The sequence below is a fragment of the Aethalodelphis obliquidens genome, unplaced genomic scaffold (genome assembly GCF_003676395.1).
Source record: "Aethalodelphis obliquidens isolate GAN/ISIS:26980383/991018 unplaced genomic scaffold, ASM367639v1 scaffold82, whole genome shotgun sequence".
Taxonomy (NCBI): Eukaryota; Metazoa; Chordata; class Mammalia; order Artiodactyla; family Delphinidae; genus Aethalodelphis; species Aethalodelphis obliquidens.
The window spans coordinates 3,403,839-3,548,017 of NW_020838026.1; the positions used below are offsets into that span (position 1 = coordinate 3,403,839).

General features: G+C 45.4%; 1 protein-coding gene and 2 long non-coding RNA genes across 20 annotated transcripts in view; 2 read left to right on the forward strand and 1 right to left on the reverse strand.

The window, feature by feature from the left end:
- The first annotated feature begins 39,950 nt into the window (after nucleotides 1–39,950).
- SNX19 (sorting nexin 19) lies at nucleotides 39,951–117,313 on the forward strand. Of its 18 annotated transcripts, XR_003429970.1 has the most exons (15): nucleotides 39,952–42,083; nucleotides 43,885–44,023; nucleotides 45,153–45,253; nucleotides 45,359–45,478; nucleotides 47,698–47,828; nucleotides 49,025–49,121; nucleotides 49,598–49,778; nucleotides 52,228–52,357; nucleotides 72,430–72,614; nucleotides 73,393–73,480; nucleotides 84,815–85,306; nucleotides 89,873–91,446; nucleotides 105,196–105,271; nucleotides 108,286–108,355; nucleotides 116,458–117,313. XR_003429970.1 is itself a non-coding variant. In XM_027092940.1 (12 exons), exons 1-11 carry the CDS (start codon nucleotides 40,371–40,373, stop codon nucleotides 84,930–84,932), a joined length of 3,003 nt encoding a protein of 1,000 aa, XP_026948741.1. In that variant the 5' UTR covers nucleotides 39,952–40,370; the 3' UTR covers nucleotides 84,933–84,938; nucleotides 85,073–87,947. The 18 variants fall into 18 exon arrangements, 13 of the variants coding, with proteins under 13 accessions (XP_026948747.1, XP_026948743.1, XP_026948741.1 ...); XR_003429967.1 differs by lacking the exons at nucleotides 89,873–91,446; nucleotides 105,196–105,271; nucleotides 108,286–108,355; nucleotides 116,458–117,313 and adding an exon at nucleotides 85,911–87,947 and having other exon boundaries at nucleotides 84,815–85,703; XR_003429968.1 differs by lacking the exons at nucleotides 89,873–91,446; nucleotides 105,196–105,271; nucleotides 108,286–108,355; nucleotides 116,458–117,313 and adding an exon at nucleotides 85,544–87,947.
- A 12,749-nt stretch (nucleotides 117,314–130,062) lies between these two features.
- The window catches only part of LOC113612767 (uncharacterized), a 50,109-nt gene continuing 35,992 nt past the window's right edge, over nucleotides 130,063–144,179 (forward strand). Inside the window, exons 1-3 of the long non-coding RNA XR_003429956.1 lie at nucleotides 130,063–130,114; nucleotides 135,638–135,784; nucleotides 140,436–140,640. This is a non-coding gene — a long non-coding RNA (uncharacterized LOC113612767). The remainder of the gene's footprint in view (nucleotides 130,115–135,637; nucleotides 135,785–140,435; nucleotides 140,641–144,179) is intronic.
- LOC113612768 (uncharacterized) overlaps nucleotides 133,498–144,179 on the reverse strand; it is a 15,533-nt gene continuing 4,851 nt past the window's right edge. The window contains exons 4-7 of the long non-coding RNA XR_003429957.1: nucleotides 142,735–142,888; nucleotides 140,339–140,604; nucleotides 134,497–134,653; nucleotides 133,498–134,239 (exon numbers count right to left, since the gene is read on the reverse strand). This is a non-coding gene — a long non-coding RNA (uncharacterized LOC113612768). The remainder of the gene's footprint in view (nucleotides 134,240–134,496; nucleotides 134,654–140,338; nucleotides 140,605–142,734; nucleotides 142,889–144,179) is intronic.

The window sequence follows — 144,179 nt, forward strand, 5'->3', positions numbered from 1 at the left end:
TCACTGGAAGGCAGACTATGACAAGTTAAAGGTTCATATTATAACGCAGCTAAAATAACAAAGATATATAGCTAATACATTACAAAGATATTAAATGGAATTATAATAAATACTCAATTCAAAGGAAGGCAGAAAAATATGAAAAGGGGGAATAATTGATAGAACAAATAGAAAACATATAGTAAGACAGTAGATTTAAATCCAGCCATCAATAATTAAATTAAGTGTAGGTGGTCTAAACACCTGAATTAAAAGACAGGGATCCTCAGATTGAATAAAAATGAATAAAACAAGAAACAACATATTATTCAGTTATCAAAAAACCTTAACTATAAAACAAAAGTAGATGAAAATCAAAAGGATAGGAAAAGATATAACACTAATCAAAAGAAAGTTGGAGTGGCAATATTAACATAAAACAAAGTAGATTTCATAGGAAACAATATTATCAGAAATAAAGAGCTCATTTAATAATATTAAATGGATTAATTTATCAAGAGGATATAAAAATCCTAAAAAATTTTTATGCACCTAAAAAATTTTCCATAACTATAAAGAAAAAAGCAGAGAGAACACAAGGATGTATAGACAAACCCACAATTATACTTGGAGGCGTCAATGCTGCTCTCTCAATAACTGATAGAACAACTAGACCAAAAATAACTAAGGATATAGTAAGGATATAGCAATCAATTTGATCTAATTGACATTTATAGAACACCTCACCTAACAACAGCAGAATACATATTCTTTCCAAGTGCATACAGAACACATACCAAGGCAGATCATATTCTGGGCCATAATATGATAGATTTTAAAGTATTCACAGCATACAAAACATGTTCTCTGACCACAATGAAAGTAAATTAGAAATGAATTGCAGAAAGATATATGGAAAATTCCCCAAATATTTGGAAGCTGGTAACACACTGCTAAGATGTACACTGATCAGGGAAGGAATCAATAGTGAAACTAGAAAGTATTTGGAACTGAAAGTATTATATATAATGTATCACATATATAATACACATACACACATCATATTATATCAAAATTTGTGAGATACAGCTAACACAGTAGTAAGAGGGAAATCTATAGCACTAAATATCCATCTCAGATAAGAAAAAAGTCTCAAATCAATGACTTCAGCTTCCACCTTAAGGAACCTGGGGCTCAAAGCGTTTGCTCTGTGCTCCTACAAATCCATGCAGCAGATGGTACATTGTACTCAGAATCACTCTCCTTTCAGACCCTGAGGTTCTCTTTCTAATTCAGGTCAAGCTTGTAGGCCAGGTTCCCTTTCCCTAGGGACGAGCACCCTCTGGGAATCCCTAACATTTCACACTCCAAGCTACATCTCATAGTTTCTTTACTAGGTTGCCAAACATTGAATGACTTATCTGAACTCCTCGTAAGACTCCTACCTTCCACATTTTTTTTCAACATCTTTATTGGAGTATAATTGCTTTACAGTGGTGTGTTAGTTCCTGCTTTACAACAAAGTGAATCAGCTATACATATACATATATCCCCATATCTCCTCCCTCTTGCGTCTCCCTCCCACCCTCCCTATCCCACCCCTCTAGGTGGTCACAAAGCTGATCTCCCTGTGCTATGTGGCTGCTTCCCACTAGCTATCTATTTTACATTTGGTAGTGTATATGTGTCCATGCCACTCTCTCACTTCGTCCCAGCTTACCCTTCCCCGTGGTGGCACATATATACAATGGAATATTTCTCAGCCATAAAAAGAAATGAAATTGAGTTATTTGTAGTGAGGTGGATGGACCTAGAGTCTGTCATACAGAGTGAAGTAAGTCAGAAACAGAAAAACAAATACCATATGCTAACACATAAATATGGAATCTACCTTCCACATTTAAAGGGAAATGCAATTAAAGAAAACTTTAAAAAAAATAGAAACAATTACCCGCTAAATTTATCAATCGTTGCTTAATCTACCCCTGGTTTTCCCTGCAGGCTTGCATTGAATAATTTCTTCACTTCAGCTAAATCTGTAGACCTCCGTTAAAAGGCCCTCTGTGCATAGATGCACGATTCTGATTTTTTAGCATTTTCATCAGTTTTCTCTCTGCAGTCTTTCTTCTTTAGAGCCTTTAATTCTCCTGATAAGAGTATATAATTTTGGCTTTTGTTATGCATCCTTTCCCAAGAACTCTGAGACCCAGGTTGTGGAAGGCTGGGATGGAATCCTGATAGACAATGAGGATGGCTCTTCAGGTGTGAAGGGGAGAGGGCAGGAGGACAGGCCATATTTACTCCCATGGGAAATCTCATCTTGCCTCGAGAATTCTAAGATATACGTAGCAAGTAGACAGCAGGGATCCATTGCTCTAGTTAACCACTTGCTAAGTCTCCATTTCCAACTGGGAAGAGAACACAGACTCTTAACCATGCACTATAATCCTTCCTTATAACCTCAAAGTCTGCCATTAGTCTGTTTATTACAAAATTCTGATTACCTTCAGATACTGATAGTATCAATCACATGCCAACAAATAACCTTAACTTCATATACAATTGAATGTGCTACTCATTACAGAAAACATCTGAGATCCACTGAAAAATTCTGTTTTAATCTGTCTTCATCTTTCATTCTTTTTCATAATTTTTTTTTACCCAGAGATCTCTTGGGCTTTAATCTGTAATATAAATTTTCTGTGCCATGTAATGGTCTGATGTGTAAAAAATACTCCCTCAGTTAATCCTAACATCCCCCAGAAATCTGATTTCCCTGCTTTCCTTGGGTGTCTCCGTCTTCCCTGGGCAAACACAAAGACTCACCACCCTAGCCTAATACCTCTTTTCTTCTCCCCTTCACCCTCATAACACTTGCAGCAGCCAGACCAATCTACCAGCAATGAATCACCTTCAGTTTACCATCACAACCAACACTGCAAATGGATAAAAGACAAACATATCATAATATAATACCAGAACAATCCCTTCTTACGCATGTTTCTTTGGACGGAGGGAAAGCCAGCCTCTTGTTCTGCCCAATAGTCCACCCTCTATGCCCCACAGTCCCCATCAGATATGGGAAATTTCAATACGTTGCTTAAGTTTGCCTTTTAAACATTAAAAGTGCAGCTCCCTCGTAATGTTTATGGTTCAGCTTCTTTTGAAAAGTTATGTCCTTGTTCTGTTACAAATTCAAGGTTATATGAATTTTAAAACAGATTTAAGTGGAACATGAATATACTTTGAAACAAACACAAACCTCAGGAAAGGTTTGAAAGAACCTCAGAATCTTTATATATGTAACCTCAAAATTAACCCACTGGTAATGGTTAATCAGAACATGAAACTGCAAGCTGACCATGCCTGGGTGTCTGGCACTGTGGACTGAGCAGCCTCAACTTTTCCCAGTACCATAAGGACTCTGGTCCCAAGATTCTGGCCTTAGAATCTTGATATTCAAGAAAATTCCTTGACAATATGAATATTGAAAATCTAATAGAATTTTCCTATTAGAATCCGTTGCATTTCTATACACTAATGATGAACTAAGAGAAAGAGAAATTAAGGAAACAATCCCATTTACAATTGCATCAAAAAGAATACTTAGGAATAAATCTAATTAAGGAGGTAAAAGACCAGTACTCATAAAACTTTAAGACACTGATGAAAGAAATAGAAGACAACACAAACAGATGGACAGATATACTACGTTCATGGATTAGAAGAACTAATATTGTTAAGGTGACCATACTACCCAAGGCAATCTACATATTCAATGCAATCCCTATCAAAATGCCAATGGCGTTTTTCACAGAACTAGAACAAACAATTTTAAAACTTGAATGGAAACACAAAAGACCCCAAAGAGCCAAAATAATCTTGAGAAAGAAGAACAGAGCTGGAAGAATCACATTCTCTGACTTCAGAGTATACTACGAAGTTACAGTAATCAAAACAATATGGTACTGGCACAAAAGCAGAAATGTAGATCAATGGAATAGAATAGAAAGCCCAGAAATAAACTTACACACTTATGGCCAATTAATCTATGACAAAGGAAGCAAGAACATACAGTGGAGAAAAGACAGTCTGTTCTTTAAATGGTGCTGGGAAAGCTGCACAGCCACATGTAAAAGAATTAAATTAGAACAATTTGTCACATATATAAAAGTAAACTCAAAATTGTTTAAAGACCTAAATGTAAGACCGGAAACCATAAAACTAACAGAAGAAAACATAGGCAGAACACTCTTTTACATAAATCATGGCAATATTTTTTTGGATCTGTCTCCTAAAGCAAAGGAAACAAAAGCAAAAATAAACAAATGGGACCTAATTAAACTTAAAAGCTTTTGCACAGAAAAGGAAACCATCAAGAAAAGGCCAATCCTATTTACAGATGAGGAAACTGAGGCACAGAGAAGTTAAAGAGCTTTCCCATGGTCATATAGATAGGAAGTGTAAGAGCTGGGATTGAAACCCAAACCATCTTGCTTCAAAGCCCACATGCTTTCACATTTGACCTCTATACTGAACAATATGATGACCAAATTTTTAATGGTACAGACAAGAATCAAAGGCAAAAAGGAAGGAAAGAAGGAAAGAAAGGATATAGGAAAGAAAGAAGTCTAAGTAGGAGTTGAAAGTCTTCAAGGATTAGAAAGAATCTGTAAGGTGAGGAGTAGAAATCGGAAATCAGATATGAGGGACCAAGACCACCCAGGAATAAAGGAACAATGTGCAGAGACACAGAGATGAGAATAGATAAGACATGTCCCAGAGACAGAACTACCACATCAGTGATACACTCACTCGAAATGAATTTTGACCTTTTGGATCAGTCTGAAGAATCGGTGCTCCATCTTACCTGTCCTCTCTCATCCCTCCACCATGCCCCAGAAACATACACACCTGATTTCCCATGGAAGTTATGCAACCATGTTCACAGTTCACTGGGAAATAGAAGAATGCAAATTGTTGATAAACACTGCCCTGTAAGTCAAGGCCAGCAGAATCCAACAGAGAACAGATACTAACTCACAACTCTCTCCTTCCGCTTTAGTAGAAAAACTGGATTATGTCTCCCATATTATTGGCAAACTGATAGAGCTTAAATCTCTATTCTCTCTTCTGAATGTCCTGGAGCCTAGATCTTTACTGACTTTTAGCCTGGAAATGACAGCCAACAGCTCTGACAGTCATGTCATCACTGGGCCTAGAGTAAGTATAACCAAGTTATAAGAGAGTGATCTGGTTCACTCACTGAATACAAGGGTAGAGAAGAATTAAACCAGATGATTGAATAAAATGAAATATTAAAGTGCTTGGTATAATGACTGGCCCATAGTAAGGGCTCAAAAATGATAACTGCTATCATTAGCAACAGCAGCTAGATAACTTGGGAAATTCAACTCATGAAATCATCACCATACCATCAGCATTTTATTATCCAGCCCACAGAATACTGAAGTTGTTATAGAAAAATAACATTCAGACCACTCTTGGAAGAAGGCATAATTGCTTCTACCTTGGACACTCAATTCCTATCCTTCAAGATCCTTTCCAATGTGCATGCCTAGGATGGTACCCAGGACAGCAGGTTCTGTGACCCCTCAGGTTACGCCTTGGTGCTCTGCTTCATAACTCAGGACTACCTAGCACAGATGAATGGCTGCAAAAAACCGATTTGGTCCCAGGCTTGGAAGCTTCTTTCTTTAACCACAGGTTTCAATTCCTGATTTTCTTCTAATAAGGGGGAGTAGAGAAGAAACTGGGAGCTTTCAAGTCAAGCAGATGTGGATGAAGCAATTACACTGAGGAGTGTCAGGATGAGTGTGGCAGGAGAGGATTCTGCTTGGGCACAGGCACAGCTGCTGCTTTAATTGTATCTGCAAAGCTACCAGAGATCACACACTACAGTTAAGATTCTAGAGCTTCCAGAGAAACAGGCACTGGTCCTATTGAGGGACTGAGGTGAGCTCGTCTACGAAAGAGCTTTCCTTTAGTGAACTGGACACACCCATGCTCCTCTGATACAGTGCTTTTTGGATCCCTAAGACCGCAGAAGACTTCTCTCAAGCCCTGTGGAAGAGGGGGTCCCAGAAGTCCTGGGCTGTGTTGTGCTTGAACTGTCAGGGTCAAATTCCAGCTCCAGTACAGATTTTGGCTTGAAAGTTGCCAGAAATACCTACAAGGGTCTCACATAGGCTGCACTGATGACCACACTCCGCACTGGAGATTCCTACCAGGGAGCAGGAATCATTCCATGGGCACCGGATGCTAAGGAGACAAGAAGAAGAAATCTGTGCTTTCCATACGGATGAGGCCCTTTCATCAGGTCTTTATAAATTAATGATCAGCATTAAGTCAACAGAGTGAGTGGAGCGGCTGTTCTCCAGCGTGGAACCGGGTAAGCTACAATTCATGAAGTCTGTTAGATGTGCAGGCCTCTGACAAGATTGAGAGGAAAAGGTGAGGAGATGCAGTGATCAAGGACTTTAAGATGGGAAAGGCTAGTGTGGAGAGGATGAACAGCTGTGTTCCATTTCCTCTGATGACACCATCAGAAGGATGGGCTGAGCTGCAGCAGGAGTGCCCAGGTGAGTATCCCAGCAACTCCAGCAAGCCTGCATCCCCGCCACCCCTCAGCTCCACTGTGTTCATGGCTTCCTTGAATGCCACACTCATTGCCTCTCTCCTTACAGTGATTCCTGCTGGCAGGGCGGTGAGAAGCCCCCAATGCTGAGAAAATGTCAAGGAGAAATCTACAATTATTGCGTTTCCAGGACTCTGGCAAGTCTGTCCTCCAGATCTCCAGCTCTGATGGTTTCTCTTTGGAGATGCCCAGCACCTGGTGGGCAGGTTCCGACTAGCAGGTGATCCAACTCAATCCATCCGGATGCTGAGTTCTCATGCTGCCTCCACCACCTACCAGTTCTATTCCCCCTGAGAACTCCGTGCTCAGACAGGAATAACCAGCTGTCAGATTGGGTTTTATACTAGTTATAAATTAATGTTTTAATTGGTTTTATTTCCAGTCGAATGTGGAGAATGGGGCAAGGGATGGATCCCAACAGGATTTCAGAAAATCATTTTATTTCACTCTATCACAGCATCGTAGAAGAGTTACACTAAAATAAAATGCGGACACCCCATCTCCCCTGCCTGCATGGCATGCCTGCATATCAAAGTAATAAACTTTCCATTTCAGTGGGGGAATGAAGCTATTTGTCAGTTCCAATGTCAAGAATGAATGCAATTCAAATTCTCCAGCCATTTATTTCAACAATTCTCTACTCTACAGCTGAAATAACTTAACATAAGAAATAGCTGCTCACTCAATGTAAAACTTGCAAACCTGTTTCCACAAGACATAGTTCTAAAAAAAAATAGTGAATCTGCAAGGGCTGCTGGGTAAGACACTCCATCCATCTTGGTGCAATGGTAACGCCCAAGACCATTGGAGCCACGCCACCACGATCCTGGGCTGGGAGAAACATCCCAGTGGGCCAATCTCTTCACTTCCCTCTTCATTACCATCATGATAATTGCTGCCATTTCCTCATAAACATTCACGATTCATCATCTTTCCTCTTTAAACCTGATGCGCTGATGACACCCACATCCAGAAGAATTAGAAATAATGATAAAATTTTTCATTTCACCCTTGACAAGTCCCTATTGCAGATGGCTACAGAAGACAAACCTGAGTGGCAGCAGGAGAATGGCTTTGTGTGGCTGGTGGGGTGAGGAGGAGGCTCCTGGGAAACCTGTTGACAGAAAGTATGAGGCATCCATGTTCCGTGTCCGGCCTGGGGCTGAGCACCACACCTAGATGTTTGGAATGATCTTCCAGTGTTCAGGAAGCCTCCCCTCCACTTCCCACTCACTACCTTAACAGGAAGCATTTGAAAATGAAGAGTGCCCATATGGGAACATATGTATATGTATAACTGATTCACTTTGTTATAAAGCAGAAACTAACACACCATTGTAAAGCAATTATACTCCAATAAAGATGTAAAGAAAAAAAAAAGATAATGAAGAGTGCCAAGAGCCTGAAAAATGTTGTCTACTGAAAAACCAAATTTTTCACTTCTCATTAAAACTAGTAGCAAACATTCATATACTCTATAGCACATACTATGTACCAGATTCTAAAGCATTTTACACATATAAACTTGCTTAGCCCTCCTTACGATCCTAGGAGGTAAATGTTATCAATATTCCCATATGAGAAAACTGAGGTTTGCTGACCTGGCCAAAGGCCCAGAGTTTTCAAATTATGGCACTGAAATTGGATCTCGGGTACCTGTCCCAGAGCCTGTGCTCTTAACCAGCACAGTAAGTGCCCTCTCTCAAAACTGCATCTTACTGAAATTCCCGGAGGACATTTTCTGAGAATTGGGTGTTCCTGGCAGTCGTTTCAGTGAGGTTCTGCCTAAAGGTAAAAGAGTAATTCCCAGTCACCTACACATGTTTAAAGCTGTTTTCCAAATACAGTTAACCCTTGAACAAGGCAGGGGTTAGGGGCGCCAACCCTGCGCGCAGTGGATCCGCAGATTTGACCAACCTCAGACGGTATAGTACCGTACTATTTACTCTTGAAAAAAATGTGTGTAGTGGGGTGGGATGAATTGGGAGATTGGGACTGACATATATACACTACTACGCATACAATAGATAGCTAATGAGAACCTACTGTATAGCACAGGGAACTCTACTCGATGCTCTGTACTGACCTAAATGGGAAGGAAATCTAAAAGAGAGTGGCTATGTGTATACAAATGACTGATTCACTTTGCTATAGAGCAAGAAACATTACAACATTGTAAAGCAACTATACTCCAATAAAAATTAATAAAAAATAAAAATAAAATAGATAACCAACAAGGACCTACTGTACAGCATGGGGAACTCTGCTCAATACTCTGTAATAACCTAAATGGGGAAGTAATTTGAAAAAGAATAGACACGTGTATATGTATAACTGCATCAATTTGCTGTACACCTGAAACTAACACAACATTGTTAATCAGCTCTACTCCAATATAAAATAAAATTTTTTAAAAAAGAAATACATACAAAAAAATTTTTTTAAATGTGTGTATAAGTGAACTGCAAAGTTCAAACCCATGTTGTTCAAGAGTCAAGTGTACTACCAAAGAACAAAAGACCAGTTCCTCTCTTTCTAGTACACTTGAGTTCTTTAATTCCCTTTGGGTAAGATTAAGGGAGGAATGAGAGGACCAGGGGAGAGGGTTAAAGGCCAAGAGAGTAGAAAGGCGCCCGAAAGGGAGGCATCGTGCGTGTCAGGAAAACACTGAGGAGGAGGCCTCTGCAGGGCAGGATTCACGCAGGGAAGTATAAGGAGGTGCAGCTAGGTGGAGAGATGAACTGGAACAAGACACATAGGGCCTTGAACATGACAAGAGGAAAGACTTAGGCAAGGTTTGTCTGCAGGGCCAGCGGCGCGGACAGGAGGAACAGGCAGGGACTACGCCTGAGCTCCCGACACTCTGAAACTGTCCTCCCAAGGCCCTTTCACTTTGCTCTCAGGGACCTCGCCATTGCTTCTGCTTCCCAGTGAAGCCCAGAAGACGTGCGAGGCCCCCACTTGCAAGCCCAGGCTGCTCATGAAGGAAATTTCCCGCAGCCGTTTGCCTGGGCTCAGCCAGTGCCGGCAAACAGACCCAAGCAGAGCTAAGGGCCACAGCCTCTTGCTTGTCTATCATCAAAGACGCCTGTCCTTCACGAGGAATTGACTTCTGCGGGTCCATTCTCATCTCCCAAGGAGCTCCAAGAGTAAATGCTGGGCACATTCCCAAGTCTCTCTCTCTCTCTCTCTCTCTAACTTTTGGCTCCAAAGAAGTCTCTTATCCACTGAATGATTAGCTCACAGACAGCCAGTGCGGAATATACAACTCGTGCAACTGGTCTACTTCCTCCTTCTGTACATTTAATCCCTTCTCATTGGTGATCAGCTGTCATAAAAGTCTAGAGTATGTGGGATAGAGAAGAAAGGGGCCTCGTTGTCACTCTTATTCACCCACGTTTCTGGCCATCAATAGTTTGGCCAGGTAAGGGGAGATAGAGTGAGACCAGGCACGAAGATGGAATGAGTGTAAAGGCATGACAGTCTTTCTGTCTCACCCAACTTAAGGGATGGGGAAATGATGGGTATGTCACTGCCTGCCAAAGCCAGAGATAATAAAGCCTCAATCAACCTGGACATTAGCCTAAATCCTCAATTAACTAGATTTTTTTTCTTTTCTCCACTTCTGGCATAAAAATGCAAATAATCAGATTTCAGTTTTATATCAAAGATATGAAAACAAATCTATGTCATGAGATTGAGAAGATAAGCCACAAACTGATAGAAAATTTTTCAAAAGATGTATCTGACAAAGGACTGTCATTCAAAATATACGAAGAACTCCTAAAATTCGACGATAAGAAAATTAGAAACCCAATTTAAAAATGAGTAAAAGACCTGAACAGACACCTCACCAAAGAAGATATACAGATGGAACATAAGCAAATGAAAGGATGCTTAACATCATATGTCATTAGGGAACTGCAAATTACAATAACAATGAGACACTACTACACACCTATTAGAATGGCCAAACTCCGGAACACTGACAACACCAAATGCTGGCAAGGATGTGAAGCAACGGGAACTCTCATTCATTACTGATAAGAATGCAAAATGGTACAGACACTCTGGAAGACAGTTTGGCACTTCCTTACAAAAATAAACATACTCTTACCATATGATACACCAATCCCACTCCTTGGTATTTACCCAAAGGAGCTCAAAACTTATGTTCACACAAAAACCTGAACACACATAAGTTTATTGCAGCTTTACTCATAAGTGGCCAAACTTGGAAGCAACCAAGATGTCCTTCAATAGGTGAATAGATAAATAAACTATAGTGCATCCAGAAAACAGAATATTATTCAACATCACAGAGAAACAAGCAGTCAAGCCATGAACAGACATAGAGGAAACTTAACTATGTTGTTACCAAGTGAAAGAAGCCAATCTAAAAAGTCTACATATTATACGATTCCAACTATGTGACGTTCTGGAAAAGGCAAAACTATGAAGACAATAAAAAAATCAGTGGTTGCCAGTGGGGATGAATGGGTGCAGTACAGAGGATTTTTAGGGCAGTGACTATTGTAGATGATACTCTAATCGTGGATACTTGTCACAGTTGTCAAAACTCATAGAAAGTACAACACAAAGAGTGAACCCTAATGGAAACTATGGCCTTTGGGTGATAATAATGTCAGTGTAGGTTCATCGATTATAACAAATATACCTCTGAGGTGCGGGAAGTCAGGATGTCGACCGTGCGGAAGGCTGTGCATGTGGGGGGCAGAGAGCATATGGGTACACTCTGTACTCTCTGCTCAATTTTTCTGTGACCCTCAAACTGCCCTAAAATGTTAAATCTATTTTCTGCAGATTGAATAGCGAGACCCTCTCTGCAGACCGATGCTTCTGAAGCCTTGATTCCTGGATGATTAAATTATGACTGACTGAAGCAGCAAAGTGTCATAGCACGTTGCAGAAAATCTTTCAAAAGTCATTTATCTGCTACTTCGCCAACCAGTTATTGAGGCACTGGACTAAGCTCTGAGGGTCTAAAAATAATACAACCCCGAGCCTGGCCTTGAGGAGCTCACAGTAAAGTGGGAGAGACAGACCTGCCAACAGTTGTACTGAGTAGTACTGCCTTAATGCAGTCAATGTAAATTGCTGTGGGAACTCAGAGGAAAGATAAAAATTGACCTGGAGGAAACCTCTGGTTAACATTCAGTGACCCATCATTCACCAGTACCTTCATAGGTGCATTTGGTGACAACTCTGCTGGGTATCATACAGGGGAACAGGGGAACAAAAGGTGAGCCAGACGACACAGCCCCTGCTGGTCAGGGAGATTACAGTTTAAAAGGCCCTATTTCAGTTACTGTAGGACATGATATTTAAGCTGAACCAGGAAAGCCTTTACCAAGAAGTCGATCTAATAAGAAAAAAATTCTGTATGTTCAAATCACAGACGATTATGAGGAATATCAGGGGTGGTCTGTTACCATGGTTCTCAGACCTAGTCACACATGAGCACTGCAGGGCAATCTTTTAGTAAACACCACACCCAAGTTTCAACCCAGACCAGTTAAATCAAAACATCAGGCAACTGGGAGTAGGTACTGGTGTTTTTTTAAAATCTCCCTAAGTGATTCTGGTGCATAGTTAGGATTGAAAATGTCTACTAACTTAATCCTGCCTTTCTACTGATTATGAATCCATGTCCAAAGGTTGAGCTCAAGATTACAGAGCTAGTCAATACAACAAATCCATGATCCACTATACAACTTAAGAACTGTAACATCTATCTAATGCACTCCTCTTGGTCCTGATCCCCCAAATAGTAACCACTATGCTGAATTTTGTAATTGCCTTTTTTGTTAGTTTATCCCACACATATGCACAATTTACCTAAATAACACACTGCTTGGTATATCTTGGTTTTGTGCTCCATAATGAAGGTATTTACTATATGTAGTCTTAGGCCCTTGCTAATCAAATATGTGATCTGCAGACCAGCAGCAACAGCATCACCCAAAAGCTTGTTAGAAATGCAGAATCTGGGGCACTAGCCCAGATCCACTAAATGAGAATCTTCATTTTCACAGTATGCCTGCATAACAAAGTTTGAGGAGCACTGTTCTAAAGACTTGTTTTGTCACTGACATTTATCCAAGCTGTTACATGTAGGTGTAGTTCTGGGAATGAGCACCTAAGATGTGTCCAATTTTTTTTATATTATGAAAACTACTGCTATGAACAATCTTATCTGTCTCTCAGTGTACATGTGAAGAGTTTTTATAGGATATACACCTCGGAGGGGGATTGATGGGAAATAAACTACATAAATGTTCCATTTCACTGGGCCAATTTGTCTTCCAACGTTCTTTAAGAGTCACATACCCACCAGAGTGTGTATGAGCTCCTATTAATTTACATCTTCTCTAATATTGAATATAGTTAAATGCTTTGATTTTTGCCTATCTAATGGATGCATTTATTTTAGTCTTAATTTATGTTTTTCTGATTTACTAATAAGTTTAAAAATAATTTTAAATGCTTTCTCACCATATTTTCTCTTCTATGGAATGCCTATTCATTTACTTTGCTAGGTTGTTTATTGGGTTATTTGGGTTTTCTTCTTGGTGGTTTATAGTTTTTTATGTCTGTAGATAGAAATGCATTTTCAAGTATGTGTTGCAAATAACTTCTGCTAGTATATGGCTTGCCTTTCCACTTTCTTCATCATGACTTTGATGAACAGAAATTCTAAGTTCTACTGTAATAAAATTCATCAATCCTTCTATCTTGGTTAGTGATTTTTGTCTTTTTAAAAGATATTCCTCTACCCTGAGATTTGAAATATATTTTCCCACATTTTCTTCTAACAGTTTTAAAGTTTTGCTTTTGTATTAAGTCCTTAATGCATCTGGAATTGATTTTTTCTACAGTCGAGATCTTATACCATTTTTTTGGTGTGGAAAAATCAATTGTCCCAGAAAGATTATTGAATAGTCCCTTCTTTCCTTTTTCCTCCAGTTAATCTAGAAGCTTCTTGGATCATATATATTTATCAGTCTGTTTCAGGACTCTTTCTTGTTTCATTGGACAATGTGTCAATCCTCACACCAATAGCACAGAATCTTAATCACCATAGTTTTATAATAAACTTGACATCTGGTAGGGCAAGTTCTTCTACCTTATTCCTTTCCTTTATTATTCTGACAATTCTTGACCCTTTTAATTTCCATATACATTATACAATCAATCTGTCATGTTTCACTCAAAACATTGTTGGGATTTTTATTGGGATTGAATTATAAATTAATTGGAAGAGAATTAATATCTTTATAGTATTGAGAATTTCTTTCCATGGACACTGACCATTAATGTCTTTCAATCAAATTTTATAATCTTCTCCACAAAGTTCTTACAAGTTTGGTTAGATTTATACCTAAGCATCTTTTTAAAAAATTTTTGTTATTGTAAATTTTATTTTTTAATATTATTTTCTAACATTTTATTGACTATATGTAGAAATGTAAATAATTTCTAGATACTGTTCTTTAGACAGTCACTTAGATAAACCCTCTCATTACTTCTAATAATTTGTCAATAAATTATTTGAGGTTTCTATACTGAAAAGTCATTACATCTGAAAAGATAAGAGTTTTGTTTCTTATTTCCAATCTACATGTGTGGCAGAGACAGCTAACTATACCATATATATATATATATATATTCTGTTTTTAGTAATAGGACACTATGAGTTTTATCTGGAATCATTGCTACCTTGTAGCTAGGTGTGACCAAATGTCCAACTTCAGGGCAACGGGCTATGGGGAGAAATAACATGTGAAACTTCCACATCATAACCTTAAAGACAGGCTGCAATCTGGTTGACTGAAACTAGGATTTGGGGTTGGGCTGTCTTAGAAAAATCAACAGACTCTGTATCCCCAAACAACAGGCAATGAGATTGCTACTCAGAGCCCTTCTCAAGAATCTCCCATTAACTGTTCTCACCAACTGGAGAATGGGAGATAATCTAGTGGCAACACTCAGACTAAGGATGATGTCTTTCCACACCAGACCATCTTTGCGAATGTCTTTAAGACAGCTACCATTAAACTGACTGAGAGAGTTATGAGCTGAGCACAAAAGCTAGTAACTAAAAGAGATCTGATGGATGTAAAAACTACAACCTGAAACAATCATTGGATATGTTTACTTTTACGTGGAGCTCATAAGAAACGCAAAGATTGAAAGCTATTTAGTTTGTGAGGCCTTATATTAATGCAAAAACCAAACCCTTGCCTTTAGAAGTGTAAGAATGTTCAACCCTTAAAGCTACAGTTGGGCCCCAAAACTGTACTAGCAGGAACTCGGCTGTGTAGATAATGCAGTTCCAAAAAGGCACATTTTCCAATACCTTTTCTAGATACATCTATGGAGAGCAGTGGGAAAGGAAAAAAAGAAAAGCAAAAATAAAAACAGAGGACAAAGACAAGGAACAACGGAAACTGGACTTACTTCCAGAGAGTAGAACCAAGGGCAGCCAGCTGGGCTAGGCAAGCACCAGCGCTACTGCCAGGGTGGGAGCTGTCACAATTCATGCCCAGCAAGATCTGATGACCTTTGGTGTTCCTCATTCTTTGCTTTCCAAATACGAGTTTCATTCTAATTATCTTTTCTTATCTGTATTAGTAAAGATAAAGGCTAAGCTGTTGAGGCTTCCGGGAAGATGGCGGAAGAGTAAGACGCGGAGATCACCTTCCTCCCCACAGATACATCAGAAATACATCTACACGTGGAACAACTCCTACAGAACACCTACTGAACGCTGGCAGAAGACCTCAGACCTCCCAAAAGGCAAGAAAGTCCCCCACGTACCTGGGTAGGGCAAAAGAAAAAAGAAACAACAGAGACAAAAGGATAGGGACGGGACCTGCACCAGTGGGAGGGAGTTGTGAAGGAGGAAAAGTTTCCACACAGTAGGAAGCCCCTTCGCGGGCGGAGACTGCGGGTGGCTGAGGGGGAAAGCTTCGGAGCCGCGGAGGAGAGCACAGCAACGCGATGCGGAGGGCAAAGCGGGGAGATTCCCGCACAGAGGATCAGGGCCGACCAGTACTCACCTGTCCGAGAGGCTTGTCTGCTCACCCGCCGGGGCGGGCGGGGCTGGGAGCTGAGGCTCGAGCTTCGGTAGGAGCGCAGGGAGAGGACTGGGGTTGGCGGCGTGAACACAGCCTGCAGGGGGTTAGTGCACCACGGCTAGCCGGGAGGGAGTCCGGGGAAAAGTCAGGAGCTGCCGAAGAGGCAAGAGACTTTTTCTTCCCTCTTTGTTTCCTGGTGCGCCAGGAGAGGGGATTGAGAGTGCTGCTTAAAGGAGCTCCAGAGGCGGGCGCGAGCCGCGGCTAAAAGCGCGGACCCCAGAGACGGGCATGAGACGCTAAGGCTGCTGCTGCCGCCACCAAGAAGCCTGTGTGCGAGCACAGGTCACTGTCCACACCCCCCTTCCGGGGAGCCTGTGCAGCCCGCCACTGCCAGGGTCCAGGGACCCAGAGACAACTTCCCCAGAAGAACGCATGGCGCGCTTCAGGCTCGTGCAACGTCACGCCGGCCTCTGCCGCAACGTCACGCCGCCTCTGACGCCGCAGGCCCGTCCCGCACTCCGTGCCCCTCCCTCCCCCGGCCTGAGTGAGCCAGAAACCGCGAATCAGCGGCTCCTTTAACCCCTTCCTGTCTGAGCGAAGAACAGACGCCCTCCGGCGACCTACACGCAGAGGCCGGGCCAAATCCAAAGCTGAGCCCTGGGAGCTGTGAGAACAAAGAAGAGAAAGGGAAATCTCTCCCAGCAGCCTCAGAAGCAGCGGATTAAAGCTCACAGTCAACTTGATGTACCTGCACCTGTGGAATACCTGAATAGACAACGGATCATCCCAAATTGAGGAGATGGACTTCGAGAGCAAGATTTATGATTTTTTCCCCTTTTCCTCTTTTTGTGAGTGCGTATGGGTATGCTTCTGTGTGAGATTTTGTCTGTGTAGCTTTGCTTCCACCATTTGTCCTAGGGTTCTATCCGTCCGTTTTGTTTTGTTTAATTTTTTCTTAATAATTATTTTTTATTTTAATAACTTTATATTCTTTCTTTTTTCCTTCCTTCCCTCCTTCCTTCCTTCCTCCCTCCCGCCCTCCCTCCCGCCCTTTCTTTCTTTCTACTTCTACTAATTCTTTCTTTCTACTTTTTCTCCCTTTTATTCTGAGCCATGTGGAAGACAGGCTCTTGGTGCTGCAGCCAGGAGTCAGTGCTGTGCCTCTGAGGTGGGAGAGCCAACTTCAGGACACTGGTCCACAAGAGACCTCCCAGCTCCACATAATATCAAACACTGAAAATCTCCCAGAGATCTCCATCTCAACACCAGTACCCAGCTTCACTCAACGACCAGCAAGCTACAGTGCTGGACATCCTATGCCAAACAACCAGCAAGACAGGAACACAACCCCACCCATTAGCAGAGAGGCTGCCTAAAATCATAACAAGTCCACAGACACCCCAAAACACACCACCAGACATGCACCTGCCCACCAGAAAGACAAGATCCAGCCTCATCCACCAGAACACAGGCACTAGTCCCCTCCACCAGGAAGCCTACACAACCCACTGAACCAACCTTAGCCACTGGGGACAGACACCAAAAACAACGGGAACTACGAACCTGCAGCCTGCAAAAAGGAGACCCCAAACACAGTAAGATAAGCAAAATGAGAAGACAGAAAAACACACAGCAGATGAAGGAGCAAGATAAAAACCCACCAGACCTGACAAAAGAACAGGAAATAGGCAGTCTACCTGAAAAAGAATTCAGAATAATGATAGTAAAGATGATCCAAAATATTGGAAATAGAATAGACAAAATGCAAGAAACATTTAACAAGGACCTAGAGGAACTAAAGATGAAACAATCAATGATGAACAACACAATAAATGAAATTAAAAATACTCTAGATGGGATCAATAGCAGAATAACTGAGGCAGAAGAATGGATAAGTGACCTGGAAAATAAAATAGTGGAAATAACTACTGCAGAGCAGAATAAAGAAAAAAGAATGAAAAGAACTGAGGACAGTCTCACAGACCTCTAGGACAACATTAAATGCACCAACATTCGAATTATAGGGGTTCCAGAAAAAGGAGAAAAAAAGAAAGGGACTGAGAAAATATTTGAAGAGATTATACTTGAAAACTTCCCTAATATGGGAATGGAAATAGTTAATCAAGTCCAGGAAGCACAGAGAGTCCCATACAGGATAAATCCAAGGAGAAATACACCAAGACACATATTAATCAAACTGTCAAAAATTAAATGCAAAGAAAACATATTAAAGCAGCAAGGGAAAAACAACAAATAACACACAAGGGAATCCCCATAAGATTAACAGCTGATCTTTCAGCAGAAACTCTGCAAGACAGAAGGGAGTGGCAGGACATACTGAAAGTGTTGAAGGAGAAAAACCTGGAACCAAGATTACCCAGCAAGGATCTCATTCAGATTTGATGGAGAAATTAAAACCTTTACAGACAAGCAAAAGCTGAGAGAGTTCAGCACCACCAAACCAGCTTTACAACAACTGCTAAAGGAACTTCTCTAGGCAAGAAACACAAGAGAAGGAAAAGACCTACAATAACGAACCCAAAACAATTAAGAAAATGGGACTAGGAACATACATATCGATAATTACCTTAAATGTAAATGGACTAAATGCTCCCACCAAAAGACACAGATTGGCTGAATGGATACAAAAACAGACCCATATATTTGCTGTCTACAAGAGACCAACTTCAGACTTAGAGACACATACAGACTGAAAGTAAGGGGATGGAAAAAGATATTTCATGCAAATGGAAACCAAAAGAAAGCTGAAGTAGCAATTCTCATATCAGACAAAATAGACTTTAAAATAAGGACTATTAAAAGAGACAAAGAAGGACACTACATAATGATCAAGGGATCGATCCAAGAAGAAGATATAACAATTGTAAATATTTATGCACCCAACATAGGAGCACCTCAATACATAAGGCAAATGCTAACAGCCATAAAAGGGGAAATCAACAGTAACACATTCATAGTAGGGGACTTTAACACCCCACTTTCACCAATGGACAGATCACCCAAAATGAAAATAAATAAGGAAGCACAAGCTTTAAATGATACATTAAACACGATGCACTTAATTGATATTTATAGGACATTCCATCCAAAAACAACAGAATACACATTTTTCTCAAGTGCTCATGGAACATTCTCCAGGATAGATCATATCTTGGGTCACAAATCTAGCCTTGGTAAATTTAAGAACATTGAAATTGTTTCAAGTATCTTTTCTGACCACAACGCTATGAGACTAGATATCAATTACAGGAAAAGATCTGTAAAAAATACAAACATGTGGAGGCTAAACAATACACTACTTAATAACGAAGTGATCACTGAAGAAATCAAAGAGGAAATCAAGAAAAACCTAGAAACAAATGACAATGGAGACACAACGACCCAAAATCTATGGGATGCAGCAAAAGCAGTTCTAAGAGGGAAGTTTATAGCAATACAATCCTACCTTAAGAAACAGTAAACATCTCGAACAACCTAACCTTGCACCTAAAGCAACTAGAGAAAGAAGAACAAAAAAACCCCAAAGTTAGCAGAAGGAAAGAAATCATAAAAATCAGATCAGAAATAAATGAAAGAGAAATGAAGGAAACGATAGCAAAGATCAATAAAACTAAAAGCTGGTTCTTTGAGAAGATAAATAAAATTGATAAACCATTAGCCAGACTCATCAAGAAAAAAAGGGAGAAGACTCAAATCAATAGAATTAGAAATGAAAAAGGAGAAGTAACAACTGACACTGCAGAAATAGAAAAGATCATGAGAGATTTCTACAAGCAACTCTATGCCAATAAAATGGACAATCTGGAAGAAATGGACAAATTCTTGGAAATGCACAACCTGCCAAGACTGAATCAGGAAGAAATAGAAAATATGAACAGACCAATCACAAGCACTGAAATTGAAACTGTGATTAAAAATCTTCCAACAAACAAAAGCCCAGGACCAGATGGCTTCACAGGCGAATTCTATCAAACATTTAGAGAAGAGCTAACACATATCCTCCTCAAACTCTTCCAAAATATAGAAGAGGGAAGAACACTCCCAAACTCATTCTATGAGGCCACCATCACCCTGATACCAGAACCAGACAAGGATATCACAAAGAAAGAAAACTACAGGCCAATATCACTGATGAACATAGATGCAAAAATCCTCAACAAAATACTAGCAAACAGAATCCAACAGCACATTAAACGGATCATACACCATGATCAAGTGGGGTTTATTCCAGGAATGAAAGGATTCTTCAATATATGCAAATCAATCAATGTGATACACCATATTAACAAATTGAAGGAGAAAAACCATATGATCATCTCAATAGATGCAGAGAAAGCTTTTGACAAAATTCAACACCCATTTATGATAAAAACCCTGCAGAACGTAGGCATAGAGGGAACTTTCCTCAACATAATAAAGGGCATATATGACAAACCCACAGCCAACATCATTCTCAATGGTGAATAACTGAAAGCATTTCCACTAAGATCAGGAACAAGACAAGGTTGCCCACTCTCACCACTCTTATTCAACATAGTTTTGGAAGTTTTAGCCACAGCAATCAGAGAAGAAAAGGAAATAAAAGGAATCCAAATAAGAAAAGAAGAAGTAAAGCTGTCACTGTTTGCAGATGACATGATACTATACATAGAGAACCCTAAAGACGCTACCAGAAAACTACTAGAGCTAATCAATGAATTTGGTAAAGTAGCAGGATACAAAATTATGCACAGAAATCTCTGGCATTCCTATACACTAATGACGAAAAATCTGAAAGTGAAATGAAGAAAACACTCCCATTTACCATTGCAACAAAAAGAATAAAATATCTAGGAATAAACCTACCTAAGGAGACAAAAGACCTGTATGCAGAAAATTATAAGACACTGATGAAAGAAATTAAAGATGATACAAACAGATGGAGAGATATACCATGTTCTTGGATTTTAAGAATCAACATTGTGAAAATGAATCTACTACCCAAAGCAATCTACAGAGTCGATGCAATCCATATCAAACTACCACTGGCATTTTTCACAGAACTAGAACAAAAAATTTCACAATTTGTATGGAAACACAAAAGACCCCGAATAGCCAAAGCAATCTTGAGAATGAAAAACGGAGCTGGAGGAATCAGGCTCCCTGACTTCAGACTATACTACAAAGCTACAGTAATCAAGACAGTATAGTACTGGCACAAAAATAGAAAGATAGATCAATGGAACAGGATAGAAAGCCCAGAAATCAACCCACGCACATATGGTCACCTTATCTTTGATAAAGGAGGCAGGAATGTACAGTGGAGAAAGGACAGCCTCTTCAATAAGTGGTGCTGGGTAAACTGGACAGGTACATGTAAAAGTGTGAGATTAGATCACTCCCTAACACCATACACAAAAATAAGCTCAAAATGGATTAAAGACCTAAATGTAAGGCCAGAAACTATCAAATTCTTAGAGGAAAACATAGGCAGAACACTCTATGACATAAATCACAGCAAGATCCTTCTTGACCCACCTCCTAGAGAAATGGAAATAAAAACAAAAATAAACAAATGGGACCTAATGAAACTTCAAAGATTTTGCACAGCAAAGGAAACCATAAACAAGACCAAAAGACAACCCTCAGAATGGGAGAAAATATTTGCAAGTGAAGCAACTGACAAAGGATTAATCTCCAAAATTTATAAGCAGCTCATGCAGCTTAATAACAAAAAAACAAACAACCCAATCCAAAAATGGGCAGAAGACCTAAATAGACATTTCTCCAAAGAAAACATACAGACTGCCAACAAACACATGAAAGAATGCTCAACATCACTAATCATTAGAGAAATGCAAATCAAAACTACAATGAGATATCATCTCACACCAGTCAGAATGGCCATCATCAAAAAATCTAGAAACAATAAATGCTGGAGAGGGTGTGGAGAAAAGGGAACCCTCTTACACTGTTGGTGGGAATGTAAATTGATACAGCCATTGTGGAGAACAGTATGGAGGTTCCTTAAAAAACTACAAATAGAACTACCATATGACCCAGCAATCCCACTACTGGTCATATACCCTGAGAAAACCGTAATTCAAAAAGAGTCATGTACTAAAATGTTCATTGCAGCTCTATTTACAATAGCCCAGAGATGGAAACAACCTAAGTGTCCATCATCGGATGAATGGATAAAGAAGATGTGGCACATATATACAATGGAATATTACTCAGCCATAAAAAGAAACGAAATTGAGCTATTTGTAATGAGGTGGATGGACCTAGAGTCTGTCATACAGAGTGAAGTAAGTGAGAAAGAGAAAGACAAATACTGTGTGCTAACACATATATATGGAATTTAAGAAAAAAAAATGTCATGAAGAACCTAGGGGTACGACAGGAATAAAGACACAGACCTACTAGAGAATGGACTTGAGGATATGGGGAGGGGGAAGGGTAAGCTGTGACAAAGCGATAGAGAGGCATGGACACGTATACACTACCAAACGTAAGGTAGATAGCTAGTGGGAAGCAGCCGCATAGCACAGGGAGATCAGCTCGGTGCTTTGTGACCCCCTGGAGGGGTGGGATAGGGAGGGTGGGAGGGAGGGAGACGCAAGAGAGATTCACTTTATTATAAAGCAGAAACTAACACACCATTGTAAAGCAATTATACTCCAATAAAGATGTAAAAAATAAATAAATAAATAAATAAGGCTAAGCTGTTATAGAAAAAAGACACCAAAATAGAAGTTTATTTTTTCCTGAGCTAATACTCTAAAGAAAGTGGACTCTAAGAGGCAACCCAAGGTCTTAGGCTGGCAGAGTAGAGCTGTCATCCTTAATACATGATTGTGGCCTCTTTTTCTGATTCTACAAGGAATTTGTCAATTCTTTGCTAGTTAGAAGTCCAGAGTGAGTATCCTCTCTTTAAGGAGGTAACGCATAAGGTGCACACATCACTTTTACGTATATTGCATTGACTCCATGTTTGTCATATGTCCACACCTCCATGCAGGGGAGTTTAGAAAATGTGGTCTGTAGCCAAGCAGCCATGTGCCCAAGTAAAACTGTACTACTGAAAGGAGGAAAGGGAGAACAAATTCCTGGAGACAATTAGCAATCATATACCTATTATTTCATATTGAATGTGAAGTACTGGTATGAAGGTACTTTGCCTTTTATTTTCTCATCAGTAAACCACAAGAAACTAAAATAAGACCTGATGGAGAGGAATAAGCATCATCCAGATACCTGGATTTTGAACCAGGTGCATTACCTGAATGGGACTTTGGGTTATTAGAGAAGAGTTTTGCTCTATGTGTGGGGGGACTGTGGCAGTTTTCTCACTTAAGTCTAGGAGGGAAAATGTACAAGGATATTTGTCATTGCATTATTTGGTGATAGGTATGGAAGGAAATCTCTCTTTATCTCTGGGAGAGTAAATGCATGAATGTGTTAGATGCATACAATGGTTTACTACACAGCAGAAAGCAGTAATAGATTAGATATATGCATGGTAATATAAGTGAACCTTAAACACATAGTGCTAAGTTAAAAAAAAGTGATTCATGCCTTAATACCATTTGTATAAATGTAAAATACACAAAAAATCCAACATACATATTTGCATGAACTCCAGCAAAAATATACAAATTAACTCGTTAAAATAATTACTCATGGTAGGGGAAATAATGAGAGTAGGAGTCAAAGGAAAAACGTGGAAAATTAAAATAGAAGATCCTTATGTATACCAATGTTACCTGCCATGAATTGCAAAGAATGATGAACCACCGTCTGCATCTGAGGTCCTAACAGAAAAAAGAGTGACTTATGAAAAAGGAGTGGAAAGCAAGTGGTAATTCCACAACTGAAAAAGATGGAGTAAGACGGGTCATATCTACCCTCCCTCCTGAAATAATAAAACCAGGAAAAAAATGTATGAAACAATGTCTTCCAAGACACTGGACATTAGTCAACAAAACAAAGTGATCCCTGAGAAACAAGAACAAACAAGGTGACATCTACACTCGCTCTACTAATGAATGGCCTAAAGAGGGTTTCCAGGCCACACTGCAGACAAACAGGCGGTCTGAGTTGAGACGATATAACTGGAAGTCTCAAGGCCAAGATGGCTAGAGCTTGCAGGACAGAGTACTGGAGAGGAGAAATCTGGACAGAGAACACTGAATATCTGCAGAGGATCCCTCTATAATCTTCAACTTAGTACTAATCAGCACATGCAAGGGAGGACACTCCCCAAAACCAGTGGGGGAAAGACATTCAAAAGGAAAAGAAGAAATGGTATCCAGCACTGACACGGGATGAGAACGGTACTGTTTGCTACCAGCCAGACTAGAAAATCTAACAATTCAAAAAACATCAGTTGTGGTACCCAGAAGGATTTAGCCTAAGTAGTAGGGCAAAATTAGCCCCAAACCAAACATTGTTCTGGTTCCACCCAACAATGCTGACACATTAAGACCCAAAAGGATCAATTGTTTCTAAGTACCTTAACTGTGTCTTGGAACAAAGCTCAAGAATATTTATAGGAATAGAAAATATCTGGCATACAACAAGACAAAATTTACAATCTATGACATCCAGTATAAAATGACCAGCCATGCAAAGAAGAAGAGAAATATGCTAAACATAATAAAGAAAAAAATGAATCTCAATAAAAACCATCCAGAAATGATACAGGTGACAGGATTAGCAGACAAAGACACAACTGTATTCTATAAGTTCCAGAAACTAGAGGAAATATTTAACATGTTAGAGATGGGGAAAATTTTTTTTAATTCCCAAATTGGACTTCAAGAGATGATAACTACAATTTCTGAGATAGAAAATACAATGAACAGATTAATAGTATATTAGATATCACAAAAGAAAATATTAGTGAATTTGAAGACATAGCAATAGAAACTATCCAACACAAAACATGGAGAGGGGGACTTCCCTGGTGGCGCAGTGGTTAAGAATCCGCCTGCCAATGCAGGAGACGGGAGTTCAAGCCCTGGTCTGGGAAGATCCCACATGCTGTGGAGGAACTAAGCCCGTGCACCACAACTACTGAGCCTGCGTTCTAGAGCCCGTGAGCCACAACTACTGAGCCCACGTGCCACAACTATTGCAGCCCGCGCGCCTAGAGCCTGTGTTCTGCAACAAGAGAAGCCACTGCAATGAGAAGCCCGCACACCATAACAAAGAGTAGCTCCCGCTTGCCACAACTAGAGAAAGCCCGTGTGCAGCAATGAAGACCCAATGCAGCCAAAAATAAATAAGTAAATTTATTTTTTAAAAACACATGGAAAGGGCTTCCCTGGTGGCACAGTGGTTGAGAGTCCACCTGCCGATGCAGGGGACACGGGTTCGTGCCCCGGTCCGGGAAGATCCCACGTGCCGCGGAGCGGCTGGGCCCGTCAGCCATGGCCGCTGAGCCTGCGCGTCCAGAGCCTGTGCTCCACAACAGGAGAGGCCACAACAGTGAGAGGCCTACGTACCACAAAAAAAAAAAAAAAAAAAAAAAAAAAAAAAACACATGGAAAGGAAAAAGACAAAAAAAAATGAGCAGAGGCTCAGTGAGCTGTTTGGCAAATTCAAGAGACCGAATATATGTATTTTTGGAATCTGAAAAAAAGAGGATAAGGGGCAGAAATACAGGTGAAAATAATAGCCAGTATTCCCAAAACTGATGAAAACTATACATCCACAGACCCAAGAACCTCAATAAACCTCAAGTACAAGAAACATGAAGAAATATACAAGAACATCATAATCAAATTACTAAAAACCAGAGCTTAAGAGAAAAATTCAAAGCAGCCAGAGATAAAAGGTATGTTTCATCAGAGGAACAAAGATAAAAGCGGTAACAGATTTCTCATCAGGAACAGTGGAAGCCAGAAGAAAGTGAAGCAATATCCTTAAAGAACTGAGGAAAAAAAAGAAACTGTCAACAACCTTGAATTCCATCCCCAGAGAATACACCTTTAAAAGGTGAAATAAAGACATTTTCAGGCATTAAAAAATGTGGAAATTTTTATTACCAGCAGAATGGCACCACAAAGAATATTAAGGAATCCTTCGGGCAGAAAGAAAATGATTCCAGAAGGAAATATCTTCTCTACCAAAGAAATGAAGAGCACCAGAGATGGTAACTACATCGGTAAATATAAAATATATTTTTATTACTTAAGTTCCTTTAAAAGGCAGTTCACTCTTTAAAGCAAAAATAATAAAATATATTTTAAAAAATAATAATAAAATGTATATTTTTCAGCATTACAAAATATGCTGAAGTTAAATGTATGACAGCAATACCACCATGGTCAGAAACAGAAAAATGGAAGTAGACTGTTGTAATATTCTTAAATTATATGTAAAGTGGTATAATATTACCTGAAAGTAGACTGTATTAAATTAACAATGTGTCTTATAAACCTTAAATGAAACACTTAAAAAATTATAGCAAATGAGGCAATAAAGAAGAAAATATAGAATCATTGAAATGTTCATTTAATCCAAAAGAGGGAAGAAAAACAGAAGAAAAGAAACAAAGAATAGATGGGACAAATGAAAAACAAATAGCAAGATGGTAGACTGAAACTCAACCATATAAATTGGCACATTAAATATAGATGGTCTGAACATCCGCATAGATAAAAAAGCAAGAACTCTATGCCTGCAAGAAACCGACTTTAAACATAACACAAATGGGTTAGAAATAAATGCACAAAAACCACATAATCATTCCAACACTAATAAAGCTAGAACATAGCTTGAAAGGGATCTTGTTAGCCAAAATTTTAGCAGAGCATAAAAAAGAATAATGGCAGAGAAATGGAAAATAAAGAACTTCTCAATTCATTCGTTAAGGCGACTATTCCTCTGACACCCAAACCTAAGACATTACAAGAGAAGAGAACTACAGCTATACATATCCCTCATAAATACAGATGCAAAAAGTCTTAACAAAATTTTAGCCAATCAAATCGAATAATATTTTTAAAAAGAATAATATATTGTGACCAAACGGGGCTTGTCCCAGGAATCCAAGGTTGGGTTAGCATTAGAACATTAGTCAGAGAAACATATATTAACAAACCATATGATTATTTCAATGGATATAGAAAAATTATTAGATGATGTGAATGTTAGTTTTGATGCCTCGACTTGGCTAGGCATAGCACCCAGTTATTTAATCTACACTAATCTAGGTGCAGCTGTGAAAGTATTTTGTAGGTGTGGTTAACATCTACAATCAATTGACTTTAAGTAAAGGAGACTGTCCTTGATAATGTGGGTGGGCCTCATCGCAACAGTTGAAAGTCCTTCAGACCAAAATCTGAGATTTTCCAAATGAGAAATTCTGCCTCAACACTGCAGCATCAATTTCTGCCTGTGATCTGCCCTACAGATTTTGGATATGCAAGCCCCTACAACTGCATGAGGCAATTCCTTGAAACAAATCTCTAGACAGATAGATAATTTATACATATATACATTTATTATTTAGTTAATATATTCATAAACATATATTATTTAAAATACTATAATAAACGTATATTTGTTATTTAAATTCTCTATATATGCAGGACGTATATAAAGAGAGAGAGAAACAGAATCTTAAGTATAAGTTTTCTGAATTGGTTTGGGATCTCTGGAATTGGTTCTCTAATCAGACTATATTTAAAGGCATTAATGACATCACTTCCAGTGGTAAAAAGCACTGATAGTCTGTGGTGTGATGTGGCAAAAAATATACAAAATATCATCACTGGATACTCTAATCAAATACTTATAAAAAGCAAGGTGCTGGGTGACTGTATTTGATACCTAGTTTAGTTAAAATAACAAGGATAATGAGATTGGCTGGTTGCTCCTAAGTGCACTGGAGAAAGTAGGAAAAGAAAAGGAAGAGTTCAAGCCCTCAAGTTCCCAGCTCAAACGCAGCGTCAATTAACTGAAAGTGTCTATGCCATCCGTGAAAGAAAACTGCATCTCCTACAGCTGCAGAACTGAGATTTCTGAAAGCCTAACTCAGAGTCTCATCCTACGAGTAGCTGAATTACAAAGCAAACTGAGTTCTCAACTTCACAGGGTATATACTCTGTTAAACAGAGAGCACTGTCTGGGAAGGAACAGGATCCTGAAGATTGGAATGGGGACATAGGGGCAGATCCTGATGCAGCTGGGGATACTAAACCCTTAAATCCCGCTGAGTCTTCTTTGCAGCCCTTCTCTCCCCGTCTGAAGAAGTTAGCCCAGCTTTGCCTGAGGAAACTGTAATGACCCGTCCTGAGTAGCTGCCTTGCAAGATGCTGCTGGCTCTCCTCGGGGCCCACCCCCCAGGATGACCCATCTTTGTTTCTAGACCTGTAGCAGGATTCAAATCCCAGCAGGCCCTCACTGGTGACACACAAAGTGTGACCTGTTAGGAGGTGTACTACACTCGAAAAGAACTGCATGAGTTTTCCAATTTATACAGACAGAACTCTGGAGAATATGTGTAGTAATAGACATTAAGGGTGTGGGAAAAATGGTAGAACTGGATCAGGTCAAATTTATTGATATGGGCCCACTAAGCAGAGATTCAGGATCCAATGTTATAGCTTCAGGGGTTTGCAAGTTCCCTAACTGGTTGTCTGGTTGATTAGCTGAAACACGGACAAAAAGTTGGCCAACACCACGTGAAAATGAAATGCCAGAACTGCCTTGGTGTACTGTAGAGGAAAGTATCCAAAGGCTTATTAGGGAGATTAGAATGTTACAATGAATTTATCACATAAGACCTGCTCGCTCTGTGTGAGAGGGTCCAAGTGACATGCCTTTCGCCACGACCAGGGGGAAATAAATGGTGAGGGGAGCCCTGGCAACCTTAACTGTGGTCACTCTTCTCTGTAGCCCAGAAATGACAGCAGGATCTACCGTCTCTGAATAAGATACTTAAATGCGATAGAGATAATTGGATCCCATGGTAGCAGGGGTCACATGGGGGCACTTAACCGTCAAAGACAAGGTGGGTGTGATTACCATAGGACAGCCGGGTCAAAGCAGTAGTCAGAATAATCTGACTCACAGGGTCCTATGGCATTGGCTAGTTGATCATCATCCCTAGAGGAGAAATAGATGGGCAATCTGCTAAATGAAGTGGAAGAGCTCTAGGTCAAGTGTATAGAAGTCTAACTTGAATCAACAAAACAGAAGGTGATGCCCCTTCAATCAATTCTCAGACTTGAACGTGTTTCATCAGGGTGACTGTTCATTAGGGAAAAGGAAAATAATCAGACTTTGGGGGATTACTGAACACAGGTTCTGAACTGTCATTAATTCCAGGAGACCCAAAATGTCACTGTGGCCCATCAGTCAGAGTACGGGCTTGTGGAGGTGAGATGATCAATGGGGTTTTAGTTCAGGTCCATCTCACAGTGGGTCCGATGGGCCCATGAACCCATCCTGTGGTTATTTCCACAGTTCCAGAATGTGAAATTGGAGCAGACATACCGAGCGATTGGCAGGATCCCCACACTGCCTCCCCAGCCTGTAGAGTGAGAGCTATTATCATAGAAAAGGCCAAGCGGAAGCCACTAAAACTGCCTCTTCCTAGGAAAACAGTAAACCAAAAGCAACGCCATGTTCCTGGATGGATCAGAGATTGGCGCCACCATAAAGGACTTGAAGGATGCAGGGCCTGTGACTCCCACCACGTCTGCGTTCACCTCCCCTATTTGGTCAGTGCAGAAACCAGATGGATCTTGGAGACTGGCAGTGGATCATCATAAACTTCATCAGGTGGGGACTCCAATTACATCTGCTGTTCCAGATGTAATATCCAGATGTGATTTCACTGCTTGAACATATTAACACATCCCTCCTACCTGTTATGCAGCTGTTCATCTGGGAAAGGCTACTTTCTTCATGGCTATTAGTAAAGACCACCAGAAGCAGTTAAGCTGGCAACATGCCTTCACTGTCCTAACTTAGGGGTACATCCATGCTCCAGCCTTACGTCGTTAAGTTCGTCCACAGAGACTTGGCTGCCTTTACCTTCCACAGAACGTCACGCTGTTTCAGTCCACTGATAATATTAATGACATTGATGAGCTAAAAGGCTAGAACTGGCAACTATTCTAGACTTATTGGTAAGACATTTGCACATCAGAGGGTGGGAAATAAATACAAGAAAAATTCAGATGCCTTCCACCTCCGTGAAATTTCTAGAAATCCAGTGCTGCGGTGCATGTTGAGATATTCCTGTATATCCCAGGCACAATGCCTAGCGGCCCACTTTGGATTTTAGAGGCAACCTATTCCTCATTTGGGTCGTTACTCTGGCCCACTTCCAAGTGACATGAAAAGCTGCTAGTTTTGACTAGGGCCCAGAACAAGAGAAGGTTCTGCAACCGGTCCAGGCTGAAATGCATGCTGCTCTGCCACTTGGGCCACATGACCCAGCAGATCAATGGTGCTTGAATGTCAGTGATCAATAGGGATGCTGTTTGGAGCCTTCGGCAGCCCCCATAGGCATTTTTCTAAGAGAAATGAAAGGATATGAAAGGATATCTCCATACTCTCCAAAGACTTGCACACAAAAGTTCACACCAGCTTCATCTGTAATAGTCATAAACTTCAAACAATCCAATGTCCACCAATAGGTTAATGAATAAACACGTTATCATATATCCATACAGTGGAACACACTTCTCAGGTATAAAAAGGAATAAATAATTGATCCACCTCAAAATAACTACGCTGGGTAAGAGAAGCCAGACACACCAAAATCCATTGTGTATGATTTCATATATGTGAAGTTCTGCAAAATTCAAACTATTCTAAAGTGAAAGAAAGCCTGGGGGAGGGGGCAGGGCAATGCTGACAGGGCAGGAGGGAACTTGTGAAGATGACGGATACGTTATCATGACTGTGGTGGTGGTTTCATAGGTGTATACATATGTCAGAGCTTATTAACTTGTGTGCTTTTAGTATGTGCAATTTATTTTATGTCAATTAGACCTCAATAGATCTGTTAACATATTTAAATAGAATAACTGCATGGAAAAAATGCTTTTATGTTTCCCATTCAGAATGATATTGTAAGTCAAGGAAACACCTTCATATCATGGTTTGCTATGAGGTTTCTCTGTTTTGCTTTTAGTTTAAAGTCATGAATGAATATTGAATATTATTACATGCTTTTTCTGCATCTGCTGAGGTAATATGAATTTTCTCTTTTAACTGTTAATGTAGCTAATGACTATGGAATTTAATGGAGTGGGCCAAGACAGTGTACCTTGAACTCATCACACATTTCTCATCCTCTTAGGAGCCCAATGCATCAGAAAGTGTTTTCTATAATAGGGACCTAGTTGTTCTGCCATGGGAGAGACTGTTAGAACACTTAGTATTTTGTACAGCCAGACGTAGAATTTAAGCCTGGGTCTCGTTAACTTGCAGGTCATTGTTATTTCCATTTTTATGTGCCATGAAAACAAATCTTGAAAACTATTAAAATTATCATTGTTGGGCTTCCCTGGTGGCGCAGTGGTTGAGAATCTGCCTGCCAATGCAGGGGACACAGGTTTGAGCCCTGGTCTGGGAAGATCCCACATGCCGCGGAGCAACTAGGCCTGTGAGCCACAACTACTGAGCCTGCGCGTCTGGAGCCTGTGCTCCGCAACAAGAGAGCCCGCGATAGTGAGGGGCCCGCACACCGCGATGAAGAGGGGCCCCCGCTTGCCGCAACTAGAGAAAGCCCTCGCACAGAAACGAAGACCCAACACAGCCAAAAATAAATTAATTAATTATTTTTTTAAAAAAAATTATCATTGTCTTTTTCAGTATCTTGATCATCAAAATGTGACCATTCAGAGAACCCACAGATAGAAAGGAACTGTTAGGGACTGAATTGTGTCCCCCTAAAATTCCTATGTTGAAGTCCTAACTCCCGGTATACCTTAGAAGGGACTGTATCTAGAAACAGGGCCTGGTGACAGTTAATTTTATGTTAACATGACTGGCTACAGGGCGCTCAAAGTAAACATGATTTCTGGGTGTGTCTGTGAGGTGTTGCTGGAAGAGATTAGCATTTGAATCAGTGGACTCAGTAAAGTAAAGCATCCTCCCAAACGTGGTGGGCCTCATCCAATCCCCTGAGGGTCTGAACAGAACAAGAGGCAGAGGAAGGAGGAAGAATTTACCTCTTTTCTCCTGCCTCACTGACCAAACTGGGACATCTCATCTCATCTTCTCTGGCTCCTGGACTGGGATTTATACCACAGCTCCCTGGTTCTCAGGTTTTCAGGCTCAGATTAAATTACACCACCAGCTTTCCTGGGCATCCAGCTCACCAATGGCACATCCTGGGACTTCTCAGCCTCACTGGCAACTCCTTGTAATAAACGTGCAGCTACATGTACAGATAGGTATATGTGTATGTGTTCTGTTTCCCTGGAGAACCCTGACTGATACAGGCCTTTAAAGGGTGACCAAGGTTAAATGAGGTTACATGGGTGGACCCTAATCCTACATGACTGGTGTCCTTAAAAGAGAGGGAGACACCGGGGAGGCACCACAAAGGAAAGGCACATGTGAAGACACAGCAAGACCGCCATCTGCAAGCCAAGGAGAGAGGCCTCCATAGAGGCCAGTCAACAGCTTAACCTTGGACTTCCATCCTCCAGAACTGTGAGTCAATAAATTTCTGTTGCTGAAGGTCTGTGGTATATATATTGTTATAAGAGTCCCAGCAAACTAGTTCGGGAGCTTACTCAGTACTCCTTATTCCTGAAATGACCAGTTCCTCTCATCTTCATGGGAAATTTAGCCATCCTCCAAGGCCCACTCAAATGTCACCTCTTCCATGAAACATCCCCTAATTCTCTGCATTCCCATGTTCTGACACATTTTTTTATAGAACTTTACACATTGTGTCAGTGCCTATCACTAGACTGTGAATCCTTTAAGAAAAGCAACCATATAAAATCCAGCTTTAAATTCTCAATATCTGGTTAATGTCTGTTGGATGAATGGATGGATGGATTTATGAATACAGAGTGAATGAATAAATAATATGCAATTTTTCCCTGCTGCTTTCTGGTGCCTATTTATTTTTCAACACTGCGTCTAAGGCAGGGTGTGAGATGTCACAGCAATGTCCCAGCCCCTGCATAGCTTCTTTCAGATGACTCGTTTTCTAATTTATGCAAAATCTCCTCCTCCTTTTTTGGTATTTCCATACTTTACTCTTCTCATTATATCATCCATCAACCTCCTGGCCGTCCTTCTCATTTACTGAGAACATGTGTACCAAGACCATGGTCCCTCTCCCTAGCTTAGCATTAGTGACTGCCAATCCTGTGTGGATCAGCCTCTAAAAAACAGATTCAGAGTTTCTTCCTCAGCCCTAATACGTTATCCATACCCTACTTCAGGAACTCATTACTTTGTCGCACCCAGACTTCACCATCACAGAAACATTTTCATCTCTAGATACGAAGGTTCTGTAGAAAGTCAAATAATGGATTCCCAAAGATGTCCTCACCTTAATCCTCAGAACCTGTGACTATGTTACCATACATGGCAAAAGAGATTTTGCAGGTGTGATTAAGGTAAGAATCTTGACATGGGAAGACTCTCCTTGGTTGTCTGGAAGGGCTCAATGCAATCACAACGGTCTTTGTAAGAGGAAGACAGGAAGGTCAGAGTGAAAGAGACGTGACAACAGACGCAGAGGATGATGTAACATGAGGCTGTGAGCCAGGGGATGCAGACAGCTGGAAAGGGCAAGAAAGCAGACCCTCCCTTAGAGGCTCCAAAAGGAATGCCACCCTGCCAACTCAGCCTAGACTTCCGACCTCTCGCACTGTAGGAGAATAAATGTACTGAGTTTGTAGTAATTTGGTAGAGCACCATCAGCACACAAACCCAGGCTCCAAGAGACAAATCTATAACCACAGACTCCCGTTCTTCTGGCTCGCTCCCTCTCTCCCAGGACCCCTAACCCTGTTCTCACAACTCATTTCCCTCTCCTATTGCATTTCCTTCCCTGGACACCCAGATACCATGAATTTAAATCTGAACAGCTCTCTCCTCAGGATGTCAAGGTCTGAACACCTCATCCTTTCACTTCCTCTACCCAGACACCTCAAATATCACAGCAAACCAGCCTCCTTCCTTCTCCTCTCCTATACTGAGAGTGCTAAACACCTCGGGAGAAAACAGCTCAATAACACATACTGGCACCACTACAAAGTCATGATATTTAACCTCAGCTTGGCCCTTGGTCCCCCTTCCTTTTCCTCCATAACCTTCATTACTTCCTTCTAATTCTTGTAGCGATAATTCCAAACCATCAACTCTTCCCAAGTCACCTGTCCCGTCACTACCCCTCTTTTCCCTGCATTACCATGACTCCTCTTTTTGAGAGAAAATCGAGGTGGGACATGAGCTGCCTCCGTCCTGTCCTCTTGCTACAGCACCCCTGCCTCGTCCCTGCTTGTTTCTCACGGCTGCCTCTGCCTAAAAGCCCCCCCACCATTCCCCTTGCTCTCTGTACCCTCCATTCACCTAAAATAGCTTACCTCTTTTTCTTTTTCCAACTGAAGAGTAAACTTTCTATGCAGACTTTAATGGCATCACCCAATTCCCCAGTTGACCACCCTCCTCTGAGTTCCCAGGTTATTGTACTTCTACTGCAACTAGCATACCCCACGGGATAACATTTAGTTATATTTATCTACTTACATGTCTGTTTTGTTTTGGGGGCAAAATTAAGCTCAGAGACTGAGCTTGTCTTTGCCAATAGTTTATTGAGCACAGGTTCACTGTGGGAATTGCTCAAGCAAAGAGCACACAGGGTAATGTCTCTTAATAAGCCCATAAAGAAATAACAGACACCAAACAAATGATCAATTTCACTCTTGTTCCAGGCAAGGGGAGATGAAAGAAATAAAGACCAAATGTAGTTCAAGCTGTACCTTTATACGAGCTGGTACCTGGGAAAGCCACCGAGAGATGACTTCCAGCTGCCAGCTCACAACTAGAGTCCGTTGTTGCTAGCGTACGTTGCTAGGGAATGAGGTGCGGGTGCTGGGGCCAGGCGAGGCTGCTCCAAGGGTTAGCACTCCAGGGGCCTTCTCAGTGCTGGCGCCACTGCCCAGAGGAGCACCCCTCTGGCAGGAACGCTGTCCCCTCTCTGCCTGAGACCACTGCACAGTTTCCGACCACTGCCGGCCCAGAACAGCCTGGCCACGGCAGGAGCAGGTGTCTCAGGATCTTCAGAGACCTAGATCAGCAAACGGTGGCTTTTGCCCACGCAGAAACTCTCAGATATTCCTCACAAACTCTCAGTATTTAGAGTCTCAGTGTCCCCTCCCCAGGGTTACTTCCCCACATGTTCTTATTGATAAGCCCCCAGGGGTCCCTCAGCAGCCGAGCTGCTAAGTGCTTATCAAGGTCAAGTGATGAGATGACGTCACAACATACTTTATTCTTATATCAAAACAACTTTACTTCTAAAAACAACTTTTTTGGGTCTTTTGTCATAAAGAAGTGGATTAAGTCAACTTAAGTCACAAACAAGTGGATTCGAAACCATACCAAAACAATACACATGAAAATGACTATACTACCCAAAGCAATCTACAGATTCAATGCAATCCCTATCAAATTACCAATGTCATTTTTCACAGAACTAGAACCAAAAATTTTCAATTTGTATGGAAACACAAAAGACCCTGAATAGCCCAAGCAATTTGAGAAAGAAAAATGGAGCTGGAGGAATCAAACTCCTTGACTTCAGACTATACTACAAAGCTACAGTAATCAAGACGGCATAGTACTGGTACAAAAACAGAAATATAGATCAATGGAACAGGATAGAAAGCTCAGAGATAAACCCACACACATATGGTCACCTTATCTTTGACAAAGGAGGCAATAATATACAATGGAGAAAAGTCAGCCTCTTCAATAAGTGGTGCTGGGAAAACTGGACAGCTACACATAAAAGAATGAAATTAGAACACTCCCTAACACCATACACAAAAATAAACTCAAAATGGATTAGAGACCTAAATGTAAGGCCAGACACTATCAAACTCTTAGAGGAACACATAGGCAGAACACTCTATGACATTATTCACAGCAAGATCCTTTTTGACCCACCTCCTAGAGAAATGGAAATAAAAACAAAAATAAACAAATGGGACCTAATGAAACTTAAAAGCTTTTGCACAGCAAAGGAAACCATAAACAAGATGAAAAGACAACCCTCAGTATGGGAGAAAATATTTGCAAACAAAGCAATTGACAAAGGATTAATCTCCAAAATATATAAGCAGCTCATGCAGCCCAATATCAAAAAAACAAACAACCCAGTCCAAAAATGGGCAGAAGACCTAATAGACATTTCTCCAAAGAAGACATACAGATTGCCAACAAACACATGAAAAGATGCTCAACATCTCTAATCATTAGATCAAATCAAAACCACAATGAGATATCACCTCACACCAGTCAGAATGGCTATCATCAAAAACTCTACAAACAATAAATGCTGGAGAGGGTGTGGAGAAAAGGCAACCCTCCTGCACTGTTGGTGGGAATGTAAATTGATACAGCTACTAGGGAGAACAGTAAGGAGGTTCCTTAAATAACTAAAAATAGAACTACCATATGACCCAGCAATCCCACTACTGGGCATATACCCTGAGAAAACCATAATTCAAAAAGAGAAATGTACCACAATGTTCATTGCAGCACTATTTACAATAGCCAGGACATGGAAGCAACCTAAGTGTCCATCATCGGATGAATGGATAAAGAAGATGTGGCACATATATACAATGGAATATTACTCAGCCATAAAAAGGAATGAAATTGAGTTATTTGTAGTGAGGTGGATGGACCTAGAGTTTGTCATACAGAGTGAAGTAAATCAGAAAGAGAAAAACAAATATCATATGCTAACGCATATATAGGAATCTAGAAAAACAGTACTGATGAACCTAGTGGCAGGGCAGGAATAAAGACGCAGATGTAGAGAATGGACTTAAGGACACCGGGGTGGGGGGTGCTTCCCTGGTGGCGCAGTGGTTGGGAGTCCGCCTGCCAATGCGGGGGACACGGGTTCGTGCCCCGGTCCGGGAGGATCCCACATGCCGCAGAGCAGCTGGGCCCGTGAGCCATAGCCGCTGAGCCTGTGCGTCCAGGGCCTGTGCTCCGCAATGGGAGAGGCCACAGCAGTGAGAGGCCCGTGTACCAAAAAAAAAAGGACACCAGGGGGGTGGAAGGGGAGGCTGGGATAAAGTGAGAGAGTGGCATTGACATATATACACTACCAAATGTAAAACAGCTAGTGGGAAGCTGCTGCATAGCACAGGGAGATCAGCTTGGTGCTTTGTGACAACCTAGAGGGGTGGGATAGGGAGGGTGGGAGGGAGGCTCAAGAGGGAGGGGATATGGGGATATGTATATATGTATACATATCACTTTGTTGTACAGCAGAAACTAACACAACATTGTAAAGCAATTATACTCCAATAAAGGTGTAAGAAAAACAGAAAAACAATACACAACAGTGTCTTTCTGGCGGTCCAGTGGTTAGAACTCCGTGCTTCCACCATAGTGGGCATGGTTCGATCCCTGGTCAGGGAACTAAGATACCACATGCCACATGGCCAAAATGTAAAAAAACAAAAACAAACTCACAACAACAGTGTCTCTGTCCTGTAACTAGACTGAGTCCCCTCAGGTGAATTACAGTGTCCTATGTGTCCTGTTATCCCCAGCACTCTGGCAAGATGCCTAGAATATTTTGAGAAATGATAAGAAGGAAAGAAAGAAGGATCTCAGAGATAGTGAATGATATGGCCAAACAGCCAGCCTCCCCCGCCATGTCCACACACCGTCACCACCACCAGACACCAGTCCTGCTCCCACCTTCCCCCAGTGATTAATCTGTTTGGAGACTGAGGCCCTTCGCCCCAGACCCCCAGGCAGCAGCTCACACCAGTCAAAATGACAAGTGCGCTGGCATGTTCATCTGCAGATGCTGCTTCATCGTATCCACTTCAGAAGCAGGAAGGCACTCTCGGCTACCTCAGTGCTCCAGACCATCTGGTCAGGTGGCACAGCGCCCACTTACAAGGTCAGTTTCTTCCTGCCCGGAGCATTCCAGATTCTGCTGCAGAGTAAACTTCCTCTCTGAACCATCTTGGGGAATTCTTCAGACTCATCCTCAGTCCCTCCAACATCCACTTCTTTTTTATATATATATAAGTTTATTTATTTATTTATTTATTGGCTGTGTTGGGTCTTTGTTGCTGCGCGCAGGCTTTCTCTAGTTGCAGCGAGCGGGGTCTACTCGTTGCAGTGCACAGGCTTCTCACTGTGGTGGCTTCTCTTGTTGTGGAGCACGAGCTCTAGGCACACGGGCTTCAGTAGTTGTGGCACACAGGCTCAGTAGTTGTGGCTCGCAGACTCTAGAGCACAGGCTCAGCAGTTGTGGCACATGGGCTTAGTTGCTCCATGGCATGTGGGATCTTCCCGGCGCAGGGCCTGAACCCATGTCCCCTGCACAGGCAGGCGGATTCTTAACCACTGCACCAACAGGGAAGTCCTCATCATCCAGTTCTTATTTTAGTTCTTGGCTCGGTGGCAGGGACATTTCTCTGTGATCTTCTAACTGCCCCTGAGGACAATGGAATGGTCTGGGAGGACAAAGACAGCAGCACTCACTTCTGAGGCTCCTTTTCTGTGAGAAGCAGAGCACCAGTGAAGTGGCCAGCGTTCTGGGAGCTCAGGAATGTGCCCAGTTCGCTTTGTGGGCACTTTGATGCTAAATCCAACTTTTGCTTTAGAAGTGATAGTCATGAACTATGCCCCACATCTAAACAATGGTTCCCTTTGCATTCAAAAGAGATCTTTACCCCAATAGCTGAAACGGAGATGAGAGGAGAAGCCATGATATGCTTCCTGTTGGCACAATTTTGGGTTGGAGTTTGCCTGAAGATTCCTCTAAATATGTGGGGACTAAGGCCATCATGATGAAAAGCTGCTAACAGCACAGAGAGTGCTGAAGACAACCATGAACAGCCCTGTACAAATGATACACGTCCCGTGCCAAAATAAAAAGGAAAGCCACATGCACACGGAGCTCCTGGGGGCCAAAATGCAGAAGGAAGCCGGCTTCACATGCAACTGGCACCAACACTCTTACACCTGGTCAGTGCTACTGTCGAATACTTAATTTTCCTACAGGTAATTCCGTCTGTGTGGACAACTGAAGGCAAAAAACCCAAAACCAATCAAACAGAGCACATTCCCAAGCAAATCTATCAGAAGACTGTCTGAACATACATCTCTATCTCTGCTTTCTTTTCCTATATATTTGGGGAGGAAAAGGGAAGAAGAGATGGAGGGGAATAGAAAGGCAGCAGAAAGGCTCCCTTCTCTTTGAGGTCTCCCTTAACCACTACAACCCACGGTGACCTTTCCTTCCCCTCATACGTATAATAATTTGCATTTGACCATATCCCATACTGACGTGCATTATTAAATATGCACTCATGACCCAAGAACTCGTCTCCGCAATTATCTGCAAGGTCCTTGAGGACAAGGACCGCTTCTACTCCTCCACACTACCTATCACAGGGATTGAACCTAGCAGATGCTCAAAAGATTTAATTGCTCGGGCAATGCCACCAGCAAATAACCCCAAATCACAAAAAAAGATTTTATTATACGGTATTATGAAATTTTAGGAATAAATCTATCTCTGTGTTAATGTTTTATGCCTTGTATTCAGCAATTCCTGAGCACAAGTTCGCTGAGCTGAGCTGGGTGTTGGGAGACGGGCGCTGGGGAGTGGGGGGTGAATGTTAAAATGTATCATCAGGCCAACTAAAATATGCCCAAATGAGATTAAAGTAATTGGACTACTGAGTTTGCTTAAACGGTACCCGGTGTTTGCAAACTTCATTTAATCCCTAGAGCGGGAAGTGAGTCTCGGAGGGTCCTTACCTGCAAGCCTGCTCGCAGGTCCCCATCTCTGGGAAGTGGGCGCACGCTTGGCTAGCTCGCGCTGTGCGGTCACGGAGGCTCCTCACCACCAGGGGGAGCCGGGCCGCGCCGGGCCGCACCGGGCCACGGGGCGCGCGGCGCTCTCCCGACATGCCTCGCGCCCGCCGACCCGGAAGTGGTCGCCGGTGCCGGGCCGGACGGCCGCTTAGACAAGAGCCGGGCTGCGGAGCGCCGGTGTCCGGCGGTTCCAGCCCGGCGAGGAACCCTGTGAGGCCGCGGAGGAGACGCCGCTAAGTTCACTGCAGGTGGGACTCAGCGGGGCGGGGCGCAGCGCGAGCCGTTCCCGGGCGCCCCGGTCCTCGGCGTCCGTGAGTGTTCTGTGGGCCCATGGCCCTGCCCACCCTCTGAGGCCGCGGGCCGCCGCCCTGGCACCATGAAGGCCGAAGGGTTTTCCTCGAGGGCCGCGCCCCGGCCGGAGGGGGCTGCGGAGAGGCCGAGCCGCCGAGCCACCCCTGTCGCCGGACCCTGCCTGTAGGACGTCGGGGCCCGCCGCCCGGCTCTCGTGTCCGCGCCGCAGTAGGCGCCCCATCGCCGGCTGTGACATGGAGGAGGGGGCAGCTGGTCCGGGGAGCCCCCTCCCGCCCGCCATGAAGGCAGAGACCGCAACCGCGGCGCAGGAGCCCCCGGCCGGGCCCAGCGTCAGTCACCTGCTGAGTAGCCGGAAGCTGGTGGCCCTGGGGGCCGTGCTCGGCTGGCTTCTGGTCATCCACCTCCTGGTCAACGTGTGGCTCCTGTGCCTTCTGTCTGCGCTGCTGTTGGTGCTGGGAGGATGGCTGGGCGCCGACGCCATCGTGGGGCCTTCGGGTCGGCTGCACCTGGAGCGCTTCATCCCCATGGCTGTCTGCCCCCCAAACCCCGAGGCCGAGAGGCAGCTGGAGCAGGAGATCGACCGCACCATCCGGATGGTCATGCGGGACTTCGTGTCGTCCTGGTATCGCACGGTGAGCCAGGAGCCTGCCTTCGAGGAGGAAATGGAGGCAGCCATGCGAGGGTTGGTCCAGGAGCTCCGGAGGAGGATGGCCAGGGTGGACAGCCATGCTCTTGCCCAGAGGGTTCTCACTCTCTGTGGTTGTCACTTGCAGAGCTATCTTCAGGCAAAGGAGGCCACGACGGGGAAGCAGAGTGGCACAGCTGAGCCCTCCCAGCTCTGGGAGGCTTACTGCCAGGCCACCGCCCCACATCCTGCAGTACAGAGTCCCAGGGCTGAGGTCGCCTACACACGTGGCATTGTGAACGTGTTGCTTCAAGGCCTAGTGCCAAAGCCCCACTTGGAGACTCGGACCGGCCGCCATGTAGTGGTGGAACTCATTACTTGCAATGTCATGTTACCACTGATCAGCAAGCTCTCAGATCCGGACTGGATACACCTTGTGCTAGTGGGCATCTTTTCCAAGGCCAGAACTGGCCCAGCAGGAGTGGGTAAACCACTCTGCCCAGCCAGTGCCCTGGAACAGCCCTCAGTGCCCACATCTCTGCCACTGATTGTGGAGGTCCAGAGTCTAGCAGATGCGAGAGCCCCTTCTCCAGCCCCAGTGCTCCTAAACTATAGTGAGCCTTCACACCCCTCCCCAGAAGTTGAAGAAGGCCATGAAGCACTGGAGGGAGATTTGGGGGGAGTGCTAGAAGAGAGAGAAGTAGGAAACAACTCTTCTCACTTCCTGCAGCCTCTGTTCTTGTCCGAAGACGCAGAGCTGGAGTCTCCGTTGTCTGAACTGGGCAAAGAAACCATCATGCTCGTGAACCCAGGCACCTTCCTCTCTGCCAGGATTCAGGACTCCCTGTGTGCCCTAGGGGGTTCCCAGGCTCTGGAGTCTAAGGATGAAGAGGGATCTGAAGGAATTGAAGGGGCAGAAGCTGAGGAGGGTCCAGGAACAGAAACAGAGACTGGCCTGCTTGTCTCCATGCTGAATTCCTGCCCAGAGATCCAGATTGACACAGCAGACAAGGACGTAGAGCAGGGAGATGTCACCTCTGTTACAACTTTGCTGGCCAGTCCAGAAAGGATGTGTCCCCCACGACCCTCGTGCTTAGAGAAAGATCTCACCAATGGTGTGAGCTCCCTAGATCCTAGTCTCCCACAGGTACTGCTCTCCTCCTCTCCACCTGGTCCCCTCAGCTCAGCCACCTTCAGCTTTGAGCCCCTGAGCAGTCCAGATGGCCCCGTTATCATCCAGAACCTTCGTATTACCGGCACCATTACTGCTCGAGAGCACAGCGGCACCGGATTCCACCCATACACGCTCTACACGGTGAAGGTAACAGGGTTAGAACTGTGGTTGTCCACTCTGGTCTGGGAATGAGTCGGAAAGCAGAGTCAGTGAAGCTAGTGTTTTGAGAGGGAGAGGCTACTCTTACTTAGTTTGCTATGGTTAATTCAGCCAGCATCTGTATGTGAATGGTCTGAAGCTCATTTGTGAAGCAGAGTAGGCCTCTGTCTGATACCGTCACAAACAATCCTAGAATCTTGTATACTGAGAGTCATATTTTTCAGTGGTTCCCAATGGATACAGTCTTGTCCAGAGATTCTTTCCAAACTTCTTCCGTGCTAATTTCTTTCTTTTTTTAAGTACGGGTATCTTTCATACTTTTTGTTTTAGGAAGGGAGGTTATTTACCTACATATACATCGAAAGGTAGCAAGTTCTTCATTCCTAGAGATGTTTAAGAGCAGTAGTAGGAACTGCTTGGCAGAAATGATATGAAGGGGGTTCATGGATCAGGTGGCTGGTTCGATTAAAGCAGCAGTTCCCTAAAGCTGGTCTGGGGATAAGCTGCCTCCAAGTCAACTGGAGAGTTGTATTTTTAAAAAATACGAATCTTGGGGCCCATTCTTGGGAAATTCTCATTCAGAATCCGTCAACGCCTATCAGAATCCATATTCTGACAGCAGAGTTTGTAGCCCAAGTGATTTTGAGGTGCAGCCAAGCTTGGGACCGTGTCAGTATCAAATAGTGTCCCTCAAGGAGCAGACTGTTCCACAGAGAGCATCATAACTCCCAGGTGCTCCAAGTCTGAGCGCTCTAACCTGAATTCCACCTGCATGTCTTACCTAGACCCTTCCTTCTCAGTACTGGTCTCAGGGACTACTTTGCTCATTTCAGCTCATAAGGAATACCTCTCTCTGCCTCTAGAAAAATTTTAAACACCAGCCTCAAGTCCCACCAACACGGAGATCGCTTCTTCCATCACTTGCCACAGTATAATACCTTAACCAAACAATAACAGTAACCTACTCTTAATGAGAACAAGCACATATATTGTTCTTGCACAGAATTTATTATATCTTAACTACTCTGTCAAAAAGTCTCCCCCTGTGGTATGAAGTTGCAGCTTTCATGCTGTTCAGGGTGCTCGCTCTGGGGGAACTTTCAGCACCGTTGTCATTTCCCACATACCAGCTCTCCAAGCCTATGAAGGCAGCAGACTCTGACCCCTTAAAACATCTCTAGTCTCCACATGACTTCTCATCATACAGATGACCTGTGCTCGGGAAGAAAAATTCAGCGTCACTCCCAAGAATGATAATTAATTTGCCCAAAGCAAAACAAAAACACATGTTCCTTTAATGCATTCCAGGCAAACAAATGATTTTTCTTCATCAGCTGTTTTGGATTATTTTTTCTTCCCCCAACTAATACAGATAATCACTGCTTGTGTGTAATGACAAGATGGTTATCCCCTTATAACATCCAACCCCATAATTAGGGATGAAAGAGGCAGTGTCATTTTTATCAGTGTTGTACCTTCTTTTTTATCCTGTGTCTTTGGGATTTGAAAAGAGTTATAAGTAAAGAGAGTGTTTGCAGGGAGAGCTTTGAGATGCAAGAAGGAGTGGAGGGCAGTAAAACTCATTTTTCACTTCCTAGGCCACGTCTGTTGGGAAATGCATGTCGTTCCGTAATTCACTCAGTTTGAGTTACTCATTACAACTTAGAGCAACAGTCAGATCTAATACGTTCAGGAACAGAATAGGAGCATCTTGCTCCCTTTACCCCTACTCTACTCTTATTGTGTGGCCAGTAAGCTGATGCAGTAAACAAATTTGTTCACCCGGCAGTATGAGACCGCCCTTGACTGCGAGAGCAGCAGTGGCCTGCAGCAGCTAGCCTACCACACCGTGAACCGCCGTTACCGAGAGTTCCTGAATCTGCAGACCCGTCTGGAGGAGAAATCCGATCTACGAAAGTTCATCAAAAGTCAGGAGTTACCCCAGCCCCAGAATGCCTGTTTGCTGTTCACATCCAGCCACCCTGATCTGAGAGGCTGGAGGCCTGTTGGTTTGTGGGGAGGGTGGAGGGGGAGAGTGCAGCCTCAGGGATCCTGTGCTCCCCCAGTTTGCTTTTGGGTATTTTGGGTTTTAGTGCTGGACGGTGCTAATGACATTCTTTCCGAGGTGCTTCTTTGCCACCGATTGCTTTGTTCTGGGGCCCCCCTCTAGTTTAAGCTTAGGAAGGAAACTTCCACAGTCCACCTGTGCCTGTGAGGTAGTGTGAGGTGTTAAATTAACTTTTCCAAATTCATAGGTCGATTGTGCTTAGATATTAAAATATCATCTAGAAATCCTTGCCAGCTTTCCTTTAACAACAGGCTTTTTGGTGTGCTGTTTGGTACTTGTGAGGCACAGGAACAATAAGAAAACATAAAATTTTACTCGAAAAATAAGCTAGTAAGCAGCTACTTTGTTTTTTAAAAAAATGCCAGCGATCACTCAAACATTTTAATAAGTTTTGGCATAAATTGTGTATTTCAGTTGCACATTTTCTTTCTTAATAACAATAATTGATACCGAGAATATATGCCCAGTTCTCTACTAAGCACTTTATACTTATTAGCTCTTTTAGTTCTCATAACAGTCTTATAAGATAGATACTATCATTATCCCCATTTTACAGAAAAGAAACAAAGAAAGATTAAGCAAGTTGCCTAAGATCATTATTATAGTAGGGCTTGGAGCCAAAATTTAAACTTCCGGGCCCTTATTCATAACCACTATAGTGTTTGGCCTCTTATACCTTAATATTATCATTAATAAGGAAAGTAGGTTGTCTGTATTATATCCCTGGGGTATATTTGGAACTCCTGAAGTAAAAATAATCTGAAGGAGGGGCGGACCCGGGGAGGGACTCTGAAGGGATGAGCCCCAGGCCTTGGGACCCAGCCCCCTCGCCAGCCTCGGGCCGCCTCTCAGCTCCAGCTGGCAGGTGAGGGAACACAAATCCCCGGGAAATGCATTCAACAATTCTATTTCCTTTACACACAGGACGCTTTTTATATGGAATGGCTCATAATGAATGTTAATGAATTAACTTCGGGTTTTTTTTTAAGATGTGAAGGGTCCTAAGAAGCTCTTTCCAGATCTTCCATTTGGAAACATGGATAGTGACAGAGTGGAAGCCCGCAAGAGCCTCTTGGAATCATTCCTGAAGGTCAGCACCCTCTGCTCTCGTTCCAGCCACCAGGCAGACACCCAAGCCAAGGTGGAGAGAGCTGGGGACCAGAATTTCTCTTTGAAGTCCTTTTGTCTCTTGCAGCAACTCTGTGCCATTCCTGAGATCGCTAACAGTGAGGAGATGCAGGAGTTCCTTGCTCTGAACACAGATGCTCGTATTGCCTTTGTCAAGAAACCGTTCATGGTCTCCAGAATAGACAAGGTACGAGCAGGGCCGCCGTGCTCAACCTTAGTTTCTCATCAGTGTGGAGGCGGGGGTGGGAGACGCAGCACCCAGCAGTAAGTGGAACACGCACTGGGATTTTCAAGACCTGTTGCCAGTATTGGTTAGGTCGTCTACTTGCCGGACAACAGTGAACAGCTAATGAGGATACGATACCCCGCCACAGTCGGTGTACACACGTCTCCCAGGGATGTCATGGCGTTGCGATTCCAGGGGAGGCATGTAAGGGTGCTTCTGCATCTCCACAGATAGGTGGGGCAGCAAGGTCTCTCCCGGAGACGAAGGTCATTCCCAGGGTCGGTCACTCAGGAAAGAGCCCTAAGACAGGACACCGAGCTGGACTTAGGTTTGTGTAGTGATTCTCTGCTGGAGAACAGAGTGTGAGAGAACTGTACCTTCTTCGAGATGGTAACTCAGAACCTTTGGAGACGGTAGGAGAAGGACATTTGAGCACCACACTGGAGCCTGTGAGCAGAGGTTGCCAACTGATTTTAGCACCTCCAGGGCAGAAGGCTGAGGTTTCTGCTTATCAAAAAATGCTTATGTTTTAAGAGGTTAGAAAACACTGACTTTTGTGGCAGAAGAGGCCACTCCCTCTTCTCATCTAGACTTCAGGGGATAAAGTGATACAGTGGAACTTCATGTGGTGGGAGTTAGGAGACATTCACTGCTGTGAGGAAAAATCTGCAAATCAGAAAGGGATAGACGAGGTAAAATCCCCAGAGTTCCCTGCAGGTGTGTTCCTCCATGCTGACGTGTTCCTTCATTGATTTTTTCAACATCTGCCCCCTGCATGCCTACTTAAAGCCACGTACTGTATGCGTTGCTGATGATACAGGAGTGAACAAGACAGATATGCACCCTCACCGCAGACTACCGTCCTGTGAGCCGAGAGAGCGAGTTGTATTTTCTCAGCTACGTTATCCGCATTCATGCAGTTCTCTGTGTTCTTGCCCTGGGTTGCTGTCCCCCGGTCTTTACTGTGGTCCTGCTTGACCATTTCAGCCTTGCCTCGGCTGTGCTGGCTGTGCTCGTGGAGGACTAGCACAGAAGAAAGTCAAGCAGGTGCTGTGCTGCTCTGAGCCAGCAGTGTTCATTAATGAGCCAGAGGCACCAAAGGAAAAGTAAACGTCTCCTTCCATTTGGATATTTTAGGGTTTCATTTGTTTGTTCTTTTTTCTTTTTAGCAAATGTCTGTATGTCATTTTCCCATTCTGAGAAATAGAAATAATTTTTAATCTTCAGTGAGGATTGTTTCATTTCGTCCTTATGAGTAGAGAAGTTTATATCAATTCCAGATTCCTTAACTTTAACCTGAGTGGTTTTTGTTATTCTTTCTCTAGTTAAAGAAGAGAAATTGTTCGAATTAACTGAAAAATCAGATTTTTTACTCTGTGTGAATTGCTCTGAGCATTTTTATATCACATATGTTTCTAGAGGGTATTTCTTAATCTTTATCACTCTTTCTTTCCTCCATATATTCCTGTCTGTATTCCTTCCACTTAGTCACATCTTGGTGAAAGTATTATCAGTTTGGAAATGAAAAATCATTCTTCTGTATGAGGACTTCCCTGGTGGGTCAGTGGTTGAGAATCCACCTGCCATTGCAGGGGACACAGGTTCCAGCCCTGGTCTGGGAAGATCCCACATGCCGGGGAGCAACTAATCCCGTGTGCCACAACTACTGAGCCTCCGCTCTAGAGCCCGCGAGCCACAACTACTGAACCCTCGTGCTGCAACTGCTGAAGCCTGCATGCCTAGAGCCCGTGCTCTGCGACAAGAGAAGCCACCACAATGAGAAGCCCGCGCACCACAACGAAGAGTAGCCCCTGCTTGCCGCAACTAGAGAAAGCCCACACGCAGCAACAAAGACCCAACGTGGCAAAAAAAAAAAAAATTCTTCTGTATGAAAAGAAAAAAATTGAAAATGAAAAGTATTTCACCAGCCTGTAGAATTTCCAGATTATTATTTATCCCATTGTTTTGGCTTCTTTTCCCATGACATTGTTTGTCTTAACTCTGTGAGGAAGAAGATTTTTATGGCCAGAGAGAAAAGGGGAGAGAGTTTCCACTAAGTCATTAGCTAGTGTCTGTGTGGATAGATAAGGCTCTGCTAGATAGGCCAGCCGTCTACTTGTCCTGGGTGCAGAAAGCACCTTTGTGGTTTCTGTCTGACCCTGCATCTCTGACCCCTGCAGGTGGTGGTGAGCGCTATCGTGGACACCTTGAAGACAGCATTTCCTCGCTCTGAGCCCCAGAGCCCCACAGAGGAGCTGAGTGAGGCCGAGACAGAAAGCAAGCCCCAGCCAGAAGGCAAGAAGGCTACCAAGTGAGAAACCATTCCCAGTTCTCAGGTTAATCCCCAGTTTTCAGCCAAAGCCCATTCCCACACTTAGGCCCTAGAAGAGAGGAGATGGGTCATACCTACCAATTTTTATACAAAGCCAGACCACAGACTGAGCCTGAGATCCTGCACAGGCACACTTGCTGAATGTTTGTCTTGCCATGAGAACCCAGGGCCCCAACTGACCAGAGAATTTTGATTAGAAGGAAAATTCTGGAATATGGATATTCTCCTTTTTTATTCCCCTGGAAAATTGAGATGTTTCTTTCCCTTTAAGAATTAAGGCTTATGACTGATCTCTGTTTGTCATCGTTTCTGGAAATCTTGGCTCAGAAGTTGAGTGTACTAGCAGTAAACAGAAATGGGCTAGAATGGACACCTACAGGGCCAATTTTAGTCACTGGCTATTGCTGCTACTCTGTCCTGCACTAGGGCCCCAGGTGCTCTCTGGCAGCACTCAGAGCCAGCATGTAGAAAGGAAGGGCACCACACTTTCCTTCCTGGACACTTCGTATCTGTATCTGGGCCATTACGAAGGGAGAGAGAGAATGGGGGATGGGGGGTTGTAGAATGTGTGTGTGTGTGTCTGTCTGTCATGTGTCATGTTTCATGGGCCAGCAATAACACTCACAATTCTTAGCCTTTTTTTTTTACTGGGCCCATTTTTGAAGGGTAACCATGGTGCCTGTGCTTATAAGAACGCTGTTCCTTGAAACATTGAGGTTAGCACTTGTGGTTCTTTCCCTGGTTTTATTTGGAACACAAGGGGAATAGTGGATGTGCAGAAAGGTGTGAACAACAAGGACAACCTTGGTCCGTGCCACTTGTCTGTTTAATCTTCAACACATTTTTAATGAGTGCATAGTATGTGCTAGCCACTCTTCTAGCCTATGGGAATACAACCGTGACTGACTGGTCCTTATTTTACATTAGCAAAAGTCCTTTCACAAATGCAGGGTAGGCATAGCTTAGTGCAAGTGTTGCACTGTATATTAAGAATTGCAAGAATATATATTGTTTGGGGGTTTTCAGGGCTAGGTCTCTCTGACCCTGAACCATAGTAAGCTCCTAAGAATAAGTATGGGTGTTCTTGTCTTGAGGTATTAATACCTGTCAGCCCTTTTGTATGGGGATCAAGACCATGAATTACATACTGTTTCTGCTCTTCGTTTCTGTACCAGGTCCAGACTGAGGTTCTCATCCAGTAAAATTGCTCCAGCACTGAATATAACTGAGACACACGAGAAGATTCTCTATTGTCTCCGGGAAGGCAGTGTGGTAAGAAGTCCCTGGAGAATTCTTGGACTTAATAGCTGGGATGTTGCATCTGCAGTTATAGGCAGCTGAGACAGTCTCCAAAATCAGAAAGGACTTAGGTGCCTTCCTAAAGGACTTAACCAACATCTGGGTCTCTGATTTTTATTCTAGGAGTATTTTCTCAGAGTGGTTTGGAATTCCTACTAGTTCTGGGTTGGCAGGTTGGCTTCTCAAGAGTTGTGGGCTTGGACTAATGGATGAGAGAATGAGAAAGCCAGTTCCTGGAAGAAAACCCAAAGTTTTTGTGGCAAGTGAGACTACAGAGGCATGGTTTTCCTTGCAATTTAGGTTAAAAAAAAAAAACTTAGGTGGTCACAGAGTCAGTGGGTCCTCTACTTATGACACTTGCAGGGAAGGAACAGAGGAACCACAAGTGCTGCAGTTGGCCTGATGCTTTCTGCATTCTTCATGTGACATGCCACTGGCTCTTTCTTCAGGAGTCAGAGATCCTCTCCATGTCTGGGATGGAATCCTTTATTGAAAAGCAGACAAAGTTACTAGAAACGCAGCCAGCAGAAGCCCCAGGAAAAGATTCTGAACAAATCTCCAAGGGATGTGTGGATGACTGCATGTCAGGTGCAGCCGTGCCAGCCCAAGACCTCAGCAACAGTGATCCAGGTAAGTGACAGAGAAGGGAGCCAGGGTACAGTCCACCTGGGACCTGGGACTGTTGGGATTCATTGCTTCAGTTTCTCATCTGTTCAGCTAAGCAAGCCAGGTGTTAAACACTAATGTTTGAGGTACTCTGCTGGGATACGGAGAGGAATACGACACAGTCCCAGAGCTGAGTCGAGCAGAGGAGCGTGGCTCGTAAACGGGGAGTTCCAGCAAGATAAGATCTACGGTTATAATACCATCATTATTTATTTTTGGCATGCTTTGGCATATCTTTGGGCGACTCCCTTTATTTAGAAATTTTCTTCCCTTGATGTCTGTGGTGCCACTTCCCTGGTTCTCTTTCTGCCCCTCTTGTGGCCCTGCCTCAGTCCCCTTTACTGGCTCCTCAGCCTTCCAGAGCTTTATTTTTGGCTCTCTGTTCTTACTCTGCGCATTCCTGGGTGATCTCATCTGTTGGTTGGTTTCAGCCCTAACACATATGCTGGTGATGCCTCAATACTGGAGGTGTATTTCCAACTGCCTACTGGAAGTCTGCACGTAGATGTACTATAGGGCAGCTGAAATACAGCATTCGCAGAATGGAATTTACCTTTTCCCCTGGATCTGTTCCTTCTGGTTTACTTACTGCTGTGGCAAATGACACCACCAAGTTACCCAAGGTAGAGCAGAGAGGAAGAGGTGAGGACACCACTCTCGCCTCGTAAGCATTTGAGGCAGGGCAGGTTTACTTCCCAGCAGTGCAGATGTTTTCTACAGAGGAAAAATTGGGAGCCCTGGATATTAGTAGGTTTGCAGAACTAGAACTTTTTATAAGAAGAAAGTTTTTCAAATCCCCCAAAACAAAGGCTCCCGCTGAAAATAAATGATCACAAAATCTTGGGTTCAGAAAAGGAAAAAGGACTGATTTCACCATTGTTTCTCAGGTGCCCACAGTCACCTGACCTCTGCTCTACGGACCTCAGCTTAACTCTGTGAAAAATGGAGTTTACAACCCCATCTCTGTTCACAGAGCTTACATCTCACTGGTTAAGTAAATGAAGTGTTACGACAGCAGAATCATCAGAGAGCTCTAAGAAATTATAAATAAGATGGGATGGGTAAAATAATATAATTCTAGCCAAAATCAAGTCTTTAAATTTTGAACGTTATATCTCTAAAGGGATAATTTATGCCTGAGCCCTTCTACCAGCCCTGAGAGACTCAACATGCTCACGTGGTAGATAATTTACCACTTTTATCAAGAGGACCTGGTGCCTTGTTTGCTTTCGCTTATTTTTTACTGCTATGACTAATTGTCACCACGTGATGGCAGCTCTGGGTAAATGCTAAACCTGAGAAAATGATAGAATTGAAGAGGGTGAATAAGGAATGCTATTTTCCAAGGAACTGAATATCCCATTTTGAGCAAATGACTAGAAAGCAGACACATCAGCTCCCATGCCCCCTTGAAATACAGTACAGAAAAAAGAAAATGTATACTGGATGGGATTAAGAAGAAAGTAAGGTTCAGTTCTAGCAGATTTATCCAAATTTGAAATCATTCATGTTCTAAAGAACCCTTAAGCAAGGAATGCTGGGGCAAGCTGGTGCAGAGAATACCCTTTGGTCCTAGGCTAATAAAATGATTGTTGGTGATTAATTATAACATTAATCACAGCTGTAGCTGTGGTTATAGCTGAGGTTTATTCAGGAACAGTATGTATTTCTGGGGCAGTTTCCTGTGAAGCAAATCAGAAGTGACATGGGACCCCATGAACAGGGTTAGGGAACAGCGCTTGCATCCATAAAATACATCTATTTAAGAGAGTTCAGCTCAGCACGGGTATGAGCGTATTTGTGGTCCTTCCAGTCTTTGAAACAGGAAAGAAATGAGTAATTGTCATAGCATTTTACCAAAGGTATAGTGTTTTGCCTACAACCACATATTATCTCAAAATGGAACTGAAGTCTCCTGGATCCTAACCCATCAGCTCTGTGTAATGGAGATGCTTTCAAAGCAACTTTTTTTACAGAAATGTGAATCCCAGATCTGCTCACAACATTTCCTTGCTACTTTGTGGAGGCTGGTGGAATACAAGGATGGAAGGGAGTGGACCTTGCCGGTTCCCGTTAGTCACCAGTTGTGAGCACTTCCTTGGAACAAAATGTATTCAGCTTCCTGGGGGAAGTACAAAAGAAACAGAAGCTAGGGAGGCAAAATAATTATATGGAAAATCTTTTTAAAGATAAACAATACTTACTAAGTGACTAAGGAACATAAAAGAATTGTAAAGAAATACAGAGCCTGTTACTGAACTTGGTAGAAATGAAGTAAACATCTCTTGAAAACAGATAGATTACAAAAATTTAAGACGACTGATATAAAGATGGAGAAGACCCAGTGCACTGAAATGTGTTCCTCAAGTATGGGTCTCTTCTGAGTTACTCTTGATGCCTTTTCATTCCCCAGGAACAGAGACAGAGTTGGCTGACACAGCCCTGGATCTGCTTCTCTTGCTGCTGATGGAACAGTGGAGATGGCTATGTACGGAGAACGTGCAGAAAGTTATTCATCTCATCTTTGGGACCCTGATTCAGAGGTAGGACTGCTTCACATTAGAGTCTCAGGTTGGACAGGGGTTGGATGTGATGCCCAATTCTCCACTAGAAAGGGAAAGTATAGAGTCCAGGAAACCTGTGGCCATAAGAGAAGATAAAATCTCTGTTCTAGGGGTACAGGGATGAAGAGTGCCTGGAGAGTATCACCTTGTTGTCTAAAGTGTGAATGGGTCTGCTTCTTCTGTAAGACTTCTGACATCATCCACTGAATGACAGGCACTACCTGTGATCTCAGATACTTCAGCTGAACTCTTCCTCCTCTAGGATCAGTTCTCCACCCAGTTTTACCCCCGGGCCCTATACCTTCCACCTTGTTACAGTGGATGTGTCTCTTAACTAACAGTGTATAGTCACTGTGACGATAAGCAACAGGAAAGACAAGGAGAAAACTGGTCAGTGCTCAAAATAAAGATTATTTTCTCCGGGAGGGGTGTACATATTCACTACTGAAGAAGCACTTACTGACACAGGATGGTAAGGAATAGAAAGATACTTGGATTTAAAACTTAGATTTTATAATTCAGGCTTTGTTATCCCAACACCACTTGAATCTCCTGAAAGATTTGTACATAGATGGAGTTTTTAGCTACTGACTTCCTAACCATGAAACTGATGCAAGCTTTGCTGAACTGAAGGCCAGAGACACTGTCTCTGAACCAGACAGACACAATAGTGCTTGAGCTTTGGCCACTGTTGCGTGAGACATCCTGGCAGATCCCAGAGTAAGAAGAAGCCAAATCCTGAACTCTTCTGTTAGCATGTGGCTCATGCTAATAGGCCACTCAGAAAATAAAAATAAAAACTTAAGAATTATGTATCTATCCTGCAACAAGTAGGAAATCCATTAACAACAAGCAGTTAAATTGCCCCTTCCACACTTAAAGTTACATAGGATCAGGGAGTCTTAATAAGGTTTCATCATTAGGAAACTAAGTGAAAGAAGAGGATGCACGTTTATATTTGCTGAGTGTTTATCATTTCCAGCACCTGACCTCTGTTGGCATATATTTTCTTACAGCAACCAAGTGAGGTAGGTAGCCCCATTTCACAGAATAAGAAAGTAGAGCTTGGCAAGGTCAGGCAACATACCCAAGGTCATAGTAAATGACACAGTGGAATTTGAAACTGGATGTGCACAACTCCAAAGCCAACGTGCTTCTTCCTACGTATCGCAGCCTGAAGACTGGTCTCCGTGTGAAGCCCACGTATAAAATGCTGACTGGTCTCTGTGCCTCGCTTTCACCCTTGTCCCTCCTCCATACTCAGCTCTGCCTCAAGGCTGCTTTTTCTGAAAAGCAAATACGAACATATATCCTGCACTTAATATCCATCAGGGTGCTCTGTTGCCTACAAGAGTGATTTTCCCAACATGCTTTCCAGAGTTCTAGGGTTCCACAGAGGCGCTTCAGAAGCCAACTTGGAAGCCACGGGGAAAACCGAGTGGACCATTTCGATCAGTTAAATAGACTGGGGGTCTAGATAAGGTTTTGTTTGAAAAAGGGCTCCACTGTGTTTAAAATATATATTCATTTATTGTAGTAAAATTCCAACTCCTTTCTTGTGTGATCTGGTCCCAGCCTCACTTCAGTTCTCCCCATGCACGCCACCCACCGTGGCCTCAGTGCTCTGTGGATGCTCTTCCTTCAGGCCTCTCTTCATCCTCTGGTCTCTGCCTGATTGTCTTCTCTACTCGTTCTTTTCCTGCTCTCTCCCTGTGTCCTGAACTTCCCGTCTTCTTGTCTTCTTGGCCTACTGCTAAATATTTTTTAAAAATTAACATTCAGTGTCATTTATTCTGTGAAACTTTTTATGGCATCCTCTCCCATTTTCCCCTGGATCTAAGGAGTCTTCTTCTCTAGTCAAAGTTTTGATAATAATACTTAACACAGTATATTAGAGAAATGGTCTACTTTCCCAAAACTAGTGAACCACCCAGCGTATCAGTTTTCCCCCACGGTATTTGGCAATATCTGGAAATATTTTTGGTTGTCACAATTGGGAAGGGAGGCAGGATGTGACTAGAGGCCAGGGATGCTGCTAAACATCCTGCATCCAGGAGAGCACCCTCTCCACCCCAAGCAACAATGAATTATCCTACGCTGAATAGGATGTATCTACACCTCAGTAGTGCAGAGGTTGAGAAACCTTGCCCTAGACCAGTGGTTCTTTAAGGGCCAGAACTGGCTTATGTCCCCAGCAGCTTCCACAGGGCCTGGGACATAGAAGATGCTCATTAAATATTGGACAAAAGAATAAACATTTCCCTTCTCAATACCTTTATACTGGAAAGTAGAGTCTTCGTATGTTTTGTTCAGTCATGTGTGAATGTTGCTGATTGAGGCTTCATTTCTCTTCCTTTGTTAGGCTTATCTTTGCTCACCTTCCCCCAAAATGGGAACATCCTAAACGAGCTAGTGTGTCGTCGTCGACTCCCCACCTCCTGAAGTCATTTACATGATAAATTGGTTTCAGAACACAAGAAATTACTCAGTAGTAACAGAAAAGTACAGATGAATCTGGAGAAATTCAAAAAGGATTGAGATTCATATATAAAAAAGGTAGGAAGGTTACCTGAAGTTTGAATGACCCAGAATATTAAAGAGCTTGGGCCAGAAAGGAGAGAGAAGTGTATTTGGGGAATTACAGGAAGGTCATTGAAGAATTGGTATTTTATGTAGCTAGGGAGCTTTAATACAAGAATTAAATCCGGGGGAATTGCAGGCTGTGAGAATTCCAGGCCGGGCTGCATTACCTCAGTGGGCGATGATCATAAATTGCCTCGTGATAGGGAGGAGACAGTAAGGTGGAGGGTGGGGTGTGAAGTAAATAGACGGTGCTCCCTGGTGTAAGTACTGACTTGACCCGACCATAGACATGGGTAAGCCTGCATTGTGGCAAACATCCCACTTTACCTTAAAATACTCCTCTCTCTCTCCAGCTGGGTGATTGTTTTGGTCTTATTCCTTTATTCACTGAAAAAATATTAAGAGCTGGTCAGTATAAGACATGATCCCTACTTTTACATATTTTACGGTTTAGCAGGGGTGAGAACTGAGGACCTTATCCGTGATCACAAAATGAATGCTTGGTGAGGGTAGAAATCAAACCCAGGTATTCCAAAGCCCAGGTTCTTATCCACTCCAGTATACTACGACTCTGCTGTCTTTAATCTCTCTGGGCTTCGGAACAGTAATGATGTCTATCAGTAGATATCTAGGTGCATAGAACATGTCCAGTAAATGTTAGCTCTTCATATTTGCGCTTCAGGAAAAGGAAAGAAGGGTAAAAAGTGCATTCTGTTTCTGATTCCTCCAGCTAGTGGCCCCAAAGTCTCTCCCCTGTTCAGGATGCCCCACCCAGATCAGTCTCCTTCTGCAGCATCCACTGCTCCTACTGTGCCTGTCTCTGCGATTGCACAGAACCCCTGTTCTTCTAAACAGGACCGCGTGTGAGGCCTTTCAAGGTGACTTTATACCAATGCACTCACTTGCAAAGGCGACAACCAGAGCATCCCTGCATCTGACAGCAGGCGGCAGACCACCTGGTCTCCCTGCAGCACAGACAAGCACAGGTTCTGTACAGGGTGCAGGTTTACTGGTGCTGCTGGAATCAAGTCGCACCTTTCCTCACGAGAAGAACTTGGAGTCAGGCTAAGTTCCTCCCCTTTCCGTCCCCATACCCTGACAGTTCCACTGGAACCACACCTGGTTAGCTGGGTAGATGGCTGTCTGGTGAAGGTAGCTTATGCCATAAACAAAATCAGGGAGAGGGCTTGTGGCTGAATTTCCCTTGACTTTCTTCTCTTTTCACTTTTTTTTTTAATTGGGCGGCATCTTTTTTTGTTGTTAAAGGGAGAAAATTCTGAATGTTTATAGTGAATTTGAATGAAGCCAAAATGAATACTGTGCAAGAACAGAATTTTGGGGCTAGTTACTTTTGGAAAACTCTGTAACTGTGGTCTGTTCACCTCTGTTCATCCTAGGTATTTCCAAGTGAAGATGTTTTGTACTTGTTGACTTGCCCCATATTTCTTCCTGTCAGAAAGTTCTTATAGCTAATAAAACTTTATTCTTAAGTCCATTTTGTTTTGTATGAGCAGCAACAGAAATAGGAACACAGCTGTTGACACCCTCCTTGCCCTGAGCCTCTACAAACTAGAATTAAATGAAGAGTCTCACTCCTCCCTGTTCAAGGCCTTTCACCTTTCTCTATAAATCATTACTCCCAGCCTTTTTAATGATATACTTGGCCCTCTTCTCAACTATCTTGTGCTGGGTTCGCATTGTTCTTGAAGCTTCCTTAAGATAGCAGTCAAGAAGTCATGGACATCGGAGAAGGAATCCCAGTGCCCCCTCCAGAGGCTCAGAGGATCTGATGCCTGTGGCCCATGGTCTACACCAGCAAGTTCCATGTGCATGGTACACATGGAAAAGACAGGTCTTAGTTCAGGGTTCAGAGTGTAGACATTAGTAGTCTTATCAGCTGCAGGATTTACCATGCAGCAAGCTTTTGTTGAGAGTTTACTTTGTGCAGACACTGTGCTGAGCACTACAAGCATATCACTGAATGCCCTCAAAAGCCGCGTGAAAGACCCATTGTGATCCCATCTCAGAGATGCGAAGGCTCACAAAGAACTGTGCTTGCTCACTCAAGATCACAGAGCTAATAAGTATACGACAGGCAGTCTGAACCCAGGTTTGTCTGATGTTCAGCTATAGTGACTGTCTCTCAGGATCACATGTTTGCCCTATGATTTGAAAGGATAAAAGCCAGCCCCAAAATCTTTGACTCAAAGCAGTATACATTCCCCAAGAGGAGACTGCCAGTCAGTTTGTAAAACAAAAACTGCATTTCTACATACGCCCACTCACATATAACACAGAGTACTCTGCAGCACCCTAAAGTCAGCCCATGTTACTTGTTCCCTGGGCAGCTTGCATTTTTATTTTTAAAAAGAGGTTCATGCAGGGAACATTCTTGGGCGTTATTTGCTTTGGTAAGCAAATATGCTGGAACGTGATACCTCCCCAAAGCCGAAGCACCTCCTGCCCCACCTGTCCTCACTACGCCAGAGAGGTGTGGGTGGTCGCAGCCGGTTCAGTGCTGGCCTCCAAGACTGTCCCCTGACTGCTCCTCTGGAGGCAGCATGTTTGTTCCCTCCCTGAAACCACTTGTGTCTGAGCCATATCCTTTCGCAGAATACTTGGATTCTCTTTCTTTAAGTTCTAAAGAGAAGGAGAGTTGGTGTTGATGCCACAGGTAGCTACCGCCACTTCTCTGGTTATCCTGAACACACTGCCATCCCTGATGGCATCTAGACTTAGACGCATCTCCTTTTAAAAATGTCATCATTTTCCGACTTCCAGCATTATCATCTCCAAGAAGATGAGTTAATTTCTTCGGCTTCCAGCTTTCCTTATTCTCCTTGCTCCCTTAACAGACCTGTATGCATAACTAACTGCCTGGGATGCAGGGACTGCTGCCAGATCAGAAGCATGCGCTCTCTCACTTTTTCTCTCTCCTGCACAGGCTCAATCTCTCTCTCTCCCCCTCACTCCCCTCCCCTCCCCCCTCCTTCTCTATCTCTGGCCTGCAAGGGAAAAAGAAGAGAGAGAGTAAATTCAACCTTCTGACCCCTCGTTCCAAGCCAAGGTTGGAAGAGTTCTGATTTGAGCCAGGCTCCATAAATCTCCCTTGATTGGTGGTGGTGTGGAGAGAGAGGGGGCAGGGAGCTGAAGAGAAGTTAGATGCCCAAAAAAGGCATCGTTAAGTCAAAGGGAAGTCTTGCACACACGCGCGCCTGACCTCGTGTGTCAGCTTCTGTGCTGGGAACGTCCAATTATGTAAGAAGGAGCACTCCTTATTTGGACTTAGAGTCTAAGGGAGGGGAGAGGAGTGGGGGTAGAGTCTAAGCCAGGGAGTGAGTGCAGCTTGTGTACGCTGCTCATGTCCGCAAGCAGGAGAAACCGACAGTATCCCTGCATGCGTGAGAATCAGGCTTAGGGAACTGGACAAGCACTCAGACACTGACTGGGTTGGAGGGAAAGAGGAGAGATGTACTGTGCGCCATTGACGGTAGAAGGTTTGGGGCAGGAAGACCCAGCCAAGGTGAGGGGTGAGATTATTATGGAGTCCTGCTGTAGAGTGAAGGAATGAGAAGAAGCTGGCCCGGTTCCCTGCCTGGATGCCCAGAGCAAAGCCACGATAAAAATACGAGCCAGGCTAGCAGCAGAGTACACGAATGCCACGTCCTGTGGCTCTGCCCTTCCCATGGCCCCGAAGATGGCATCAGACTCTGTGTCAAAAGGGCAGCAGACACATTCCTGGCATCTGTGTGAGGACTTCTTAAAGAGTGAGTGTGGGTGAGTGAGCATGTGTGTGTTGAGGGCATGTGGGATTGGAGTAGCATGGCAGAAGAGTTGGGAAAAAAGAGAAAGTTCTGCGATCTATGGGTATAGGAGAGTAGAAAAGTACATGAAGTCAGGAAGCAGACAGAGAGGAAGAAGAAAAAAAAAGAATATGTCAGGTTAAGTTGTTCAGCAAGCAGTGGGTCCAGGAGAAAATTAAATGGCAAGCTCTGGACCTTGTGCCAGGCCATGGAATCGTTTTCTTAGAAAAGAGGTCTGTACAAACTATCTCTCAGGAAAGGTCAGGAGAAGGTTTATGGACAGTGTATGGGACCATTGGAGAGGGCTGTGTTCGCAGGTGGGAACATTCATTTTCCTTAAGGGCAATTATGAACGGATGACCGTGAGCTCTTCTGCCTCTGCCATTCTCTTCGGTCACTCCAGAATCTTAGATGTTCTCTGAGTGGAGTCCGTTCAAGGGCCTCTTTCTCGGTGGGCATGTCTAAGTAGCAGATAGTTAAATGGTCTTTCTGACGATGGTTATATCTTACGGGAAGCTCCAGGCCCACCACTAAAAGGTCATGAGCAATTACAACAGAAGAGGAACTGACATTTATTAAATACTAACTATATCAGGTAAGCAGCTGTGTACTTTATATACTAAGGTGCAGTTCAATTCTCTGAGGTAGACATGTATTTTATAAGTGAGGAAAATAATACTCAGATTAAATAAGCTTCCCAGAATCATAGAGCTAGTAAGGGCTACATGTGAGATTCCACTTAAGTCATCCTGGCCTGCAAGCCTATGCCCCTCCTCCCACTGCATACGGGCCTCCCCACTGAGCAAGCTTTCTCACGAAGCAGTGGCCACTAGAATTGGCCTCACCTGAAAGTCCCTGTGCACTACTTCCGTCTAATCTCTCTTACTTTTCATCTGACCGGCCTCAGAGACACATGTGTTTGATGGTAGCATATAAATTCATTTCCATCTGTATTCTTAAAGCACTTCTGGATCAGAAATTATATAGTCTCCCTTTGGTATCTCTTTTCTAAATCCTTCATCCAGTCAGAAAAAGATTGTCAGAGTTACGATTCAGAGTTTCTCAGGAAACATGGATTATGGTTTCTTCCTTTGCTCCATAAATTTCTCTTTCAATTCAGCTCTGCATTTCCTTGGGACTCTTATTTGCTAGGGCAGTCACACGTCTGATGTAGGACATAATGTGTTTACATTGCAGTGGTTTTTTGGCGAGGTCTTTATAGTGAACTTGCTTTGTGATCTGTTAGTAGCAAAGACCCCGTGAGACAGACGGCCTTTTCTGCATCCGTCAGATCAGGGTCTCTTCCCTCATGTTAGCTATCTCTGAACGCCATCCTGTCCTCCTCACATACTTACTTAACATCTCCCCAAGTCATACCCAGAGCAGAAACTCAGAGCTTCAGAACCAGGGAGCTGCCCCTTAACCCAGGTACTCCCAGCCCTCTTCCTTTACTTTCTAGGAAACTCACTTCATTTGGTTCTTGTATGGTGATCTCTTTACAGATAATTTTTGAAAAGTCTGTGTAAGATTTGATGCCTGTGTCTACTTAAGTACTTGTTGGGAGCTAGCTCTTCAGACCTACTATGGCATCATTTCTCATTTCTCTCATCATTTCTCATTTCAGCCTAAGAGAAGAGATAATGCATAAGAATCAGAAACACTGAACAGTGTGAGGCCAAATGACACAGTATAGACCATAAACACAGGAAAACAAAAAAATCCTAAGGATTCTTGGGGGTAAATGTTAGAGAGGAAGGTGTTTAAAGCTAGACCTTGCATTATGGGAATCATTTAGACCGGTTTAGGGTAAAGAATGCCCCAGGCACTGAAACATTTTTAAAGAGGGAAAGGGACATTATTTTTACTTTTATAATTAAAAGTAACCTTTAAACATGTTTTGAATATTTTCAGCCAGCCCCTTTCTGAGTGTCTGTGTGCGGAGAGAGAGATCCTTTTGTTTTGTTAAATACATTATGGAAAGCCCGCCTGCCGTTGCTGCTTGGGGGAGTTAGGATGGGATTTCTCCCTGGGCACCAGGTGGCGCTACAGGTTAAACGATACCTATTTACCTTCTTTGAGGGAGCTGTTTATTCTGCAATTTTAGGTCCTTGCCCTGGTGGTGATAGTAATGAAACCATTCGCTGTCCCACTCCATGATTCAGAGGCAGCTTATCTGCCCTCTCCTTCGTGCCCCTGACTCTGAGACCAGCCCAGTTTCTTTTATCCTTCCCCCTCCTCCCGTTTTGATTGTCCTTCAGCATGCACTTCTCTGAGCAGTGTGTGCTGCCAGAAGATGCCCCTTGGAGCAGCCCCTTGGGGATTCAGTGCCAGAGCTGCTTTGTTGAGAACAGTTTTGACTCAGGAGCCCAGAGTGAACCAGGGTTTTTATAGCTGATAAAATCAGCTGGACATCTGAGGTTGAAAAATTTTGTCAGTACTCTCTGTAAGCTAGTTGGTCCTATGCTCAAGAAGGCCTTTCTAGGATACCAAAGTCCTAGATACACATGTCTCTGAGGTAGAGATTGTCAGGTTGCACTGCTACTGGGAACCTTATCAGCCTGTTGCTTTCAGCCATGGGTGGAGATCGTTTGGCTTTTTCCTATCAGCTTTGGTTTGGAGACGGAGCCAATGTTAATGCCTCAGTTTTAACCTTTACCTCTGTCTTGAGACAGAGACTTCACCAAGTGTCCTGCAGCCTGTCTGGTACTGGAGCAGGGGGGGAGTTGAGGTGAACTGGTGGGAAACATACTTTTATCTAACACTGATATAATTATAGGACCAAAGGTTTTCTTGGGGTGATATAACCCCCATAAATATAGAACCTGTGTAAACACAGTGTGCTTGCTGTGTAAATGCAGCTTCAAGTTATTCCCTCTGCCACCTCTTCTCTCCCTCTTATTTTCCAACCACAAGTCGGGCCCCCCAAATCTCTGCTGTGTGGAGACTCTGGAGTTGTCACTGCTGTGTCCTGTATTCTTAGTGTCAGGATGGATAGCCTCCTGTTTGGAAAGGTTTTTAAATTCTGCCTGTAGACATTTAACTTAGAACAGATACCTTCGGGTAGTTCTTCTCCAAGGTGATCCTGTTCATTATACTCACTTTCCTTCTTCCCCATCTTCTGCCAATGTTTGTCCTGCTTTCTTAACTTCCACATCTGCTTCATCAGAGAACAAACGTTCATCCTTTGTTCTCTTCAAGGCTAGTCTTTTCCAGCTTACTCTCGCCGTTTTCACAGCGTAATTTGAAACTCTGCCACGTCTGCTTGTTTACGTACATCCCTCATTCTTCTCTTCCACATCGTGGCTGAGCATACTCTAAATCTGTGATCTCTAGTGTTTGTGGACGTTGGGAACCGGCGCATCAAGTGGAAAACACACTTCCTCATCACCTCTCCCTCCTCCAGAAATCCCCCTCCTTTCTCCCCTCCTGTAGTGACCGTCTTTGCCCAGAGCAGAGCCTGGAGATCTCCCTGTGAGGTGGAGTCACTGGGAACAACAGGGGTCTGGTTGTCAAGACAACCACTAAATTCCCGCTGCCGCCCTCCTTTGTGTCTTGCCCTTCTTCCCAGTGCTCCAGCTCTAGTGTTTCTCTCCCTCTCCCTGACCTTTACCCTCCACCAGACACAGGATTCTCCTGAATGCGTGGCCATTTTAATGAGCCTTTCCTTTCCCCACCCACCTCCCTACCGTAGGTGCTGAGAAAGGAAAGGGTCAGGATAACTACCTGGTGACTGAGAACCAGCCAGGCTTGCTGTTCACACGGGACCAAGGAAAGAAGGAAGGGGAGTCACTTTGGATCCTGCAATCCCTGTGGTGATTGTTTCATAGTTTAGTGTAGATAGGTCTCGTTTTAGGAAGGATTCTGAAATAGTGTCCTCAAGTTACCCATCACCCGAGGAAGCCCCTCCTCAACCTTTGTAGATAGTACCAAGATGGTTCGCTCTTCTAATATTTACATCCCTGAACCTGCCAGGAGGAGAGAAAGTCTTACAAAAGGAAAACTAAAGCATGAAGTGCCAAGTCCCCTCAGCATCCGGCCATCATTTAGTCCCTTGGATCTGCTAGAATTTTTCAAGAGGATCCAAAGGAGTCTTTCTCTGACACATACACAAACACACAAGCACTTTCAAAAATGCTTTCCTTTTTCTCCTTTCATCTCGATAACTTTGTGAAGGAAGCAAGGCAAGAATCAGTCTTAAGAAGGAATCTAGAACCCAGCGTTGTGTGGCTTTTCAGTGCTGTTTTCACTCATTACAGCACGCTATGTGCAGCCTTTGTGGCTCTTCTGGCTACTGAGGGTTTTTTGCCCTGAAGGGTATGGACCAGTTTTATGTGCAGTGTTGGGGTGAAAACTGTGATGGCCTCTTCTGGACAGGAATCTCTCAGACTTGGAGGAGAGACATGGTGGTTCCAGAGACTCGGAGGGAGTCACTGATTGTGAGACAGATGTCCTGCTGCTGCTTTTACTTGGGTCAGATGAAGAATGGGCGGATATCCAAAACGTGTGACTGATTTTGCCCAGCTTTGAGGTCTGTCGGTCCCGATTTTTCAGAGCTGGTTCATGGTACATTTATGGCCACATAGTGTGGGGCTGAGAAAAGTTGTCCTGAAGGCCTTCAGAGGGGCATAGATTTGTGTAATCATCTTTAAAACTGGAATCCTACAAGTGTCACACAGCTCAAGTCTAGAGCACATTTCTAAACATTTCCACTTGCCATCAATCTCATTTATCCCATGAACACAGAACCCCCAGGCGGCTCCGTCTCATTCCGTATTTGTTACGAAGGTAGGCAGACCTTTGCTTTTGGCCGTTTGTACCCAGACATTCTGCTACCTTATATTCTTCTTACTAGATTCAAGTAATGGGTTGGAATCAGCCCGATGCTGCCCCATCCATCAGGAGCACTTCCCAAAATACAAGTGTGACTCACAGCCCGCATAACCCCTTTGCTTTTGTTTGACTTTCAGTCTCTTCTGTCCTCTGGGCCTATTTGCCAGGAAAACTAACAAAAACACAGACTGCTGGCAGCTGTCTCTCCTCTCTAGGATTTACGGAGTGTGCCAGACACGAAGCCCAGCTGACCCACTCCCTTGCCTTCCACCTCTCTTCCCTTCCGGGGGAGTACATAACCAGGTGTAAATTGCATGGATTATTCATGACGAATTCATAATTGTAGCTCAGCGGACTTATTACCCAGTATACTTCTTACAATATCCACCCTACAGCTAGTGTATTGGCACACAGTTCAATTTTAATATTAGCCTAAACAAAAAGTTCTTAGGAAAATAAATCTGCCAAATGTTTATGTAAATACATCTCAAATGCCAAATACAAAGGATTTCTAGATTGTCTATATTTTTTTTAAATTATTGTCCTCCTCCATAAGCACAAATAATTAAGAGCTCACTATTCTTTTCCTGCTTTAAGTATTGGGAGGTTTGCCTTCTACACAGCTTAGGTTGAGCTGTGCGCCATGCTTTAAGACCAGTGTTTGTCCCATTTACATCATTAATTCACGTAGTAACTAATATTTATTGATTACCTACTATGTGCCAGACACTATGTTAAGTGATTAAAATACAAAAAAAGACCCCAAATTCCTACCCTGCAATCTTATAAATAAAGAGGTATAGTATAAAGTTAGGACTTTAAAAAGAACTCTACACATGATTAAGAGAAGGGACTAAGTAAATTATGAGAAGCCCAGGGAAGGCTTATAGAGGAGATGACATCTGAGATAGGATTTAAAGGATGAAGGGAAATCGAGAGCTGACATTGTAGAAAAGAGCATTGAAGGCAGAGTTGTGAAGCAGTGTGGCCTATTTGTGGTACTCGGAGAAGTCGGGTACGATTGGGAATATACGACATGCAACCAGAGTGGCCAGAGATTACACCGAAGAGTTCAATAGGCACCGACCCATACAGAGCCCTGTGCGCTGTTCAAAGAACGTAGGATTTGACCCCATTTATTAGGAAACCATGTACAGAATTTAAATAGATGATGACATGATCAACTTTGTAACTTAGAAAAAGCACTTAAATAGTGCTGTCGAGGGTTAATGGAAGGAAGAAGCGTTAGAGCCGGGGAGACAAATTATGAAAGAGTTACACTGACAGAAATGAAAGGTGATGGGGACTGAAACTAAGATGATTACTACAGCGAGAGTAAAGGGGTGATGAATTCATGAGAAACTGAGTACTGAGGAGGTCGCTCAAGTAGATTCAGTAATTGTTGCAATAATTATGTGGTCTTGCGTGGGGCACATGGACTAGGGATGGAGGAGAGGAGAAGTCTAGGGTGACTCTGTCTCCTACCTGTGGATTGAGAAGCATAAGTAACAGAACGGCATAGTATCCTCTCAACAGGATGTCTGACTTGTGATACTGAAAGTTTCTTGTTGCTTATTAAATCAATAAATCAATAGATTATTACCTACCTTTGTGTAAAAGGAAATAATGACACATGAGGAAGCATGGACTATATCTCTAACAATTTTGAGAGTTTTAGTAGAAAACTTCAGGACTTGGAGGCCTAGATTTTCATCCTTTCTTTTAGCCGTAAGCTCTGTCTTTGGAAGAAAAAGGAAAATGTGGAATGAATAGTTAATTGTGTAGCTGGTACAGAGGAAAGGTTTTTAAATTTTCTTCCTCTGGCAAATGATGCTCACCTGGCGGACTCCTGACTGCAGTTAAAACATAACTCAAGGGGAGTAGGAAGAGTATACTTGACAGGAGACCCGTCAACTCAGCAAAGACGAAGAAGCTGCAAGAAAAACTCAGATACAGCTACAAGTGGATGTAATGGAAAACAGCTGACAGAGAGAGGAAAGTAGAGGTAGGTGAGAGGTACTAGAATTCACAGAAGAACATAACAAAGAATCCTATCTTATATGCCATAATAACAAGTGAACTTGAAGTTTTAACACTGGAAGTTATCGCTGAGAGTTTTGGAATAAGGATGATTCATTCAGTATATATTTGATGCCTTATTATGTGAAGGGCACTCTCACAGTAAATGCTGAGGAATATACCAAAATGAATTGAGATCCCTCCCCTCAAAAGTTTGCAGTCTTATTCTTTTGGCACTTTTAAGAAGCTCAACCAGTATGTACTGAGTGAATGGAATAAACAAACACATGACTCCAGTGAGAAAGGAAAAGAATCAGCATCAGATGAAACCAGAGTAGTTAACTGAGCATATATAAAAAACAGAGAAAGGAGAAACATACTGAGTAATGCAGACAACAGAAACGAAAACTGATAAGAATGGCGTCCAAAAAGCTTGACTCAGAAGGAGCTGACATTGTGGATAAATGTTAGTGGAAAAGATTTTTTTTAAAAAAAGGCACATGTTAAAAACAAGAAGAATAAAGAAAATACAGGTAAATTGTTTGGAACAGATGCTGTAGTATTAACTGGTTACATTGAGAAATCATTTATTCAACAATGAATTGGTATACTTTTTGCCTAGGGTATTTAATTTGTTTTTTTCTGTAAAGGAAAAGGGTCTAACAAGAAGAATTGAGCAAATGTGATTAAACTAGAATTGAAGACTAAAATAGGAATGAAAATAATGAGAGCATTCAGTCTGCTTTAAAACTCATGTACCTGACCCAGATGAATTCTGTTCCATGGAACTGAAAGAATTTGTATTTATCATTGAAGACCTAAGATCATTAAGAAAATTTCCATATAGAGATGTGTTGTGTTGGAGATGGACAAATATCTGGCCTTTTAAAAAATGGACACAGGCTCCTGACCCTGACATTTATCTCTGGAAATTTCTGAAGTAGATTATTAAATAGATGTTTTGTGAACACGCGGGAAGAGAAGCAGCAAGCCCTGGAACCCGGTGTGTGTTCAGTGGGAATGCGCCTGCCTGATTAGCAAGGTTTCTTTCCTGGCTTAGCAGGACTATCAGACCGTTAAGTCAAAGGAGTGCATTGGTTGTTATATTGCCTGTGAATTTCCACAAGCTTATGCCATATTTTCCTAATAGCCATATGGACACACATGGTCTGGACTGTGGTACTTTTAAGTGGTCCATGGCTAACTGAGTGTCTTTAGCCCAAGTAGCTAATAGATTGATAGCCTGGAGGGCATTTTCTAGTGACAGAGCATTGAACTTATCCTGTTGATCAGAAATTTGTAAGTAACTCTAATCTTAGAGGTATAATTAATACTCTGGGTGACAGAAGTCAAGATTCAAAAGGATTAAAAGAATTAGAATGATAGTCTAAAGCAAACAAGATGGAATTTAATAGAAATAAATATTATAAATCATAATTTAGATTTTAAAAAAAATTACACAAGTACAAAAGGCCAAGTCTAGGCTTAACAGGCGCATGTGATTTTTTGTTAAAGTACATACGTGGACTTAGGGTTCTAATTGACTGCAAACTCAGTATGAGTCAGTGCTTTGATGTGTGTGCCCAAAAAGCCAACACAGTCTTTGACTATATTAATAGAAGTATGGTGTCTGGATCAAGCAAGGCACTAATCTGCATTTTTTACTGGTCAGGGCACATCTGGAAGTTGTGTTTGGTTCTGGGCACTCCGTTTTAAGAGAATAACAAAGCAGCCCACACCCAGAGGAGGGAACCAGGATGAGGAATAGTTCATTTCTCTCCTTCATTCGTCTGATGTTGAGTGTGTTCTGTGTGCTCAGCCTTGACGTTGGCAGAATCAAAGATGTATACCTTGTGGAGGAGACTTAGTATAATAGCTGAATTTAAAAATGCATAGTGTTGTCTTTTGAAAGAGATTTGACCAAGCAACTTTAATACCTCCTGTTAAACTTCTGAGGGTATAAATAGGAGCAATGACTGGAAGTTATAAGGAGGCAGATTTTGGCGCCAGTATTTAAGAAGCATCCCTAATAAATTGAAATTACCCTCTTCAGGAGTTAAGCAACTTCCCCAAAGTCACATTCCTCATTGGTGGCAGAGCTAAGATAAAAGCCCAACTTTCTGGAGTCAGAGGCCAGAACCCTTGGCTCTGCCACGATATCACACAGGGGATTTCTACTTTGGGAGGAGGTTAGATAGGGTAACCTCCTTCCTTCCAGCTCTAAAGTTGTATGTTTCTATAAGCCTCTTGCTATGAAATGCTTGTTTTTTCGCAGTGTTTTCATTCGTGAATTGGTGAGATTGGAAAAGATAACCTCTAGGGTTCAACAGAGGATTTCTTTAACCTCCCTGGTTAAAAATATTTCAATTATTAAAGCATATTAATTTTGTATCTGCAACTTATATGTTACTAATCAAAAACAAAAACTTTGTGGCTAGTTATAAAACTATAGAACTCAGATTCTTAAATCATGATGTTCAGTCAGTAGTCTTCCTTTGAAGCACATGTTTTAAAGATGTGGATCCATGATTTAAACCATGAAAAAGCAAAAATCAAAGAAGAAATTGTGTGAGACTCTGCAAGCCACTTCAGATTTCACAATAGTCACTGGGAGGAAGAAACAGGAGTTTCTTGCCCTTGAAGTTCATTTCCTCCTCATTCTTCTCCCCACACAGGGCAGGAAAGGATGGTGACCTAGATACACACTCAAAGGGCCTGAACTCTCTCAGGCACAGCCGAGCAACCTGGGTCTGGCTGCTGTAGGACTGGGAAGCCTAGAGCTGAGCACAGACCGGGAGGGACTGTCTGTAAACACACGAAGGGGCCATAGCAGGAAGGCAGAGGCCTGGGAAAGGAATCAGAGGGAAGGGAACTGTTACTTTTATCAGGTGTGAAGTTGGCAAAAACAACTTGTGTAAAATGGGAAATACCTTGGATCCGCACCGTCATCCTCAAGATCTCCTTTCTCTCCACCCAGTAGATTGGGCCTGCTGATTCCATGAGCAAATGCTCAGAGCAGTGTGCTAGGACTGTGCTACAGAACACAGTGTTCGGGTTTATGCCGCTTGGGGGCGGGTGGAGGTGGGGACTGTCTCCAGGAGGCTAAAGATGTGGCTTGAGCTTTTTCCTCCTTCTCTTGGAAGTCTTAATTCCTTGTACCATATCGATGTTTTTCAAACTTTTTTTAAACTTCATCTCACAGTAAAAAATACGTTTTACATCATGACCCACTCTGAACACACACACGCACACACACACACAAATACAGATCTGCTATATCCATATATACATGCATAAGTAAAAGGGTCCCAAAACTTGAGGTGCACTTTTATGTTTTCTGTTCTTATCTATTTACATTTAGGTGTTCTCTTAAATGTTGTCACAAACCACAGAGTAGACGCCATGACCTCTAATGCTGTTCAGCCATAGTTTGAAAAACATCCTGTGCCCAACAACCCATTTAGATGACTGTTAACCCTGCTCTAGGGTGACAGGATGAGTGGACACCTGCAGTCTGTAGGTCTGTTTAAAGTGACAGAAGCTTTAACATCATCTTCTTTTTCTCTCTCTTTCTCGTTGACCTGTATTTGGTACTTCCAGTTGGTTGTAAGTGGCTGAGGCATCATCGCCCTTGTGTTGGATACAGAGGTACAGCCCAGTGGGTGAAGAGGATTCAGGAAGCAGTCTGTTACTGTCTTTCATTTAGACTGCACCAGGAATTTTTGTTAGAATATAGTTATTGTTCTTGTGAATATTTTCGGTTATTATTTCACTGTCCTTCTCCCCCTCCCTCCCCATTAAGCCATACTCATTCAGGGCCTTCCTACTCAGCCATAGCAGCAATCTTAGAGAAGAAGTGAGGGGAGTTTGGCTAATTAGATGTGGTCCCTTAAAGCTTTCTCCCCTTCCTCTTGAGATTTGATTCTGCTGTTTTGATGGAAAATGACCTTCTGCTAACCTTGAAGTGCCATCTTAAGCCCTAGTATTAAACTGTCTCCTTTATAGCCACTGCTTCATCCCTCTGCGTATAGCTGTTTCAGACCAGGTTCCTTTGAGCGTGGACTGGACATGCGCGCCCAGTGGAATGGATGCCCTGATCTCTGCATCCCACGTCTGGCATCATAGAGGCTCTTGCATGTCTCAGTTACATCTGTTGTTGTTTTTTTCTCATTTTATTGCCTGTTCTGGGCCCCCTAGTAAGGCTTCTTTGTGCTCTGAATCATTCAGAGATGGCCAGACGGAACAGATGTGGTTTGGCTTTTTTTCTTCTTTTCTTTGGGAAAAAGGTAGGATGGTAGAAGAAAATACCTAAATCGAATATCAGAACTAGAATAGTAGTAGAAAATAAAACCAGTGCTATTTGAGGCTATTCTCTACCATTTTTATTTTAGTGTATTTACCTCATGCATCTTGTATTACGTAAACAATAACATTTGTATTTAGTAGATGATTTCTTACAAATAATTTGTAAATAGTAAATAGTCCAAGGGATATGTGTGTGTGTGTCCCCCTTGAAACTTGAGCTGTCTGTTAGCTTAATAGTGATAGCAGCAGATTCCAGAAACTGATGCTGGAAAACTGTTGTGACACACTGGACTGCAGACACATAAGTTCCATTCCTTTTGCTTCAAGACACAGATTTCTTTTTAACCTTCCCACTCCTAGGTTAAGAACAGCTTACTCTTAACTTTTTCACGCTTTGGTTCTTCTTCCCAATGCCCCCATTTAGAGTTTGATGAGGTACAGTCTAGTATATTTGTATAAGTTTATATTTTGCCACGTGCACACATTTGTTTTGCATCAAGGATGTGTGCATGAGACACTCAGTCACTGTGGGAGGGAACAAAGAGGACCTCCTTGCCCAAGTGCAGCTCGAGGTCCTGTTCCCATCGAGTGAATGACCATTAATTCAAAACCGTGAGACTCATATGTTGTAAAACGTGCCCTGAAGGTGACCGAGGTGCCCAGGTTTGCTGTCGTATGCTATGCTTAGCCGAGGAAGGGTTGAGTGGATGTCAAGATCTCTCTGAAGAGTTGAGTCACAGGTACTACTCGCTCCTGAGGACAAAGAGAAGGGCAAACAGAAGGGCGAGCCAGCCTGTTGTATGCGTCTGTGCATGAGAAGCTGAGCTAGAACCAATGCTGGCTGAAACCTTCTTGTTGAGGATTCTCCTGGCTCCTTTGGAGGACTTAAATTTTTTGACTCTCAGGTCCTTGCCCCTCTCCCTCAAATCACTTAGGTGAGACGCTGGTGCAGGTCCTTCACCTTAGCTAAAGTCACACAAGTGTATGTGACTTGAGGTGAAGACGAGTTGGGTCACTTGATTCCCTGCAGAGAACCTGATCAGGTCATCGCATCCACCTCCCTTTGGTGACCCTCTTCTATAAACAGGAACAGGAATTCTTGCTACTGGATCCCTTTCATCAGGCGTCTTAGACTCACTGAATGAAAAGCCCTGTAAGAAGGAGATGCGGCCCTAATAATAACAATACAATTGTGGTGGCTATTTTAGGCAGGGGCAGCTTTGTGCCGCTCTTGATGTCCATCGACGTCTGCCATTCTTGCCCTGCCATTACCTTTCAGACTTCCTATTCTTAGAATCATTTGTGAGCCCTGGGCTTGGGGGATTGCAGCCCCCAAAGCTGGAATGCCTAGCTTGAGTGGAATGCAGACTGTCTGGCAGAGTGGAGGTTAAATAAAGTTTGCGTTGGCAGCCCCCTCTGCTCTTGGATGGGCGACAAGTAGCTCGGGTTGAGAGTGATGGCATGAGCTGCATGTGGTGCGGTACCAAATGGAGTCTTCTGTGCGTGAGTATCGTGGCTGATGGTTCATTCATCACAGCCACAGCCACGCCAGTCTCAAAACGGGACCTGCGAAGGAGGCCTCTGCAGTCTTAAACCCCAGCTAGTGACCGTATCACTCTGAAAAAATGCAGAGACAAACAAAGAATTAACGCTGAAACGCCTTGCAGGAACTGCAGGTTTGGTATACCTGCCCCCTCAGAGTTACTGACTCGTTTTTGAAAGCAAGACAGAGGGTAAATTGTCACTGTAATAAGAACAATTGCCAGTCAGTCAACCACTATTTCACCTGGGAAGTTTCTGTTATGGGGACTCTTGTGGAGCTTACAGTTCAGCTGGAAAAGTCAAGCTGTACATACATGAGAAGATAACTCATGTTCCAAAGTGAAATTCTGGTGCCAAATCTGTGTTCTAGAACTGAGTGCCAGAGGAGGCCTGAGGAGAGAGAGCATTTCTGGCTGGAATGCTCAGGAAGGGTTTCGTGGAGGAGGTGGAGTTTGAACAGGTTTTGCCAGAGGGACAGATTTCTGTTACTGGAACGGAGAAGGCCTGGTGTGTAAGGAGCAAGGGGCAGACGAAGGGAGTCCTCAGGACAGGTCCTGGGGGCTTGAAGAGCAACTGGATACGGACAGGGTGGCTGGGGAGAGGAATTTGTACAAAATCACCAAACCCTGCACTCTGAAGGCTGTGTGTACACGTTACTGAGAAGTTCTGGTGCTTTCCAGTGGAGGACAGTTGGAAAGGTGCAGCCTTCCCCAGAGCCACAGGCCCCTTTAATGTTCTGTTCTAAAGCCCCTAATACTACACGTGCCTCATAGCAGACACTCAGTGAATAATTATGATAGTATTATTACTCATCTTCAAATTCTGTGATCCCAAGTTGTTGATTGGCTTGGTTTCACCTGTGAGAGTCGGTGCTCACTTGGCTTTGCTCTGTTCTGATTGCTCACATGACTCACACCTCGCTGCATCCTTTCCTCCAGGTTTACCTGACCCTTCTGTCTTCGACCACAGGTGGCTAGAGGTGCAGGTAGCTACTCTGACGTGTCCTCAGCGCTGGGTGCAGTACCTCCGGCTTCTTCAGGAATCCATCTGGCCTGGTGGGCTTTTGCCTGAGTATCCTCGACCCGTAAGGACCCAGGAGCAGAAGGCGGCTGCTGAGAAACAGGCTTTGCAGAGCCTGATGGGAGTCCTGCCAGGTGATTGGACAGTGAGACTGATTATACCAATAACTGTTCCTTCCCCTCCGCTTCACCACGATTAGCCACACCCTTCCTCGCTTTTTAAAAGGGCCTTGACTGTGGCTAAACGCAAAAATTTGTTGACCCACCATTTCTGAGGCTAACAGGAAAATGGTGAGGACTTCCAGTGATGCTAAGGGAATGGGAAGGCTCACTTTAGGGCAGGTCTCTTCATTTTGCCACCAGATGAAGACTTCTGGGTCTCTGCTTTGGACCAGGGAAGAAAACGATACAGGTCCTGCAGAAGCTGAGCTTGGTAACGTGGGGCCAGTGAGTGAAGGGCATGGTCCTTAGCGGTAGATAAAAACAAACTCTGAAGAAGGTTTTTTCCCTTTGCTTTATATGGTCTTTTGGAGGGCGGGAAAGGCAGTTTGTTGCCTCTGGTTGTGCTGGGGGAAGCAGGGTACAGTAGTGAACTCTTAGCCTTGGACAGTGTTATTCACTCTTACTTACCTCTGTTCTCCAGCCTAACCTGTTGTATCAGAAGTACCTGCACTTTAGTGACAGGTTACCAAATTGTTTCTTGAGGCCCATTCTAATTTAGATACCTAAAGTTAAGAAACATTTTTCTTGGCTTTTCCCTATTTTCTGACGATTTTAGTTTGGCTGTATGGTTCAGAGGTGTGCCAGAAGTACCCAATATGATTAAAGACAGCAGATATCTTGAGGAGACAAACCCCTTAGAAGCTAAAGCTTCAGCGGTGACACTAAAACCACATCTGTTTTTCCTCTTCAGATATCGTCGTAGAAATCCTTGGGGTGAACAAATGCCGGCTGAGCTGGAGTCTTGTCTTGGAGTCACTGCGGCAGCCCCTCATCAACCGGTAGGCACGGCTGATGCCGTCTCTGGTCTGAGGCATCTCGGGTTTCTGGGTGAACAGCTTCACTGAGAGGAACGGTGCCGCAGTCTCTCCTTGCCCTGGGCCCTGGCCCCAGAGTGTGATGACCAGGTCCACACACACTGGGTAAAACCCACTGTGCTGGCTTCTGAGCAGGTGTCAGGTGGTCGGAAGCTGGTGGGACCAGCCACCGTTTGCATTTGGAAGAACTCGATGCAGGCCCCGACGTGAGCTACTGAAAAGGCCCTGTCACCCCCAGGCCTGTCCTTCCTGACACCTGCCTGCCCCTGTGAGCATCTCGAGAGCAGCCCTTGGCCTGGGCAGTACTTTCAGCATGGGTCTTTGCCTGATGTGAGGTAGACAAGATGATGAGTTGGCCTCTGATAAGGGGACCAGAAATGCTGGTGCACCTCCTTGAATAGTGCAGAGAGGTCAGTGCTTCCCTGGCTGGTGCCTTGGGGTGGAATCTTCTGCACGTGTTGAGTGCTCGCCCACTCCCCTCTCACCCCCGTCCTGCAGCTCACCGTGTCTGCTCACTCTCGCACCTCAAGGCTCCTGGCTTTACCTCATCACAGGTAACCTGAAAATTCTTAGTAAGTTGTTATCACAGGGATTTTTCCCTCCTTCAGAGTTCTTCAGAGCAGTGCCAATGTGCTAATGTAGCTAGCTATAAAGCAATGTGGAATTTCCTAACATCTAGTCTCGAGTACCATCTCCACCTTTACTGAGGTCATAGCCTTTATGAGTTCAACAGACTTTCATTTCATGACAGAGGCTTTGTCCAGCTGTTGATGTTTGGAGTCCACTAAGGATATCAGTAGAGGGGAAAGGGAGAGGGAAGATAAATGTCATAAACAGGATCTGGTGTCTCTAGACCGAGCCAGACCCTCCTCTGAGTTGTTTTGTTCATTTGTTTCAGGCATTTGATTTACTGCCTTTGGGACATCATCCTGGAATTCTTGGATCTCAGTGCCTCTGCTGAGGAGTCCGCCATAACCAGCTCTGCCGCAGACACCCCAGGCAGCCCCAAGAAGATGGGCATCTCCCCTTAGCCAGAGGTTATTTCACCCATTTCTTCGAAGGTTAGGAAGGGAGCATTACTCTGCCACCCAGAGACCAGTCAGGAGGGCTGTGCCTCTGGAACTGGGCTGTGGCTCAGAAGGCCTGGGGTCTCAGTGGCACAGTTCTCCCCCAACTTATACTCCATTTGTACCAGGCGATGAGGGGGTATATGGACCAGTTGCATGCATACCCATTTCCATGCCTCTTTGGTGGTGTTTGGACTGTTGCTGGTGGGCGGATCCTGCTTCCTTTGGAAAAGGAAGCTGTGAGGTAGAGGAATGAGCCCCTTTTGCCTCTCCTTTGCCCTCCTCCCTAAGGTTGTTTGCCGATAGCCTGGCCCTGTGCACACGTGTGCCTCACCCACCAGTGCAGGCTCTAGGTAGACCAGGAGAAAAACCATAGCCAGATTTTCTTAGAGAAGACAATCTTCTGAGTTCGCTGTTCCCACCAGGAAACTGAAAATTCATTTGGGACCACTCTGGAAAGCCAGACCCCTGGTCCTACCTAGCTTCCCAACAGCCCCGCAAGAGGGAGGGAAACCTTTCTCAAGGCGTGCTTCCAGCACATCGGCCCCGTGGAGGGTGTCACTGCAGGCTTTCTCCCTGGGTGGCTGTACTCTTCCTGTCCCAAAGACCCCAGCACAGACTGACAACACTTCTGGTAGATCCACCCAACCCTCCGTACCCTCTCCTGAGACAGCCGCACCGCAGGTTTTCTTTACTAGCTTTCTAACCCCCTCCCCAAGAGCAAGTGAGTTTTGACCTTTGTGGCCTCCTCAGTCTTCCTTCAACCCAATCGAATGGCAAGTTGCATATTCAGCCCAGAGCTGCCCGAGGGAAGGGAAGCACTTGCCTCTTGGCTGAGAATGCCCGGAGGAGTGAGGGTTCTCTTCTCTGCAGGTCTCTGGCAGGCCACTTTAGCTCTAAGCCACGAACATTAGCAGCTTACCCAAAGACTGCTTTTTACTTCCTGTCCCTTCAGGATCTAATTAGTCTTGAAGAGCACCAGTGGTGAAAGCAAAGGCATGGCGTCCATTAGAAAGACGGACAATTCGTAGAAATTGGTGGAAGGAAAGGAGGGACGGAGAGCCAGGAGGTAGGCGCTGCACAGAGGTCTCACCGCGGGGGGTTCGCTCACCCTTGTCCCTTTAGCTTGCGCTTGCTGGGGCGTGCCTGATGCCACTGAACTGGGACCCTTCCACTTGGAGGAGGGTCTTGGGGTTGGACTGGCGAGAACAGGGTGGGTCTAGGACAAGTGTCAAAGTTCTCTTAGATTAAAACGGCTCACGGGAGAAACCTGTGAAATCTTTCTGCTTCCCCACACCCCACCCCGGAAGGCTTTTAACCATCAAACATGTAGTGAGGTAATTGGGGGCTTTAGTGGTACTGTTAGTGCCTAAAGGCAAGGGGATGAATAAGGTCATGTCACTTGGTTCCTTCTGCCTTAAAAGTTGATTGTTGGGCTTCCCTGGTGGCTCAGTGGTTGAGAGTCCGCCTGCCGATGCAGGGGACAGGGGTTCGTTCCCCGGTCCGGGAGGATCCCACATGCCGCGGAGCAGGTGGGCCCGTGAGCCATGGCCGCTGAGCCTGCGCGTCCAGAGCCTGTGCTCCGCAATGGGAGAGGCCACAACAGTGAGAGGCCCGCGTACGGCAAAAAAAACAAAAACAAAACAAAACAAAAAGTTAATTGTTACAGTCACTTTATGGCTCCAGAGTTCTCAGAGCGTCTCCCAACCCGGGGCACTCACAGGAGAAGCCACTCAGCATTTCTCCCTGTGGTAAGTGTCTGCAGGGTGAGGGACTGCAGGGGGCCCAGCGACACTGTGCTGCCCCTCCCTCCCACCGCCAGGGCCAGGGTGCTCTCCAGGAGAGGTGGGGGGCAGCCCCGTGCTCTGCTGCCCTTCTCTCCCCGTGCTTTGCTCTCATGTGTACTTGCCACCTATGTTGCTTTGAATCTCTGCTACTAGTTCTGGCTCAGATATGACACAAAACCAGTACACAAGCTGACAACACCGTTAAACCCCTATAACGGTAAATTCTAAGCAATCTTTTGATACTTCCAGCCCAAAGAACACTTCCTTGTATTTCGTGTTCTATAAGAGACCCCACCTCCACACTCTCTGCCTCAAAAAGATCAGCTGTCTGCAGACCCTCCTCCTACCCAGAAGGGAAATAATGGATATCGTCAAGGAAATAATCAAACCCCATCTGGCTCTGAAATGACCTCCCATGTTTAGGTAGTAGGTTCAGACAACAAGGGAGATAAGCATTTGGGAGCGAGCCACAGGTCTCAGGAAAAGATACTCCAGCTGAGAGAGAGAGTGATGAATGAAGAATTGGACCTACACTAACCTGGAACATCCGTGATTCTCCTTTTGCCCTACCCAGCCCATTCATTTCCAGCTTCCACTCTTCCTTTGCTCATGGCACCCAACAACAGTTGTTAGGTCCTGGGCGGAGTAAAAATATGTGTCAGCATGGTCCCTGGCTATATGAGTTAGGTTGCTTTAGCCTCTAATTAAATTACTAGAAACATTTATTGTCTTCCCTCAGATCAGTACCTGAGTGGGTGAGGCCCAGGGGTTGATGGATTCAACAACTCTGACCTCATAGAGGGCCCAGATTCTTCCCATCTCTTTGCTTTGCCCTTGTAAACATGTTAGCTCGTCCTCAGACTGCCTACCTTCATAGTTGCTGCGCTTCAGGGCATCACATTCACATATAACAAATATCCATGAAAGAACGGGGGCATCTCTCCCACGTTTTCTTCTAAAGAATGAGGAAACCGTTTTCCAGAAGCCCTCCAAGATTCCTCTTCTCCTGACTCGTTGGCCAGAACTGCCCGCCCCTAAGCCAGTCCACTGACATTGAGGATGCGTGACCACGACTGGCTCGTAGTCGTGTTTGTCGCCCAGGGAGGAGGTCACTCTCCCGGAAGGTTAGATACCTGAAAAAATAATTAGATGTTAGCAAGGAAGAAGCAGAGAATGGGCATTGATAAACAGTGTCAGGTGCAGGGGCCATCCTGCCAGCATCACCAAAGTCCCCGGTGCTCTAAAAATAGCGAACCAGCTAAGGGTAATGTTTGCGGAAGGTGCCATGTGAAGCCCTTCACGTCCGTTACCTTACGTAACCCACACATCAGCCCTGTGAGGTAGTTCTACTCTCTGTCCCCACTTTATAAGGGAACACGAGGCACAGAGATGGTGACCTGCCAGTCACTTGAGGGAAATGGCAGAGCTGAGATACAAATCTTGTCAGTCTGCCCTCAGGCCCACACACATAACCATTGTGCTAATCTGCCTTTCTTCTTACAAAGCAAAACAAAACGGGTTCTCACTTTGAAGGAGCCTATGGTCTAGTAGACGTCTGTGGTAAAGGGCCGGGGAACACATGTTTTAGGCTGTGTGGCCATATGGTGGTCTCTGTTGCAGCTGCTCAGCCCTTCCACTGTGGTGTGAAAGCAGCCCCAGGCAGTGTGTATTCAGATGACTGGCTGTTGGCATAAAGCTTTGTTCACACAGAGGGCGGCGGCCGGGTTTGGCCCAGGCCCCTCGTCCAGTGAGAACAGAGCTTACTGAACTGGAGTGTGTGCGTGAGTGACCTGGCGCCCTGGTAAAGGCCTAGCGAACTGCATTCTCACAAGCTCCCAGAGGTAGCCAGTGAGAATGCAGGCCCTCAACCGCGCCTCAAGTATCAGGGGCTTAGGACTCGGTCGCCACCTCCAACTGGGTGCAGCTAACGCACCACTAAATATACGGGAGGGGCACTTAATTGAGGCTGGGGAGCCAGGGAGAGCCTGAGCCGATAGCATCTGAATCGACTCCTACAGGGTTAAGGGGAATTAGCCGGTGAAGCGATGGGGAGGTGTCCAGGTGGAGAGCACAGTGAACCAGGTGGGCAGAGTTACGGGGAGTCCCCAGCATACACATCCTGTCTGGCCTCTTATCTGAGGTGCCCCGAGCGGCCAGGCCCACAGGACAGAGGTAATGGCGGTCGAGGGCCAGGGGTGGCCGTGTAGCGGGTGCGGAGGTTCCGCCTCACGAGAGAGGAAGCAGTCCTGGAGACGCGTCTACACCAGTGTGAGTGTGTGTAACCCTGCTAAACTGCACACTTCGAAGTGGCTGAGACGGCACATTTTGGTGTATGTTACAGCAATCCAGACATTTTAAAGACAGCTGCGTGCGGCCCAGCACAGGGCGAGCCCGGTGTGTGGGGAGGGAGGGGTGAGAGCCGAGGCGGGAGCCCCGGCGGGGGGGGGGGGGGGGGGGGGGGGGGGGGCCTGTGAGCACGAGGGCCCGGCGGGTGAGGGACCTCGGTGGGTTCCCTCTGCACGGCGGGGGTCAAGGAAGAGTCCCCCTGAGAGCGTCTGTCATCTGCAGGCCTGCTACCGGGAACGGGGGGCTCGACCACACGCGCGCGAACCGCCCGGCCTGGTCCTGCCCCTGGGACTCGGCTCCTGCCTCAGCCCCTCCTGACCCCCTTGCTCCCTCCCGGCCTGTTCCCGCCGCTGCCTGCATATGAGGTGGCGGAGTCCTCGCCCTGCCACCTAGTCGGCTCTGAGGACGCCATGTGGTTGGGTAACTCACCTGCACCGAGTCTCAGGTCTCTGGTAGAAAAAGGGGCGAAAACGTTACAACCCTTTTGAGAGTCAATCGAGATCACGTGTAAGAGCAGGTTTGTCAAGCGCCGGCGCCCTGCTGGGACGCAGCGGTGCCATTACTGGCCCTTCCTCAGCTCCTGGACGGAGCCGTGGAGCAGCCTGGCTCCGGACCCACGGCCGCCGCGCTCTGGCCAGACCCCGCCGCCGCGGCCCGGGAGCCTGCAGTTGCTCCTCGCCGTCCTGCGCGCTGCAGACGGGAGCAGGAGCCGTAACGGGGGAGAAGGGAAAGCATGATGCTGCGCTCCTTGAAGCCCCGCTGGGCGGGCTCCGCCATAACGCGGCTCCTCTGTCCCCTTTCCACCGGGAGAGCCGGAAGTCACAGGGCAGCGGTTGCTTGTACTGCCTTGGTGGGCCAGAGAACAAAGCGCTGAAGGCAGAAGGGTTTCCAGCCGGCAAGCCTCCGTCGCTCCTCTGTGGCGTAAAGGGTGAGGAGGCCGCTACACGGAACACTGGCAGCTACCCCAAAGCCCCTCCCGCACCCTGAGACTGGTCTGCTACTTCGTAGTGCACAGAGACGCCAGGGTCTGGTTTTCTTAAAAACAGGCAGGAAAACACGAACTCAGAAGAATGTGTCAAGCAAGAAACAAGTGAAAATCATCATAACGTTTCCCGGCCGTGAGCCAGGAGCAGCGGGGTTGAAGCAGAGGCAGCACGAAGCGGTGGAGGAAGTTCGGGCGCCAGCAGCCCCCGTGGCACGTGCACTGCACTCTTCTCAGATTCGCTGAGCCCTCCTGCCGCGTTCCGCGCACTCCCACCTGTCTCTGGTCTGAAAGTACCTGTGAACTCGGCTTTTCTGGAAGTGCACACAAGCAAGTGATAGGATACAGAGAACTACTCCTGGCTTTGACGTCTTCACCAGCAGGACAGAGTCTGGTTTCCCCACACATCTTGATCCTGCAGACCTCACCCACAGGCGCTTCTCTAGGGGCCACTGGCACACTGCTTCTGGGTGTGGAGGGCTGGAGGGGAATGAAAGAAAAGTAATAGAATCAAGATCCAAACTTAGAAAACGTTTCCTAAGTGACATTATCTACTCATTTTAATCCCAGATAGGCCTCTTTCTCACCAATGTTCGTTTAGGAAATGCAAGCTAATTTTGGTATTAAAGTGCCACAAAGGTTAAGGAGGTAAATCTGCGGCTTATATATAAATAATCCACACCTTGACTTTTTCTCAGTTGAAGTGTAGTTGATTTACAATGTTTGTTAGTTTTAGGTGTACAGCAAAGTGATTTGGTTATACGTATATATGTGTATATCCATTTTTAATGTTTCGATTATTTTCATTATAGTTTATTACAAGATATTTAATATAGTTCCCTGTGCTATACAGGAAATCCTTGTTGTTTATTTTACATGTGGTCATGAGCACACTTCGACGTTTTTTTCTTCTCCATATGTTCCCTGTTACTGTTGCACTATATTATTATGACCAATGGAGAGTGGGTCATACTTACTTCCAGACACTTGGATTAATCAATGGGGGATAAAGACCAAGACAGATAAACACAAAAGTCTGAGATTGCAGATAAAGGCACTATCGTGACCACAGAAGCTGTGACTTCTCTGTGCTGGGTATAGCATTGTGTGGTGATCTGTAAGCTTGGGGCATCAGCCCTTTTGTCTGTGACCCTTGATAAAGAATCATTCTGCCCCTGTAGCTGTCAGAAGGATTTACCATGATTTAGCAAAATGTCTGCATTTCATTTCATATCTTGCCATTAGGGAAGACAGACCTTATTGAGGAAAAAAAACAGCTCTTTCTTTAGAGTTTATATCCTTTACAAATACACAGAGTCCAAATTCAACATAGTGATGACAAACCAGATTCTTTCAAGAACAGTGAGGGCACCGTTCATTAAGGCTTCATGTGTCGCTAGGAGAATCATGTGGGCTTGGTTGGCAGTAGGACTTTTACTTGGGGACAGAATGTATTATGGAGTTGGTTTAGCCAGGAAGTTGGATGAGATAGTTTCACAGAAGTCTAGGGGCCAGTGTTCTGCTCTCTCCTGCTTCTGTCCTTTGGCCCATGCCCTTTCTCCAGGTAGATGCCCTTCCTTCCTCCAGCTGTGCGTGGGTGGGCACCCTCTATCTGTCAGAGCCATTCAAGGTCAACCTTCTCCTTAAAGCTTTATCTGATTGTGCCACTCAGAGTTACCTATCAACACGCTGCCTCTCAGGTCCTTGTGCATACATGTGGGGTCTTCAGCAAGAGGTTATAATTCTTCAAGGGCAACGAACATTGTATCTGTTCTACTCCCGTTATATCCCAGTGCCTTCTCAACCCTTTTATCTACCTAGTGCAAAATAAATACTGAAGCTCGTTTAATTAAAGACTATTATGCTTATCAACTCTTAGGAGGTAAAGTATGTGAATAAGTTGAATGAAAGAAGAATTTGCTGGGGACAAAAGATGGAGAAAGGGATGAGGCGAAGCCAGGTTTTCCTTTTTAGGAGCTTATATCTTTATTCTAAAGCAAATATCAAGTGAAAGAAGTTCATTTTTCTATCGCCAAAACCCACACAGTTTTATAAGAGTGCTGTTTGCCATCTAAGTATGTAGGCCGTAAGGTTCTAAAACTATACGCTTTTTAAAGAAAATTGGTCCTGATTTGAAAATGGTTTCTAAAATGATCCAGCCACAAAAACACCCAGCGTGCCCTGTTTACTTTCCAAGTCCCCACCTTCACCTACTCTTTACCGCACTGGGATCAGAAGACAAAACAAAAATCTGCCTGCAAGAAATATTCTCAACTTCTTCCTGCCCCAGACACAGATTTGTAAGGAATGCAGTTTCCATGAAGAGAAAGACAACTTTCTCTCCCATTTGCTTTCTGGAAATCCTTTGGTCCCAGATCCAAAATTCTCTATTTCACACCTTCACTAATAGTTTAAGTCATGTCTAAGATACGGCAAGGAAAACTCTTCAGAGACACAGTAATAACCAGGAAGAAAAGGAAGCCTAGCATAAATGCCGCTTCACTCTCACAGGTGTTTGCTCTCTTCCCCACCAAGTTTGCTGCTGCAACTCTTTGCCCAAACACAGATCAAAACTGGGCAGCTGCCATCAGAATGAAAACTTAGGAACCTAAGACATCCAAATTAGCTGCAGGTCAACATGAAAGTCGCCTGCTGTTTCTGGGCCCCAGAAGGAGCCTCCAGGCCACGACTTGAAAGAGGGCAAGTGCAGGTAAAGGAGGAAGAAGTTCAGTCTGAGAATTAAGACAGTGATGCATTTCGTGAAAAGTAGGAAGCTCTAGACAATGTAGTGCTTGGGTCATATATTATCTTAAGAGTCGGCCCGCGGAAGAAGGATCCCATCTGCTGAGGAATGAAGTCCATTCCTGTGCCAGTGCACATTTGCACAACACATGATGTGGAATAGTCTCTGGAGCCAAGATTGGTTGTGTATCCACCCCAGGGCAGGTTGGTCAGTCTCCAGTGTAAACCTCCTTGGGATTAAGCACTTATTCCAGTGTAGAGCACTAGGTAATTAATACCAGATCTGTTCCAGACAGCTTTGTATATCCTGCATATGGGTGAGGACCCAGAAAGTTTCCTTTTCAGCGATCTGTTTGGATGAGATAGAAGCTGTTGTTTTAATGTTTGAAACAGAATTTTCCCCCATGTACAGGTGTGTGCCTTGCACAGATATGGGCTTGTGAGTGGCATACGGCATTTGCTTACAAGGCGAGAGCTTGTCTGGACGCATAAGAGGGGAGATAAGTATGCATGTGTGGAGACGGCAGTAATACTCGTGGCCTCAGTGCTTGGAGAGCAGGGCTGTGCACCTCCTTCTAGCAGTCTGGAGAGGATTGAGGTGAGTGAGAGCTTGTGTTTCAGCAGGCTCCGCGTCCTGAGGTTTGGGATGTGGAGAATGCCCACTGCTGGAGTGGAGTGACCTGAGATCTATATAAGATTAGGGTTTCTGTAGATGTTTCCCAAGTGATAGAAATTTTCCTCATCTAGTCTTGTTCATAGCAGGCAGCCTTGGACCAATAGTTTGCTTCACCCAATCCTTTCCTGTGTTTATTTCTGAAACCCTTTTCTTAAAAACCAAACTAAGTAAATAATAACAGGAAAAAAATTTTTTTATAAAGACTTCAAAGCTCTGTCATTTTTCCTTTCTTATGCAACTCAAAAATTGCTCTCTCTTTATTCCTTAAATTTTTCTCCTGTATCAGCTTACCAGTCTTTGTGGGTTGACTCGGCTGTCCCACTAGTCTAATTGTCTCTATGATAAATTAATATGGACATCAACTTAAAATTACAGGTAAACCTTAAATGTATGATATTTCTTATACTTGACTCCATATTTGATATTCTATGAGGAAGATTGCCCTAGTATTCCCTTCTGTGAAATCAGAATAACCATCGACCCTAAGATTAAACATTTTCATAAATGCTTTCTTTACATGTTCCAAACTATTCACACAATGTTGTAGACAAAATACTTGTGTCCCTCCCACCGCAGAATTTTTATGTTGAAGCCCTAGCCCCCAGTGTGATGGTATCAGGAGGTGAGCCAGGGGGAGGTAGTTAGGTTTAGACGAGGTCATGAGGATGGAAGCCCCCATGATGAAATTAGTGCCCTTGCATGAAGAGACACCAGAGCTTCCTCTCCTCACGCACATGAAGAGGTCACGTGGGCCCCCAGTGAGAAGGTGGCCACCTACAAACCAAGAGAAACGGCCTCAGGATGAAACCTACCTTGCCAGCATCTTGACCTTGGACTTCTCAGCCTCCAGAACCGCAAGAAATAAATTTCTGTTGAAGCCACCCAGCCTGTGGGATTTTGTTATGGCAGTCCAAACTGGCAGGACAGATGACTAGAAAGGTTAGCCATGGGAATCTCTTCCCCTGACTTTAAGTCTGGGTTCTGAGACTCAGAGAGTTTAGTGACTTGTTGAGTTTTCCATGGAAAACCTGTTGTAAAAACTTCAGACATTAGAAAATGCAAAACAGCCTCTGGAGATACTGCTGAAGCTTTCCTCTCCCTTAAATCATCTCTGTACGTTCAACCTCCTAGAGAAAACTTTCTGAAAAGCAGGGAGAAAATGCCAAATAATTAATGCTCAAGTGGGAAAGATGCCATGTAAAAGCAGAAGTGGTTGCTGATTGTATCTGTTCATAGTTCTGTGTGCCTTTTACCTGCTGCCCTGAGAAGCAATGTGTAATGAAGAGGTTCCTTTTTAAGAACTGAAACGTAATGAAACAGAAGTTTCCCTTGAATTGGCTGGGCTCAGCACACCTTGCTTGGACTGTATCCAGCTGTGTTCATGGAGCTGCACCTGGAGTAGGTCTGTCCTGACCTGCCCCTGAGGACGTGCCCGTCTGTCCTCTCCAGCAGCTGTAGAGCCCTTGGGGGCAGATTGTCTTGCGTACTGTGATTTCTCCAACTACTACACCGTGGCATCTCCCTAGTTTCCCCTTAAATATTCTGTCGTCTCACAAATTCTCAGAGGCCATGGCTGGTTCCTTCATCCTCTCACACGGGCTCAGGACAGACTTTGCCTGCACACAAAGGCTTGATCTGTAAGTGGAGTTGGCAGCCTTCTTGTGTCAGTGAGTAATGTCTTTCTTTCTCTTCTGGTAGACTTGGAATCCTCAACACCATCTGGCAATTAATTTTCTCTCCATCTTCCTGCCCACAATGGAGCCACACCCCTGCAACCCCCCTTAAATGCCAGATGACAGCAGGAACCTTCCACTGAGCAGAGGTGAAGCCTTAGACGTCTGTCAGCACCCCCGCTGTAAAGATCTGCCAGCTTCTCAGATCAGTGTGGGAGGAGGCTGTCTGAGTAGGTTTCATAGCTGCAGCAGTAAACCGGGCCCTACCTCCCATGCCTCTCAGGCTGACCGTCTCATCGGAGGTGCCGACGTCCCCAGAAGCAGGCCCCAGACTGGCGGCCCTTAGCCAGGACCCATCTCAGAAGCACATGTCCAGCTGGAGCCTCCTGGTTGCTGGGGTGAAAGGACCTCTCTATCACCATAGGAGGAATCTGATGAATTCTGGACTAAGAAGGGGTGTTGTTTTCCCCCAATGACAGAGGTACTCTCTAGTCCCCCACCCAGCCCCTGGTGAAAGGTATTTTTGTTTGTCCTTTTTTACCTTTTTATTACATCTTGTCTTGTTTATAATGCTGAACTGAAGTGGGAGGGAGCGGTGACACCAGAGGATGTGAATTATCTTGCAGTGGGGGGGGGGGGAGATTCGGCCACCAGCACGTGATAAGGGAAGGTGAGACGGGAGAGGAGCGGAGAGTCAGCTCCACGGGGACCGGTTAGGTGTTCAGTGGCCGTAACTGACTGTTTCATCTCACAGGAACACACAACTCCGTGTACGTGGGTGCTGATCTCAGTCTTACAGGGAAGCACTCCTTGACACGGGAAAGCAGGCGATCGATAGTCCATGAGACCCCTATGTGGATTGTTCCTATTCAACTCTTCAGGCATATACAGGCAGAGAAAGAACCATTTCAAAGGTGAGCTTTAAAAACATCACCTGGCATTCTTTGGAATTGTTGTCACAGGGCAGTATATGGATTGTGAACAAATTCCCCCTCCCTCACCCCAAATCCACCCAGAAGGGAATGTCTGAAATGGGGAGGAAACACACATCTGCCTGGGCACGGTGACCTTGAACAAACCTCTTCACTTCCCTGGACTTTTCTTTCTTTCTTTCCATACAGAGGATGGGCTGGATATTGGATGAAAGCCTGTCCAGCTCTGTCACATCAGTTAGAGAGCAAAGACTGTGCCTTCCAGTTCCTGGCCAGTTTCTGGAACAGTGATGATGCTTTCTGAATGTTTGTCATCAAAATGAACGAATGATTATATTTCATCTTGACTCTTATCTCAGTAGAGATTTTCTTCCACTTCATTTGGGTCTCAGTTTGAGGAAGGAAGGAACGAACGAACGAAGCATGATGAAAGTGAGGGAGGAAAGAATGTAGCTTTGCCTCTGAAGGACTGTCTTGACTTTCTCTGGACTCCTAGAGTAAAAGTCCCTGTCCTCCATTCTCCCTCTCTAGGCCTTCCAAAAGCACGTGGATTAAGGCTACCAGACAGCTTTGAGGAATAAGCCACACCCCCGGACTTCCATGCAGTCCAAGGACCTATTCATCCCCAATTAGCCTGTCTCGGGTTGATCATCAAAGTACACACTTTTGCTTTTCATTTTTCTGGAGTCTTTTCCATCAGCTCTTCTTCCATTTTATCTTTTCATCATTCCTCTGAGGAATGTAATACTTTACACATGTATAGGACTTTCTCAATTATGAAGTATTTCATATCCAATGTTTTATTTAGATCTTGACAATCACTTTTTAAGGTAATTTGGGGGAGTTATTCGTGTCTTCATTTTACTGAAAAAGAAACTTTTGCCCAAGATCAGTCACCCATTTTCAAGAGGCAGCAGCACAGGGATTACCGACAACCAGGTGTGAATCCCAGCTCCACCACTGATCAGCTCTGTGTCCTTCGGTAGGTGATTTAAAATCTCCGCGCCTTCGTTTTTTCATTCATTAAATGGGAATAGAATGGAACTCTCCTCACAGAGAACAGGCGGGAGAAGGGGTTACACTTAAGATCCTTAGTACAAGCTCTAGCATACAGTGCATAATAAATGTTTGTCGTTTTCATTGCCGAAGCCAAGACTAGAACCCGAGTCCCCCAGCTTCCAGCTCAGGGATATTTCCACTGCCCCCACTGGTGTCATCCTCAGCGTGCAGACCAGAATGTAAGGCCATCCACATTTCAGTGAAAAGCTCATCCAAGTCTCCGTTTATTGGGTCCAGAGCTAACATCTCCTGGAACTCCATTAAACAAAGCTGCTTCCCGTTGCTCTGGGCAGGGTGTCAACCCTCTAAAGTTTCAGAAGTGTATAGACCAAGCTCTCTCATCCAGTGTTGCTGACAGCCTGAAGGCAGACACTCCCACTGTCCTGGGGAAAGGCCTTCTTCCTTCAGTCTTAAGAGACAAGGCTCAGGGTGACTTGTTGCTATGGTGATTCGCCCTCCTACCTCCCAGCATTCGCTCAGGCCAAGTGTCCACTGGAAAAGTCTCTCTTCTCTTCCTTCCTCTTGCCATTTTCATTGGTGCCAGACTAGTTGATTCTGGACCATTGGTTTCTGACTCTCTGCGTACAAGTTTTGTCTTTTGCACTTTTATTATGTACCTCTTGCGAGTACGGCCTATGTTGTCTGTGGCTTTGTACTCTCCGTTGCACGTAGCAAATGCTCAGGACTCAGCAGGGACACAAACAGTGCTTAATTCACGAATGGACGGACTGTCTGAGGGATTGGTGGTGGACTCTCCGAGTAGGTGACAATCATCCCTACGCCTTGGCTGCAGGTTCAGGTGGTCAGAGAACTTGCCCAGATGGCGTTCAACACCACAGTGCTTGACAAGGGGAGAAGTTTCAGGAGTTGTCTTGGGGGAGGGAAGAGAGTTCTCTGTATACTCACACCAGGCCGGCTGCCGCTGAGCCTCAGAACCTGGGCTGTGCCACCGTCTGAGAGCAAGGTGTGCGCATGGAAAACGCAGACGGAACCACAACTCGGGGAGCGCACCCAGCCAGACGTGACCTTATTCTTCAGTTAACGACAAGGGAAAGTCATCTGGCCCAGGGTCACTCAGCACCAGAGTCCCGCAGCAGAAGGGGCTCCACTTAAAGGGCAGCACAAATCCAGGGCATTAAAATAACCTGAATGGTGTTGTTTTCTGATCAAGTGCCTTTCCGTCTCGGGTTTGTGATTTTTGAGCCTAAGAATGTCTCCTCACAGCTCAGGTTTCTCTGCTGCCACCCTGGTCTCAGGCCTGGAATGTGCGCACTGGCCGTTGAGGTCTGATGTAACTATGTCACAGTCCCAAAATGGAGAGACATTATCTCATGGCCGGTGGCAGCGGGCAGGCACCGGCGTGCTGCTGGCAGCCCCGGCTCAAGACGGCTGGTCCCGGGAGTGTTGCATGTCCCAACTCTCAGCGGACAGACGGCCGGAGGCCCTAGGCTCCGATCTGTGCCCAGTAAGTTGGGGTCCTGCAACTCTTCCCGCCCAGAAGCAGACACGGGGAAACACAGGCCTAGGTGCAGACAGGCTCACTTTTGGACAATCACATTGGTTCACAGAAAGGCGGTCCCTGGTCGGGAGGCCCTTGAGCATCTGGAGGGCTCAGTCAGATGCAGGGAGCGGCCGGTCACACGATGAAACGCGTGGGCTCACGGCCACGCTGAGCTGCTATCCTTCCTTAGCTGGGCCCTTGGGGGCGACGGCTTCACCCGCAGGGCAGGTGGGGCCTGGTGGTCTATGAGGAACCATCCCTTTCAGCACTTGGAGGGGCCGAGGCCTCAAGGGGGACCATGCACCGCTTGTGCACAAGAGAGGGCAGCAGGGCCTGGCCGCTCAGTCGTGATGACCTTCTGGGTGGGGATCTGCCCCTTCCCGTGCAGCTCGGGGAGGAGTGCGGGCGGGCCCTGGCCTCCTTGGCCAGCCTGCTCACTCACTCACTCCGCCACCTCTGCCGTGAGAACCGCTGTGGCAGCCCAGCCATTGCCCACACGAGTCCCTCCCACTCCTGCCTCTGCCCCACTGACTCCTTCCAGACGGCTGCTCGAGCCGCTTCTCGGTGGTCCGGGCCATGCCTCCTGATGGGCACAGCACGGAGCGCCCAGCCTCCAGGCCCTAGGCGGAGCTCCTCGAGGGCGGGAGCCTGCACCGCTGCTTCCATCCCGCACACAGTTCCTGCCACCGCCCGTTACCGCCACATGTGGGCACCCGGGCGCCTTCGAGGCCCTCGCACGCGGAGACTGTAGTTTACCTCTCGGTGCCCCCAGTGCCGGGAGGCATGCTCACAACACTGACTCAAGAACACACCAGCTTCAATGGCATCCATCACACTTGGTATCAAAACCCAAAATGGGATCCAGGGATGCAGCCTCCTTTCCCACGTGCAGCCTCCTTATCTCCCCCCGCCAGGCCCAGCACACTCGCGTCCGGCCTCTGTGCGGCCCTCCTGCCCGCGTGCCTGCCTGGACGTGCAGTTCTCACGCCCTCATCCGTCGTCTCTTGCCAAATGCCACCTTCTCTTCTCAGAGAGGACTTTCCTGATCACGCTGTCTAGAAAACAGCTTTCCTCATCCCACGACCCCTGTCCGCTTTGTCTTCCTAGCACTTATTACCAGCTGGCTGTCATTACGTTATCTCACGCTGCAGGACAGTACACGACGCTACACATGTTTAGATTTTTTTTTTATTGTGTGTGACTGACCCGCACAAGACTGCAAGCTCCAGGTGAGCCAGGACCTCGCTTTATTCCCAGCTTGTCCTTGGTGCCCACAGCAGTGCCAGAACGTTGCAGGCACTCACTGTTTGCTGAATGAATGGGTGGGGAAATGCATGAGCAGATGAACATTCCTTGGTAAAGTAAGGACCATTGTGCATGAGAATGTGATGGGTAGTCAACCACGGCATGATATGAGGCTTCATTTTAAAGAACCAAAGAGCACCAGAACTATAAAGGTCCTTGAAAGTCAGTCAGCCCCCAACTGTACAGAGTAGGAAACTGAGGCCCAGGGAGGGAGAATGAATGCAGTGAACACTCACGAAGTCAGTGTCTTTGACTTCTAACCAACCGTCAGCTCTTCCCAAAACAGGGTCTGACGGGACGATTCATCTGAACAGATTCTGAGCTATGAATTTTCTACCAGTTTTGCATTCCATTAAGTTGTATGAGGATGAAAAACAAAACAAACACGAGAACAAGGCCAGCAGCGTCAAATTTCACCTCCTCACACCTTCAGGTGTCTTAAGAGGCATGAATGGAAAGCAAGCTTCTCTACCAATGTTGTCCAGACGCCCTTCAGTCACCTAAGACCTGCACAAACACTGGGACATTGCTTCTGCATTCTTCCCGACCTTTGTGTGCTAGGCGGGACCCTGCAGGACTGTCTGCATTTGGAATAGAGGAAATCCAAGCCTGTGCCCAAAGCTAAGCTGGGGCTCTGGGCCTCTGTTCACCCTTCTCCCTGGACACCTGTGGAGTCTGACTGCAGCCACTTTAGATGGACAGGACCCACTGGAAAAGTGTCCTGCTCATCGGACATCAGCCATTCCAGATGTTCCTTTAAAAAAAAAATTCTCCAGGGGCTTCTAAGAAAGTCCCAGCCAGTCAGAAGCCTTCTTTCCCAGCTGGCCCTCCAGAGTGACTGCCCCCTTACTCTCCGTGTAAGATTGTGTTTGACAGCAATGGAAACCAACGGTTCAACACCAATCATTTCTTGGCAGAACAGACTGGCATGAGACTTGTCCCAAAACAAAATAAGCCCTTCAGGGAAGTATATTTCAAGCTGGGCTCGCGTTCCCAAGCCTCTGAGATGCTTACATGGCTGACACAGGAGCCGAGGGCGGCTGAGCTCCAGCAGAGCCAACAATGATCGGCAGTAATAGGACAGCGACAAGGGGACACTCAGGGCCGGGTGTGTTCCTGAAGGGCTCAGACAAGGGTAACTGGACATGCTGCAGACCTCCTCCTGGGGAGAGGCTGTCTACACTGCAGCCTGCTCTTCTCAAATGGCCTCCTTGGTGATTTCAGTCCTGGAGGAGGGGTGTGGAGGTCAGAATAGCACCCCTTCCTTTCCCTCCACTTCTTTTTACTTCCCAATGCCTCCACAATTCTTTCTCACCACCACCGCCTTTCCCACGGCTCTATGTGCCACTTGGGGGAGCTGTGTGGACCTTCTGTCACCAGAGAGCATGCCATGTCATCTGTGTCTGGAAACTTGTTCCATCATACGGCTCTGATCGTCTGCATCCTAAGTTGCTATAAAGCCTTGCTTTCTAGGCTTGGTTCCAGTGCGGGCCCATAGCATGGCTCAAACATCAAAGGTGGAAAAGGCCCCAGGGACATCATGGTTCTCGGCGCCCTGGGGGTAACCAGGCCACTTTTGCGCTGCATCTTCTGAATGCCCACCAGAAGGCGCCCGAGACTTCCGGAGGCAGGCCGCGGCCGGGGCCTCAAGGCCAGCAGGTGGCGCTGTTGCCTCATCCACAAGCAGGGAGAGCGGTCCCAGCTGGGCGCGAGGGCAGCGTCCCCGTGGCGAGCAGGTCGCGCCCCTGCGGGCGGAGGGCGATCCCAAAGGAGATGACGCCGCGGCCCCGCGAAACGTGGCTTCCCCGCCCCAGAAGCACAGCCAGGCCCCAGCTAGCCTGACTCGATGGAAAGCTCCAGGTAGGAACTGGTTTCTCGGTTTGGGGTTCTGGCTGCGCAGCTGCTTTGCCGGGAGGCCTGGAAGGAAGTCCATTCATTCTCTCTCCCCGCAGCTTCTTCGACCTTTCATGTGTTCGCCCAACATAAATTAAAGCCATACTGTGGGACCAGGTGGGCTCAGGACTTAGGAATGAAAAGGACAAGCCCTGTGCTAGACGGCGTCTTGGTGGGCAGGATGGGGAGGGGCGTGGGGAGATTCTAGACGGTCTGCAAGCTGATGTGGGCAGAGGGGCAGCCAGGGCAGAGGCGGCCAAGGCAGCCTGCAGGCTGAGCGGGCGCGTGTGAGTGACAGGTGGCAGGAGAGGAGCCGGGTGAGGACGAGGAACCAGACGGGGGCTTCAGGCTGGGTCCAGATGTCCCTCCCCGGGTGTCAGGGTCCACATGCTCTGGGCAAGGGAGAATCGCTGAGAGCATGATTTATTTACAGGTGCATGAACCTGCACTCACTAGTTGATAAATAAGTAATCCCCAGGGTGAAGGAGAAGGGGGAGACACCCTCACAAGGTCCACCCTCTGCTGGGTTTACCTGGACCCAGAGCCCTCTCCAGGCACTGTTCTCTCTGCTTCCAACCCGACCAAGAAATACAATAGACTCAGTAGGTTGTGGACTTGTCAGGATCTAAAACTGAAGAGCCACCGTCTATTTATTTAGCAAGATAAATATGCACATTCATTATTTATGCAGGATAATAAGTAAAGAATTTATAAAGCCACATATTGTCATTTATTCATCAAAACAAAGGTGCAGACCCACATTTTATAGATAAGAAACGTGAGACTCAGGTCACAGAGTTCATAAATGGTGGCACTGGCACTCCCGTCCGGGCTTTCCGATCCCTCCTCACCAGGGTCCTTATGGAATTGACCACCCAGCTGGGGAAGTGAAGTCTGGCGTCTCTGGTACCCAGAGATATCGGATCCCTGGTTTCAGTTTTCATTCTAAACCCCCTTTCCATCCAATATGAGCACCAGCTGGTCCCCAGCACTGAGGATCGCACTGCACCATGAGTTCTGGAGAGACTGGAGGCATTTTCAAGTGTCCCACTGTATGGGGCACCGTGGCCAGGGCAGTAGTCAGGTGGGCCGTACAAAGCTTTGTTGGCATCCAGGACAGTGTTGGAGGGAGGGCCATCCATGAGTGTCTGTGATTTTGTGGACCCAGACACTTGGTCTCCAAACAGAAAACAGGCCTGAAATTTCATTTTCTTTTTTTTTTTTTTTACATCTTTATTGGAGTATAATTGCTTTACAATGGTGTGTTAGTTTCTGCTTTATAACAAAATGAATCAGTTCTACATATACACATGTTCCCGTATCTCTTCCCTCTTGTGTCTCCCTCCCTCCCACCCTCCCTATCCCACCCCTCCAGGCGGTCACAAAGCACCGAGCTGATCTCCCTGTGCTATGCGGCTGCTTCCCACTAGCTATCTACCTTACGTTTGGTAGTGTATATATGTCCATGCCTCTCTCTCGCTTTGTCACAGCTTACCCTTCCCCCTCCCTGTATCCTCAAGTCCATTATCCACAGTAGGTCTGTGTCTTTATTCCTGTCTTACCCCTAGGTTCTTTACGACATTTTTTTTTTCTTAAATTCCATATATATGTGTTAGCATGCGGTATTTGTCTTTCTCTTTCTGACTTACTTCACTCTGTATGACAGACTTTAGGTCCATCCACCTCATTACAAATAGCTCAATTTGGGACCTAATGAAATTTCATTTTTTGAAGTTTCTGCTACAGAGATCCCTTGCCAGTGTATTGAAATTAATAGAGAAAATGTTTTTAATCAACTAAGTGCACTGAGTGCTGTGTAAAGATCCCGGAAGGAATAAAGCCCACCAGTGAGGCAGAGAGAAGTGGAATTCTAGCAAAGACAAGTGAAGGACCCCATACTCAACATCACTGGAAGGAAGCTAAACCCTGCAAGAGGACAGTGATGGGGGCAGACCGTAAAAAAAAAAAAAAAGCAGTTAACAAATGACATGAAATGGTCCATAAAATAACATGTAAATTAACATCAGATTTCCAAGAATCTTTGGGTTGAGCACTTAAAAGACCACCTCTCCGAAGCTCACAATCTGGGATGACAGTACTGCACCCCATAGAGGGCAAACAACTTGCTCTCATAGAAATAGCTGCTGTCAGCTTGGGCTCACAGCAGGTCCGGCCCTGGTTTCGGTGCTCTGTATGAATTAACTCATTTAATCCTCCCAAAGAGGGCCTGGAGGACGGGGGTTTCCCCCATATTTTCAGATGGCGAAATGGAAGCTTGGGAAGGTTAAGTAACTTGCCAGCTCATCTAGTCATAAGTGGCAGAGCTGGGATTCACATCCACGTGGTCCAGCTCCTAGCCCATCCTCACAATCACGTTGCTTTGTCACTGGGTCCAAGAACCAGGGCAAATCAGTAGCAGAACCAACGAAGCTCTGATACTCCACTCCTAGATCCTGTTCTCTCCACCGTGGCACTCTTCCCTGGTCCTGCAGCCCCTCTGTCCGGGATGCTCTTCACCCAGCTCCCCAAGGGCCTGCTCCCTCAATTCCTTCTCTGACCACCCCAGATAAAGCAGCTACACCCTCCCATCCTGCGCACCCCAGCACACCCGACACCCTTGGCTCTGCAGTTACCACCACCTACTTGTGCTTCATGTGTCTTCTCCCCTAAAACGCATCATCTGAAGGCAGTGTCTGTTGTTCTCAGGGCCGCAGCCCCGGTGCCCGGCACACAGGAGCGTTCAGTAACCAGTCAATGAATAAACAAATGAGCAAGTTGTAGATAAATTCCCAGGCCCGAAGCGGAGAACTCGGGTGCTCCGTGCCCCATGCTGAGGTCGCCCTTGGCTCCTTGTGTCTGAGATGCTACCCACACGCCCAAACCAGGCCAGATGCTGCCTCCTCTGGAAACCTGAATCCTTCCACCATCTGAGCTACCGGTGAGACTCATTCCTCGAGGTTTACTCTCACATCTCCACGAATCTTCTCTTCAACTGTGGGTACGTCTGAAAGGGAGAACGTAATACGTCAATGAATTATCAGCCGTGGACACTCCTGAATATACTAAGATAGTACGTAAACAACATTTTATATATAACAGATCCAAACTAAAATCTAGCTAGCCTGGATGCAGCCCTTAGAGCGCACCCATCACAGTGCCAGCCGCTTTACACGCTGCACGGGGTGCCAGCTGTTTCTGGCTCTCAGCTTTCCTGGCACCCGTGGGGACTGCACTTCCCAGAACCTTTGTGGGTGGGTAGGTGGCATCGTGTGACTGGTCCTAGCCCATCCGATGTAGGTGGGCCTGTTACCCATTTAAAATGCTAACGAGAGACGCTTGGGAGCTCTCTTTCCCTTTTGGTTCAGCCACCCGGCAACCTCAGCCTGAGGCCCTGAGTGACGATGTGGAGCAGGGGCCCCATGTCCCCAGTCTCTGCACAGCACTCTTTGGGGGTGGTCTGTGCTGTCATCGTTGTGCAGATAAAGAACAGGCTCTGAGTTATTAAACGATTTTCCTGAGATGACACATCTAATAAGTGACAGAGGCAAGAATGGAACTCAGGTGTGTCTGATGCTCAAACACATAACTTTCACCTGCTTTTACTCTCGCTTCCAAATCTTTATTAAATACACAAGGAATAGGACAATGGGAATACCAGCTATTCCCTGGAAAACAGAAGCTTTGTCAGGGCACCACGGCTCTGGGAAGTCAGGAGGGCACTGGGGGCCTGGGAATCCAGGGAAGCCCTCGTGTTTAGTTTTTAAAGAGTGAGGATACAAATGCATTCTCACCAATACTGAGGCTCTTTAAGAGGAAGGGGGTGGAGGGGCTTCCCTGGTGGCGCAGTGGTTGAGAGTCCGCCTGCCAATGCAGGGGACGCGGGTTCGTGCCCCGGTCCGGGAGGTTCCCACATGCCGCAGAGCGGCTGGGCCCGTGAGCCGTGGCCGCTGAGCCTGCACGTCCGGAGCCTGTGCTCCACAACGGGAGAGGCCACAGCAGTGAGAGGCCCGCGTACCGCAAAAAAAAAAAAAGAAAAGAAAAAAAAAGAGGAAGGGGTGGGGAATCAGACACGGAAAAGAAGCCACTATAAATACTGTGACCAACGGAATTCCTGTGGCCTGATGGCTTTGACAATAACCCCCTGGCTAGGTGTAATCACACCTCCTCACCACACGAGATTAGCTAATACGGGTGAAGCACTTGGAGTGCTTCTAAAGGAAGCAAAATACTGTCATTGTTAGTATGACTCTGTCAGATGCCTCCCTCTTGAGATTCTCAGCGGATTCGCTCTGTGCAGTTCGGCTGCTTCTTGAATCGCTGCTTCCAGAACCAGGAACAAGTTTCTCCGGATCAGATGGGCTTCCCTGCTACTTCTTTGGAAGATGTGTTAAAATGAAGGTCCTGGGGCCCCAGGAGCAGGTGGAGACCAGCAGGGGGAGGAGTCAATAAAAGGGGAGAAAGAGAAAGAAGGGACAGTAACAGCATCTCAACTCTCTCTTCTTCCGATTAAGGCCTTTGCCGAAGGACCGCATTTGTTTAGAAGAGCAAATGAGGTGTAATTTGTTACTGAAAGCGGAGCTTGAAGCTCTCACTATAAATAGCATATAATAAGCAAAATCCTTGCTAGCTCAGAGAAAAAAAAGGGACCCTAAAAAGAAAAAGAACACTGATGCATAGAACAGACCGTTATAAAAATGGGAGAGGAGAGACCTTCAAATTGGTGGAAGAGTAAGAGGTGGAGATCACCTTCCTCCCCACAGATACATCAGAAATACATCTACACGTGGAACACCTCCTACAGAACACCCACTGAACGCTGGCAGAAGACCTCAGACCTCCCAAAAGGCAAGAAACTCCCCACAACTTGATGTATGCTGCATCGGTGGAATACCTGAATAGACAACGAGTCATTCCAAAATTGAGGCAGGGGACTTTGGGACCAACGATATATATATATATATATTTTTTTCCCCTTTTTCTCTTTTTGTGAGTGTGTATGTGTATGCTTCTGTGTGTGATTTTGTCTGTATACCTTTGCTTTTACCATTTGTCCTAGGGTTCTGTCTGTCCATTTTTGTTTTTTTTTCATTACTTTTTACTTTTTTTATTTTTAATAATAATTATTTTTCTTTTCTTTCTTTCTTTCTTCTTCCTTCCTTTCCTTCCTTGCTTCCTTCCTTTTTTCTTTCTTTCTTTCTTTTCTTTCTGCCTTTTCTTCTGAGCCATGTAGCTGACAGGGTCTTGGTGCTCCAGCCAGGTGTCAGGCCTGTGCCTCTGAGGTAGGAGAGCCAAGTTCAGGACACTGGTTCACCAGAGACCTCCCAGGTCCACGTAATATCAAATGGCGAAAGCTTTCCCAGAGATCTCCATCTCAACTCTAAGACCCAGCTCCACTCAATGACCCACAAGCTACAGTGCAGGACACCCCATGCCAAACAACTAGCAAGACAGGAACACAACCCCACCCATTAGCAGAGAGGCTGCCTAAAATCATAATAAAGTCACAGACACCCCAAAACACACCACCGGACACAGTCCTGCCCACCAGAAAGACAAGATCCAGCCTCATCCACCAGAACACAGGCACTAGTCCCCTCCACCAGGAAGCCTACACAACCCACTGAACCAACCATAGCCACTGGGGGCAGACACCAAAAACAATGGCAACGATGAACCTGCAGCCTGAAACTACAAAGCCTCCAGTCTTTGATGGAGACCCCAAACACAGTAAGTTAAGCAAAATGAGAAGGCAGAGAAACACACAGCAGATGAAGGAGCAAGGTAAAAACCCACCAGACCAAACAAATGAAGAGGAAATAGGCAGTCTACCTGAAAAAGAATTCAGGGTAATGATAGTAAAGATGATCCAAAATCTTGGAAATAGAATGGAGAAAATACAAGAAACATTTAACAAGGACCCAGAAGAACTAAAGATGAAACAAACAATGATGAACAACACAATAAATGAAATTAAAAATTCTCTAGAAGGAATCATTAGCAGAATAACTGAGGCAGAAAAATGGATAAGTGACCTGGAAGATAAAATAGTGGAAATAACTGCTGCAGAGCAGAATAAAGAAAAAAGAATGAAAAGAATTAAAGACAGTCTCAGAGACCTCTGGGACAACATTAAACACACTAACATTTGAATTATAGGGGTCCCAGAAGAAGAGAAAAAGAAAGGGACAGAGAAAATATTGAAGAGATTATAGTTGAAAACTTCCCTAATATGGAAAAGGAAATAGTCAAGTCAAGTCCAGGAAATACAGAGAGTCCCATACAGGATAAATCCAAAGAGAAACATGCCAAGACACATATTATCAAACTATCAAAAATTAAATACACAGAAAAAATATTAAAAGCAGCAAGGGAAAAACAACAAATAAAATACAAGGGAATCCCCATAAGGTTAACAGCTGATCTTTCAGCAGAAACTCTGCAGGGCAGACGGGAGTGGCAGGACATTTTTAAAGTGATGAAAGGGAAAAACCTACAACAAGGATTACTCTACCCAGCAAGGACCTCATTCAGATTTGATGGAGAAATTAAAAGCTTTACAGACAAGCAAAAGTAAGAGAATTCAGCACCAGCAAACCAGCTTTACAACAAATGCTAAAGGAACTTCTCTAGGCAGGAAACACAAGAGAAGGAAAAGACCCACAATAACAAACCCAAAACAATTAAGAAAATGGTAATAGCAACGTACATATCAATAATTACCTTAAATGTAAATGGACTAAATGCTCCAACCAAAAGACATAGACTGGCTGAATGGATTCAAAAACAAGACCTGTATATATGCTGTCTACAAGAGGCCCACTTCAGACCTCAGGACACATACAGACTGAAAGTGAGGGGATGGAAAAAGATATTCCATGGAAATGGAAATCAAAAGAAAGCTGGAGTAGCAATTCTCATATCAGACAAAATAGACTCTAAAATAAAGACTAAAAAAAAAAAAAAAAAAAAAAAAGGAAAAAAAAAAAAAATAAAATAAAGACTATTACAACAGACAAAGAAGGACACTATATAATGATCAAGGGATCAATTCAAGAAGATCTAATAATTGTAAATATTTATGAACCAACAGAAGAGCACCTCAATACATAAGGCAAATGCTAACAGCCATAAAAGGGGAAATTGACAGTAACAGAATCATAGTAGGGGACTTTAACACCCCACTTTCACCAATGGACAGATCGTCCAAAATGAAAATAAATAAGGAAACACAAACTTTAAATGATACATTAAACAAGATGGACTTAATTGATATTTATAGGACATTCCATCCAAAAACAACAGAATACACCTTCTTCTCAAGTGCTCATGGAACATTCTCCAGGATAGATCATATCTTGGGTCACAAATCAAGCCTTGGTAAATTTAAGAAAATTGAAATCGTATCAAGTATCTTTTCCAACCATAATGCTATGAGACTAGATATCAATTACAAGAAAAAAATTGTAAAAAAAAAAAAACACATGGAGGCTAAACAATACACTACTTAATAGCCAAGACATCACTGAAGAAATCAAAGAGGAAATAAAAAAATACCTAGAAACAAATGACAGTGAAAACACGATGACCCAAAACCTATGGGATGCACCAAAAACAGTTCTTGCAGGGAAGTTTATAGCAATACAATCCTACCTCAAGAAACAAGAAACATCTGAAATAAACAACCTAACCTTACAACCTAAAGTAATTAGAGAAAGAAGAACAAAAAATCCCCAAAGTTAGCAGAAGGAAAGAAATCATAAAGATCAGATCAGAAATAAATGAAAAAGAAATGAAGGAAACAATAGCAAAGATCAATAAAACTAAAAGCCGGTTCTTTGAGAAGATAAACAAAATTGATAAACCATTATCCAGACTCATCAAGAAAAAAAGGGAGAAGACTCAAATCAATAGAATTAGAAATGAAAAAGGAGAAGTAACAACTGACACTGGAGATACAAATGATCATGAGAGATTACTACAAGCAACTATATGCCAATAAAATGGACAAGCTGGAAGAAATGGACAAATTCTTAGAAAAGCACAACCTTCCAAGACTGAACCAGGAAGAAATAGAAAGTATAAACAAACCAATCACAAGCACTGAAATTGAGACTGTGATTAAAAATCTTCCAACAAACAAAAGCCCAGGACCAGATGGCTTCACAGACGAATTCTCTCAAACATTTAGAGAAGAGTTAACACTTATCCTTCTCAAACTCTGCCACAATATAGCAGAGGGAGGAACACTCCCAAACTCATTCTATGAGGCCACCATCACCCTGATATCAAAACCAGATAAAGATGTCACAAAGAAAGAAAACTACAGGCCAATATCACTGATGAACATAGATGCAAAAATCTTCAACAAAATACTAGCAAACAGAATCCAACAGCACTTTAAAAGGATCATACACGTGGGGTTTATGATCAAGTGGGGTTTATCCCAGGGATGCAAGGATTCTTCAGTATACACAAATCAATCAATGTGATACACTATATTAACAAACGGAAGGATAAAAACCATATGATCATCTCAATAGATGCAGAAAAAGCTTTCAACAAAATTCAACACCCATTTATGATAAAAAATCCCTCCAGAAAGTAGGCATAGAGGGAACTTACCTCAACATAATAAAGGGCATATATGACAAACCCACAGCCAACATCATTCTCAATGGTGAAAAACTGAAACCATTTCCACTAAGATCAGGAACATGACAAGGTTGCCCACTCTCACCACTATTATTCAACATAGTTTTGGAAGTTTTAGCCACAGCAATTAGAGAAGAAAAAGAAACAAAAGGAATCCAAATAGGAAAAGAAGAAGTAAAGCTGTCACTGTTTGCAGATGACATGATACTATACATAGAGAATCCTACAGATGTTCCCAGAAAACTACTAGAGCTAATCAATGAATTTGGTAAAGTAGCAGGATACAAAATTAATGCACAGAAATCTCTTGCATTCCTATATACTAATGATGAAAAATCTGAAAGAGAAATTAAGAAAACACTCCCATTTACCACTGCAACAAAAAGAATAAAATACCTGTGAATAAACCTACCTAGGGAGACAAAAGACCTGTATGCAGAAAACTATAAGACACTGATGAAAGAAATTAAAGATGATACAAACAGATGGAAAGATATACCACATTCTTGGACTAGAAGAATCAACATTGTGAAAATGACTATACTACCCAAAGCAATCTACAGATTCAATACAATCCCTATCAAATACCAATGGCATTTTTCACAGAACTAGAACAAAAAATTTCACAATTTGTATGGAAACACAAAAGACCCCGAATAGCCAAAGCAATCTTGAGAAAGAAAAACAGGGCTGGAGGAATCAGGCTCCTGGACTTCAGACTACACTACAAAGCTACAGTCATCAAGACAGTATGGTACTGGCACAAAAACAGAAAGATAGATCAATGGAACAGGATAGAAAGCCCAGAGATAAACCCACACACATATGGTCACCTTATTTTTGATAAAAGAGGCAAGAATATACAATGGAGAAAAGACAGCCTCTTCAATAAGTGGTGCTGGGAAAACTGGACAGCTACATGTAAAAGAATGAAATTAGAACACTCCCTAACACCATATGCAAAAATAAACTCAAAATACATTAAAGACCTAAATGTAAGGCCAGACACTATAAAACTCTTGGAGGAAAACATAGGCAGAGCACTCTATGACATAAGTCATAGTAAGATCCTTTTTGACCCACCTCCTAGAGAAATGGAAATAAAAACAAAAATAAACAAGTGGGACCTAATGAAACTTAAAAGCTTTTGCACAGCAAAGGAAACCATAAACAAGATGAAAAGACCACTCTCAGAATGGGAGAAAATATTTACAAATGAAGCAACTGACAAAGGATTAATCTCCAAAATATACAAGAAGCTCATGCAGCTCAATATCAAAAAAAACAAACAACTCAATCCAAAAATGGGCAGAAAACCTAAACAGACATTTCTCCAAAGAAGATATACAGATTACCAACAAACACAAGAAAGAATGCTCAACATCACTAATCTTTAGAGAAATGTAAATCAAAACTACAATGAGATATCATCTCACACCAGTCAGAATGGCCATCATCAAAAAATCTAGAAACAATAAATGCTGGAGAGGGTGTGGAGAAAAGGGAACCCTCTTTCTCTGTTGGTGGGAATGTAAATTGATACAGCCACTATGGAGAACAGGATGGAGGTTCCTTAAGAAAGTAAAAATAGAACTACCGTATGACCCAGCAATCCCACTACTGGGCATATACCCTGAGAAAACCATAATTCAAAAAGAGTCATGTAGCACAATGTTCATTGCAGCTCTATTTACAATAGCCAGGACATGGAAGCAACCTAGGTGTCCATCAACAGATGAATGGATAAAGAAGATGTGGCACATATATACAATGGAATATTACTCAGCCATAAAAAGAAACGAAATTGAGTTATTTGTAGTGAGGTGGATGGACTAGAGTCTGTCATACAGAGTGAAGTAAGTCAGAAAGAGAAAAATAAATACCGTATGCTAACGCATATATATGGAATCTAAAAAGAAAAAATAAACGGTTATGAAGAACCTAGGGGCAGGACAGGAATACAAGCACAGATGTAGGGAATGAACTTGAGGACACGGGGAGGGGGAAGGGTAAGCTGGGATGAAGTGAGAGAGTGGCATGGACATATGTACACTACCAAATGTAAAATAGCTAGCGGGAAGCAGCCGCATAGCACAGGGAGATCAGCTCAGTGCTTTGTGACCACCTAGAGGGGTGGGATAGGGAGGGTGGGAGGGAGACACAAGAGGGAAGAGATAGGGGAACATATGTATATGTATAGCTGATTCACTTTGTTATAAAGCAGAAACTAACACACCATTGTAAAGCAATTATACTCCAATAAAGATGTTAAAAAAAAAAAAAAAAGGGAGGGGCCGATGCATCCCCTGCTTGCATCCCTCCCCAGGGGCTGAGCACCGGGCCTGCTTGGGACCTGGGACTGTTCTGGCTGCAGAAGGTCCTGCACGGTGGGACCCCTCAGTCCCCTCTCCCAGGACGGCTGGTCACCCGCCCTTGCGTGAAATGCCTCTCCCATGCCTCACCTCTCACCTTACCTTTGGCAATGGTGTCAAACTACTTTTTAAAAATCTCCAGGCAGCTGCCTGTGACCCTGGAGCAGACACGCTCTTTCCTCTGTGTCACCATGGCGAGTCTGCATAACACGACAACCTTGGTTAATGAGTTGTATGGTGATCCTTTGTTTACTGCTAAAATCTGTTTCTCTCTGATAGAGTTTAAACTACTCAAATGCAGGACTCATATCTCTTTTTTTTAAATTAATTTACCTTTTTAAAAATTTTTATTTTATTTATTTTTTTATACAGCAGGCTCTTATTAGTTATCTGTTTTATACATATTAGTGTATACATATCAATACCAATCCCCCAGTTCATCCCACCACCACCGCCAGCCCCCACTTTCCCCCTTGCTGCAGGACTCTTATCTTACTTACATTTGAATATCTGGTATCCAAGTAAACAAATGTTTGACTTGAGAAAATTGTATTTTATTCACCATTTAAACATCATAAATTCCTTGAAATATCCCCACGTGTACCAAAATACATGGAAGTGATAGAAAATTCGGAAGGTCTGCATCGCAAAAGGACAAAACAGGGGCCCCCTGCAGTTTTTCACTCTCTGCTGACAAGGTACCTGAAGTTTTCACCATCAAAAATCTATTCCCTTGGATTAAGACGGCGTTCTCCTCCTGCCTGGGACCTGCCCAGACTATCATGTAACGTCTTATTTTGTCCTGCTTCCAAATGACTGGCCTGAGAACTCCTAGCCTCACCCCAGCCCTGAGGTCTGGCTGAAATAACCCAGAGAGCCTGGCGACACAGGCATGGCTATGCTTCTCAGTGATAAATATCTCAGTTACAAGAATGAAAATGTTCTCTAAGGCATTCTCCTCTTAAGTGGTGGATTGGTCCCAAAGGAACTCAAGTAGAGGGTTCATTGCTATTGTTTGTGTTTGGGGTTGGGGAAGGCCAGGATCCCATCTTCTCACAAAGACTAAGTCCTAAGAATTGTTGCTGTCCTGGACAGAACGCAAATTGCCAGCAACAGTGTCTATCACGGGCTCTGGGAGATCAACGGATCCCCTAAGCTTGGATGTAGGTGGTTCTGCGGGAAGTGTGTTCCTTTCTGAGGCTCAGTGGCGTGGAGAGCTGAGAGCCACGGTGGGCACCTTTACAGAGGGAGACAGCTAAGGGCCTGCAGAAAGATAAGTAATGGAAAGTTCTGGCAGAGGATGTAGCCTCAGAGGGGAGGTTTAAATGGCCAGAGGGAAAGAAGGGTTCCTTTGTAGCTGGGGAGGGAAGGCATCAGAGTTCAAAGAGAAAGACCTTGAGAATAAATACCCAGAAGCCCACTTTAAAAACCAGGGACATGTCAGGATGGCCCAGGGCAACACAAGAATGTATTTATTGACTTAACCCCGACGGGAAATTGCATAATTTGAGACCTAGTTCGTTTTGAAAACTCTGCCTTTTGGGTCTCTTCAGTTTATTATCCAAGAACATCTTGTGAAAAACTTTGAACCTGGATTTAAGTTGAGCATGAAACACAGCTGAGTGTGGGAAAGAACTGTACACAGATCTGAAAGAGAAATCATTTTAAATCATTGCATAAACCCCTAACCAGAACAGCATGTGAAAGGGCAGAACAGACTTTGTGCCCCGTGGGTCCTGCTCGGCGCCAGGTAAACGAAGGCTCCGCGGGGAGCGCGAACCCCGCTCTTTTGGTGTCATCAGTGAGGCTGATCCCCAGCCAGCGCCTGAAGGGATGTCGTGTTGTGTGTGATGTTTTCCGTAAAGAAAGGATGAGCTCTGGGGTCACACAGACCTGGGCATGTTTACTCCCCTGGGACTGGGGGTCAACCGTGGAACCTCCCAGAACCAGAGTCACCTGCAAGTGACACAGGGGTGACCTGCGGCTCACACACACTTCCTGCAGGCGCAGAGTGAAGGATGGGAGTCAGGTGTCCAGCAGGGAACGCGACTCACGAGAGGCACTACATCCATCCCTTCCCATCCTACAGGGACAGCAGTGGACCCAGAGACGCTGGTCACCTGCGGACTTCTGGGCCCCTCAGGCCGCGGCCTCTCACCCACGTGACCTCTCGGCCTCTCCGGGCTCCTCTGCCTCTGCCCTCGCCCCCGCCCATCAGCCAGCCCCTCGGCAGCCCCAGAGCTTTTTCCAGATCGCAAACCTCGTTTCAAAGCCCTGTTGGGAACCCTTCAACGGCTTCCCGGGCCTACACCCTCCTCAGGATGGATGAACCTTTCACGAACTGGTCCCACTCCCCTCGACGTTCTCTCTCATAAACGTGCTGCCTTCATTCACCCCCTGTCCCCAGACCACACATACCCACCCTTCCTGCCCTCCAGCACACGCAGGACATACTTTCCCCAAAGGACACGCCTGTGCACAGTTGTCCCTTCTGCCTGGACGGCTCCCCAGATCAGACTCCCACGAGCCCCTACTTTATTTGGAAAACTCCTCCCCAGTCTTCAGGGTTCAGCTTAGATGTCACTTCCAGCTTGCTCTCACCCTCTTATATTCTCTCCATTGTATGGTGTCCATACACCTGTCCTAACTTACTGTCTCTACTAAAAATACCTGCTTACTTGTCTTTCTGCAGACAGAGCTCCGAGCCTCAGAGCTGCGTCTGTCTTGTTCACCAAGATCTCCCCGGCCCAGAGAACAGCCCAGAATAGGTAGGTGCTCAGTGAATCTGTTTTTTAAGCTTCTTGTTTGAAATAATGATAGACTTAAAGAAAAGTTGCAAAAATAACGCAAAGTTCCTATACATCTTTCGCACAGCCTCCCCTTACGTTAAAATCTTATAAAATAATAGTAAAATGATTGAAAGGAAGATATTATCATTGATCCAATACTCTTAACTAATGTACAGACCTTATTTGAACTTCACCCATTTTTCCACTATAATAATGTGATTTATAATATGAAATATATACTTGGTCTTGGTCCCCATTCCTAGCTCAGGGCTCCTAAAGCCCTTGGAATTTTCTGCTATGAAAGCAATCAAGGTGTCTTTTGTTATGTTAATGAGGTGACTTTGGAAAGCCCCAGGTCGCCTTAGATGGGGGCTTGTTGCCAGGGGAACCAACCTTGGTGATTAGATGTTTGTCACTTTCAGACCACCCCCACCCCTAACTCCAGGGAAGGGGAGAGGGGCTGGAGATGGAATTTCATCACCAATGGCCAGTGGCTTTGACACACGCCCCTTGGATTAGGGAAGAGCATGAAAGAAAGTCTGAAGGAAAAAGGCCGTCTCTGGCTTGGGGGCTTGAGGGCCGTGTTGGCTGAATGAAGAGGAAGCTGCATGGACCTCAGCAGCGATACCAGAGGCGGGACACAAAGACCTGCTTCCCAAGGTCCAACTACGAACCCCAGGGGAGAGACCAGCCATGAAGCAGCTTGAAAACCTTTCTATCCAAGGGGGCCACCGAAGTTGGGGTGCAGGGTGGGTGACCTCAGCAGAAGAGGACTGAGGTGAGCTACCAGCCACAGGCTAGGAGGATGTTGTGAGCAGCCAGCAAAGGCAGGCGACACCCACACCAGAAAACAGCAGTTGGACATGCCAAGTGGGAGGGGCTCAAAGAACCTAGAAAAGCCCCGTGAGAGGAAGAGGCAGCCTTGGGTCCTCAGCACAGAGGGCGCTGCTGCCCCATCACACCTGTACCCATCACGTAAGGAAGGCCCTTCTGCCACCACCTTGCGCCCCCCAAAAGCTGATGCAACAAGAATCGTGGGAAGGACAGAAAGACCAGTGAGGGGGACGGGTCTCTGCAGGCTTCCCAGCCCCCAGGCCTGGCAGGGGAGGCAAAGGCAGCGATCAGAGGCGAGTTTGGAGTTTGATAAAAGACAGCACTGGACTTTTTGATACCTGAAAATGACCTGAATATTCTACGGGATCTGCAGGAGGGAAGAAGGAATTGAGAAAGAATTTAACACAAAGTGGAGGGAAAATGTTCCCTCTGTTTTCACTCTGCCACGTCCAGTCATTCAGAATTGAAACAAGACGGTTACGTACAGGTGTGCTCACCTGTCCAGCCATGCGGGGCTCAATGCTCTGTGGGCACCACCTTGAAATTCTTAACAATTTTTAACAGGGGGGCCCGACTCTTCATTTTGCATCAAGCCCCGCAAATCATATAGGCAGTCTTGTTTATATATACAGGAGGGACTTAGCCGTGTTCTACGTAACTCCAAGGGGTACAGCAGGTCTGATCAGTGGAAGGTAGAAAGAAACAGCTTTTAGCCCAATATTAGGAAATGTTTTCAAAACTCATGGCTGCCCAAATTGGAATTGGCTATGTAAATAGGCAGAGCTTCGGAACGCCAGAATCCTTACAGCAGAGGAGGGTCGGCTACTTGGAGAACTATTAGAGACACAATTCAAGCTTTGGACTCTGTGGCCTCCCAAGTCCCTTCCAACCTTGGGATTATCTAATTCTTTGATTATTGAACCTCCTCGGAGATGTCTACTTTACCAACTTCACCAGGAAATGAACTCACTAGTGCTGAGACAGGTAAGGATATTTCCAAGTCCAGCCTGTAACCCCTCCAGGGCTGGGAGTTTCACTGACTCCCTGGGTTTGTGTCCAAATCATGAGCTGTTGTTTTCCTCTATGAGGACGTTACTGCCATTACTCACTGTATTTTTTTGTGTGTTTAACTCACTGTATTTTTTATCGTCGTGAGTTGGATCTTGTTATGGCTGGCACGCCGTGACTTCTAGCTTCTAAGAAAAAGGCCTAAGAAGTCTCAGAAACTGTCTTGGGCTTAAAGCCACTTTCGTTGATCATCATTTTGACAACAAGGCATAAACAGACCTAACAAATATTGATTAAATGTAACATTAGAAATCTATACATGTGTTTTGGTTATTGCTGTCATCCTCATGATTATCATTCTTGGGGAAATGGTTCTCAGAGAAGGAGAGAAAGTCCAGTGCTTTCGGACATCTTCCACGGATAACCTCTCAGACTCCACCTTCATGGTGCTGGTCTCTGGGGTCACAACTTGAAGGATCGAAGCTCCAGTGCAGAGACCCACCATCGAGGACAATCCTGGGGCCAGGAACCAACAGGAAGCCGTGTACTCGGTCGTGCCCAGTCAACCCATATTGGAAAACCTTGAGCTTCTTTCATACCATATTTTGGCCTTGACCTTTCTAGCGTTTAGCCTCCCAACAATGGAGTCTGTGTCTGCACACCCTCCGTGCAGGCCCCCTAATTACAGCCATCCGTTAAGCTGTCAAGAAGAAATCCTCAGCTCAATCACGTCTTTATCAGACTCCGGCTGCCAATGGGGTCAAGATAGGCGTCAAGTCTGACCCGCCCAGAGCCCCTGTCCTGTGCTGGTCCCCCTGCTAACTGGGGCCTTTGTGACTGGGCCGCCGGACAGCCACCTGGGTGCCCCAGTTCAGTCCCCTCCGACGCACTGCAGACAGGGTGGACCCAAGAGAAACAATGGGACTGACTCAGGGAGGGCCCCTGCTCTTAGACTTTATCTTCGGGGGATTTTGCACACAGCAGTTGTACGGGGTTGTCAGAGCCCTAAACTGGAAGTGGAGACTCTGCTGAATGTGGTGTCAGGGAAAAGCGATTCCTCAGTTTGGACCTGCTCTCAGAGACGGCACAGTCATAGATGTCATCACTGCCAAGGAACTTCGTGACCATCCATCTCATCCTTTATTTTACAGATCAGTGCAAGTGTGGTCAAGGGACTCGGGTTTGACGTTCACTGCTAAGCCTGGTTTTCCTGAGTTTCAGGTGAGTAATATTTCAAGTGAGCCCCACACAATGAGAGAAACAAATCCAGGGTTGTTCCTATGCGGCTGCATGTTATTTGCTGTTTATTTCATGCAAGTATGTTTTTTCTCTCACACGAGGTCATAGAGTTTCTCCAGGACAGTTATTTCCTCTCTATTCTCCACAGAAAAGTTCTAGCAAAGAAAGTACTCACAAGTATTTGCTGAGACTCAGTTCATGATCATTTCTCGTTTTTCTGTTTGAGTGTGTTTCTGTGAGTCTGTGTCTCCAAGATAGGTGATAAACACCACGTGCAAGTTAAAATAGAAGCCCCACATTTGATTGCTCGTCCAGCCACCCCATTTAAAAGATGAGAACACTGAGCTCCAGAGAAGGGAAGTTACTTGCACAAGATCACTCACTAGTAGATGATTTAAACGCAGGTCGACGCGGTTCATGCAGTGTTTTTCCCACAACTCCAGGTTAGCTGCTTGTGATCACATAGTAATAGATACAAGTTGAAGGGCACAAAGGAAACAAGGCATCAGAACACATCCTTAACTGATAACATTATCATTGTTATTACTAATAATCCCTGAAATGTGCAGAGCAGTTAGTTTACAAAGATAAATTTACAGTTTCTTGTACATCCTTCAATAAACAAAAACAGAAAACAAGTCAATGCCCCATCTCTGCATTTTCACCTACACAAGAGGAATTCACCACACCTGTTGCTCTGCACGTCGCTTTTTTCACTTGATAGCATTACTGAGGGATATTTCTACACCAACCATGCAGGTCTGCTTCATGCTTCTTAAAAGGCACTTAGGGTTGGATCTACCACAGCTTACTTAACCAGCCCCCTACTGATGGACAGTTCAGTTGTTTCCAGATTTACGCTAAGAGGTGTCTTTTCTTAACAATCTCTCCTGGAGAGTTTTAAGTAACTAGCCTGACCTCAGAGCAGCATTTTGGGATCACCAGTAGGTTTGTATACTTATTTGAACAGATGACGAAATTGAAGTCTAGAGATGTTTGGGAGCTTCAACTCTTAGGGGCAAACCCCTAATAAGTAAGACCTGGTGTTCCTGCATCCTCTTCCACTAGTTATTCCAACGTGCTTGGGCCACTTAAGGGCACTGGGCGTGCTTGCCTTGGCTACTTGTAGAGGCCGTCAATAGCCACCACCAACCTCATCTCCACGGAACATCGAAAATCTGGCCCAACAGAGTCTTTGTTAAAAGAACCGATTCATCCAAAGATTCTCATCATGGTTTAAATTTTACTATTTTACCCAAAGATCACTGAGTTAAACTTCCCATTTCAGTAGATGAACCCAATTGCTTTGAACAAAGACGTAATTCAATGAAACCTTAATACTCTCATAAAATCAAGTATTCTCTGGTTCCCCAATGAACTCCAAAACATATCGATTTCCTCTGCACATGATGTGAGATAGGTTGTTTTCCCTAAACTAACCCCATTATGCCTTTTAAAATATATTATTATTTAAATGTTTAAATTTCTCTTATCCTGCAAATCTACAAAAGAGCAATCATAGAGTTCCTGGGAAAGAAAGAGCTGGTAGAGGGACTTTATCATATGGGGAATTTTAGGACATTCATTCAAGAATTAGAAACAAAAAGCAGATTGGGGTTGTACATGTGTAGCTCGTGAATGGTCCTGGGCAGTGGCTCCTTCTGCCAATTGCCAGATGAGGTGTTTATCACAGATTGAGGAAAAGGGGGCGTTTAAGATTAGGACTTTCTAAGGGTGAGAATCTGAAAACTACACTGACTTTTCAGACAGACTGCTTTTTGCTTGTTCATTGTAAAGAACCAGCATTTCTTTATGAAACAGCAAAAACCAAAGTTTCTAGTTGGGTTTCAACAATGAAAATAAAAATAGCTATCATGAATTAAGCCCATGCTCTGCAGGCACTGTTTTCAGTGATCACAATTACACACTTTAGAACAATCTAAGAGACAAAGAGAAACACTCGGGAACTTCTGGACACCAGTTTCTTAACGACTTCCCAACAATCACCATGTGCCCACAGAGTGTGTCCCCGCGCAGTCCTAGGATTACGTAGGGTAGTTTGAAAAGAGATGAGCAAAACTTCAGGGCACCGATGGTTGTCCATCATTCCTTCTGGATGATCAACGGGAAACAAGAAGGTCATCTAACACAGCACCTTGGGCCGGAAGACGGGCGTTTGCCTCAGAAGGGATCCTGGCTCCTAGGCTGAGGCTGGCCAGTTTCTTGATCTTAACCCTAACCCTGCCCTGTGGTCTCCCCTGGCCTGGGTCTCTTCTTTAGAGACACCCCGCTCCCTGGGAAAGCCCCTTCTGTTTCTCCCCCTCTTTCAGCTGATCTTCCTAGAACAGTTTGTTTTTGTTTTTTGGTTTTTTTTTGCTGTACACGAGCCCCTCACTGTTGTGGCCTCTCCCGTTGCGGAGCACAGGCTCCGGACATGCAGGCTCAGCGGCCATGGCTCACGGGCCCAGCCGCTCCGCGGCATGTGGGATCTTCCCGGACCGGGGCACGAACCCGTGTCCCCTGCATCGGCAGGCGGACTCCCAACCACTGTGCCACCAGGGAAGCCCCCTAGAGCAGTTTTTATCTAATCTTTCAGGTATTGTTTTTGGTCCTTTTTAGGCTCTTTCCAATATGTTACTAAGTTTCCAACTTTAGTCACTCCTTTCTTCCAAGTGAGTTTTAAGATGATTTTCTCATCTACGAGTCTAAAAGGAGAATTTTAGAAGACCAGGAATTCCACTGTACTCTGTATTTGACTGTCAGATTTAAAGGAAAAAAAAATTACTGGGAACAAATACCATATCTGTTATTATGTGCAAATACTTCCATGATATACATGCCTTATGACTTTCTCCATATTACATCTATGGACTCAGAAACAGGAATTTCTCTCTTAATAAAATAACTTAAGACATGCTCAATGCCCATGGAAACAATTATCCTCTAAGTCAGTAGGATTTCTCTGCTTGCTTCTGTGCCTTTTCTTTTAAGCCAAAAATTCTATCTCTGTTTTTCCTCTTAGCATTTCTTCATCTCTGCCCCTTAGTATGTTTTGGAAACCTATGAAGTAAACATAATATTCTGTTGCTTTATGGGCTCATTCATCTAGTTTCTTCCAATCAAAGTTATCCTGGTAAATTAAGATCAAGAACAGCATGAGCACTTCCCCAGATTTTCACGCTTCTAGAGCAGGGGTCAGCAAATCTTTTCTGCAAAGGGTCAGATAGTAAATATTTTAGACTTTCCCAGCCATACAGTCTCTGTCACAATTACTCAACTCTGCCCTGTAGGGTGAAACCTGCCCTAGGAAATATGTAAACAAATGGACATGGCTGTGTTCCAATAAAACTTTATTTACAAAAACTGGCCATAGGCCATAGTTTACTCATCCTTGTTCTAGGTGAGGAGGAAAAAAAGAGGAGGATATTGATGACCAACTACAAGGAACACCGAGTGTGCTCTCTGTGCACAATACTGTGCTAAGTATTCTACAAGAAATTCTCTCATTTAATCTCCGTAATTCCTTAGGGTACATACAGTTATTGTATCCATTTTATAATTGATGAAACTAAGCTTTAAAGAGGCTGAACAATTTTCCCACAGTCAAGAAACTAATAAATGGTGGAACCGAGGCAGGAAAAAAGTGGGCTTCAGACTGGACACTTACAATTAGCCTCCTGTTTGCATTTCCTGAGACAGGAGATAGGTAGGCTCCAGGTTAGGCATTTACGACCAGCCTCCTGTTTGCTCTCCGAGATGGAAGCAATGACAGAGACAAGGTAAACAGCCAGGATTTGTCTCCTGTAGATGCCTTAAGATAATAGTCATGGCAGGGACAGAGAGGGGCTAAACCCTGTTTGAGTAAAGGATCAAGCGGTCATATATTTCCCATCCTTGGGGCAAGGGAGACATTGCACATGCGCAGAAAGACAGGTCAGGTGTGGAAAAAGAAACCAAAGGTAATTGGCCAAAGGTAAACAAAGACCCGGAAGAACTGCCCTATATAAATGACTTAACAGTCTCTTTACTGCGCTCCTCATTAGGGAGGACGCCCACACCCTTTCTCTCTGGTGTGCATCGCTGCCTTGCTTCTGTCTTAACTAAACAAACTGTTTCTCTGTGTGCTCTCCCACTTGTTGTTGTGCTATGTCTTTAATAATAAACTTTGTACCTGTTTTTATAGTTTCCATCTCCGTGAGAAATGCATTTTTCACGAGGGGCAAAAGCCACGGGATCTGGTGGCTAGGATTCCTGGTTTTCATCCCGGCTACCCAGGTTGAATTCCTGGGCAGGGAACTAAGATCTCGCTTCACGCCTCCACTCATTGCTGCCTCTCCGAGATCAGAACCAGAAACTCAGATCTGACACCAAAGCTCATGCTTTCTATCACTACGCTGTGCCGTAAAACATACACCTTCACCGTTTGAAGCCTTTTGATCAACTTCTCTTAAAAACTATCTCTGAACACAATGGGTGGGAAAGCTTCAGTCATTTAAATTTGCTTAATCCAAGTAGACTTTGGGCTATTGAGATATTTAGTTGAACAAACATTCATTACACCACTACTGTAAGCCTCAAATTACAATAGTGATTCGAGGAGGAAAGTAATAGAATATAGTTGTCTTACCCCAGACACACGTAGGGTCTTTTGGTGGAGAAACCCTTACCTCTCCTTTCTCCTCACAGAGTCCATCTTGGTTTGAGAAAGCAAACCCACAGCTGGCATTGCTTAAGGAAGGCAACCAAAATTTATTTGCAGTTGTCTACAGCCACAGTGTGTTTGCGTTTTCAACTTCCTGTGATTAATGTTTTCATGTAGATTATTTTTGTTCCTTTTATTATCGTGAAATAAGCAGTTTCTAGGGAATTTGAAGTGAACTTACAAAAAAAATCTTCTCCCAAGATTTAAAGCCCCATGTCTTGACAACCTTTCCCAGAACATCTTAGCCTAGATATTTACCACTAAATGTCCAACTCCAGCAACCATCCCAGACTCTCTGACCCAGTGTCCCCAGCTGTCTCAAGAACAGAGCCTCTCCTCCTAACCCTCTCCTTTCACACAGCCACACTTGTGCAACCGCAGGGTGTTTTGTGTTCTAGTCGTGGATTACTTAGTACAGAATCACATAAGTAAGAGTGAAAGCCCCTCCTCTCATAGAGCTGATGATTCCTGATGGTTCATACCTCTGGCAGGTCTAGAAGAGGTTCTCTCTGCTGTCATTCACAGAATTTCTTCTCTCTTTACCCCCTCTCCTTACTCCAAATGAGATGCCTTTTTAATTTCCTTCCCCTCCAAATACATCTGTCGAATTGTTATTATGCCTCATGTGCACTAAATCCAAACGCAAAGCAGCCTGTGGTGGTGGGATTTGGTGTTGCTTCTCCCTGAAGGTCAAACCTCACACGGCTCTTCAGCGTGAACCGTCTCCAGCTCCCAGCAGCTCCCCAGCGTTTATGTTATGTTAGTGATGTTCTCTAGTTGCAGAGGCCAGAGAGCCCACTGTTCAGCTGAAAGAAATCCTAAGGGAGAAGAGAATGAATGGCTGCAGATCACACGCAGGGCTGTTGGGCACCTCCTTTGTGCTGCATTTCCCATATAGAAGCCAATACGGACCAGTGCAGGGTCACTAGTCAGACCCATAGCTGTTGGGGAACCCCTGATCCCCTGCTTCCTCAACACCCAGAAAGTCACCTTGGAAAGTCTAAGAATACGCTAAGGATTTTCCTCTGGGATTGAGATGTATATCTCTGATTACCAGCCACCAGGAAACTACGAAAACAAAGGGAAAACTTGTATATCACCAGTGGCTTGGAAAAGCATAGGGTTCGCTTCTCTATATTATGGTACTGACACCTTTTTTAATGGGTGAAATTTGACAAGGATAAAGGAGAGAAGGGAAAGAGCAAGGAGCTAGAGGAGAAGTGAGATGCTGCATTTGCTCTGTTGAGTTCTGCTTGACAGAACAACAAACATACATACTTATGAGGCTGTAGCATGACTGCCATGTTGCAGACACCTTTGACCCTGCCCAACCCCCACCAGCATCCTCAGTTTTCACGGAGTACCACTTGAGCCAAGTCACAGACACCCTTGACCAATGGCAGAGTCCACTGCTGCCTTACGGGCTGGGTAATACCTCAGAAATAGATGGGAGCCCAGGAAATGCAGGACACGTAGCTCAGAGGAAAGAGTTAGTGTCCCCAAGAACAATGTTTTACAATTAATAAGTACTCTGGCTCCCCAGCCTTCCTGTGGGCAATTCCTGGGGTTGAATGGCTCTGTCTACTTCTTGGGAAGTCCAACAGAATTGAGCCCCCAGTGTCCACAGAACTTTCTCATATTGGCTTTTTCTTCTGTTTATCACCCTCTCCCATCCTCATTTCTGCAACTTGGAATCACCTCCCAAATAAACTATTTACGTGGATGCCCCTGTGTCGAACTTTGCTTTCAGGGAAACTGAGTCTTTTCAGAGCTGCTTGTCTAAAATGAGACACACATTGGATCAACCATGGAAAAATCACCACCTGGTCCAGTTATACCAGGATAGAGTTGTTTGATATTTGGGAATAGTGGTCGGGATGGGAAGAGCTAGCCTTCCCAAGGCTCTGTTTCTCATAGCTTGTTGCTCCTAAGTAGCAGAGATACTACCCATGGGAGAAACTCATCTGGTATCACACATGCGACCCTCATCTGCCTTCCTTTTGGTCTGTCAGGGATATGCGTCAGCCAGGGGGTGAAAAGGAGTCATAAAAATAATAATGGAGAGAAAAACCAGCAAAATAAATGGCAGACTAGGAAACTCCCTTATTTCCTCATGGAAACATCAAAAAAAAAACCAACCAAAAATTGGATAAAATAACCTTATATGAGTTATGGAAAAACAATCCAAGGTCTACAGCAACCAAGAGAAAAACAAATACTGTATGCTCACACATATATATGGAATCTAAAAAAAAAATCATTCTGAAGAACCTAGGGGCAGGACGACAGGAATAAAGACACAGACGTAGAGAATGGACTTGAGGACGTGGGAAGGGGGAAGGGTAAGCTGGGACGAAGTGAGAGAGTGGCACGGACTTATAAATACAACCAAATGTAAAACAGATAGCTAGTGGGAAGCAGCCGCATAGCACAGGGAGATCAGCTCGGTGCTTTGTGACCACCTAGAGGGGTGGGATAGGGAGGGCGGGAGGGAGATGCAAGAGGGAGGGGATATCGGGATATATGTATACGTATAGCTGATTCACTTTGTTATAAAGCAGAAACTAACACACCATTGTAAAGCCATTATACTCCAATAAAGATGTTAAAAAAAAAAAAAGAAAATGCCACATTCAAAGAAATTGCCGCCCTCAAAACAGTAGGAAATTTTGTGGCGCTTTTGCTTGTCCTTCCCTGCCCTCTCCCTGGTGTGGCCTGGTGTTGGTTTGGAGGACGCAGCTGTTCCCAGTCCCCTCCCTTGAACAGGAGGGAGCAGAGCAGATCTGCAATGTCATAACCTATCTGGAGGCTGCTTGGAGGACTGGTCTCTGTGTCACCTAATTCAGATCTGAGGCAGAGTGAAGCACCTGGCACTGCTCAGGAAAGCTGCAGGGAAACTACAGACCTGCAGGTGTCTGGGACAAAGGATTATGGGTGGAGACACACAGTAAACCATCTAAGGCCCCAAGGAGAAACTGAGGTGAGACTCTGTGCAGTTAAGACATTTATAAGCAACTGTGTATATGGGGTAATTGAAAAGCCACACACAGGCCCATGCAAGACACATGCTCAGAAAAGACCTGAGAAGGCCCTAAGCTTTCTCTGTGAGCTGACGCAGAGGCTCAGAACATGCCTGGCTAATTACTTAAGGATTTCCCCAGCACAGAGCCAGTCTGCACTGGGAGAGGTAGCTGTTTTTTCAAATGCTCAGTTTTCAACAAAAGAAAATCACAAGCATACAATAAAACATGTAAGAAACGGTAAAACGTGGCCCATTCAAAGGAAAAAAATCAAATGGCAGAGACCATCCCTGAAGCAATACAAACATTGGATACAAGACAAAGACTTCAAACAATTGTCTTTTTTTTTTTTTTTTAACTAGGTTGACCACTGAGAAAATTACTGGTTCTAGGAGTTACTGATTAACTTCCAAAGAGACATGTAAGTAAGTTATGTGTTTCTATGAGGAGTTTCTTTGATCCTTAAAGTACGGCAAGTAGAATTATTTTTGCACAATGCTCTATAGAGAAAATTAGTTATTGGCTTATTCATTTTTTCACCCATTTGCTCACTCCTGCCAGGTTCTGTAACAACTAGGTTACAGAAGAGAACGGAGCAGACAGGGTTTGTGCTCTTAAGCCCCTGGGAATACCTGTTCGTTCTATTCCGTTTGGCAGAAAAGTTTGAAAATCACTGTCACCTGACATGTGAATTCCTTCTAACACAAGCCTGCTGGCTTCCAGTTATTCCTTAAAGGAAATGAATTGCTGTGGGAGAAAAATTCAGAGGCAATACCCCATCCTTATCTGGAATAATTAAAGTGGAAGAAAATTCCTGTTGGTGAAAAACCTGATGATTCTATAATTTTTGGAGAACTGTATTATCTTTCTTTCAATATTAAAGAAACTAACTGGATTAATTGTTAAAAGAATATGGGTAGCAGATGTCCTGTGATATCTGCAATGAATATGTACTTTGTTAAGATATTTTTATAATTTTTAAAATAATATATGTACTATATAGAAAGTATTGAAAATGCAAAAAGTATAAATAAAGTATATGTCCCAGTACTCAGAGACAACTGCTTTTAACACATATCCACATCCTTTATCTGATTCTTGGAACCAACTGTGTTTTGGAATTCAGAATTTCTCAGATTTTAGTAAGGAAATTCAATGTGTGTACCAAAGATTTGATTTGATTTGATATTGAGACATGATTGACATATAACGGTATATTAGTTTCAGGTGTACAACATAATGATTTGATATATGTATATATTGCAAAATCATCACCACAGTAACTCTAGTTAACATCCATCACCAGACAGAGTTATATTATTTTTCTTGTGAGAACTTTTAAGATCTTAACTTTCAAATATACTATACAGTATTATTAACTCTAGTCACCATGTTGTACATTACATCATCAGGACTTATTTATTTTATAACTAGAAGTACATTTGACCACCTTTACCCATTTCTCCATTGCCCCTGGCAACCATCAATCTGTTCTTTGTATCTGTGAGAAAATAGTCATCTAAAATATTCTTAAAGAGCTAAAGGAAAGCATGGGCAAAGAACTGAAAGGAATCAGGAAACAATATATGAACAAAATGAGAACAGAGATAGAAATTACATAAAGGAACCAAACAGAAATTCTGAAACTGAAAAGTACAATAAGGTTTTTCCCACTCTCTGAAAGTACAGCATTTCTGTGAAACTTTTTGTAAGCCACAATGGCATAAAGTAAATAAGAAATTACCTTAGGATACATGTAGCTAATGGATGCACAAAATAAATCAGGATAAAGCATAGATGTTCACAGACAGAGTTCAAAACTAGGGTGACTTGATGCTGAGATACTGAGTCTAGGTCCTGAGGAAGTACTGTCTCTAAAATGGCTCACTGCAAAACAAATGCTGAATGCTATTTTCACTTTTTTCTTCTGATTTCTTTTGGTTAGTAAAAACAATTACTAATATAGGTCTTTTGTAAAACTGAAGTGGCATAAAGCAAACTTTCAAAAAGTGTGGGATATCTGTAACTAAACTGAAAAATTCACTAGAGGGGCTCAGCAAGAGACTTGAACAGGAAGAAGAAAAAAATCAATGAACCCAAAGACAGGACATTTGCAATTATTAAGTTTGAGGAGCAGAAAGAAAAAAGAATAAAGAAAAGTGAACAGAGCCTACGAGACTTACAAAACCTCATCAGGCAGACCAATATATGCATTATGGAAGTCCCAGAAGGAGAAGAGAAAAAGGATCAGAGAGCTTATTTGATGAAATAATGGCTGAAAACTTCTCAAATTTAAGGAAAGGCATGAATCTACGAATTCAAAAAACTCGATGAATTCCAAGCAGGATAAAACCAAAAAGACCCACACTGAGACACGTTATAATTAATCTGTTGAAAGACAAAGAGAAAAATCTTGAAGCAGCAAGAGGAAAGTTACTCATCATGTACAAAGGATACCCTGTAAGATTATCGGCCAAATTTCTTATTGGAACACTCGGAGACCAGGAGGCAATGGGATGATATATTTAACGTGCTGAAGGAAAAAAATTGTCAGGTGAGAGTTCTATATTCAGCAACACTGTCCTTCAAAAATGAGGGAGAAGTTAAGGTACTCCCAGATAAGCAAAAACAGGGAATTCATTACCACTGGTTGTGCCCTACAGGAAACGCTGCAGGGACCCCTTCAGGTTGAAATGCAAGGATGCTATAATGCTACTCACAGCCCTAGGAAGATACAGACCTCTGGTAAAGGTAAATGCAGGGACAAATATAAAAGTGAGTACTATTCTAATTTTGCTTTATAATTTCACTTTTTATTTTCAACAGAATTTAAAAGAGAAATGCATAAAAATAATTATAAATCTATGTTAATTGGTATACAAGATATAAAGATGTAATTTGTGGCATCAATAACATAAAGTTGGGGTCAAATGGAATTGTAAAGGAGTAGAGTTTTTGTATGTAATTGAAGTTAAGCTGGTATCAATTCAAAATAGATTGTTATAACTTTAGGATGGTTATATATAATCCCCATGATAACCACCAAGAAAACCCACATAGAATATACACAAAAGGAAATAGGAAGGAAATCAAAACATGTCACTACAAACAACAAACAAACAAAAAAACCCACAACTAAACACAAAGGAAGGCAGTAATAGAGGATATGAAGGAAAAAAGGCTATAAGACATACAGAAAACTAACAAAATGGCATAAGTCTTTCCTTATTACTACTTACTTTAAATGTAAATAGTTTAAAATTTGCAATCAAAAGACAAACACTGGCAGAATGGATAAAAAAGCATGATCTACCTTTATGCTGCCTATAAGAAACTTACTTTAGATCTAAGGACACATATAGATTGAAAGTGAAAGATGGAAAAAGCTATTCCATGCAAATAGTAACAAAAGGAGAGCTGAGGTGGCTATACAAAAACCAGACACAATATACTTTAAGTCTAAAGCTATTACAAAAGGTAAAGAAGGACATGATATATTGATAAAAGGGTCAATTCACCAAGAAGCTATAACAAGTATAAACATATATGCAACAGGAATCAGAGCTCCAAATATATGAAGCAAACACTGATAGAAACACTACTGTATAACAGTAGGAGACTACAATATCCCCTTTCAGTAACTGATAAAACAACCAGACAGAAGGTCCATAAGGAAATTGAAGACTTGAACAAACCTAGAAACCAGCTGCACCTAACAGACATATTCAGAACACTCCACCCAACAACAGCACAATACACATTTCTCTCAACTGCATATGGAACACTGTCCAGGATAGACCATATGTTAGGCCACAAAACAAGTCTTAACAGATTTTCAAAAATTGAAAGCATACAAAGTGTCTTTTCCAACCACAATGGAATGAAACTAGAAATCAATTGCAGAAGGGAAACTGGAAAATCCACAAATATGTGGAAATTAAACAACACACTCTTCAACAACCAATGAGTCAAAGAAAAAAGCACAAGGGAAACTAAAATATCTTGAGACAAGTGAAAATGAAAACACAACATATCAGAACTTACGGGATGCAGTGAAAGAAGTGCTAAGAGGGAAATTTATAGCTGTAAATGATGTAGAAAGACCTCTAATGAATGACCTAACTTTATACTCTAAATATCTAGAAAAATAAAAAATGTTAGTGGCTGATAGTTTATGTTCCAAGGTCTCAAAGAGACCACACTTCCCCTGTGGTATGACCTACCCTAACTTCAGAAGTCCCTTCAGTGTTTCAACATCTATAGATCCAAACTTTCCCCAGCCCACACTTCCACATTTTGCAAGATATTTTCACCTGAGTGTTGCGTTCCACACATCCCAAAATGAACTCTTCACCTTCTCCACAGAACTTGCTCTGCCTCTGTGGCTCAGATCCCAAGTTTCCTCTGGTCCCTTTCTCTCCCTCGCCACACCCAGCCCACATTATGCTGAAGACCCTGTGGTCACTGTACCACTCCATCAGTCTCCTTCCTTATAAAGCCACGTACAGTTAACCAGATTCATCCTGAGTACAAAAAGAATGGGCAGCATTGTGTCCCCTTTTCTGTTTTTATCTCCTTAATTTCAAACTATTGTTGAGCACCTCCTATGGGTCAGACTCTGTCCTGGGCTTTGGAAAACCAAGATGAATATCACTTTCCTGCCCTCAAGGAGATGCCAGTTTCCAAATGGGGTAGTCAGGTTATATAAACAAAAAGCCAACAAGCGAGGAGACTGACAACAGAGAAGTGTGTAAGACGTGTGCAGGGACACGGAGGAGAAACTGACGATCAAGGCTGGTGAGCAGAGAAGGTCTTAGAACAGGTGATGTTTGAACTCAGTCCTGGAGGCTTAATTGGAGTTAAAGTGGACTAGAGGGGTGGCATATGAAGGAAAGGATAGAGCAATGCATGGGCTTGGCACTGTTTAAAGGAACTCTTGCTAATTCTGTATGACTCATGCTTTTGCAACAGCCTCAACACATTATTACCACGACAGCCCTGTGAGGCAGGGAGTATTAGCAGCCCCATTTTACAGATGAAGGATTTGAGGAGAAAAGACATGAAGCAATTTGCCTAGTGTTACACTGGTGCTCAGAGAAGCACTCACTAAGTTTCCAACCTAGGAGGAGGGGTGTGGAGAGCCACTGCCCATCTCATGCTCTGAGCAAATACAGAAATCTTTTGACCAACCAAAGAGCTCTGCTGAAACACTGCATTTCCTCTTGTGAACCAAAACTCAGACCTGAAGTTATATTTTTACCACCACTGCCCCTACCCCCATGCTTTAACAAGACACGGTATCTTGTTTCTAAGGGTAAAAGAAATGCTTATAAACAAGACTACAAAAGGCATCTTAAGACAACAAATCACTCATAAAAAAGGGAACATTCTGATGAGTTAAGTGTAAATGAATCAGAAACATATGGATTCAATCTACTTTAAAAGGCCCAGTGGAGTTCCAAGTGAAGGGTAAAACCCTTGGAGGAGATTATACTTGGGGATGTTTCCAAACCCAGGGCCATTACTTCTGGCCAGGCCCAGAGCTAGGCTGGTAGAGGGATCTCCGAGGAAACCAAGAGAAAGAGAGAAAGGTAGGAGGGTCACTTTATCCCAAATCCTCAAGCCCAGACTTGGAAATTTTCAGAGCAACATGCCTCCTAGAAACACCTTTCCTGAACATCTCATTCTGGCCCAGGGCTGGGACTCCGAGTCTAGCCAACAATTTCACTTTAGAAACTCAGCTTGTCCAACTCCAAAAGGGTGTAGAGGCTGGACCGAAACCCTTCATCTTTCCCAAAGATTCTCTCCCTTTGACGATGAACCGTGTCCAGACCATGGCTTTGGAAGAGGAAATAAGGGCCATGGTTCTCTTTGGCAGCATCAGATGAGAGATGAATATGCACAGAAATATTGAACCCGTTCAACTAAACAGGAAACAACATAAGAAAAAGCAAGATTCAGACTCATCAGTCTGCTTGGGTTGCATCAGCCGTGAAAATAAACAAAGGCCTAAAGAGATCAGGCTGGTTTAATGGGAACCAGGCAATGAGCAGGTATGTGTCCCTGGGCGTAATCATCACTGGGGCTCCCTGTGCTCTCGTGCCTTTTCTGGGGTCCCACATGGGATGAAAGGTCAACCACCAGGGAGTGTGGTGGGCTCAGGGCCACCCAGTGTTTCCTCGGCCTCTGTTTCTTTACCCCCACAAGTGCCCTCTTCCCGATGAGAACCCAGGCCTTTCTTTCTTTCAGTGGATGAGAACAGGCCTTTCTCATCCACTGCTGATCGAATCGAGTTTTGCAGGGAGGACTAAGAAAAGCGAGCAAATGGAACAGTATTCTCCCCAGATGCCGCCTTAAATTGAAATCATCTGTTCTGGAAGCCCAGGCTCCTGGTCCCCAGGCCACACCCAGGCAGCTGGGAAGGTGAGCTGGGGAGCCGCCCTCGCAGACCACTGACCCCTGGACTGGCTGCAGTGAGGGGCTGTGTTGAGCAGAAAGGCACCCCTGGGCTGGGAGCCGGGGAGCTGGGTCTCATGGGAATTTTCTGTGCCCCTGAAGTCCCCATTGTCACCCCCTCCCCAAGACAGGCCTTTCTCTCTCCTGTTGATGCCTGAGATGAGTCATCTTAGAGATTTATTTCTTTGGCTTAAGACTTTGACACTTAAGACAACCGAGGTGAGACCGAATGTGAACATCTTAACATCAGAGGGTGGAGGAGGGGAGGGAAGCTGTGGGAATGGGGTGGCAGGGCGGCGGGGTGGCAGTGGGGTAAAGGCGGGCAGGGATGGCGGGGTGGGAGTGGGGTGGCTGAGAGCCTTGGAGACACACTGCTCCCGCTTCCCTGGTCCCCCGCCCCAACCCCCAGGCCATTCTAAGACTGAAACAGAAAGGGCCCTGGAGCCCTGAGAGCCCCTGCTGCCCCTCTCCATGCTGCCCGTCCCCAGTCGAGGCGGATTTGCCAAGAGGCCACCATGTGCCAAGCACAGCTCTAGACCCTGGGGTACAGCAGTGGGAAAACAGCGGCTGTGGGGACCCTGACCCTGCTCAGAGGAATTCAGCAGTGGTGTGGAGCCTGGGAACTAAAAGGGACCACAGCTGTCCCTGTCACCTCCTCCCTGGCTGTCCCAGGGCCCCTCCAGTTCCAGACCCTTCTTCAGCGGGTCCTGCCTTTGCAGGGGGAACCGAGCTGTCGGAGGACTTTCTTCAGATGCAGCGCTGAGCTCGCCAGAGCGCAGAGCCTGAGGGGGTCCTGGGTGGATGCCGGGTTGCCCACAGCCTCCCTCAGCCCTGCCTCAGTTTCCAAATCCGCCGCCACGGCCAAGCGTCTGCTGCACAGAGCAGGGCGGCAGCCTGGGGAATGCACGCCATCTTCTCGCACAGAGGGTGGGGCCTTGGCTGAATCTGGCCCCGCCTCCCCGGGGAGGGAGGCTTCCGGAATGCCGTTAGCCCTTCCCCCAGTACCCAGACTCTCCAAATCCACAGGACTGAGCCGGTGTCTCTGGAACTGGAGGCCTGTTGGCCGACGCTCTCAGCCGCCTACGGATGGATAGAAAGGTGAGGAGGAGAGGACGAGAAAACAGGGGGTGCTGGGAGTGCAACAGAAGAGATGGGGTTTGTTGGCGGGCTTCCTGCCAAGCTTAACTGTCTTCATCCTCAAAATGATTCCAAACAGCTGGGCCAGCAGTCATCCTGCTGGTGTTCTCTGGGCAGCTCGGGGCCCAGGGAAGCCCAGGGGCCTGGCAGAGGCAGTGCCTGCCCGACAGCGAGCTTAGCGCAAGGGAAGGGGTGAGAGAAGCCGGGCGCCCACGCTTGGGGATGATTTCTGTCGGTTGAGGCTTTCGGGAGGGAGGGGTCGGGGAGGGCCCGAGCTGAGCATGGGTTCCTCTGCTAGGGCATCCTCCCCCGCACAAGACTCCCGGGACGGTCACTCGCAGGCCCTTCCCTGGACACCTGGTCTGTGACTTATCCTGTGATTTTCTGTCGTCTCTGGCCACTTTCTCAGGTGGCCAGAGCCTGGGGCCAGCAAGGCCAGGGGCTAAGTACAAATTCCCATGGAGACTCATCTGAGCGGCATTCTGGGCTGGGGCCCCGGGGTGTGCCCCACTCCTGACACACCCCTGGACTCAAGAGGAGCCGGGCGGCGTAACCCAGAGCCCGGCACCGCTGAGCCGTACATTTGAGCCCGAGCGCGAACCGTAGAAAGGACGCAGCTGGTCCTTGCTCACGGCCTCGCGGTGGAGTTTCAGTCCTCGTGCCGGCTTCTTCTGGGCCGTCTTGGTCACGTGATTTGAGTAATTCCAAAAGTCCCCAACGCGTAAAACAGTTGACAAACACCAGGGTTAAAGATAAGTGCCAGAGACAAGGGGCCCAAGTCTACACCCGGGGGCAGCCGCCAGTCTGATGCCCCCTGGATTCCGCTCTCCTCTACCAGTGCCTGCCGGGCGCTGCACAGTGGGAACGAGTCAGCCAAACACTGTTATAAATGCAACAGCCTCAGAAACAGGGATTCTCGCTGCCTCCATTGAACAGACAAGTACACCGAGGCCCAGAGAGGGCGGCTGACGCGGCCGCCACGTCCCAAGGCTGAATGACAGAGCAGGGATCCGAACCCAGACGGTCAGGCTCCAGGCTGCACCCCCTGCTCCGCTGACCTAGTCTGTCCACTTGGGCAAATCTCTGTGCTGGGTTACGTGAGGGAATTCAAGTAAATATGCGGTGTAGTCACGACCCCTGGGAGCTCGACCGTTGCCAAGACTGAAGCAGCCTTCCCAGACTGGCCTAATGAATCTGCTGCCTGCGCTGGACTCCTCACGCTCCGCGTATGGCTTTGGGTCTCTGCACTTCAGTGAGACCTTCAGCAGCCCCCTCTCCTTTCCCTGCACATCAAAGCCCCACAGGGGCTGAAATCCCACCTTAGGAGCCTCAACCTAGTCTTCCAAGACAGGCCGGCCGGAGCACCTTCCCTCCCAGAGCATGATTCTGGAGTAACAGGAAGGAAGAACTCGGCAGTCCTTGCCCAGCTTCATGACAAAGATGTTGTGTGGGACCAGAGGATACAGCTGAGTCGGGCCTGCCGTCTGGGCTCCGGCCTCAGCCGACGGTGAACCAGGTCAAGCCACAGAGTAACGGGACACCCTGCACCGCCCGAGCCTGCCAGGCCCCACTCCACCAGCAAGGGCACCCTCGGCAGGCTGTCCCCTTGCAAACTGGCCACTTGGCATTTTAGAGACGCGCTGGCTACACTCACCTGGGGGACTGGGGGATGGCGCCTGGTGTTTGGTCCAGAACCCAGTGCCTCTGGGACCCCAGGGGCTTTGAAGGGGTGTTATAAGTTAGCAAAAGTCAAAGAGAGGATTTCATTAAGAACTTGAGTATTAAGGCTGCAATCAACGTTGAGTGAAACAGGGCTAGAAGGAGCCTGATGCCACGGTGACAGAGATACACAGAGAGGGCCCACAGGGCACAGGATTCCTCCTGGAGCATTCAGCCCACATGGGGCTGTTAGAAGCTGATGCAGGATGCTGAAGCAAGGGCCAGATCTCCTTCCTGGGGGACCGTTAGAAAACAGCTACATTTGGAGACAGGGGCGTGGGGAGAGGTTCCGTCAGCCTTGCTGTTTGCTTCTGGCTCTGGTGTCACTGAGTGTCTTTCCGAAGGGCCGGTGTCTCTCCTTTCCCGTGGGGCAGGCCATGTCACGGGGATACCAGGGCATGGGTGCAGCTTGTAACAACACCTGGGCTCTCGACCAAGGAGATGCTGCCTGGAAAAAATGCAGTGGTTTTAGCAACATGGGCATGATGTGCACGAGAAGGAAGAACATGATAGATCAAAGGTGACAGGAAGGACATCCTCTTTCTTTCCTGCAATCCGGCTGGTTTTGAAAACCTCCAAGTGGGTTCAAGTCTCTTCCAGGCAGGAAGGCAGCCTTTACCAAGGCAACGCTGCCCTGGCGTGACACCGCCCCCGCACCCCCCGGCACCCAAAGCTGAAACGACCTCCGGCGCCAGACTCCAGAGTCACGATCGCTAGCATGGTTACTCCCCACACCCTGCCCTTCCCTGCAGTGCCCACCCCTGCCTCACAAGGAAAGGCCCAGAACCTGGGGGGCTGGCTCAGGCAAGTTCCAGGTGGCGGCAGCCACGTGTAGGATCCGGCCCAGCACTCAGGCCGGGGACAAGCCACCAGGGAGAGTCAAAGGTCAGACTCATGGCCACGGCGAACCCCAGAGAGACACTCACTGTGCATGGCAGGTGCCTTCTGCTTGCACTGCCATCCCAGGCGTGGCCCCAAATTCCCCAGGAATTCCAGCTTCCCTTCAGAGTGACGCTCCTTTCTCAGAGGGAAGCGATCGTGGTGGCAACCCACCCACCGGCATTTAACTCTCGCCTCTTCAACCTGAGAAAAGGAAATAAGAATGAATTAAGACCTCAGAGCACCATCTGAAAATGAACCATAGACCAGGACAAGGACAGTGTGTGTTTTCCAGGGTCGCAGAAGCGTGTGTAACCTCCTTGTGCTTATAAGGCACTGGGCCCTGTTTGCCCAGAGTTTACCAGATGACACACTCAAGAGAGAAGGTGCCTCTGATGGTTTTCCAGAGGGAGCAGAGACGCGCAAGGCCTTGGAAACTTTCTTCCCCACTCCACAGAAAGTTGTATGTGAAAGGAGCCCTCAAATTAAAATCGAGTGGTGGTGGTTTTTAAGATAAAGTTGCTCAATGTTTCATAGCATCTCAAAATCATAAAATTAGCTGGGACACTGGATATCGTGCAGACACACTGTGCACCCTGTGCAGGCGTCTCTCCTGCGCCATGACCAGCAGGAGGTACAGATGCTGCCTGTCTCCTCCAAGGAGGCGGACTCCTCCCCTCAAGGGAGCAGCACACGTGTTTCCAGACAGCTGTATGTTTTAGATAATTTTTCCTTACGTTAAGCCAACATTAATTTTCCTGTAGCTTCCAGCCAGCATTGTAAACTGTGTTCTCTGAGGTCACGATAAACGCCTCCACCTTTTTCCTTCTGTGACACCCTTCAGATCTTGAAGATCCTGTAGCGTGCCCCGCCCACCCTGCCTTCTCCTCTCCAGGCTAGATCCACTGGTTTGTCAGACAGCCTCACTTAATAAGCCATGAGCTGCCTGCATGTTTTCCATTTAAGGGCTGTTTCTGGCAGGGCCGCTGCTGTGCCCTCTCCAGCAACATCTGCCCACCTCCTGCTGTGCCCCATGGTAGCTGTTTATGGACAAGAGCCCCTCCATCAGACCTCGGGGGTGGAGTCAGCTTCCCGCAGTAGAATGACTCACCTCTGGGGGCCTTGCCCAGAGAGGCAAAGAGGGTGGAAGCCCTGTGAGGAGAACAAATACATTTGTCTTTACACCGCTGTGTCGCCAGGAGCTGGCACCTGGCAAACGCTGGTATTTTCTTTTTCTTTTTTTTCTGTAAATAAGATTTAACAGATAATTTAAAAGTTTTACATTGTTAAATTTAATATATGTCTATAAAGCAGTAGTTATAGAATAATAGAATAGGACATCCTCTACTCTTTTTAAAGATGGTTACAAAGACTAAGTGAGAACTTTCCTCACCATGGCTACTTTTTAAAAAAAATATATCTTTATTGGAGTATAATTGCTTTACAATGCTGTGTTAGTTTCTGCTGTATAACAAAGTGAATCAGCTATACGTATGCATATATCCCCATATCCCCTCCCTCTTGCGTCTCCCTCCCACCCTCCCTATCCCACCCCTCTAGATGGTCAGAAAGCACCGAGCTGATCTCCCTGTGCTATGCAAAACGCTGGTATTTTCTGATGCATGAATGCAGAAGGGAATGAAGGAAGCAAGAAGGGATGAGATGCAGAGACAAAGAAAGGCCTTCATGGGTTCAAAACCTTTACCTCAAATGTCCTGAGTCCCCTGCTCCAATCCCGGAGCCTGTCTAATCCAGTCCCCAGGCTCCAAGGCTACATTCTGCCCACAGCGATACCCACCCCCACCCCAACAACTTCCACCCTTAATAACCGTGCTAAACTACCACCAGCTCCTCCTCACACCACTCGACCTCTCCCCATCTCTCCCCCAGCTCACAGTCCACAAGCCTCACCTACAAACGTCCCAGGACGCTCTTCTCAGACACAAATTCCAAAGACATCCAAACAAGAAGAAGACAAATGGTGGAAGACAGTGTATTGATTTGGGGGCAGCAGCTGATATCCTTTGGTCCCAGACTGATTTGGGAAGGATGCCAAAGGAGCGCTCACGTGCCTGGCCTCGTGGGGCAGAAAGGCTGCTGGGGCTGTGCCCATTGCACAGAGATCCCTGGTGACGAGGACACAGCTCCAAGGCATCCCGGTGCCAGCTGCTGTTGAGCAGCACGAGATGCCTTGAGCTGCTAAGTGGGCAGCTTCAGTTTTACTTTTCCTCTCTGGAGTAAAAAGAAAAAAGAACTCTGGCCACGGGTGACATACAAACGTCAGGCCTGAGTCTATCTACACATGGAAATAACTCCCCAGGCCTCCCTTCTCCACCCCCATCTCTGGAGATAAACTGTAATAAAGTATTAACAACTGGCTCTGCTCTTCTGATAGACAAGGGATGACTCTCTTTTAAAGACCTTTGTGCTCTGTTGTTGCCAAAGCCATTTAAACTGTGATCATTAGCAGCTCTGCCTACAGCGCAGGCCGAGGCGGATTTCTCTGGAGAGGTTCCATCAATCACGTGTTCCTGGTGGGGAGCAGCTCTCTGAGGCTGGGGTGCAGGAGAGCGGGGGCGACGCTTCACTCGCCCGGCCCAGCAGGAAACTTGGTGTTGGCTTTGGGCCTCGGGTGCACCTGGCTGGGAGGTGCCTGACAGCACAGCGGCGAGGCGGGAGGCAGATGGGGTGGATGCCTCCCCGTCCCCAAGAAGCCCAAGGGGAAGTTGCTCTCCGGCTCTTACTGAGACAGGCTGGGACCTGGGACCCTTTGCTGCAGTGTTTGCACCTGGACACATCTCTCCTGGAGCAACAAAATACACAGAAGCTCTATGGGACTAAAAATAACTGTGTGCATGTGCAGTTGGGACGAATTCTGGACCCCAAAGATATAAAGAGACCAAAAAACCCAACTGCCACTTTTGAAGAGCCTGGAGCAAAAACGGTGTTGGGAGCAAAAGCGGGGTACTGTGCATGCCCCCTGCACTCAGCACCACCAGAGCGGGGGGTGAAACACGCAACCCCTCCAGCCTGGCACCTGGACACACCCCTACCCTCACCCCATGTAAGGAGCAAGCTCCCCTCCCCCACCCAGGGAGGGAGCAAGGGAACCTGTTGTCTGTTCTCCCGCCACGCTGCTGTAGCAGGAGCCCCCAATAAAGCCTTGCCTGAATTCCTTGTGTGGCCTCTGATCAATTTCTGTTGATTGGGGAAAGCCAAGAACCCTGGTCGGTAACATTATGAGGGATGGCAGTGGCGCATCTACAGAAGGAGAGAGGTGCACTGGGCCTGAAATATTCTGAAGCCCTTGGGGAAAGGGCTGGGAAGGGAAGGAAAGTTCAGGGACAGCTGAGTCCTGTTCTGTTCCCTTTCAAGTCTTGCATGTTGCAGGAAGCACTTCAGATGGTGAAAATGGAAGGAACAGGAAGCTTGGGGAGGGGTGTGGGAAAGGGAGGGGAGACAGAGTGGGGGGGTTGGGGGGGGGGGAGAAAAGGGGGAGAAGCTAGAGTGGGGAGAGGACAAGGGGGAGAGAGAACCGAGGCACAGGAGAGTCAGGGGAGGCATGTTTTGAGGGGTGAGAGCTTAAAAACACGGATTCATGAAGATCAACTATACTACAATATAAAATAAAAATTAAATTAAATTTTTAAAAAAGGATGAATGAAGAAGAGAGGGACTGCTTCCCTTCTTTTTTCTTATTTTCTCTTTTTTTCTTTCTTTTCTTTTTTGGCCACACCGCGCAGCACGTGGGATCTTAGTTCCCCAACCAGGGATCGAACCTGTGCCCCCTGCAGTGGAGGCATGGCATCTTAACCACTGGACCGCCAGGTAAGTCCTGCTTCCCTTCTTTTTAAAGGCTGAGTAATATTCCCCTGTATGTACATTGCATGTTTTCTTCACCCACCCATCTGTTGATGGACACTGAGTGCCATTTGCGACAACATGGTTGAACCTAGAGGATAGTGTGCTCGGTGAAAAAAGCCAAACACAGAAGGGCATGTACCGCGTGATGCCCCTTATATGAGGAATCTCAAATAGACGCAGAAGCAGAGGGTAGAACAGTGGTTACTGGGCAGGGGGGAGGGGCGAAGTGGGGAGTGGCTGCCCAACTGGTATAAACTTTTAGTTACACAAGATGAATTAGTTCTGGAGATCTGCTGTACCGTGTAGGGCTTATAGTCAACAATACTGTGTTGTATACTTAAAAATTTGTTAAGAGAGTAGGTCTCACATTAAGTGTTGTCACTACCTTACACAACCATCAAACGGGACATCAAACAAGGACACCTGCGGAGGTGATGCTATGTCGATTACTCTGAAAACGGTGATGGCCTCACAGGTGTTCACATGTGTCCAAACTCATCAAACTGTACTCATTAACACGTGCAGTTTATTGTGTATCAACTATACATCAATCAAGCCGTTAGACAGAAGAAGGAAGGGACTGTGCTTAGGGAAGGCAGTCTGAGCCTTTGGAGAGAAAGTTTAAAAATTAGCAGCTCTTCCTGAACCTCTGAAACTCAGACACATTTCCTGGATGAAATTTTTCCAAAGCCAAGAACTTTGCTCCCCTTTTTTCGGCCTTGGTTGCCAGAGAGTTTAAAAGTCAAACTTATTGCCTAAGTTTTGTGATCTGTTCAAATCAGGTGACTGAAACATCTCCATCTGCTTCTCGGAGAGAGTCCTAGAAGTGTGATGCTCCCCACACGGCAACCCAGGCTCTCAGCCAGCATAAGCCCTTCAGGAAGTGGCGGGAGCACAAATCTTGAATAAAGGGCAAAACATACACTCAAGGAACCAGGAAGATACATTCTCCCGACCCATCTCATCTCCGGAAGAGAATAAGACATGTCCCACAGCATTCAGATGCAGCTTGGCCGTGAGCGGGCTCAGGGGAAGAGGAGGCCCTGGGATAGGCAGGGTCCCTAAGGAGCAGCCATCCAGACACAGAAACCAGAACGACCAGTTGGCCAATTAGGACTTTTTTTTTTTTTTTTTTGCGGTATGCGGGCCTCTCACTGTTGTGGCCTCTCCTGTTGCGGAGCACAGGCTCTGGACGCGCAGTCTCAGCGGCCATGGCTCACGGGCCCAGCCGCTCCGTGGCATGTGGGATCTTCCCGGACCGGGGCACAAACCCGCGTCCCCTGCATCGGCAGGCGGACTCTCAACCACTGCACCACCAGGGAAGCCCCCAATTAGGATTTTTGCAGTTGTCTTATTGCTCTGATTTAGGTTTAATTACCTAATAGTTTAGTTGGCAACATGAGAACAGGGTATAAATTTCCAAAGGTCCCGAAGGCTATGCAGCGAGAAGTCAGTTGTTCTCCCAGACTTCCCCTCCAGCTACCGTCCCCCTGCCCCAACCCAGGTAAATGCTGCCACCAGATCCTCTAAAAGGAGACTGTCGGGTCCTCCAACAGGCTTGACAAAGGACCCTGGCCCATCCCAGAGATGGGGTTCAAAAGGCTCCTCTGTAGAAACAACGCTTGAGCTGAGAGGTAAAGGACAAACAGGGGTGTGCTAGTGAAAGAAGGAACGGCATGTGCAAAGGCCCTGTGGTCAGAGTGGGCACAGCACTTTGGACAAGATGGCAAGGAGGTAGGGTGACCCATTCCCGGAGAGTGAGGTGGGGGTGGGCAGGAGTAGTGGGCAGAGGTGGGCAGGAGCAGTGGGCAGAGGTGGGCAGGGCTCCCTAGGCCATCTTAGGATTGTGATCTTTATCCATAGCACTGATTTAAGCCCTGGGGATTCAGAGGGTATATAGGAAACCTTAGCTGCCTTGCCCCACACCTGTTCAGCACCCCCTTTGAATTCAGCCATGGCCACAGCCATGGTGGACTCTCCCAGGTGGGCTTCACCTCAAATGCCGCCTTCCCTGGGGCCTCTCCAGTGACACTGGTGCCAGGGAAGCTGTTGGTGCACATGTAGGAATGATCTGAATGTGCAGGAGAATTTGTGCTTCCAGGAGCAACCCTCAGCCAGTGGAGAATGGGAGCCGTTGGATAAACACTCCTCATGGGCAATCAGGACCCACTCTTCAGGTCCCAGGTTGGGTTTAGGTCCCACGACTGCGACCTCACTTATGCACTCTTATATAGACGTTCCTTCATCTCCCACTCTGCCTGTCCCTCACTTCTGATTCCTGGGATTACTGCTAAATAAGCAATCTGCAAAGAAGTCCTTTTAGGCTCTGCTTTCTCGGGGTATCTCAAGTAAGATGGAGGCATTTGCAGCTGTCTAGGTAAGACAGGATAGGAGCCTGGCTTAGGGCGGCAGCTGTGGGAATGGACAGATTGAAAAGATATTGGAAGGTGAAATCAAGAGTCCAGTGCAGCCACATTCTCCAACACCACTCTCTCTTCTATTCCCTGTGGCATTTGGTCTGGCCAGTCCAGGCTCACAGCTTGTTACCACTGTGGAGTAACAAGTGGTACTTGTTGGAGGAGGTGTTTCACAGCTGTGCAAATGGCCACCATATATGGAGGCAGAACTCAACAGCCCTTGCAAAACGGGTTACAGGACATGAAGAGGGTATTTCCAGGCAGTCCTTAATTGGTTGAATTAAAATGGGGCCTTTGGCAGATATCCCTGGCATGAGCATCTCCTTCAGGCAAGATGGCACAGCCACTGTAGCAGAGACAGAAGTAGCAGTAACAACAGAAGGGCGTTGAGGAGGGGTGATGGCTGCGTGTCCAATGACGATGAAGAAATGGGGACTCAGAGAGATGGGTCGTCTTCCCAGGCTCCCCTGAGCAGTGCCTGATAAAGCAGGGAAGCACATCGTGGTCCAAATGGCTCCAAAGACCATGATTTTAACAATGATCTCCTTTTCAATTTCCCTCTGCTCCAAAGCAGCGGGGGAGCCCGGGCAGAGGCCAGCCATCTCTATTTACGCTGGCTCATTGGACCAGTTGACTGTCAGATTCTGTTACTCAGTAGACGAGGCTCAAGACTTTTTTTTTTTTTGCACATAAAGGGTTTATTTTATTTTTATTTATTTATTTTTTTGCGGTACACGGGCCTCTCACTGTTGTGGCCTCTCCCGTTGCGGAGCACAGGCTCCGGACGCGCAGGCTCGGCGGCCATGGCTTACGGGCCCAGCCGCTCCGTGGCACGTGGGATCCTCCCGGACCGGGGCACGAACCCGTGTTCCTTGCTTCGGCAGGCGGACTCCCAACCACTGCGCCACCAGGGAAGCCCTAAAGGGTTTATTTTAAATGTTTTAAGGATAGGATAGCGTTACATCATAATTACAAATATTATTTACAGAATTAACAGATTTATATTGTTTATACTTCTAAACGCAGAGAACAGGGAACTGTCTATACATTGTATAAAATCAAATTAAAACTAAAAATGAATTCGAGCTTGAAAGATGAGGTCATTTACCTAATTTTAAGATGCGAACATGAAACATATCACACTGTGGTGATAATCATGTCTCAACATATAAATACATCAAACCAACATGTTGTATACCTTAAACTTATATAATATTATATGTCAATTATATCTCAAGTTTTAAAGATCAATTAATTGATTGATTGTTTAATATTTTAAAAAAAGAGGACCTTTGGCGGACGTGGAGAATGGAGCTGCCGCTGAGTGTGGCCTTGGCTGGACGGACTAGAGGCAGCAGTGGGCGCCTCTCATTTATTTATTTCACAAACAACAACTGCCAATTCATTTAATCCTTATAACAACCTCACGATGTAGATTCTGCTATTTCCCCCCTTTTATAGATGAAAAAACCGAGGCAAAATAAAATGACTTAACAACTGTCCTAGGGAGACTCCGTCAGTAAGCAGCAGAACTGGGGTTTTCACCCAGGAATTCTAAAATCTGTGTCCTCACTCATGGCTCCACGCTGCCCCTCCTTCACCGATTCACCCTACAAACACTGCTGGTCATTTGCTCCATGTCAGGGTTAGTTAGATGCTGTGGGAGTGGAAGCTGGGTGAAATACAAACATGAATCAAGCATGAATTCAGCCTCAAGTAATTTATTCTCTCACTGATGTTAAGTGTTTCCATAAATGATGAGAAAATGTAGAAAGTGACAAATGTCCAATAAAAGATACTGACAAAATACTATGGGGCTTCAAAAAAGGAGAGCGATTCCAATGTGGAGGATGCAAAGGGATGGGACATCAGTTTGGTTTTGCTGCATAACGAACCGCTCCAAAATTCAGTGACTCAGAGGACACCTACCTGTTGCCTCTCACGATTCTGCAATGGGCCAGTCGGTTCTTCTGTTTGGGGCTGGCTCATTAGTGCCAGGTGATCTAGGAGGGCCTTGCTCACCCATCTGGGATGGCTGGGATGGAGGGGACCTCTTGTCCTCCAAATGTGGTCCAGCCTCACTCTCCTGGTGGAAAAAAGGTCCCTAGCAGCAAGAGAGAGGAAAAGCCCCGATACACAAGCACTTTTCCAGCCCCTCCATATGTCACGTCTGCTGATATTCCATTGGCCAAAACAAGCCCAAGATTCAAGGGGTAGAGATCGGCTCCCCTTCTGCTGGGATGTGGCAACAGCGCATTGCAATGAGACATGCTTAGCGGGGTCAGAGGGGAGTGGAGTTTTTTGTTTTTTGTTTTTTTTTCAATCAGGCAGGATCAGAGAAAGCGTTACAGAAAGAATGAGCCTTGAAAAATGGCTGGGGCTGGGGATTGTGGCAGGGTTCCCATATGTGGAGAAAATCCACAGAGTCGAAAGAGCTGAGGGTCTGAGACAGGCTGGGACCTGGCACCCTCTGCTGTGGGGCTTGCACCTGGAAACACGTCTCCTTGAGCAACAGGATACAAAGAAACTTATAAGGGACTAAAAATAACTGCATGCATGAGCAGCTGGGGTAAATTATGAACAATAAGATACAAAAAGACCAAAAACCCAGCTGCCACTTCTGAAGAGCCCGGAGCAAAAGCAGGGTACTGCGCATGCCCACTGCCCTCAACACCACCAAAGGGGTGGGCAGACCACCTAAGCTGCCCCTCCAGCCCGACCCCTGGACCTGCCCCTACCCTCACCCCACATAAGGAAGCAGCTCGCCCCCGCACTTAGGAAGCAAACACGGGAACCTGTTACTTGTTTTCTTGCTCCCGCCTGCTGTAGCAGGAGCCCCCAATAAAGCCTTGCCTGAATTTCTTGTCTGGCCTCTGATCAATTTCTATTGATTAAGGAGGCCAAGAACCCTGGTCTGTAATAGGTCCTCAAGGACCAGCAAGTGCTTCATTTGGGCTAGAAGGAAGGTCAGAAAAGAAAGTTGGAGCTGAATCATGGAGGGATGGAGTGATGTCTTTCAGATCTGGGATGGCGGCCAATGGCCTATTAAGAGGTTGATCTCTACTTGCAGGGCACAGCCCCTCTCAGAGAACATGCTCTACCACATGCCTGGCAGCCGTGGCAGCACAATTCTCTTGTTCCTGGAGCCCAAGGAGCAAGCAAAGGACCTGGGGCAGCCAGTCTACAGGCTGCCAAAGCTCTATGATGGCCGGAAAAGGTGAGTTGGGGGACTGAGGCATCAGTGGCCAAGGTCAAATGAAGGGCACATTGAGGTTAAGTCAAAGCTGGGGCATCCAAAGCTGGGTTCAAATTGCCACGTGGGAGCTAAGGGTGAGGAAGCCAGCTGGTAGAGACAGGAGACAGAGTTTTATGAAGATAAAAACTGACACAACGAGGGAAGACTAGTCCCTGGAGTAGCCTCGGGTCTTGATGACCTTCCCATCCACGTATAGGTTTACAAGTAATTCTCTTTCTCTGCGTCATGATTCTGTCTCTGCATCAGGTGACGATGGGTGGTCTGTCTTGCGTCACACGATGGGTGGTCCTCTCCTTGCATCCCTGTTTAGAACACTGGTTGGAATAAGATTTTGAAACAAGGCAGGGCAACCGGGATAGAAGTATGTCTTGGTCAGGTTGCAAAGCAGGGCGGATATTCAGGACTGGAGTTGTTCTTAAAAGGAGCTACTGTTTCTCTACCTCTCCCAGCAACTAGACGTACCAGAAGTGGAAACTGACGCCATGATATTTTCAGAAAGATTCTTTGATGAGGTAAAGTCTTGAAAGCCTCAAGAACGTTAGTTTGTAGTCTTTATTTCTTTAGTTTTTATTTCTTTCAAAAAATTGATCAGTTCTCACTCTAAAGAAGCTAGAAGCCATTCCACTCTGCCTTATTCCTTTTGGAATTTACTGAGTACATCTCAGCAGTGGCACGGAAAATATATTTCCTTGGAAACCAGAAGTCCCACAATAGTCCTCACCCTTCAGAGCCCCATGGGGTAGAGAAATCCCCATTATACTTGAAATCCGATTATTCTGCTTTTATGTCACCTCCTTTGCTATAAATGAGGGCCAGTGCAGCTGCCAGAGCACAGAGTTACACAGATACAATGTGATGTGTCAACCACTCATGTTTCTCTTTTATGAGATCAACTTTTTATAACTCTGCAGTCAGTCCACTAACAGACTATAAAACTTAGCTTATTGGAAACAGATACATCAACCATGAGACATCACTTGTCAGAGACTGATCCAGCCTCTTCTGGACACGAGTCGGTCCTTAGAGAGAAGGCCATTAGGAACCGGAGCCTGAGTTGCATCTCAAGCTGTGTAGGCACCTGTCTGGGTCACATAAATATTGCTCCTTGTGAAAAACAGCCATGCTGAGTCCCACCATAAAGTGTGTGACATTCATGGGTTAGCATCACGGCCTGACTGCTCATGAATCTTATTCCAGGAGAATTCAGAGTCCCTGAATCCAGCCAAATGTTACTGTCAAAAGCCTTTTCTAATCTATTTGTGGCAACAGAAATGTCTCCTCTTTTGAGAACCCAGAATGCTGGCAGCAAGGGCCAGCTCCCACTTCAAAGGGAGAGTTCAAAGCAGACGCCTCTTTGGACTTGAGCACCAGTGGGAGGAGTCAGTCTCCTATGCCTGGTCTTCACGCACGTTCCACTCTACCCCGTCTCTCTCTCACCTTCACTGCAGGCTCAGAAACCACTGCTGTCCCCAGATGGGTCTCCTTATGCACAAAGGGGACTCTGAGGTCCGCCGATAGAAAGGGTTTGGAAAGTCTCCCTGGTGCCATGGCTTTTTTCCCTTTTGGGGTGTGTCTCCGTTTGGGGCATGACTTTCTTCCCTCAGCATCCAGGGGCTCAGCTGCAGATGAGAAGCAGCACAGTGAAGTGTCCTGATGCAGGCATCACTGGAAAACATGTCTCCATGGAAACCCCAGGGTTACCTCACCCAACAGCATGCAGCTGTGACTGACCACAGAAGCATTGTTTTTTCAGTATAGAGGAAGTATCAGCTCTGTCTACAGAGCCAAGAGGGTTTCGCATTTTTTTTTTTTTTTTGGTTTGTTTTTGAAGTTATAGCCTCCTCTTCGGAGTTTTTGGGATAACGTCATATGTTTGGGGAGCATTTTGTGTATAGACAGCATTCTCCCCCGTGCCTCTGCTTCAGCACACAAAGATATCATTCCTATGAAAATAAGAGGGATTCTTCTAGGGAGACATGTCATTATTCATCTCTGCTCTAGTCATTGCCTGTTGCCAAAGAGTTGTTTTAATGTTCTGAATCCAGAACGCCTGTTTTCTCACAGCCTCAGCAGGATCTGGCTCACTCAGCACTCGGTGGGGTTTGTTCATGGGAAACCCAGGAGCTGGGGGTGGGAGTGGGAGTGACTGCTGTCACGGTGACCTTTCACACCTCCACCCCCAGACGGGAATCCTTAAATCAGGGCACACATGTGGTCCGCACTCCTCCACTCTGTCAGCCTGCTGGGGATCGGCATCATGCGGAATGATGCCTTCTGTCCCTCTGGGCTCCCCAAAGAGCAAACTTAATTGTTGGGAAACATTGGAGAAAAGAGATGTCATTCCTCTACCTCATTGGTTCTCACCATGGGGGGAGGCGGGATTTCGTCCCCTGGGAACAATGGGGCAAGGTCGGGAAACCTTTTTGGTTGTGTGACTGGGAGAGGGGTGCCAGAGGCATCTAGTGGGTAGGGGCAGGGACGCTGCTGAACATCCTACGATGCATAGGACACCCTTCCCCCAACAGTAAACGATCCAGCCTGAAATGTCACTGTGCTGAGGCTGAGGAACCCTGGAGCTCCAGCAAGGTGTGGCTTCAGGGCAGTTCAGGTCTGTTACTAGCCATGGGAGGACAAGCTATGGACCAGTTACTAACTGTATGAATAAATGCATCCAATGCACTCACTAGGGCACTCCAGTACGCAGAGGACTTTCTTGTGACTGGACTTTGCAGTGTATGTGAGTCCTTTCTGGAAAGCCTTTTCTTCTCTGAATTATGTTCTCAGTCTATGTTGTCTCCCACTGCCTCTCTATTGGTTAAAATTCCTTTCTGCACAATTCATATGAACACAAATCCTTCCTTTAAGGTCTAACCAATTATAGAAAAGTAGATCCTTCACTTAATTACTTCCAATCACTCTCTCTCTCTCGGGAAATCTTAGGACAGGTGGAAACAGGGCAATGGATGAAGCCCCTCTCATGGCCACGTCTAAGATCTATTGTTAATGCTTAATAGACATTTCTTTGTTATCACTCGTTTTCTAGTCATATGTCCTAGAATTATTACCTAAGATGTGATTTGTATGCTGAATCATATGGCCAACGTTTTTGTGTGTTCCTCAAAAATGGGATTAGGAGGAAGCATGAGAGATCAGTTCCTGGGATCCACCGGCATCTAAGCCAGCAAGAGATACAGAACCGGACAAGTGCTCAGAGTATCGCTCCCGTCTCCACCCCCGGCTTTCTCACCAGGACCACTTTCGTTCCAAAGCACGAGTGGCTAAGTCATATCAAGGCCAGTTAGGTCAAGATTACAAATATCTAGGCCCCCTGAATGTCACACCCACTTGCTCACCGCCATCGGGAGGATAATGTCAGGCCAAGGGAAGAAGCTTGCTCCATGGGCTCTCAAGACAGAGTGGACTGGGCCAAGGTTTAGGGCTCCAGGCCACCAAGATGGCGGTCCTCTGGGAAGCACCACTGATTGGAGAGGATCATCTAGAGGGTTCCACAGTCCTTCTGCTCCAGCTACTCAGACTTGTCACATTTAAGAAAATGTTCAAACGTTTGTTCTCTACATCTGTGTCCATACATTTGTGAGAACAAACGTATGGACACCAAGGGGGGGAAAGTAGGGGGTAGGTGGTGGTGGTGGGATGAACTGGGAGATTGGGATGGACATATATACACTAATATGTATAAAATACATAACTAATAAGAACCTGCTGTATAAAAAACAAATAAAATTTAGGAAGTTAAAAAAAAAAAAAGAAATTACCCAGTCCATTAAGAACTAACCACCCTGTACCCTGGGGCCTCTTGACTTCTGAGATGGCCCACACTGTCTGTAGAGTGTGTTTCTCTCTAAATAAATCCACTTCTTACCTAAAAAAAAAAAAAAAAAAGTGCTCAAGGTGTTAAAGCAGAGAAAGCATTTTAGAAGCCGATACAGATATGAGAGCGAGCTGGACACATACACGGAAGAAAGTGGTCTCAAGAAGCCACAGCAGCTGAGCCTCACCTCGCAGTGGAAATCTGTTTTACAAGATCATATTAGTGGACTTCAACTGCATGCTCAGACCACCTCTGGGGCTGAGGTGTGGATGTAGCCCAGCAAGGCCTCCCATCTGTACAAGCTCTAGGACTCAACACGGCCACACCTGAGATGGGGGGAGTTGCCCACTGAGGTTCAGGGCAGAGTCTGGGCCTGACAGGCACACCCTCGAGTTCTCACTTCCCAAGATAGAAATTGATTGGTTTATCGCATAACTTGAGCAGAATTTGTTCCTTGCTCCAACGATGACCCAGGCAGCAGGTCTCACTCAACACCCCCCTACCCCACTCTCCCAACCCGCCTTTTCTCCCCCTGCCCGGCCTCCATAGCCACTTCCTGTAGCAAGAACCTCCTGGGCCCTGTCGTCTGGGGGTGGGGCGGTGGGGGAAGAGGGGGCAGGACCTGGGTGCTTAAACCATGGTCTGGTTTAAGGTCTTCACCACCCAAGCCCCTCACTCCTCACCTGAACTGCTGTTACCCCCAGAGGATGCTCTGCAGCCTGGTCTGGACGGATAGAGCCCCTTGTAACAGAGGGAGAACTTCTTGTATTTTCCTTGCAGAGCCTGTCATCAGCTTTGCTGCACACGGCCCTGGAGGAGCTGAGCTGGCCCTTGTTTAAGGAAAGCCAGCAAATCCACGCAGATGTTTTTCTGAGAGCTGTTCCGACCAGGGCTCAGGGATTTCGCCCTGCCTGGTATCACATAGCACGCGGGAGGATGGGACTTCTCACTGTGGAGCAGGAAGTATATTACAAGAAATCAAAATGTAAGTGGGTTCTTTTTGATTAGGCCATGTTTTTCTCTTTTGTTTTTCTTTACATAACCTATCACTCAGCTCCTTTATTTTTCCCCTCTGCCCTCCTTGGCTCTCATGCCCACTCTGGTCTGCAGGACAAACTCAACCCACCAGGCGCTCTGGGTGGCACGGTTTCTAGCTCCACTCCAACCTCATCAGAGGCTCACTAAGGCTTTACTCACCTCATTTTCTTATCTGACACAGAAATCCTACTCCACCTAGTTTTTCAGAGCCCAGGAGACCGCTGACTTACAACCCAAGAGGCCAGAGAGAAGGATGCTTTGTCCAGAGCACAGCCTGATTCCTGCTCCCAGGACGGTCAGCATCGCCTCCCTCCTGCTGCCTGCCCCTCTCAGTTGCCCACATCCCCGACCAGAACCTGCCCTGCACACAAGCATCTTATATGCTTTAAGGGGTGAAACAGACTCCCCACACCTCTTATTTCTTTAACAGTGTACAAGGCATTTCATCTCATAATTTGGGATGAAACGGTCAATGCAAATCCCCTGCGAGAGGGATGGGAACCGAATTCAAGGTTTGGCACCAGTGGTCTCGTCTCAGCTCAAAGCAGAGGTTTGTTTGTGTTTGTTTGCAAGCCTGCTTGGGTTTAGCTCTGGGCTTCTGTTTAGGGTTGAGGGCAGTGGGACAAGAGAACAGCAAAGAAGTACTGGTTCCTAAAAAGGAAAGGCCGATGGGAGACAAGTCCCGTCTCCTTCACAGCTTTGATTAGGTCTCCTCTGCTAACCCTCCCCTCCGCAGGCATCTCCTCATCCACCTCTGCATCAGCCCGACCTGCGCTGATGCCAACACGGGCTCTTTCGCCCTGTCTGCCTCACAACCAGCCTCTATCCATTCGTTAGTTTCCCACGAAGTGCTTTCCCCAGAAATTGAGAAATGAGCCTGTGTCCCAGAAGACAACGGTTTTGCTTCTTCATAACGAAGAAATCTTGAAAGGATCAGAAGTAGAAGGAAAACACGGCAAAGGAGGGAAGAGCCCTAGTGGGGGAGGAAATGAAAGGCAGGGTGAGACCCTGTCGAAAACTCAAAGTAGCTAAACTGTGCTAAATGAGCTTAAATAACGCGGCGATGCATCTCTGGGCTGGTCCTGGGCCTGCTTGTCGACTCGCGCATTGTTCCTCACACCCCATCTGCTCCGTCTCTCAGGGGCCGACCCTGCGGGCTGTGTTTCTCAAACTGCTGTAGCAGCAGGGTTCCGCTGAGTTCAGCCATGCAGGCCGCCAGCCGGAGACAGGGCGGCAGGGCTGGGGAGAGGAAGGTGGGGAATCTCCTCTGCCTTCTCTGCCTCGTACAATTTGTATGTCAGTATTTCTTATTGTTGGCCCCAAAACAAAACAAACAAATCCACTCTACAGGGAGCTCAGGCTTTTATGACCCACATCTTATAGGAGGGATGGAGAGACCTCCAGAGAGAGCCTGGTCTCTGTCCTCACATCTTCCCCAAACACTGACTGGAGAGGAGGGCGCTGCCCAACTGTTCTCACCTGCCTCCTTTCTTTGGGGGTTTTTGGCGGGAAGGTGACTGAAGGTCCTGAAGGTGGTGAAATCAACCTTCAGTTCCACCTGGCATCAAGGCCACATCATGTGGGCTGCTTTGGTTCCCAATCAGATGCCGTGAGCGACCTCCGGCTTCCTGCTTTATAAAATCTAACATTTGGATGCCTCTGCTTCTTCCTGTGATGCCGCTAGACCTGCGTGTAGACATTCATCCTCTTATAAAATGTGTCCTGCTTGTATGAGTCTACCAGCTAGTCTGTACTCATTAATCCACTCACAACAAATAGGTCATTTTATCACTCCCTAAAGAAAAACGTGATGCTTTCCAAATTTGCTGCCCTGTTAAACGCTATTCAGAAACCAAACAGCTGAGTGCCTCTCATTATGGTGATTAGCTCCCGGGGCCTGGACTCTAGTCTGGATGTGGTAGTAAATTGGAGAGGGAAATCTCAAGTCCGAGCTCCCCCACATTAGACTCGCAACCCAACCTTTTATTTCATTTGACTTTCAAGCTCTGAAGTAGTTTTGTACGCTAAACAGCTGACTCACCGTACGTGATGCCAAGGATGATTTTTCAGAGCAGGGGTCCTGGGGAGGAGGAAGGAGGAAGTCTGAGAATGCAGAATCCCATCCCGTCCATCCCATCATCTCGGCATCTCTGGTCCCATCGCGGCTGACAGTTGTTCAAGGAGCAGATTGTAACCTAGGGAGTCAGATTTGGGAACATGTACAATGTCGCTCCAACCCTCCAACTGCCTCTCCCAGCCTTCGATCTTTTCTGAAAACAGTGGCGTGGACAGTGAGACAAGAAGAAAGCTAGAAGAGTGGGTTAGGTCAAGGGTCTTTCAGAAAGGAGATTATTCCTAAAACAGCTTTCCTCTCTAGTGGCCTCTCTCCCCTTCCCATCACTACCAAGGTGCTAAACAGTGCAACCACCCGAGGAGCCCTCACAGCACCCACTCTTCCCCCAGCTCTGCACCCTGACCCCCACCACCTGCTGGAATTGCTCTGTCACAGGTCACCTCCCACTGTCCGGTAATTAAATTCAGGGACATGTCTGCCTTCACCTCCCAGATGCAACTGCAGGATTGGACCATGCTGTGTGTCTCCATCCTTCCTCTCTCCATTCTCTGCTCTCTTCCTCCATCCCAGGGCAGATACTATCAGAGTCGACTGCAAATGCCTCTCCTCCTTCCCTATTCCTGTTGGCACTGTGGGGAGCGAGGCATTAGGGAATTTGAGCCAAGTGTCCGCATTAGCCTTTTACTAGCTCCCAGTTAGAGTTCTGCTTCGCTTCGCACCCACCTGGGACACACACCTGTGCCACAGTAGAAGTCATACATTGTAACTGCCCTGCTCAAAAATCTCCCACTCTGCTTTGTGCACAGAGTACAATAAACATGAGCAAATCTGGCCCCCAAGCCCCCCTCAGCCTCCGTTGCAGCCCTGCCCCCTCACACGTCTAGCTCCCGGCTTGCTCACCACATCCTAACGAGCTCATCACTCTCCACCAGCTCCTGCATGCTCTTTCTGTCACCTCTGCTTCAAGTCGTAGGGAGAATCCTGCCTCCAGCGTGAATCCTGCCTCCAGCTTCAAGTCGTAGGGAGAATCCTGCCTCCCCTTAAAATGAGCAATTATATGTTTAAGTTTGCAATGTAAAATAAACATTTCTTAAAAGGAAGGTATAGCTTAAATCCCACTTGACAAGCCCACCCAATCCCAGACCCCTCCTGGCGCATTCACACACACCCGTGGATATAAAATCTGCAGTCGCCAGATGGGGGCTCAGGACCCACTCCTTGTGCTGGCTGCCACTTCTACTGCCGGTACCATCTTTACTGGGTTGGAGACCACTCCTCGGAATGTTGGGGGGGTCTGGCTCCTCACTTTACTTTGCTTCTCTCTATCAAATGTCTTTTAGAAATTCCTAGTAATTTCTTGTTAACCGAAGTCATCTCTTTAATTTGCAGTCCTGTTAGGAATTTTCGTAGTT

What these genes read in the sequence shown, in the direction of transcription:
- SNX19 (XM_027092936.1), top strand. Translation starts at nt 40,371, where the DNA reads ATGGAGGAGGGGGCAGCTGGTCCGGGGAGCCCCCTCCCGCCCGCCATG. An exon ending in ACACGCTCTACACGGTGAAG is followed by an intron (nt 42,084 to 43,884) that starts GTAACAGGGTTA and finishes TTCACCCGGCAG; the next exon opens with TATGAGACCGCCCTTGACTG. An exon ending in TCTTGGAATCATTCCTGAAG is followed by an intron (nt 45,254 to 45,358) that starts GTCAGCACCCTC and finishes TGTCTCTTGCAG; the next exon opens with CAACTCTGTGCCATTCCTGA.